At 36.8% G+C, this 135,640-nt stretch overlaps 1 protein-coding gene, 1 long non-coding RNA gene and 1 pseudogene across 4 annotated transcripts; all 3 read right to left on the bottom strand.

The window, feature by feature from the left end:
- Nucleotides 1-22,614: 22,614 nt before the first annotated feature.
- LOC107649134 (uncharacterized) lies at nt 22,615-34,165 on the bottom strand. The gene is made up of 4 exons (XR_001622584.2): nt 33,989-34,165; nt 27,151-27,185; nt 24,286-24,374; nt 22,615-23,268 (listed from the first exon to the last, which is right to left on the bottom strand). It is a non-coding gene; the product is annotated as an uncharacterized LOC107649134 (long non-coding RNA).
- Nucleotides 34,166-50,468: 16,303 nt separating this feature from the next.
- LOC100011959 (40S ribosomal protein SA-like) lies at nt 50,469-62,844 on the bottom strand (annotated as a pseudogene).
- Nucleotides 62,845-68,950: 6,106 nt separating this feature from the next.
- On the bottom strand, nt 68,951-132,070 carry LOC100011913 (OX-2 membrane glycoprotein-like). 3 transcript variants are annotated; one of them, XR_467160.3, is made up of 8 exons: nt 131,919-132,070; nt 128,181-128,262; nt 126,462-126,788; nt 112,354-112,635; nt 109,518-109,625; nt 105,067-105,115; nt 101,737-101,805; nt 68,951-71,480 (listed from the first exon to the last, which is right to left on the bottom strand). XR_467160.3 is itself a non-coding variant. In XM_007493672.3 (7 exons), exons 1-6 carry the CDS (start codon nt 131,928-131,930, stop codon nt 105,108-105,110), a joined length of 819 nt encoding a protein of 272 aa, XP_007493734.1. In that variant the 5' UTR covers nt 131,931-132,070; the 3' UTR covers nt 68,951-71,480; nt 105,067-105,107. The 3 variants fall into 3 exon arrangements, 2 of the variants coding, with proteins under 2 accessions (XP_007493734.1, XP_007493735.1); XM_007493672.3 differs by lacking the exon at nt 101,737-101,805; XM_007493673.3 differs by lacking the exons at nt 101,737-101,805; nt 105,067-105,115.
- Nucleotides 132,071-135,640: the final 3,570 nt, after the last annotated feature.

Genomic DNA, 135,640 nt, shown 5'->3' with positions numbered 1-135,640 from the left:
AATGTAACCAAAATGAGAAGGAAAGCAACAAATTGGGAAAACATTTTTATAAGAAAACTGTATGAAAAAGGTTTAATTTCCCAAACATATAAGGAACTAAGTCAAATTTGCAAAAAAATCAAGTCATTCTCCAATCAACAAATGGTCAAGAGATATGAATAGGCAGTTTTCAGATGAAGAAATCAAAACTATCAATAAGAACATGAAAAAGTGTTCTAAATCCCTCCTGATTCGAGAAATACCAATTAAAACAACTCTGAAAATGACAATGGTGAGACATCCTTTCAAACCTATGGGATGCAGCCAAAGCAGTACTCAGGGTGAAATTTATATCCTTGAGTTCATATATAAACAAATTAAGAAGGGCAGAGGTCAATGAATTGGGCATGCAAAATAAAAAACTAGAAAGCGGACAAATTAAAAATCCTCAGATGAAGACTAAATTAGAGATCCTAAAAATCAAAGGAGATATTAATAAAATTGAAAGTCAAAGAACTATTGATTTAATAAATAAGACTAGAAGCTGGTACTTTGAAAAAACAAATAAAATTGACAAAGTACTAGTCAATCTAATTTAAAAAAGGAAAGAAAAAAACCAAATTGACAGTATCCAAGATGAAAAGGGAGGAAATCAAGGCAATCATTAAAAACTACTATGCCCAATTATATGGCAAAAAATATGGCAATCTAAGTGATATGGATGAATACTTACAAAAATATAAATTGCCTAGACTAAAAGAAGAAATAAATTACGTAAACAACCCCATATCAGAAAAAGAAATTGAACAAGTCATCAAAGAACTCCCTAAGAAAAAATCCCCAGGTCCAGACGGATTCACAAATGAATTCTATCAAACATTCAAAGAACAGCTAACCCTAATACTATACAAACTATTTGACAGAATAAGCCAAGAAAGGGTTCTATCAAATTCTTTTTACAACACAAACATGGTACTGATCCCAAAGCCAAGCAGGTTAAAAACAGAGAAAGAAAACTACAGACCAATCTCCCTAATGAATATAGATGCAAAAATCTTAAATAGGATACTAGCAAAAAGATTCCAGCAAGTCATCACAAGGGTTATCCACTACAATCAGATAGGATTCATACCAGGAATGCAAGGATGGTTCAATATTAGGAAAACCATCCACATAATTGACCATATAAACAAGCAAACTGACAAAAATCACATGATTATCTCAATAGATGCAGAAAAAGCCTTTGATAAAATACAACACCCATTCCTATTGAAAACACTAGAAAGTATAGGAATAGAAGGGCCTTTCCTAAAAATAATAAACAGTATATACCTAAAACCATCGGCAAACATCATCTGCAATGGGGAAAAACTCAAAGCCTTCCCAAAAAGATCAAGAATCAAACAAGGATGCCCATTATCACCTTTACTATTTAATATTGTACTAGAAACACTAGCAGTAGCAATTAGAGAAGAAAAAGAAATTGAAGGTATTAAAATTGGCAATGAGGAGACCAAGCTGTCACTCTTTGTGGATGGTATGATGATTTACTTAAAGAATCCTAGGGAATTGACCAAAAAGCTAATCGATATAATCAACAACTTTAGCAAAATTGCAGGATACAAAATAAACCCACATAAGTCATCAGCATTTCTATATATCTCCAACCCAGTTCAGCAGCAAGAATTAGAAAGAGAAATTCCATTTAAAGTCACCCGAGAAAATATAAGATACCTAGGAATCTATCTGCCGAGACAAACACAGGAACTATATGAACACAACTATAAAACACTCTCCACACAACTAAAACTAGATTTGAGCAATTGGAAAAACATTAACTGCTCATGGGTAGGACGAGCCAATATAATAAAAATGACCATCATACCCAATCTTATCCATCTATTTAGTGCCATACCCATTGAACTGCCAAAAAACTATTTTACTGAATTAGAGAAAACCATAACAAAGTTCATTTGGAAGAATAAAGGATGAAGGATATCCAGGGAAATAATGAAAAAAAAATACAAAGGAAGGTGGCCTTGCAGTCCCAGATCTCAAACTATATTACAAAGCAGCGGTCATCAAAACACTTTGGTACTGGCTAAGAGACAGAAAGGAGGATCAGTGGAATTGACTTGGGGTAAATGACCTCAGTAAGACAGTCTTTGACAAACCCAAAGACCCTAGCTTTTGGGACAAAAATCCAGTATTTGATAAAAACTGCTGGGAAAATTGGAAGACAGTGTGGGAGAGATTTGGTTTGAATCAACACCTCACACCCTACACCAAGATAAACTCAGAATGGGCGAATGACTTGAATATAAAGAAGGAAACTATAAGTAAATTAGGTGAACACAGAATAGTATACATACCAGACCTTTGGGAAGGTAAAGATTTTAAAACCAAGCAAGACTTAGAAAGAGACACAAAATGCAAAATAAATAATTTTGACTACATCAAATTAAAAAGGTTTTGTACAAACAAAACCAACGTAACTAAAATTAGAAGGAAAGCAACAAATTGGGAAACAATTTTCATAACAAAAACCTCTGACAAAGGTCTAATTACTCAAATCTATAAAGAGCTAAACCAGTTGTACAAAAAATCAAGCCATTCTCCAATTGAAAAATAGGCAAGGGACATGAATAGGCAATTTTCAGTTAAAGAAATCAAGACTATTAATAAGCACATGAAAAAGTGTTCTAGATCTCTTATAATCAGAGAAATGCAAATCAAAACAACTCTGAGGTATCACCTCACACCTAGCAGATTGTTCAACAAGACAGCAAAGGAAAGTAATGAATGCTGGAGAGGATGTGGCAAAGTTGGGACATTAATGCATTGCTGGTGGAGTTGTGAATTCAACCATTCTGAAGAGCAATTTGGAACTATGCCCAAAGGGCACTAAAAGACTACCCTTTGATCCAGCCATAGCACTGCTGGGTTTGTACCCCAAAGAGATAAGAAGAAAAAAGACTTGTACAAGAATATTCATAGCTGCACTCTTTGTGGTGGCCCAAAATTGGAAAATGAGGGGATGCCCTTCAATTGGGGAATGGCTGAGCAAATTGTGGTATATGTTGGTGATGGAATACTTTTGTGCTAAAAGGAATAAAAAACTGGAGGAATTCCATGGAGACTGGAACAACCTCCAGGAAGTGATGCAGAGTGAGAGGAGTAGAACCAGGAGAACATTGTACACAGAGACTGACACATTGTGATACAAGAGAACTTAATGGACTTCTCCAGTAAAGGCTTTACGATGTCCCTGAACAACCTGCAACGATCTACGAGAAAAAAAAAAAACTATCCTCAAGCAGAGGAGAAACTGAGGGAGTAAAAACACAGAGGAAAAGCAACTTGACTACAGAGGTTGAGGGCACATGATCGAGGAGAGACGCTAAATGAGTACCCTAATGCAAATACCAACAACAAGGAAATGGGTTCAGAGCAAGGACACATGTGATACCCAGACGAATCACCCATGGGGGGGGCAGGAAAAGAAAATGATCTGTTTCCAATGAACAATGTATGAAAATGACCAAATAAAATAATGTTTTAAAAACAAAAAAAACAAAAACAAAAAAAACAACTCTGAGGTTCCATCTCACATCTAGCAGACTGGCCAATATGACAGCAAAAGAAAATGATAAATTTTGGAGGGGATGTGGCAAAATTGGGACACTAATACACTGTTGGTGGAGTTGTGAATTGATCCAATCTTTCTGGAGAGTAATTTGGAACTATGCCCAAAGGGTTCTAAAAGACTATTTGCCCTTTGATCCAACCATCCCACTGCTGGGTTTGTACTCCAGAAAGATAATAAGGAAAAATACTTGTACAAAAATATTTATAGCTATGTTCTTTGTGGTGGCAAAAAATTGGAAAATGAGGGGGTGGCCATTGATTGGGTAATGGCTGAACAAATTTTGGTATATGTTGGTGATGGAATATTATTGTCCTCAAAGGAATAATAAACTGGAGGAATTCCATGGGAACTGGAATGTCTCCAGGAATTGATGCAGAGTGAAAGGAGCAGAACCAGGAGAACATTGTACACAGAGACTGATACACTGTGGTACAACTAAATGTAATGGACTTCCTTACTAGCAGCAATGCAATGACCCAGGACAATCCAAAGGAACTTATGAGAAAGACACTATCATATCAAGAGAAAACTGTGGGAGCAGAAATTCAGAAGAAAAACATGATTTGATGGGGTTATGATTAGGGTTTGGGCATTAAAAGATCACTCTATTGCAAATATGAATGACATGGAAATAGGTTTTGAACAATGATACATGTATAACTCAGTGGAACTGCTTGTCAGCTTTGGAAGTCTGGATGGAAGAGGGATGGGAAAAATCATGAATCATGTAACCATGGAAAAATATTCTAAATAAACACATTTTTTAAAAATGAAGTTGAGAGGAAGATCTAATTTAGCACATTTATTCTAAGGGCATATAAGGATGGAATTAAAAGGAAGACAATAGACAAATGAGAAATGAAAAAGACATCATGATTTTTATAACTGCATTTGAACTCTAACATTACAGAATCACTGTGCAGTCTGAGGAAATGGAAATAGACTGAGAAAACAAAGATGGGGAATACGCTTCAGTGGATCCAGTACCCCTAGAGGAGTTCTGGGCTAGGCATGACACAATTTGAGATTAAAAAAAAAATCAATAGATGAAAATGGCAACTAGATGGCTCTGTGGATAGAGAGCCAGGCCTGAAGGTAGAAGGTCTTAGACTCAGATATCTCCTACTTGTCTGACCCTGGACAAGCCAGTTAGCCCTCAATGCCCTGACCTTACCACTCTTCTACCTTGGAAATGATACTTCATATTGATTCTAAAATAGACCATAAAAAGATAGACAAAATAGGGCAAAATAACAAAGGAATAGAAATTATTATTATAAACATAATTACTTCACATATCACAAATGGGGATCTTCCCCTACCCCTGAACCAACATCATAGCAATAATTTCCAGCCCATATGATTACTTGCTAATTATATAATTTTTTTGTTAGTGTAATCTATACGTGCATAGAGGATATCTTTGACAAAGATATTAGGTGGAACTAGGCAGGCTTCTGAAAATCATATTCTATAGTAGGCCACATTTTACAATAGGAAACTGAGTTTAAAATACAGAAAATGCAAGATTTCCATTGTACTTATTGTTTGCTGACTATAAAAAGAATTTGATTCAATGTAGCAAAGTACTGCCTGAAAGATATTTATTTCTTCCATGTCTATGTTGAAATCATCAAGAAACCTTGAAAAATATGACCACAGAGATTATTTGGTTCAATGGTCATTGAATTATTAATATCAAGCAAAGAATGAAACCTATTCATTCAAGGTATAGGTCCATTTTTTAACATCAATAATTTTTTGCTATATAGCTATGAGTTGTGGAATACTCAAGACTGAAGAATTAAGGATCACAAAAGGGGCAATGGAAAGCTGCATAGTGGGATTAAACAGGCTATATGATGAATTATACAAGAAAGGGAAAAGCAATATAAAGAAAGTCATTAAAAGAAACATAAATGTTTATTTCATGTTACTTCACATTAATAACCAACAGAAAATACGTTATTATCTCAAAAGATGCAGAAAAAGCCCTTGACAAAATACAGCATATATTTCTCTTAAAAACAGCAACGACTAGAAAGTTTAGGAAAAATGGATCTTTTCTTAAAATGATAAGTAGTATCTTTCTAAAACCACCAGCAAATATCATTTGCAATGGAGATAAGTTAGAAGCCTTCCCAATAAGAGCAGGAGTAAAGCAAAGATGCCCATTATCAGCAATATTATTTAACATTGTACTAGAAATATTAACTTTAGCAATAAAAGAAGAAAAATATATTGAAATTAAAGTAGGCAATGAGGAAACTAAACTATCTCTCTTTGTGGATATGATGGTATACTTAGAAAATTGTAGAGAATCAACTAAAAAACTAGTTGACTAATTAATAACTTAAGTGAAGTTGAAGAATATAAAATAAATCCACTTAAATCATCAGCTTTTCTATATATCACCAATGAAATCCAGCAACAAGAGTTAGAAAGAGAAATTCCATTTAAATTAAAATAGACATTAAAATAGACAATATAAAATATCTGGGAATCTATTTGCCAAGACAAACACAGGAATTATATGAACACAATTACAAAACACTTCACACAAATAAAGTTAAATCTAAATGCTTGAACAAAACATTCACTGCTTATGCATGGGCTAAGCTAATATAATAAAAACTAAAATACTACCTAAATTAATTTACTTATTCAGTTCCATACCAATCAAACTGCCCAAAACACTATTTTATGGAACTATAAAAAATAACAACCAAAGTCATCTGAAAGAACAAAAGATCAAGAATAACAAGAAAATTAATGTGAAAAAAATGTGAAGGATGATGGCCTAGCAGCACTAGATTGCAAACTGTTCTATAAATCACCAAAATAATCATCAAAACAGTCTCGTACTGGATAAGAAAGAATGGTGGATCAGTGGAATAGATTAGGAGTAAATAACCTCAGAAATCTAGGGTTTGATAAACTCAAAGATTATGCTTTGGCATAATAATTCACTATTTGACAAAAACTGCTGGGAAAATTGGAAAACAATGGCAGAAACTATGTATAGACCAATATCTTACACTTTATACCGAGGTAAGGTCAAAATGGGTGTATGATTTAGACAAAAAGAATGATACTATAAATAAGTTAAAGGAAATAAGTTACCTATCAAATCTATGGAGAAGGGAAGAATTTATGACCAAACAAGTGATAGAGAACATTACAAGTTGTAAAATGAATAATTTTGACTAAATCAAATTAAAAAGGGGTTGTATAAACAAAACCAAAATAATCATGATTAGATGAACTTGAAACTGGGAACAAATTTTCCATAACAAATTTCTCTGATAAAGGTCTCGTTTCTCAAATATATAGAGAAATAAGTCAAATTTATAAGAATACAAGTCATTACCTGGTTGACAAATGTCAAAGGATATGAATAGGAAGTTTTCAGATGAAGAAATCAAAGCCATTAATAATCATATGAAAAAAATGTTCCAAATCCCTCTTGATCAGAGAAATGCAAATGAAAACAACTCTGATGTACCACCTCACACCTATCAAATTGGCCAATATGAAGTAAAGGAAAATGATAAATGTTGGAGGGAAAGTGGCAAAATTGGAACACTAATGCATTATTGGTAGAGTTTGGAAATGATCCAACCATTCTGGAGGGCAATTTGGCACTATACCCATTGGGTTATAAAACAATGCATATCCTTTAATCCAGTAATACCACTACTAGGTCTGTATACCAGATATTTTAAAAAAGAAAAGGAGGAAGGACCTATTTATACAAAAATATTTATATTTGTTCTTTTTGTGCTGGTATGTCAGAGGTTGATAACTTGGAGCCCATCTAAGATAAATATTTGGGTGCCCTCTGTCAAGAGGTCGAAACTCAGAGTCTGTCTGAGAATGAGCCCAAGTGCCCTCTCCCTCCCCTTCTTTAGGTCTCTCATAGTAATACATGTCTATTTCTGGCAAAGACATGCTGTCGCTGACTGTTCAATGAACCTCGGATGGTGCTTGAATCATTATCTTACCCCAAGTGCCTATCTACATTTCTTGGAAATATTCTCTTACCCTAATTTCTGGAAGCCTTATCCAGCACCAGGTGTCATATCTACCATCCTTGTTGCATTTTCCCAAGGACTGTCTCAGGACTTTCCCAAAGACCTGTCTTAAAGGAAAGCTTTCATTCTTTGTGATCTGTACCTTTAAAAGTTGTTAGCAGCATGCAATAAACTATGTTTTGCCTGCCATCAGCAAGGCAAAAACCCTTCCAACTCCACACTGTGTCTGTATCTTTGATTCTTATTTTATCCCTTATCCTTACCTACAGGCCCGGTCCTTATATTTTTTTTTCCTCTTTTTTATTCCTCTATTATTTTTTCCCTCATCCTTACCTAGGGAACTCTGGTCCCAATCCTGCCCCTGTCTAGGGCTTTTATAGTGGTGAAGAACTGGAAATTGAACGAATGGCCATAAGTCAGGGAACAAACAAAATGAATAAATTGTGGTATATGATGGTGATGGAATGCTAATGTGCAGTAAGAAATGATGAACAGGATAATTTCAGAAAGAGCTAGAAAGCCTGAACTGATGCCGAGTGAAATCAACAGGACATTACACACAGTAACAGCAATGTTGTATAATGATCACCTGTGAAAGACTTTGCTATTCTCAGCAATATAATGATTCAAGATAATTCTGAGGGACTTAGGACAAAGAATGCTATCCACTTCCAGAGAAAGAACTGCTGGAATCTGAATACAGATCAAAGCATGATATTTTTCAATAGTTTATTTGGGTTTTGGGGGGGGGGTTGTTTTTGTTTTTATAAGATTACATACTTACAAAAGTGAACAATATAAAAATATGTTTTCCATGATAATACATATATAAGATCTAATTGCTTACCAGCTCTGGGAGGTGGGAGGGAGACAATTTGGATCACATAATTTCAGAAAACTTAAGTGGAAATTTAATACATGTAATTGGTAAAATAAAAAATCTTTATAATGAAAAAAAATAAAAAAATGGGAATAATCTGCAAATACATGTAATGTAAAAACAAATCATATTAATAAAACTTAAAGTGAAAAGAAAAGTTTAGGATTATGGGGTTGGGGTACACATGGAAATCAAAGAAAAACCACACCGTACTACCAGAAGAAGAAAGGAGAGGAAATGATTGAGAATTAAGTAGGAATCTAAGAATTCTTAGGTAAAAAATTGAAGGATAGTATAATATTTATAGGGAAATATGGGGGATTGAAAAAACAGGGAATATTGGAAGGTTTGTAGCAGAGAATAGAGGAGTTGAAGGGAGAGAGGGAATATGGATGCCAGTGAGGCAAAGGAGAAAGATGCTCCCTGCCAAGAGGCTGTTTTTAACCAAATGGGATGTCCAAGAAATGAGCCACTTATGATAGCCTGCGGGGATGTCTTCTTGCTGGATTGCTGCTGAAGTTGCCCCAGAGCAGACTAAGCATGGACCCTCTTGAGGGGCAAGTCTCCCCACTCATATACTTTGGTCGCCCAGCAGGGGTCCAATAAGGACCATTTGTAATTGGATGACTGAACTGAAGTTCAGCTCCCTCTATGCCACAGAAAAGATAGTCCACTTATCTGACCGCAATATTCAAATAAGATAAATTTAATAACCAGTTCAGATTGAAGAAGTATCAGGGAAAAGGGAAGAGAGAGTCCCTAAATAAGGTTGGAGTCTTTCTCAGCTTTGGAGCTGAAGCCAGGCCTCACAGGCTGGTGGAGGGTTTCTCCTGTTCCTGCTTACACTATATCTGTGCTAGTTTTCTTAATTTCAGAATCTTAGCAGTAGACAGCAAACAACAAGAACACTTCTGATCTCAGAGCTGATTGGGCCCATCTCTTTCAGCTGAAGTAAGCAGAGGCACCTCAATCCTGAGACTTGGAAGCCAAAAGCTCCTCACATTCCCCATTTCCGGAAGGAAGTGCTCTTAGTCACAAGATCCACTGCCACTCCCCATTACCCCTCCCCCACCAACTGTCAGTCTTGACAATTTCCTCTATGGATATTCCCACTGTTGTTTGTTCCAACACAGTGGCAGAAAGTTCAGAACCTGTTTCTTTTCCACAATAGTAATTAGACCTGTGATTTTACTAAATTAAGGAGCTCCAATTGAAGAAATGCCTACTATACAAGCTTGTACCTCACTGAAATTTATATATTTAGTTTCCTAGAGCATAAGTGATTTGCCCAGAGTTAAACAGACAGTATTTCAGAGGCTGGAGGGTTTGTCCTCAGGTCCTTCTCAGTTCAAGGCCAACTCTCTAAAAACTATACCACACTGCCTCTCAATGAACATTTTGGTACTTTTAGTTAAAAACCATATCTAGTCATGGATTATTAATTCATCTATTTTATAGATAAGATTGCAATAGTATCTTAGCAAATATACTATTATTACAAAAGTTTTTTAATTTATCAATTAATAAACATTTATTAAACACTCACTTTGTGCCAGGAACTGGAATACAAATGCATTGAATGAAGTACAACCTTTATCATTACCTGATGATTTTATAGACACACACACACACACTCACACACATATCTCTTTTTTTCCCCCAAAGGTTCTATATAAAATTTAGACATGAATTGGAAAAGGAAAAAATATAAACTAAATATCAGTGTCAAACCTGATGCTACAAGAAAAGTAATAGTTACACATTTGCTATTAACAACTGATGCTCCCTGTCTCTCCTTCAGAAAATAATTTTTTAACATTTTTGTCTATATAACAATAATCCTCTAACTTATCACAGTGATAATTTTGTAACTTTCTAGTTTTTTTTATCTCTAAATCCCTTCACCTTCTGTTTTAGAATTGATACTAAGTATTAGTGTCAAGGCAGAAGAGTGGCAGGGGCTAGGCAATTGGGGTCAAGTGACTTACCCAAAGTCACGTGGCTAAGAAATGTCTAGGGACAGGTTTGAACGTAGAACCTTTGGTCTCCAGACTTGGCTCTCTAACCACTTAACTACCTACCTGCCCCACATCCAGTTTATTTTAAAAAGTTTTGTCAACAACTAATGAACTTCCTGTTCTCTCTGTTATCTTACTCATTTAACAATATTTGACCACATACTTGCTTTGACAAGAAAACTCTCCAAACTGACCAAGTTCTTCTCTTTTTACATAATCTTCCAGATGGCAAAGACCCAAAACAAATGAAACAGAATTATTATGCCATGGAAACAAAATAAATATAACAAAGTAAATTGTACAAAAGCAAAGTAGAATTTTTTAAAAATAGCTTTTTATTTTTGTTCAAACATGTCTGATGTCCAAGGAGTTAGGCTTGGTTATAGGACATATTTCAAAACATAACTAGAGAAATGCTTTAACTAAGGTGCTTTAACATTTTAATATCTTAGTGCTTTTAAATTTAACATTTAACTAACTTGTTTTATTACCATAAAGAGAAGGAAAAAGAAGCCACAAATTAAAAAAAAAAGACACAGTAAGTTGATCTGACAAATGCTTTCATTCAAAGAAGTTATTTTTGAGTAGTATACATATTATAATGGAGAAAATGAGTAAAAATAAGGATGAACCACAGTTTTGTCCTCAGAAAACTGTCTGTTCAAATCCTTTGACCAATTATAAGTTAGAGAATAGTACATGAACTTATCAATTTGAATCAATTCCTAATATGTCCTGGAAATGAGATTATGATATGGATTTTTTAAGGTACTACATCTCTGACAAATTTAATTGCATTAGTTTTGTTACTTCCTCAAACTTTTAATTTTATATAATTAAAACTGTCCACTTTATTTTCTGTGATTCTCTCTTTTCTTCAGTCAAGAACTCTTCTCTATATTTCTGAAATGAAATTTCTTACTTGCTCTTCTAATTATTAATGATGTTACTTTTTATATTTCAATCATTTATCCATTTTGAGCTTAGCTTGACATATTGTGCAAAATATTGTTTTATTAAAAAATATTTCCCCAAATTCAAGTTTTCCCAGTAGTTTTTTTTTTAATAGTGAATTTTTAACTCTAGTAGCTAAGGTCTTTGCATCTGTCAGACACTACTGTAGTTATTTGCTTCCATATGACGTGTACTCTACTAATTGACCTTTCTATTCTTTAATTAGTATCAAATCACTTGAAAAATTTTGTAATTTAGGTTGTAGGAGGTCCTGCTAGGATTTCTTCCTTCATACTTTTTTTTATTATGTTCCTCCATATGTTTAATCTTTTGCTCCCTTAGATGAATTCATTATTTTTTTCCAGCTCCATTAAGCATTCATTTGATAGTTTGATTAGTATGGCACTGAATAACTAAATACATTTTGATAGAATTGACATCTTTATTATATTGGTTTAGTCTCCCCATGAGCAATTAATTTTCCCTCAATAATTTGTCTATATTTCTGTAAAGAATATTTTCATGTCATATTCTTATAATTCTTTTGTATCTCTTATAGGTAACTGGCATGATGGATAGACTGCTGAGCCTGGAGTAAGGAAAACTCAGTATTCTAAGTTCAATTCTGGCCTCAGACACTTATTAGCTGTATGATTCTGGATAAGTCACTTAACCCTGTTTGTCTCAATTTCCTTATTTATAAAATGAACTGGAGAAAGAAGTGACAAGTCATTCCAATATCTTTGCCAAAAAAACTACAAATAAGATCACAAAAAATCTGAAATGACCAAACATATATCTTATTGGCACAATTCCAAGTATTTTATACATTCTGTCTTAATTTTTAATAGTTTCTCTTTCCATCTTTTTCTGCTAGGCGTGGGGTCTACTTGGTAGTAAAAAAGATTAATGACATATGGATTTATTTTCTATCTTACACCTTTGCTGAGGGATATTTCAGTTAATTTTTCCTTTTATTAATTAATTAATTAATTTTTATTATTTTAGAGCTGTATATAGCTGAAACACTGGAAATCATTTATTTCTCAAAATAATTTAAACATATTCTTCCTAATTTCTTCTATATTAGTGATAATTCTTGCTAATGAAAAGCATACCTTACAAAATTCAAGGTTAAAATTCCTACCTTAGAATCCCACAGCCCTGTGATGACCTCAGGAAAATGAATGACATTGCTTCAGCTGCTCCTATTTTTAATCCCCAAAACTGGTTTTGCCCACAAATGATGGGTTTCTTTTTACATTCTAGTGTGGTATCTTGACCACATCCTCTGATTCAGAATTCAGCATCTCTGGTTCTTCTTGATTCACTTATGAGTGGTAATTCCTGCATTTTTTTCATTTTCTCTATACATGCTTTCACTTGATTCAATTCATTCCCACCTTTAGGGCTCAGGAAATATGTGAACTGGTTGTTGCTACACAGACACACTTCTGACAGGAAGCAAAAAATTGTTTTACTCTCATCTTTCTACTTGCTCCTAGTAGCCCATACTTACTGCTCTAACTCCTAGGCCTGTTTTGAAATCTCCTTACCTATGATTTTTCCAGCTAGGTCATGAAGTCATGACTGGTTTAGAGTAAATATTACCAGGTGTAAAGGATAATTTTAGCATTGTGACTTAAAATCAAAATCTAATTGGTTGCCAGGGAAAATCCCAAATAATAAAATACCCAAGTCAGCTGGAAATTTATGGTGATGTAATTAATATAGTGGAGGAGATTAAGAAGAAGGAAGAAGGAAAAAGAACAGAATTTCTCCCGCCTGGCTAGTACCAGGCAGGAAGATTAGGAGATCTAGAAAGTAAGGTTTTGGAGTGTGAAGGAGGAAGGAATCAACCTGAACTCCAAAAGGGCTCAGCCAAGATGCCCGAACCTGAATCAGTTCAAGGGCAAACTCACCGCCAAACCCAGACAAATAACTGCCACCACTCCAAGATGTCAGAATGCCCAGCATGCTGCCAGCCAGAGTTGCTTCTCCAGGGAAAGAGAGCGAAGAGAGCCAGTGACGTGCCTTATATAGATGGTTTTATGTCACTTTCCTGCGTTTTCATCTGTACCAATGATAGCTTAGCTTGACTTAGGACAGTCCAGGGTTCTGTCCACTGTTTTCTGCACATGTCTGTTGAAGGCCATTTTCTCAGATAATTAATTCTTTGAGTATGGTGCAGACATTCCTGACCTTGTTAAACTGAGTAGGGTGGAGAAATGTAGAGTTCCCAAGACTTGATTCTGTTAAACCAAGTATCTCCATTGTTAATGATTAAGAAATAACTAACTCAGATCTTCTAAAGTTCGATCTAATTAGGGTAGAGTAGTTTTAAAATTCACACAAGAGACTAGCCAAGAAGAAGGATACTACTGATTTAACTAGAAAAAGGAGTCAAATCTATGAAAGTGAATAGAAGCAGCCAGACAATGGAAATCTGAGCAAGCCTGCTCTAGAGTCAAGGAAGTCAAGAAATCAACAAGAACAGAACTAGGAATGATGACTTGAGAGATTGTATGCTCCATGATGGCAAGGAGTTCTGTATTTTAAAAAAATTTTTATGTCTCTAAGTACATAATACATAATACATAAGTACATAATACAATGCTCAGCACACAGTAGGTACTAAATAAATTTGTGGAATTATTAAACTCTGATCTCCATGCAGAGATTGTTTTTAGATAGGTAATCTTGTTATTCATGCTCTTCTGAGTGTAGATATAGATGCAGGGAAGTACTACTCACATCTTGAATGCTTCCTCTCCTCCCCCCCCCATCTCAAAGGATCTCTACTTGAGATCTCTGCACAATGCTTTGAACACTATATTTACTTAAGAAATGCTTGTTCATTCATTTAATCATTCTACATGTGGTGGCTTCCAATCAGGGTTGTTGGTTTTTTTTTTTTGAGAATTTGGTTTCATTTTTTTACTCAATGAGTATTTTCCCTCTAATTATTAATCCATTATACTCCATAGAATAATAAATGCAAAGTGCCAGATAATGTTCCTGATGATTAATGTATAAAACTATGTTTTTGATAAGATGATATATGTATGAATATGGTGCTTGATTTATTGGATATTTTTCCCATTCCTATATTAATTGTTGATATATGGATACAAAAGAAGCTAGGTGGCACAGTGGATAGAATGCTAGTTCTGAAGTCAGGAGGATCTGAGTTATATCCAGCTTCAAACACTGTGAAACAAGCTAGAGAAGGAAATTACAAATCACTCCAGTATCTTTGTCCCAAATGGGATTACAAAGAGTTGGACATGATAGATTGACTAAATAACAATAACAACAACATATAGATGCAGTCATGGTAGTTGCTTCCAATTATTCTCTGCATTTCATTTTTTATTCCATAAGCCTTTTCCATAAAGGGGAAAATACTCCCAGTAGCCAGAAATAAACAATTCACATATCATGGAGCCATAGTTAGGCTCATGCAAGATTATCAGCTTCCATGTTAAAATAACTGATGGTACCCATTAAAATGGGGGGTGGGGAATGTATATTTAATGAAATAAAAGGCTTTCAAACACTCCTGATGAAAAGGCCAGCACTACAAAGAAAAATTGATATTTAAACACAAGACTGAGGAAAAGCATTTAAAAAAGTAAACATGAAAGAGAAATCATAACAGACTCATTAACATTTAAAAAAATTTTTATGGGGACATGTTAAGAAATACTCAAAGAAGCCTTCATTAATAGAATAAACATGAATAACAAAATTCAGAATCAAATTATTCCAAGAATTAGTTGGAAATTAATATTTAAATTTCATTGAGATGCAAAACAACTTGCAGAACTTCTAGTTAGCCACTTTACATTTCACCTGATGTTTTATTCAAAGATATTTTACTCTCCCAATTGCATGTAAAAATATTTTTCAACATACATTTTTCAAAATTATAAGATCCTTCCCTCCCCCACTTGGAGATGGTAAGCAATTTGATCTGAGCCCTACATGTATTATCATGCAAAACACATTTCAATATTGGAGACTCAATAATATTTAATTATTTATAGTCCTATGTGGAAAGATAATTCATGTAATTTCCAAGAACTTTAACATGAATAGAACAGTCAGAGGGAGTCATCATAGACAGAGAACACCAATACAATTTGGTTATTTTAGGATAATCTAAAAAAAATTGAAAGCATGAAAAAAGGGAATACACCAAGTGAAAGGGAAAGGGAGAAGTAGAAAGGGGGAAATTATCACATATAAAAGAGGAGTACAAGGAAGAGTTTTTATAGTGGAAGGAAAAATGAGAGGGTAGGCAATGTCTGAATCTCAGTCTCATCAGAATTGGTTCAAAGAGGAAAGAATACACATGCACACACACACACACACACACACACACACAGTTGACTATAGAAAGCTATCCTTACCAATAGGGTTAATAGGAGGAGAAGGGGATAATAGAAAGAGTGGGGTGGGGGGAATTGATAAATGGGAGAGCAGATTAAGGGAGGCAGTGGTCAGAAGTGAAATGGACTTTTGAAGAGAGAATCAAAGAGAATTAGAAAAAATAGAATGGAGGGGGATACACAATAATCACTGCTGTGAATGTGAATGGGATGAGCTTACTCATAAAACAGAAGTGGCAAACAGAATAGATTAGAGAATAAAATCCAAGCAAATATTGCTTACAAGAGATACATTTTAAACAGAAGGAAACACAGAGAGTTAAAATAAGGAGATGGAGCAGAATCCAGTATGCTTCAACTAAAATTTAAAAAAGTAAGATCATGACCTCAGACAAAGCAAAGTAAAAAAAGACCAAAAGAGATAATCAGGGAAACTATATTTTGATAAAATGTACTATAGAAAATTAATATAAAAATTTTTACATCAAGTTTCTTTGATAAAGGATTCTTTTCTCTGATATGTAAGAAACTGAGTCAAATTTATAGAAATAAGTTATTCTTCCATTAATAAATGGTCAAAGGATATGAATAAGCAGTTCCAAGAAGAAATCAAAGCTGTCTATAATCATATAAAAAAATGCCCTAAATCATTACTGATCAGCAAAATTAAAATTAAATTAAATTAAATGAAAACAACTCTGAGGTACTACCTCACCCAAATACAAATGTTGGAGGGAACAAGGGAAAATAAGTCCACTAATGAATTGTTAATTGTAAGGGGAAGAATGTAAGGGGTTGGACTAGATTATTTAAGAGTATGGTCACCAGGAATTTAATCAATTCCAAGTGATTTTTTAGCAATTTATTTATAAAATATAGAAGAGTGAAAGTAAGAAAACCAGAGAGAGGATATGGTAAGATATCAAACCTACCACTCTAAGTATTTTGCTCTGGCCCCTGGCTCAACTGAGGCAGGGCCAATTAGTCCTCAGCCAGAGGGGCCTCAGCCTTGAGTTGAGGGCCCGGAAATGAATAAAGCAACAATGTCAGTCACAAAGCCTCTCGAGAGGGGAGGTCTCGCCTGTGGCTAGTCCCTTCAGAAAATACAGGAAAGGAATCACTTACCCATGTGGTAGTTCAAACGGAGAGATTTAAGAATATTCACACCAAGTCTAAGGTCTCAGGTTTAGTAAACAGATTCTTCACCAGCCTCCAACTCAAACTCAGAACTCCCCACAGGAAGTTGTAACTCCTTTTTAATAACATTTGTTTTGTGTCACTTCCTGTGCCTTCCTCCACTTTCATGTGTACCAATTACAGCTAAAGTTTTTCTTAGGACTGTTCAGGGGACAGTCAGTGGGTTTTGATTCATCACCCACTATTGCACACATGGGTCACAGACCTCTTCTGCTCAAGTGTAAGTGGGGTGTACACTCTTCTGGTGATTAAATCTAAAAATGGGCAGAGGAGAGTTAAACCCATCTTCACATAATGGAGTTATTTAGAACTGGTCCAACCATTTTGGAGAAAAATTTTGAATTATGTCCAAAAGGTTGTAAACTGTGCATTCTGACTTAGCAATATCACTGCTAGATCTGTATCCCAAAGAGAGAAAAAAAATATAGCAACTCTTTTTGTGAGGAAAAAGAACTAGAATTTGAGGAGATGCCTGTCAGTTGGGAAACAGTTAAATAAGTTGTCTTGTAATTATGAAAAAATACTATCATACTATGAAGAATGACAATGAGATGGCTTCAGAAAAAAAAGATAAGACCTTTATGAACTGATGCTAAGTGAAATGAGTAGAACTAGGAAATCATTGTACACAGTAGCAACACTATTGTAATGATGATCAACTGTGTAAGACAGCTACTGTGATCAAGATAATGCAAGATAATTCTGAGACTTATGAGGAAAAAATGCTATCTACCTCTAGCTAAAGAACTGATGAAGTCTGAGAGCATATTGAAGTATAATTTTCTTATTTTGTTTTTCTTGGCCTAATATGGCTAATAAGGAAATATGTTTTGCATGATTTCACATGTATTATTGATATGTTGCTTGCCTTTTTAAACAGTGGTGTAGGGCAAGAGGAAGAGAATTTGAAACAAAAATGTCCTTAAAAAATGTTAAAAACAAAAATTTAAAAACAGAAGTAGTTAAATTTAGTTTTCACAGCATATTTGGTGGGTGGAAGGGCAGGGAATTGGGATAACATTTGCCTTTCTCCAGTTTTGCCACACTTTTCCATTATTCACCATTTCTTAGATTATCAAGAGAAATTCAGTCATCAAATTCTGTAGGGTTTTTTTTTTTTCGATATCTTATGTTTTAAATTTTTTAGACCTGATGCCTTAAATTCTATAGGAATTTAAGTAGCTTAAGTTTCAACCTCTTATTAACCAATTTTTGTTCTAACCTCCCTGCTCCAAAGATTAGAAGGAAAAACAGGTAACCAAAAAATTTGAGTAGTTCTTTCATCTCACTTTATTGGCCACTATAATTTCTCCATGATTTCCAAACAGCAAGTCTATTCCTTTTATAATTTCCTCTTGATCCTCCTGTCTTTAGTCCTTCATGTCTTTCCACAGATACTCTATAAAGACCAAACATTCTGGAGATTTTTCTTTTCCATCAATGTTAAAGATGACACAGATGGAAATGGCAAGACATGTGGTTAGTATAAGTAGTCTACAGGAGATATGTTCTTCTGAAATTTTCTTGTGAGGCAGCTGATGGTACCATAGATAGTGCTGGACCTGGAATTCAGAAGTCCTGACTTCAAATGTCAGCTCAGACTCTTCACTAGCTGTATAACATTGGGCAAATCACTTAACCTCAGTTTCCTCTACTGTAAAATGGAGATAATAATATCACTTACCTTGAAGAGCTGTTGTGAAGATTGCTTGACATAATATTTATTAAAAAGCACTCAACACAGTGTCTGGTACATTGTAGGCATTCTATAAATGCTTTCCCCCCTTCCTTTCCTATATCTAATATAGATCAGAGGATTACTGTTAGATTGTGAGTTCTTTGAGGGCAAAGGCCATTCTTTCCTTCTTTTTGTGTCCCCAGCTCTTAGCAGAGTACTGGTATATAGTAGGTGATAAATGTTTATTAACTAATGGACTATGGATTGTACAACTGGTGATGTATATATGAAGTAGCATACAAAATATCATCCAGCAAATACATACTCTGAAAAGAAGGTGGGCCAGTCACTTATTGAGAAAGGATAACTGAAAAGAGACTTTGTGCTGTAGCATATTGGATAAATTATCTGTGAAAGATATAAGAGGATCATAGATTTAGGGCTAAAAGGGATTTGGGGCATAATGGTCCAATGCTTTCACTTTACAGATGATAGATTTGTGGCCCAAAGAACCAAAGGGTCTTTGAAGAAGTGAGTCTGATCAGAATTCAAACCAATATCCTTTGACCTCAAATCCATGGTTTTCCACAGAATCAATGAACTATTATTTTTCTAGGACATCAACAACAAGATCCTACAGGATGAGAAAGAATGAATGGGTTGTGACCTATGTTACCACAGGGATTAGATACATTAATGATATGGAAAATCTATTATAATATGGGGTCTCTTTCCAAGTGCTGGTCTCATTCACAAGCCCAAATTTGCTTTCTTATGTAAAGATCTCCATTTCAGTCTGGTTAATACACATACTTGCTACGTTTGCATTTAGGTTTCATTTTTGGTTCTCTTCTAGAGTATTGGGTCCAGTAAATGAGAAAAGGGTAGAGAACTGCTTAAGGTTTACTTTATATACAATTTATTTCTTAGGCTTTTTTTTTTTCCAAGATAGGAATTCAGCTTCTTTGACTATCAATTAGAAGCAGCTCTAGTTCTCATATAGAAACATGTACTACTAAAAGCAATGCAATGATCCAGGACAATTCTGAGGGACTCATGAGAAAGAATGCTATCCACATCTAGAGAAAGAACTATGAGATAGAAATGTAGAAGAAAAACATATGATTTATCACTTATATATGTGTATATGATTTGGAGTTTTGATTTTTAAAAGATTACTCTATTGCAAAAATGAATAATATAGAAATAGGTTTTAGCTGATTACATATATGTGTGTGTGTGTGTGTATATATATATATATATATATATATATATATATATATATATATATTTACCCAGTGAAATTGCTCATCAACTCTGAGAGAGGGGATGGAATAGGGGAGAGAGACAATATGAACCATGGAACCATGGAAAATTTTTAAAAAGAAAGTAAGAGAAAAAAGGGGGGGGGGAGAAAAAACCAGAAACTTAATTATTAGCAAGATATAATTAATAAAATCTAATTACTCACTTTTTATTTTTCTTATTTTTACTGATACTCAGAAATGTCTTGCACTAATTAACAAGTTATCTGATAGGATAAAGTTATCTGATAGGATAAAGGGGAAATGCCCAAATATCTGTATGACAGGAGTGGTATCAAATTCTAACAATTGCAAGAAATTCATCAAGTAATTAGATAGGTCTTAAAACAACATAAACTTGCCTGATCTCTCCAAATCTCATTGGGGAGACTCTTAGTAAGTCATATTGAGGGTTAAAATTAGTTTTCACTTTTCAACCCAGTTTTGGATATCTATGGCTAGGATGGAACTAAAAAATGAGATGTTAGTCACTAGCCCTTCTTTCACATAGTAAAACAGGATATTTTATAATCGTGAAATATTTGAAATAGTGTGGAGATGTGAAATAGTGGAGATAGAAATGTAAAAAATGCCATTATTTTCCCCAGGAATTGCTATTTAACATTACAGATTTTGGTGATAAATGAATTTGGATAGATATTTTCCTCTTTCACTGTTATTCTTAAAGAAGTGGCCAATGAATACACAATCATTTTCCAACCACCTTTCCACTAACTTTGCCAATCTTCTTTAATTTTTCCAAAACCACAGTGTTATACATTACATACTTAGGCGTAGAAGGCAAAACTGAACTCCATTCAGCAAAGCTGTAAAGGGAACAGACCTCAGGAAAATCAAACCCATGGCTCAGCTAAAATTTAGCATGTGTCTCACCTTTTCACCCTGAGGCATTTGGCCTCAGGCTTTCCCCCATCCTTGTACCAAATGTACCTACAAAATCATTGATGTATGCCTTTTTCCTTAGGAATGCAAATTAGGCTACTATATATTGATTTATCACCTAAAGAAATTATTGTATAGACTCGATGAGGTAAATAACATCACATTGTCAATCATTTACCTTTATTGCTTAAGTGGAAACTTGTGCAAAATCCCCAGCTTTCTTTCCCCCCCATATAAAAGTAGATGTAATTTCAAATAAAGTGCTTTTGGTTGCTATCAGGACCTCCGGCCCTCCTGACCCCTCACGGGTGTTTCATCTCATCCTTCCTACCACACCCCATTTTTTTTTACCACTCTGGGACCCCTTGACAGATGGCACACAATGTGGGGCTTCCCAGGAGGAACATTGGAGAGTCACAGGTAAAGAGAATCTTCCCCCCCAAAATGGAGAATCAGGTAGCTCGCATAGGAAGGAAAACCAGGTAGGAAGGACCTCCCCAACTGTGGCAAGGGAATTAAGTAGAGGACAGGGAGGATTCATCAGGAATAAAACACTGAGACAAGACAGTTCATATATCTAAAGTTAAATCAGTTCATCTTCTTTCAGAGGCATCTAGTTTAAAAGGACAAAACCCTTTTTTTTATTCCCCAGTCCCCTTACCCTGAGAAGTGACTAGACTTTACCCTCTTTTCCCCATCCAGAAAATTCATTTCTGCCCACCGTTTTTGGAAAGATTCCATTTAGTAATAGTCACAGAACATTTAAAAACCCTTAACTATTTTAAAAAATTGCTAGGTGATGTAGTTGAAAGCATCCCTTAATCCTACCACAGGTCAGATGAAATTTTGCCCTTTCTGCTGAGGCTGTCTCAATAAACCTCTAAATTTCTCAAAAGAATTGTGTATCTTTTAAGAAGTAAACTTAGAAAGCTCTCAGAATCTCAATATAACACAACAGTAGCTCTGCAAGAGTCTGTTGGAGCGTGAAGAGAGGTATTATAGCTATGTCAAGCTTAACTTCTGACAAAATTAATCATTTTTCTGTCTACCTCCTGAAATGTAAAAAACAAAACAAAACAAAACAAAACAAAACAAAAATCTTGTTCAAGTTAATCTTTCTAGCTGCTGCCCCAATATATAACCCAGGGAGCAAAAATTAGATAACTACATTGAATAATACCTCTAATGATTGAAAGATAGCTGTTACAGCTTATTCCAGACAATTTCAATGTTCTTATCATCCAAGCATTCTTTTATTTTATTTTCTTTCATTATTAATGAACCTCCTTTCCCCACAGATTTCTTTAGTTGTGCAGCTATGATTTGTAATAATTGGTCTTTATGCCAGGATAAAGAGAAGAATCTAGTAATTATTTGCTATAATTTTATGTTCTATGTTGTCAGAGAGTGTAATAAATACCTAGGAATAGGAAAACAAGTGTATTAATGTCTGTGCTGTCTATGTTGTTTGTGTTATCAGTCTATGTTCTATGTTTTGCCTCTGTTGGGAGGTTTTAATTTCAGGGAAAGCCCCTCTCTCATCCTTTCCCATTTGTTTCAGATGAATGGAAGAGATAAACCAGTGAGTGTTTAAGAAATTCAAAAACAACATTTTTTTGTGGATTTTTAATATCCTTTAATTGATTACACATGTATGAGTAAAAATGAATAAATACTCCTCATATTTAAAAATATATAGGACTTTAATAATAATAAAAAAGGGAGGGAAAAGAAAAAAGATTCATTCAGTCAAGTGAGCAGAGCAAAGAGAGCCAGAGACTCATACCTGCAGCACTTTACCAAAAGCACAAGCTCCCAAAAAAATAGCCCCACAGGATGGGTCTCAGTCAAATTTATCTCCCAAGCCTCCAAATATAAAATGACGACATAACTTAAAAGGATACTGGGAATGTAGCTCAGGTGTGGCAAATTTTCCACCTGTACATTTCACCCTGTGATCCTTTGGGAGACTGGTCTCCCTAATGGATCATTTTAAACATAATTCACTAAGGTACATACAATTTTACATAGGGAAAATACAACAAATTGAGGATAAGGAAACAAAAAGGAATCAAGAGCAAAACCAATTAGGGGGTAATCCCCTTTGGTACAACAAAGTACATATAAACAAATATATTCAACCCCCCAAAGTTCAATTCTGCACATTCAGTTTTTCTCAGGAACTCCTGGAGTAACATGTGGTCTCTATGGGCATCTCCATGGCATCTTCCACAAGGAGTTCAGTCTCTGGATTCCAGGAGGCAGCAAATTTCTTACCCTTAAAAAAATTGTTTTTCTCAATAGGAACTTAAAACTTTTCATTACCAAATAAAAACACATTCCCCCTTGAGGAGGATACAAGTATACACATAGGAACCACACAGGGATACAGGATCAAGTCATAAGGCATATGAATCAATTATCAAAAACATCCAAGAAACTTTTTAGTGGTAGGAGAACTTAATTTTTGGACACTTTTCATATGTTTAGGAGAAATAAGCTGAGACCCGATTTTTGGTTTAAGAAAACAAAACAGCTGTGTTCAATTCAAATTAAGGAGAAACAAAAATGTTTTATATTCACCTGCTCTCCCAGCTGTATTTCAAACTGTTTAAAAGACTGACTTGAGTAAGTAATAAAGAAAGGAAAGAAATTTTACAGAAATTTGAGGGTCCTGGTCACAACCTTCATGGATTAATCAGACTGTAAAGATAATTTTAGGGTTGTGACTTAAATCTAAATTAATTGGTCTATCCATAAGCAGAGGATAAACTGTGAGAGTAAAAACACCAAAGAAAAACAACTGCTTGATTACAGGGGTGGAGGGGATATGACTGAGGAGAGACTCTAAATGAACACTTTAATGCAAATACCAACAACAGGGAAATGGGTTCACGTCAAGAACACATGTGATATCCAGTGGAATCATGTGTCAGCTATGGGAGAGGTGGTGGGAGGGGAGGGAGGAAAAGAAAATGATTTTTGTTTCCAATGAATAATGTTTGGAAATGACCAAATAAAATAATGTTTAAAAAAATAAAAAAATAATTAATTGGTTGCCAGGGAAAAAATCCCAAATAAAATACCCAAGTCAGTCTGGAAATTTATGGTAATTTTAATTAATATAGAGGGAAGGATTTAAAGAGAAAGAGGGAAGAGGGTATAGGATTTCTCCCGCCTGGCCTGTGCCAGGGGGAGTTCAAGATTTCTGCTGCTAGTTCTCTGAAGGAGATTAGAGGCTTCTAAGAGGATAAGTTTGGAAAGTAAAGGAGGAAAAACTCATCCAGAAACTCACCACTGATCCGGGAAATAGCTTGTAGCCATGTCAAGATGCCAAAAGGCCCACACTTTGCCACCAACCAATTCTCCACCACCAAAAGGTACCTGAGAGAGGAAGTGAGCCAAATATATAGACTTTTTACCCTTGTGTCCCCTCCTCTAAATGCCCATTCTTTAGTTCTCATCTTCTTTGATTAGGTTATATCTTTTGAGTTACTTAACACTTCTTTGTTAAGTTCACCTTTTGTTAGTTACTTGATCTTTTTTGTGATTAATTTACCCTTTATAGTTACTTAACACCTTTTTGTATTAAGATCTAAAAACAGACTTAACGTAAAGTTCTAGCTTCACTATAAAGTAGGAACTAAGTACCTTCATTGTTCAGTCAGGAGATTACAACTTTATCTTCACCATAAAGTAAGATCTAATGTAGGGTGGAGTCATTTAAAGTTCACAATGATAAAACAGAATTCATGTTCTGAATCTTATATTTTTCACCAGTTAGCAATAGTTAAACATAAACTCTAAAATGTGTATTACTAAGCATTTAACTGTTCTATATTATTAATCAGTTATAATAGTCTTATATAGTTCTATCTATATTTATGTCAATCTTGAACTATTGTGCATTATTAATCACTAGTATTGGTCTGTTTCTGTATTTACACCAGTTATATTAGTCTTGTGCTATACCATACCCTGCTTACTGTTCCCCACTGTGATAGAGGAATGATCCAGAGACTTTGAAGGGCAGAGCCTGGAAGATATGCAGAGGTTTGCATCCATGGGGGGGGGGGAAGGGTTGGTGGAGGCTTGGAATCTTGAGGAGAGATTCTAGGTGGGAGACTGTTGATCTCTCTATCTTGAGACAGCAAAGGTGACAAGCTGATCAGAGATTTCTCTCCTGAGCTATTCAAATCCCTCATTGATCCTAACCACCATTTCCCCCCACCCCAAGACACCAAGAATTGTGGCAGAAACTGAGAAGAATAAGAACAGCTATCAAGATCTCACACAGCTCTTGTGACACCCTGAGTCTGGATATTGGTGCTGCTGTGATAAAGACCAAGGGTCACAAACCCTTAACCTGTTAAGAGATAGGCTGGTAAGCCTGGGTCTCTCAACTTTGGTAGGGGGGGGAGAAAGAAAAATATTTTTAGACAGACAGGGACTTCCTTATCCTCTTTCTTATAAACTCCAACCTGCAGACATCTTGCTTATATTACCCCTAACTACCATTTGTCAGAATAAAGTTGTCAGTTATCTTAAATTGACTTCCTTGTCATATTGGAAGAAGGAGAGAGCAGATTTCTCTCTCTTTCCTCAAGGGAAAAGGTTCACCCATTAAAGTAATTTATTAGAGAGGAATAAAGGCAGGATTAGTGGGGAGAAATATTTTGAGGAAGACTGAAGGGGGAAATCCATCTCTCCCTCCTTCTACCTTCTGGACATTTATCATCTACTTTTCCTCTATTATAAACAACCCAACCCTCTACACCACCTAGATAAGGGCATTCCAGGAAGATAGTAAGACTTCTCCTAGGCTGGGGTTTTCTGCCAGGAATGCCCCTAGAACACCCAGGAGTGGACTATTCAATAATATGCAAACTCTATTCACCACTTGGACTATATCACTAGCTCCAGTGTTTTTCCATCAGCTCTTAGGCCATTTCATTACTTTAAACTTCTTTAAATAAAGACTTTCATACCTCTGGACAAGAAAGGAGTTTTGAGTCTCCCATTCTTGGGGCGAGATCTTGCTACAAACATTGGTGTGTTTTTCTCACAATAGTCCTCAGACTTATTGGGGTCCCATTGTGGGTTCTGTAATGGCCAATGTTTCACTTCCTCAGTTTGAGAATTATTAATGACTTCAAAAATGGCCCTTCTCCCTTAGTTAGCAAGGCATGCATGAATTAAATCACCTCAACTCAGCTTGGATTAGAACTCTGAAAAACGCTCTCAAGCCTCCTGATTACAAGCTAGGGTTCAGTATCAAAATTAGGAGTCTCTTTCATCTTCATGTTTAAATCAGATGGAATAATTGGGACATGATTTCTTAATTTTACCAGGTTTCCTTGCAACTGTAATCTCCAATAGCTAATTTAACTCTTTTAATGTCTTATAATCAAAGGAACTGAATCAGGGCAGTGTAAATATCTTTTTTGACCAGGATTTGCAGAAATTAAAGGTTTCCTTTCTAGACATGCCTGGTTCAGTTGGTAACCCTTTTTCCACCTATGAGATAAGTGGCATATATAATAGGCTTTCACATAGGATGGTCTAAGGGGTCCCCATTTTCAAACTAAGGTCTCCCAAAAAAGAAGAGAAAAAGGGGAAAATTCAGGTTATAAAGTGGCTGTTTGCTTAGGAATCCTTGGGCTGCAGAAGCCTCCTCCCATCCTCATCCCCAGCCAACCCAAATTTAAAGAACAGGGGGCAGGGATGCAGTGGGGTGTGGGGTGGGAGACTCCCACCCATACTCCATCAGGCTCCATGGTAAGCATGCCCTGGCTGCTGGAGCTAGGCCTGGCAGTGGCTTTAGACAACATAGATTCACCATCTTACTGGCAGTTCAGATGTACCCAGGACAAACTGTCCTTCTACTTTGGCGCCTTGATGTCAGAACTCCACCTCATACCACTCCCTTGAGATCATGTGGTTCTGTTGAACCATTTAAACACAGTTTTATTGAAAAACAACAAACAAAAAACAGTGGAGACAAAACTGAAGGTCATTTCACCATTAAATTGACACATTTATTCCTATATCTGTAAGGCTAGGCTAAAGGCTTTTCACTTTTCTAACTTCAGTATCTAAATTATCCCATTACCCCCCTCTCCCTATTGAAAATAACACATGAAAGAGATGGCGATCTTACCCAAAGCTTCTCCTTGACTTCAGCTTCTCAGAAACCTGGAATTAAAAACAGAATTCTTCTCTACCTTTAATTCACACTTACGTGTCAAGGGAAAAATGAGATAATTGCTAGAATAGTTGAGTGTAATTGGTGCTTGCCCCTTCTCCCATCACTGCTCTGTCTAAGATAACTAATCTGATCTTGACTCATACTAGCCCAGTAGGCGTTATTTAGGAGGGTTTCTCTTGGGGTTATAAGCCTTGTGTCTCATACTACATAGCTCCTGAGCTTCCACCTCCATGTTTCCCATTACCAAATGAATTAGCTAACTCAACTCATCATTTGTGTTGCTATTTTAAGAGTTAGTTTGGGGGGATCTGCAAGTTTGGGGTGCTTCTAAATTGGTGTGATTCAAATCAGGGAGAGGTGGATTTATTCCTCTCCTGGCCTGGGTTCTGGTCTTTATCCAGAAAGAACCTCTGTTCTCCTCTAGCAGCAAGCACTAGTGCTCTTCTCTTCCTTAGACATGTAACCTTGTGTCTGACCACAAACACTCCTCTCCATCCTAGAGCTGCAACCCAAAGCTGAATATGGGCAAAAGAGGTGCCAATCCATGCCAGCTGTACCCAGTGTCAGCAAGGGTCCCTGTAACTTTTTCTTGACCAGTTGTCCAACCCCATTGACCATCTCCAGTCTGAGAGCATTCAAAACCGCTTCAACAGCTGCTGTTGCAGATACCTCTTAAGATCCAGGGTAGAACTGGCTCTGGCTCAGCTTTACAGGCAAGTTGGCTTTCCTGCTGACCTCCCAAGTTTTCTTAGGCTAGAAAAATATCTGCTAATCTCAAATTTTATTAGATCATTATCTTAAATTTGTTTGGAGAGAAATGTTGGGAGAGTTTGGCTGAGTTGCTGCCTCTAAACCACCACCTTTATCTTTGCCTCTTTCTATTGGAAAATTTACCAAAGTCTAAAAGGGGCACAATAGTATAATAGTAGGAAGATTTATATTTGAGTGTTTCCCTCAAAAACTTTAAATGCATTCTCCTTTAAAAACACCTAGTGTCAGTAATGAGGTCTGCTTTGGCCTTATCTTGCTTGCTTCCAAGTCATCACTGCATTTCCTGGACATCTTCACCCACAACACTGCTTAAGTACACTCTCTCCTCCCTACATTCTAGTTTGCCTTCATGTGTGGTATCTCCTCCCATTAGAATGGCAGAGCCGTGAGGACATAGGATATCTTGCTTGTTTTTATTTCTGTCTCCAAGCTTAGCATAGTGCCTAGAATATAGTAAGGTCCTAACCGGTCCTTACAGAGTGAGAGGAGGCCAGGTAGGACAGATTTCCTTGTTCCCATTCTCCAAGTATCCATCATTTCATCTGCATGGCTACAACGTCTACAAAAGCAAATAGCTATTTGTGATTTTATGTGGTGCAAAAAATTCATCAAAGGCAAGTAGGCACCCTTCTTCCTGCTCTGCTCCTGTTTCCTTTTTCCTTCCTTCTCATATTCCATTTCACTCACGGCTCTGAAAAACTATTTGGACCAACAGTCACATTCCAGTAAACCATCTTGGCAGAAAGGCTTAAACAAGACTGACAGTATCTGACAGGCCTCAACCTATTCAGTGAGATGGGGGAGGGGGTGCATCAAAAACATGTGAAGATTTTCCCTGGTAGGAGGGGTAGGCAAGAAAAATTTTTCCACTGTTCATAAAGGTAGCTGAAGCAGGTACTGTGGAGAGCTTAGAGTTTGGTCAGATATCAAAGAAGTCAAGGGCAACCCCTGTTCACTGAATTCAGGGCCATTGACAGTCATCCTGCCTTATCATTGGACTTTGTTGACTCTGGAAGAGAGCGTGAGACTGAGGACTTTGTGCAATTCTGCCTCATCTAAATTTATGTACACATTACCATTCCACTATTGGTTTTCTTCTTAAACAAAGGAGGAATAGCAACAGGTCCCCCCAGGAAAAGCCTATCCAGTCTCATGATCAAACTCAACCTAAACCTCAGAGCAGTGGTTGTTTCCAGTGGTTTTTCTTCCAAGAACCACCCTTTCAACAATGTGTTAAAAACTCTAAAAGTAATTTAATATGTAATATTCTTTTGGATTTATCCATGAATTCATATGTCTAATAACTACCTTATAATGAGTTTATAATGCTTTAAACATCCATATACCTGTTACAGAGGAAAAATAGTTTTAGTCAATTACTTGCTATTTAAGGTAACTAAATAATTTTCAGTGTGAATGCCTTCAGTCTGCCAAGGGGTTTGTGAATCATTAAATGTTAACTGTTCCCTTAGAAGGTCAGTTCTGCAGAAAGGAAGTTAGGGAGGAGCCCAAGAGCAGGCCAGGAAGGATCTCAGATAAATTTGTCCCTACAAAAGTTGAACTTGAGCAAAGAAAAGGCAGAAGGAAAAGAGAAATCTGAAGACACAGGCATCCAGATAAAAGAATGGGAAATGCAGGGAGTGATTCAGGACTTGACTATTATTCTGTTTTGTTTTGTTTTATAAATGAGGAGGTCTCAACATATGATTTGTCAGATAGACTCCAAAGTTGAGTAACATTTTACATCAAGATTTTTCAAGGGTCATTTCTTTTAGAAATATTTTTTATTACTATTCAGAGGAACATTTTTATCAACCATATTGTAAATGCAAGTTGTTTGCTATTTTTGCTCATCTCCTTTTAGAGGCAACTTGGTTTAGTGGATAGAGAGCTGGTTGTAGAACCAGAAGGACTTGAATTTAAATCCTGATTTTAACACATACTAACTATTGTAAGGATGATATTAGAAAATAAGTATTGTTTTATTAGTTTAGAGATATGAAGTAAAGTGTCTGCTTGAGACAAGAATTGGATTTTGAAGCAGAGCTGAGAGAGCATCCTAATTTCAGATGTGACAGTTATAACCATTTTTCTGTGTCAATTACTGTCTCTGGCAGTTGGTTGTTGGTCTCTGGCAGTTGGCAGATACACATGCTCAGAGACTCTCTCAGGGCTGGAGGAGATAACATCTTTGCCTCTCTCTGTCTGAGGGAAATATCTGAAGGAGATCAGTGTTTTCCTTTCCCAACTTGGGAAACACTAATGAATATCTATTGTGGTTTTTGTAGATTGTTTAACTCTGAGAAGACCAAAGCAAAACCTGGTCTTTGGTTTGGACTCTAAGTCTTAACAGACTATTTTATTTTTTATATTTTATAATTTTATAATTTGAAGTGGAAGTTAAGATTTATAAGGATAATAGTGGTAGTTTTATTTAGATAGCATAAATTTGGGCTAGTCAGATCAGGGAGGATCTGGGAAACACAGGAGAAATGGTTCTTTGCAGAACCTGGGAGTTTATTTGGGTGGATTTAGAATCCCTTATTATTAGAAATCTGTCTTTATCCTTAAAAAATGTCAATAAATATTTCATTTTTAAAATAAAAATCTCTTTAGCGTCCTTCCACCTGGCCCTGAAGGAAAGTTCATATTTGAGCTTTACTTCATCACTGAAAATTTTTTTGGTTACCTCTATCAATTGTATCCAAGCAGTTCTTGAACAGTTTTGAACCTATATTGAACAGTTTTTCCATCTAAGTATTTTATTTTATAATTTGCTAATTTTATTTTTATACTATGTGATTGGATAGATCACTTATCCTCTCAAACATAACTCCAGTTTTCTGAGTCTTCAAGTTCTAAAAAAATAGATTTTTATTGTTCATTTGTTTTTTGTTTTTTTGACTCATGCATAGTTCCTTTTGAGATTTTCTTAGCAAAGATACAGGAATATTTGTCATTTCCTTCCTCAGCTCATTTTACAGATGAGAAAACTGAAGCAAAAGGGTTAAATGACTTGGTAAGGGCCATATAGCTAGTAAGTGTGTAAGGAGTCTTCCTGACTCCAGGCTTGACTCTTTATCCACTGTACTACCTATGTGACCCTCTAGAGAAGTTCTAGTCCTACACTGGTGGACAGTGGTTCCTTACTAGAGTTCCCTACACCAGTGAAATAGATCCAGTCTCTATCCTTGAGATTTTTTTGAGTTATAATTTATTATTTAAAATATATGTAACATAACAATATATAACATAATAACATAATATCTAAGATTTGTTATAAATATGTAATAAAGTATAATAATTATGCTTATCCAAAAGAAATAAATTCTCATATTTTGTCCAAAAAACCTGTCTAATTATTGTAATCATGGAAAGAACCACAGTTGAACCTCCAGGGGATGGGAGACTGTGCCTTCTCCCTTGTTATATACTTAAGGATGTTATCTGACCCAGATTTAATGCTAGAGATGTTGGCTTTTACTTGGCATCTTGTTCTCAAGGCTTAGTTTCAAGACTATCCTGAATCTCAGGACAAAATTACTTACAGCTTTGTTTATGGCACATATTTAGAGTTTCCTTAAAAAAAAAAGGAGTAAAAAATGATTCCTTGAACAATATAAATCAGGTAAGGAATAGGTAACTTATTCACACATACCTGGTAATAAACATAAAAACATCAGTATAATGACTTATAGAAGATTCAGTTACTTAACTTATAACTATGCCTAACCCTTTAGGAAGCTATTAATGAACATTATTTAGAATATAAAGCAATTTTCTGGACTGCTAATTAGGCACCAAACATTTCACATTAGCTCTACACTGTCCAAATAACTTCCAACTTTTTTTTTTTTTGTAAAATGGCCAGTTGGGTTAATCCTTTAATTGGTACCCATTTCCTCTAAAAGCACGTGAATAATTTCTGAACATTCTTTCCATGATATGATACAACTTTAGCCCAATAGAACCCAGCACAACCTCTTGAGTTCATAAAAACACCTTCCAACCTGTACATGTCCATCTTGGGACAGATATTCATTTAAGAGTAGAAAAGAACAAACATAAAAGCAGAGAAGACAGCCACAAGGAAGGACATCATACAGACTTAGCAAAGTACCCCTACACTAGCTTCCTTATAGATGTTTTCATAATGCTGGGATCAGGAAAGGTCATTCCATCCTCATTCATTACTGGGAGTCCCAGATTTCACATGATATCACCCAGGCCATCAAATCAAGGAAGCTCAAGTTGGAAACTCTTCTTTTTTTTAACAGATATAGCAGCCTGCTATGTTCATTCTGTGAGCACAACTACTCTCACAGAGCAGAGAGCCAAAGGCCTATTCAGAGTTACTTTGTTATACCAAAATACAAATTCCTTTCAATGTTGGATTGCCATGTGTCTGGATCAGGCACCAGAGTTCCAACATGGCCAACCAGTAGCAAGAAGGAAAATTTTGAGCATGGTCCATGGGATAGTTTCTAAAGACCGTTTTTACTAACTTTCTAACATTTTTTGTTGCTATGCAGTAAAGAAAGTTCTTGCCTCTAAAGTCCTTAGCATTAATAATTTGTTCAGCATCATTAATCATTAACAATATGATTTTATGATATTGACATGGGCACTGGACCTCCAGAAGCTCAGGCAAACTATTATCAGGGAAATTAATTTGCTCCCTTACATCCTCATGACTCCTGGCCTAAAACATCCAATGACCCTTATAGGACCCTGACATAATTGTCCTCCTTTGATCATCCTTTAGATTTAAGATGGACAGAGAGATGCACCTCCAGGCTACAACTTGATCCTATCAGGCTACATCTCAGACATCTGTGTGTTCTCTAAAACTAAGGAATCTTTATGAGAGTCATTCCCGATGTCTCCAGGCAGACCCCAGTCAGATGACCACCCCACCCCACCAAAAGCCGGAGTGACGACCACTGTAGAGTCACGTCCACACTATGGCACAGCATTTGTTGCAAGAGTATAAAATCCCCAGAATTGATGGGTTCTGGGAGCAGCCTTCCATCTTGCTGTCCCACCTTGCTATCCTCCTGGCCATTCTCAACATTACTTTCCTAAATTAATAAATTTCTCTTTTTGTTTTTAAGCTAAGTTTTGGAGTCTTGCATTCTTGCAAAAGGTATCCTTCCTGAACCCCAGGGGTACACATCTGAACCCCATAACAATATGACTTTATCAGTGGAGATTATCTTAAACAAGAGGTATTACTATCTGTTTTGCCACTGTACAATGCTACACTATTTTTAAAAACAAATTCCCAGTTAGTTGGAATAATGGATTTTCCTGAAGTGGTCACAAGTATTCAAATTCACACTATCTGATTTTATAACTATGCAAAACATGGTTATTGGTGATAGCCCAATGGAATAAGCAGTACATTTAAATAATACAGCCTCTTTGAGGTATCCATTAACTGCACTAATTAGGACCTAGCTATATTTCTAGTATTATGGGAACTTGCCCTCCAGATGATACCCTAATGGGCCCCTTTTCCCAAGAACTAAGATTGACATGTCTTTTTTTATGTAGTACCATAAAGATATGTTATCTCAGAACTTCAGGTTTCACTGACCTGACCTAGGTCACCAGCCAGACCATATGTTAAAGAGAAATATCTGGGTAGCAGAGACTAAGATTGATGTGTGTTAGAGTTAAAATGGTTGAGATCTTAACTGTAGTGATTAAAATAGTGGAAGTTATAAATTGTGATAGATATAAGAGAGGGTGAGTAAATTTGACTGCAGAAATTATGTTTCACTACAGTGTCTTGGTTTTTAAACCAAATATAAGGTGGTCACCAGAGAAATATTCCCAATTATTCAAATACCCAAGTCAACTGGGTTTTATAGAGATTTTTAATTAATAATATAATGAGGAATTAGAGAACAAGAGAAAGAGTAGGAAAGGAATAATTATGAAGGGTCTCAAGCCAATATGGCCTAGACCTGAGTCTTAAGAGAGAGAATCAGTCAGTCAGTCTTTTAACACTCACCACAAGGTCTGCCTAAACAAGGATTCTAGTGACACCAGGCCAGCTCCATCTCAGCTGACTTCACCAGAGAGAGCTCCAGTGAGACCTCCTTAGAGATTGTCCTCCAAGAGCTTCCCTTCTCCAGAGCCTTTCTCAAGAGATTCTTCCCAAGTGATCCTCACCAGAGATCCTCCAAAGGGATTTCTCTAAAAGGATATCTCCTCTCGAGAATCTGCTTTTTCTTATATAGGGGTTTTTCTCCCATGTCACCTCCCCTAAGTCCTTACATCTACCAATCACTGTAGATGTTTTCCAAAGGACTGCCCATCTAAATTCCTGCAAAGTCGACCAATCTCCTCAATAAGTCTGAATCAGAAAAAATGCTGCTGTGTCAACCAATCTCCTCAGTAAATCTGAATGAGAGAAAACACAGCTGAGTCAACTAATCTCATCAAGAGAAAACTTGCCCGACCCTTTTAGGTACCTAGCATCCCATTGTATCAATTCTAAAAACAGGCCTGGCTCAAAGAACTCCTTGCCCCACCATAAGCATGGATCCAAGTACTTTCTTTGTTTAGCAAGGAGTTTTCTCTCCTAAAGCAGTCTTAAGTAAGGGTAGAGTAGGGGTCCTCCCATTTCTGATCCTGGCGAGTTCTCACATCAAAATGGGGAATGTTTCTCAGTAGGGAATTTGAGGATTCCTCAATGTGGAGTAAAAATTTTTAACATTCATAAATCTGTGAAATTTTAAGGTTTACATGTGTCTTCCCTTTTGGTGCCTGGGTTTCAGGACAACCCCCACCCCAGGAATTCCTCTGCACTCCCTCTACCACAAAAGTGTATAAAAAGCCTGCAAGCCGCAGACCCGGGGCCAGTCACTTTTAGGGCTGAGCCCCAAATTGCAGTTTGGTTAATAAAAGTACTTCTTGTGTGTTGCATTACCATGTGTGTCTCCTCCTTGTAATCTGAACCAGAACAAGATAGAACATTAGAATCTTAAAAAGTTGCATTTTTCAGTAAAGGACCTAATTTGTGGGTTTCCACTAAATGCAGCAAGGGGTGTGCCAAGCACTAAGGAAACTTGAAGTATCCTGTCTTGTTGCTTTAGAGACTTTGTATATCCTCCAGGCTTTTTTTTTTTCCCCTTGTGGAGAGGAAAAACTAACATGTGAGTTGATTCTGCCCAGTCTTCCTGCAGAGAAAGCTACACAAGTACTTGGTAGACTTGGACTAGGATTCACAGGAGAGTCTTCATTACCAAACTAGTGACCAATGTAGTAGAGTAGTGGGGGGCAGAACAAACAATTCAAGCATTATATCTGGGTCTAGGTTACATCTGTTCTTTTAGATAGGGCTTGGTTGGCTCCATTGTTGTTTTGTTTTTGGATAGTATACTTCTTACTCTTTCAAGTACATTTTATACCCATATGTGCACAGATGGTTTCTATCCACTGAAAAGAGGTGCCTGTAATCAGCATGGAAATGGAGAGGGAGGACACTTTTCACCTAAATGATATCTATCACCAAGGAAATGAATGATTGGGGAAAAAAAGGTATGCTTGTGTTAACTGGGAAAGAACACAGAACTATTAAATAGTCCGTGTCAACATGGAATCTAGGAATCCCAAACTTGTGGCCTAGTAAGATCTGATGACCCCCAAATTTCAGGACTAGCTTATAGGTTGGAGACCCCAAAGCTTGCCCTTGTTCCCTGTTCCCATGGGAATCTACCCTGAAGGGAATCCCAGGCTAGCAGTTTCAGACTGAGTGGGAGACCCTCAGGGGAATGACAATCTTAGCTGGGTGAGATAAGCATATGCTAAGGATGCTCTTTGTTTTAGGTAGTCTCCCCTATTGTATCAGAACCTTTCCCAAGAAGATCCAAACCTGGGTCAAGAACATTCTTTAGTATCCATTGTAAGCAGCCCCTTCTCTTACAGACTAGCCTCTAGCTATGACTCCTTTCCCAAGCTTGAGTTTATCCTGTCAGTATAGTTTGAACCCTCCCATTTTCTTTGTAGCTATGGTGATGTCAATCCTCTTTCCCTGCCCCTGGACTCCCTAAAAGGTATATAGGACCCCCAAATTCTTTTGTTCCCTGGAGTCCATCTAGCATGGTGGCACTCCCAGGGGTCAGTGAGCAGAGCGGCCAGAGTTCAGTCCTCGGACTCTGTGCAGCCATGTGTGGCACACAGCTCTGTTGTCGAGGTCTATTAGCGCTGAACCCCTTTTTGCCCTTGATTAAAGAGTGATTTTGACTATTTAATAGTTCTGTGTTTTTTCCCAGTAGACATTAGAAAAACTACTCTTTATTAAGGAAAGAGGCACAGTGCCAAGTTAGGTATCTATACAGAGCTGTGAACCACACATATACACAGAGTCTGGAGGATTGAACTCTGGATGCTCTGGTCACTGACCCCAGGGAATGACAACCACTCTAGATTGGACAACTCCAAGGAGCCATTAAAGCTGGGAAGCTTAAATACCTTTCTAGGGGAACATGGGGGACTGAGTATGAGAAGAATAGTTGATTGGCTTTACAATGGTAATAAAGGAAAATGAGGAGTCCCAGACAGGAGTAACAGTGAGGTTACTGTGGATACAAAAAAAATAACAACAATGGATACAAAAAGGAAAGACCCAGCCAAGGACTGAGCCACTTTGGTAAAGGACTTTGTCCTAAGGGGAAAATCCATTGGGACCAAAGAGATACTCAACACCTGATGGGATTAGCCCTCCCCTCCTAAACTACTTTAAGGTCTATTGTTAGCCAGAGACTAGTGAAGTTGGGCTTTCCCTCAGGGAGAAACTCTCTTGTGATATGGTCAAAAGTGGGATTTTCACCTTTAAACTAAGTAAACTGGGGTCATTAAATCTTTCTAGGCTACAAGTTTGGGGGCTTCTAGAGTCCACATTGACATTGTCATGAAATAAAGGCAAGGAGAAACAGGTGGACAGTGTAGGCAATGCACTAGAGTCCACAAAATGCTGAAAGTCCGAAAGGAAATCCTCTTACCTATTTGGCGGATGAGCAGTGGAGAATTTATAGGGAACTATAGACAATTATTGTATGGGTACTTGACACCGTACACCAACTTCACAAAAGTTCCTTGTGGGTAAAACACTCAGAACGGGCAACCAGAGGCTGACAGAAAAATGGGTGACGGGTTAAAGTCTGAGTGGAGAAGAAAAGAAAGACAAAGACAAAGAAAATTCCAACATGAAGTAGTCAGTAGTTAGCTCTGGTGGAGTAGAACGTCATTGGAATAGAGCTCTGGTGTGGAAGAACTTCTCTCCTAGCCCAACATACTAGTGTTTTTATTGGGGTAACAGGAGTATAGGGGGAGGGAGAATGATCATTAGACAAGAGGTCTGATACATTGACACTATGAGGTAATCATCACAAGAAACACAATGCCTTCCTAAGACAATAGGTATAGCTAATGCCCTAAGCTTGATTAATACAGATGTTAATTGGTTGTTATTGGCAAAACAAGGAGACTGAGATAACTGGCCAGTCTTCCAGGGTGTAGTCTCTGGGAAGGGCTAGGATTTTGACAAGGTTAAGGTTCAATTTAACTCAGTTACAGAAAGGAATAATCAGAAATATCATGAGTCAGCTTTTGAGTACCCCTAAAATATTAAGAATATGAGTATATGCCTGGACTCCTACAGCACGTTAGCCAAACAGGAAACTGCAATTGTCACTCCAGAGTAAGGAAGGAAGGTTTTATTACACATGTATGAGAACCCAGAAGGGATCTTTCCTCAAAGTTCTGGGCCCTGAGTTGTGGAGTTCTGGCTATTTTATAGGTTCATTTGGGGGCACATATAGATACAGGGGCATTGCATGATTGGAGACACATATAGGTACAGGGGATTACATGATTGCATGGAAAAGGGGGAGCAGCCCTGCATCCTGTTACAGTATTATTTTAAGAGGCTTCATCCTGTTGCAACATTGTTCAAGTGGAGGCGAGAGGGAGGCAGCTTTAGGCTTGTAGAGTCCTTAGAAGGGTACAGACAATATAAGACCAGAACCCCAATCCATCATGGATTTGTCAGGTCACAGTATGGGAAGTAATAGTGTCCTATTGACATGGGCACTGTACCCCAGAAACCCAGGCGAACTATTATCAGGGAAACTCTGTTGCCCTTGCATCCTTGTGACTCTTACTCTAGAAACACCCAATGACCCCACCCAGGGTCCTGAGATGTTTACCCTCTTTTGTCCTCTAGATTTAAGGTGGACAAAGAAATGAATCTTTATGCCTCCAGGCAGACCCCAGTCAGATGACCACCCCACCCCACCAAATGCCTGAGGGACTAACATCCTGGTCACATCCACACCAGGACATAATATCTAAAGAGTATATAAACCCCAGAACTGATGTCTTCTGGGGGACAGCCTCTCCATCCATGCTGTCCCCCATGGAGGAACAGCCTTTCCTTTCATGCTGTCCTCCCAGGGAACTGCTCCCCACCTTGCTGTTCTACTTTGCTATCCTCCTGGCCACTCTCAACATTACTTCCTAAATTAATAAATCTCTTTTTTGTTTTTAAGCTAAGTTTTAGAATCTTGCATGCTTGCAAAAGGTATCCTTCCCGAACCCAAAAGGGTATCCTTCCATGCCCATAACACTATGAAGTGGAACTGGCATGGGCATTGGACCCCTAGAAACTCAGGCAAACTATTATCATGGAAATTCCTTTGCTCCCTTCCCCTCTGACTCCCAACCCAAACCCAGAGAAGATTATCCTCCTTTGATTGTCCCATTGATTTGAGATGGACAAAGACACACCGTATCTATCTGTCCTCCAAATCACAAGAACTACCCCCATGCCTTCTGGCAAACCTCCTCCCCCTCCCCCCCATCCCTAGCTCCAAAAAGTCATGTCCTCACTGCTATAAAAGAATATAAAAACCCCAGAATGGAGGCATTCTGGGGGCAACCTCCAGGTTGTTCCACTCATGCTGTCTTTCTGGCCAAAGATTTAACATGACTAATAAATCTCCCTCTGTTATGGGGTTCAGATGTGTACCCCTGAGGTTTGGGAAGGATACTTTCTGCAAGAATGCAAGACTCCAAAACTTAGCTTAAAAACAAAAAGAGAAATTTAGTAATTTAGAGAATAATGTTGAGAATGACCAGGAGGATAGCAAGGTGGAACAGTAAGATGGGGAGCAGTTCCTTGGGAGGACAGCATGAATGGAAAGGCTGTTCCCCATGAGGACAGCATGGATGGAAAAGCTGTCCCCCAGACAATATCAGTTCTTGAGATTTTATACTCTTTACAAAGAAGAATGTTAGTCCCTCAGGCATTTGGTGGGGTGGGGTGGTCATCTGACTGGGGTCCGCCTGGAGGCATAAAGATTCATCTCTTTGTCCATCTTAAATCTAGAGGACAATCAAAGAGGATAAACATCTCAGGACCCTAGGAGGGTCATTGGGTGTTTCTAGGTTCCTAGTCACAAGGATGCAAGGGAGCGAGGGTTTCCCTGATAACAGTTTTCTTGGGTTTCTGGAGGTACAGTGCCCATGTCACCTCTTTACTTCTAAGTTAAGTTTCTGAGTCTTGCATTATTGCAAAAGGTATCCTTCCCGAACCGCAGGGATACACCTCTGCACCACTTGCTTTGTTCTGGAGTTCCAGCAGGTACAGGGAAAGGAGTGGCTATTGGTCAGCCTGTCTGTAGCAAGTTTCTGGATATATCAGCCTCACAAAGTCAGTACTTATGATATGGGCATTGTACCTCCAGAAACCCAGGCGAACTATTATCAAGGAAACTCCCTTGCTCCCTTGCATCCTTGTGACTCTTAACCTAGAAACACCCAATGACCCCACCCAGAGTCCTGAGATGTTTACCCTCCTTGATTGTCCTCTAGATTTAAGGTGGACAAAGAAATGAATCTTTATGCCTCCAGGCAGACCCCAGTCAGATAACCACCCCACCAAATGCCTGAGGGACTAACACTCTAGGTCATATTCACACCATGACATAGCATCTGTTGTAAAGAGTATAAAATCCCCAGAACTGATGTCATCTGGGGGACAGCCTTCCCATCCATGCTGCCCTCATGGGGGACAGCCTCTCCATCCATGCTGCCCTCATGGGAGACAGCCTTTCCATTCACGCTGTCCTCCCAGGAACTGCTCCCCATCTTGCTGTTCTACCTTGCTATCCTCCTGACCATTCTCAACATTACTTTCTAAATTAGTAAATTTATCTTTTTGTTTTTAAGCTAAGTTTTGGAGTCTTGCATTCTTGCAAAAGGTATGCTTCCCAAAATCCAGGGGTACACATCCGAACCCCATAACACTTAGAGCAGAAGGGGTTCCTAAAGTGGAGATCTAAGGATTTTCCAGTGCAGGTAAAGCATGAATACATTGGGACCTTTATTCCCTTCACTCATACCAGTGAAACTCTGAGGGAGGCCAGAACAGGAAATTGCCTAGCCTTGGAAATTCAGGAAGTACTGAACAGGGAGCTGCCTAACCTGGGGAGTGTCAGAACCATAAATATGCCAAAGACCCCAGCTGCAGTGGGTACCAGATAAAGGCCAAGAATAACCCAATAACATAAAATTGTCAAGGTCCCAAGAATATTATGTAACCGATAAGGGCTGAGGGGAGCCATACATGCCGGCAACATTCCAACAATGGTATGTAGCAGATAAGGGGCTGGAAGAGGGGCCATACATGCTGAAAAGGACTTAAGGCCCAGTCTTTCAGAAGCAACTCGGAACTCTGATAGCAGAGGTTCCCACTAGTGCGCGTACTAGTTCCATTATAAACGGCCTTTTCTTTGCCTGATTGCATTGTCCACGGTCTTCCTTGGTGATGGGTGAAATCCCGGGCCTTAACAAATCTAAATGTATTGCAGTCTAAATTCCTTAGTCTACATGCAAAATTCAATGCCATTTCCCCACAGGAATCTCCTGCAGCCCTGGAACCTAAGCCTTGTTAGAAACTGGCCTCTCTGCAGCAGTCCAAGGCAAGAGGGCACTGAGCCTAGGTAATGTGGAAGCAGAGGGAACTTATGTTGAAAGAAGACCTTGGTGAGGAAAGTGAGATCTGACAACAAGCATTGTTTTTCCCCAGGTTTTTTTCCCCCAGGCTTGCATAATAGCCCTCTAACCAGTGTTGGCAGGAGGCCTCACAGGACACCCCAACTATCCAATCTTTCTGGGAGAGGTGAACCCCTGGGGTTCTTTTGTGAGAATTCAAGACTCTGAATCTTGGCTTAAAAATAAAGAGAAATTTATTCATTTGGAAAGTAATGGTGAATCTAACCAGCAGGCAGCATAGGTGGAAGCTTGCCTCATAGGTGGAACAGCCTGGGTAAAAAGCTGCTCTTTGGGAGAATAGCAAGACGGCATGAGTGGAGCAACCTGGAGGGTTGCTCCCCAATGCCTCAATTCTGGGGGGTTTATATTATTTTACCTCAGAGAGGGTGAGACTCTGGAGCAAGGGGTTGGGGGGAGGAGTTTAGCTCGAGGGCATGGGGGTGGTTCTCCTGATTTGGAGGATGAATAAATGGGGTTTATCTCTTTGTTCATCTCAATTCAATGGGGCAATCAAAGGAGGGTAATATTCAAGGTCAGGTGTTTTGGGTTGGGAGTCAGGAGGGCCTGAGGGAACAAAGGAATTTCCCTGAGTTTCTGGGGGGTACAATGCCCATGCCAAGGAGACTTTGGAAGATAGAGAATGCAGTACTGTTCCAGCTCCTTTTGAGAGAAGTTAGTGTACAAGGAGCTGCAGTATCCATTGGCACAATTACATAACAGCTGTGTTGTAGCACGTCTTAAGAAGGTCATAAAACTCTTCTATTGTCTTTGTGTACCATTGAAGAGTGGCCTTTGCTCCAGTGACACTGGCCTCCTTGCTGTTCCATGAACAAGATGCTTCATTTCTTAGCTCAGAGCATTTTTTTTAATTGTGCCCAGTGCCTGGGATGCTCTCCTTCCTCATCTCCACCTTCTGACTTCCCAGGTTTCCTTTAAATTTCAACTAAAATCCCATCTTCTCTAGGAAGTCTTTCCCAGCACCTTTTAATACTAGTGCCTTCTCTCTCCAGTATTTCCTTTTCTCCTGTACATGGCTTGCTTGTACATATTTGCCTATTGTCTCCCTTACTAGACTGTGAGCTCCTTAATAAATATCTTTTACCTCTCTTTGTATTCCTGGCACTTAATACAGTGGCTGACACATAGCAGGTACTTAATAAGTGTTTATTAATTCATTTGAATAAATATTAATACCTCTTCAAGCTATTTAAATGACTGCCTAATTATTTGTGATATGAGATCATCTGTATTTTGGTGATACAATATTGAAAACCTTAGAGCACAACAATCTCCAAAGGTTAAAATGATCTCTGATCGAAACGACCGTAGAGATCCACAGAGAGTTCAAGTAAGTTATGGAATATTTCCAGTGATAAATGAACTATAAAACAGAGCCTAAATGATATCACAAAGGAAATTATTAGAAAGGAAAGTAAAATTGTCATGTAGTAAGGGCAAGGAAGCCCTTGGACAGCCTGGACAATGCACCAATACCCACAAAATGTTAAAAGTAATAAATAAAGGAAATCCTCTCATGTATGGGGTAGATGAGTGGTGGGGAATTTATGAGGAATTACAGTTTTCACTTCACTCACACCAATAAAACTAAATGCATTGAAGTAAATATTCCCTAGTTCACATGCAAAACCCAATGACATTTCCTCAGAGGAATCTCTCCTGAAGTCCAGAAACCTAAGCCTTGCTGGGGAAAAAAAAAAGGAAAGAAAAGAAAGGAAGAAAAATAGAATGATCTGAAGTGCCTGGTGAATTGATCCCAAAGATGAAATGATAACCAACAATGTAACACACAAGAGAGAGTTTTATTAAAGCAAACTGCACTTTGGGCTCCGCCTCAAATATGGCTGGCCCTAAGTCTAGGGTTTGCAGGCTTTTTATACACTTTTGTGGTACAGGGAGTGCAGAGGAATTCCTGGGGTGGGGGAGTAAACAGTAACTCCTGGGGCTGATGTGTTATCAGTTCCTGGCATATGTCAGGAAGGGGAGGGATAGGAACTCCTGGAGTTAGGGGTCAGGGAGGGGAAAGAAGGGGTTTGGGAGCTGGTTCTTCAGATCCTCAGTGCCTGCTTTAAATTCCTCACTAGTGCAAACTTATTAAGTACTAACGTGTTATAAAGAGTTTTATTTAATTTCATTCTGTCTCATTAAGAGAAAAGTTTCTACATAAGAGCAGAAGTTCTTACTCTCACGTTATCTCTTTAAGAGCACTTTTATAAGGACAGATTTCAGTTAAACTGGACTCCGTTTTCTCTGTCTTCCTAGGAAGCAAAGTTTCTGGGGATTTCCATGTTGTTCTCTCAGTCAAGAAGATCTGACAGTTATTTTGGAGAGTTTGAGATATAGATACCAATTTGAGAAAGAGTGGTTATTGAGGGTTTTTTCCTTCTCAGTACTTTGAGGGAGAAAGGTCTGACTCGCAGACCTTTTCTCCACAGCACTTTGAGGGGAGCCATAGAACTGTCTGTGTCTATGTGACAGCCAATTTCAACTGACAATCTAAAAGGGAGAAGTAATTTGAAAATAATAACATACAAAGAAATTATATACAGGATTAATTTAGACATAATTAATAGAGGGAAGGCATTAGAAGGAAGGGGGATTAGGAAAGACTTCCTGGAGAAGGTAAGATTATAGTTGGGACCTGAAGGAATCTAGGGAAGCCAGGAGGAAGAGAGAGAGAATTCCAGGCAAGGAGGACAGTCAATGAAAATGCCTGAAGCCCAGGATGAAAAGCCTTGTTTGAAGGATGATAGGGAAGCTAATGTTACCAGATCAAAGAGTACTTGGGGGGGAGGGAGAATGAGGTGTAAGAAGACTGGGATGCTGTGTGTTGGGGTAATATATTGCAAAGGGCTCTGAATACTGGTCAGAAGATTTTATATTTGATCTTGGGGGTAATAAGGAGTCATTGACTGGATGATAGAATGGAGTGGTAAAGATCTGTATCAGATAGACCAACAAGCAGGCTACTTCACTAGTCCCAGTCATGGGGGCTTACACTGGGGTGGTAACAATATTAGCGAAGAGAGCGAGTATTTGCAATAGATGTTATAAAGGTAAAAACAACAGATCTTGGCAACAGATTTGATATGTGGGTGGAGGTAGAGAGTGAGTAGAGGATGAACTCAAAGTTTAAGCCTTGGGGGACTAGGTAACTGGTGTTTCTCTCAATAGTAATAGGGAAAGGGACATGCCTTCACCCTCATTTCTCTGTCCTTACCAGTCTTCTGCTTTAGAATCATGGTGTTGAGGATAGATAGATAGATAGATAGATAGATAGATAGATAGATAGATAGAAAGAATAGAAAGAAAGAGAGGGAGGGAGAGAGAGAGGGAGGGAGGGAGGAAGAAGAGGGAAGGAAGGAAGGAAGGAAGGAAGGAAGGAAGGAAGGAAGGAAGGAAGGAAGGAAGGAAGGAAGGAAGGAAGGAAGGAAGGAAGGAAGGAAGGAAGGAAGGAAGGAAAGAAGGAAAGAAGGAAAGAAGGAAAGAAGGAAAGAAAGAAAGAAAGAAAGAAAGAAAGAAAGAAAGAAAGAAAGAAAGAAAGAAAGAAAGAAAGAAAGAAAGAAAGAAAGAAAGAAAGAAAGGGAAAGAAAAAAGTTTAGAAAAAGAAGGGTGCTTAGGGGAAGAGATGATAGGTTCAGTTTTGGCCATGTTGAATTAAAAGCATTTAACAGACATATGACAGGCAGTTGGAGATGTGAAATTAGAGGTCATCAAAGAGGTTAGGGTTGGATAAGTAGAATTTAGAATCATGAGCACAGAGGGAGAAGAGGAGAGGGCAAGGTTGAAGTCCTATAGGATACTTGTGATTAGTAGGTATACTCTGGATGAAAAGTCAGAGAAAGGGACTATAAAGGAGGAGTCAGATAAAAGGAGAATCAGGAGAGATGTCTCCTCAACCCCCTCCTCCCCCCCCCCAAAAAAAAAGGAAGAAAAGGATCATCAGTAGCAATTGCAGAGAAATCAAGGAGAATGAGGATTGGGAAAAGGTCATTATGTTTAGTAATTAAGAAAACACACTAATTAGATTGTTAGAGATTAGTTTGAGTTGAAATATAAGATCAGAAGCCAGACTAAAGAAGGGTGTGAGAGGAGAAGAATTGGAGGCATCTGGGGAAGACACCTTCCTCAGGTGTCTTCATTTTAGACAGATGATAGTAAGCAGGAACTGATGGATCTGGTGAAAGCTTTTCTGAGGAGGAGGGAAACATGGACATGTTGGTAGACAGTGAGGAAGCACGCAATCTATAAAGAGACGTAGATGAGGGAGTGGGGATGACAAAGGAAGCAATCTCTTGGAGAAGATAGGATAGAATGGGAGCTCTTGTAAATATAAAGAAGTTAGTCTTGGTCACATTTTTTCAGGCAAAAGAAGGAGGAAGGAAGAAATAGTTGCAGAAGGAATCTGGAAAAGTGGGAAATGAGGGGACAAAGAGAAAAGGGAACTGTCAGGAAAAGGTCTCCCTGGGTTGTTATGGATCCAAATGAAGTAGTGCATATAAAGCAATATTGTAGATTTTAAAACTCTAGACAAATGTCAGGTGTTGTTATTTATTCCCCTACTAAAATTTCCATGTTATTAAAATCAGGGGAAACCTAAAGACTACTTGACTATAAAAACTCAAAGCTGGTAGGTCAGGGTATTCAGAAAGCTTATTACTTTACTGGGTTCGTCCAATGAATGTCTTATGGTTTTGGTTTTGGTTTTAAATATATCTAAAAAGGATATACTTCATTTCCTGCTGGCATTTTAAAAAACAAAAAATTTTTAAAGGTCTATAGCAATAAATAATGAAAACAAATAATAAGTTGAGTATTTTTTGCTAGTTAGGACTCAGGGGTAATATTAATGAATTTCCACAGGAAAGAGTTATCTTCTATTGATGTCAATAAGATTATTACTCATTTTAATTTCCAAGGATTTAAATGAGGTGAATAAACTATTCAACAATAGCCTAGAAAACACAAAGACCAGTAGTAAAAAGAACATTCCTTGGCAGACATTAGACTGAGTTTAACTTCCACTTTGCCATTTATTAGGTGATTGCCCTTAGACCTCACTAAGCCTCAGTTTCCTTATAAGAAAATAAAGATTGGACTAGATGACCTCTAGAATCCCTTCCAACTCTAAGGCTATGCTTCTACAATCTTTCTGGTTCCTTCCAGTTCTCACTTGATTTTCTAAAGTTCTTGCTCCTAACATCCAGCCAATGTCTTTCAGTCAAAATTTTAAACTAGTTTCAAACACACAACTTGTAGGTGCCATAATCCATAGAGAGAAAAACTGAGGCCATGCATAAGGATGGTCAGAGCTGTCATTTTCTTCAGAGAGCAACCTTGAACTAATCACTACCATTTATAGGTTGTGTATCTAATTAGATGTGCATTTGCATTCCAAGGTAACCCAACAAGCATTTAGGCTAAGGACTGAGAATTCAACAGTCCCTGTCCTCAAGAAGCTTACATTCTACCCAGGAGGCAAAATACATAAATAGATTAGGATACATGATAATTTGGGGAATATTGAGAGATTAGTAACTAAGAACACAAAAATACAACTGTTATGATGGAACTTCCAAATTTTGGATTTTTTAAAATTTTGAGGAAGGAGAAATTGCTTTAAAAGGGGCCTCTGGGATACCAAAAAGGATTGAGAGAATACAAGGGATGTCATAAACAGTATGCAATGAACAAACATTAAAGGCCTGCAACAATTTTGTTTACCAGTACAGCATTTAATTAAAATTAGATCTTGGTCTTAGAACCAATTGAAAAGGGCTACCACCTACCTATAACCAACAACTCTGAATAAATTGACTATACTACAATATAAATTACAAAAATTATTACAAATTTCAAACAACTCAATTTTATTTATGTTATTTCAATGGATATAAAATTCAAGAACTCTAAGTGATCCATATTTGCCACTGATTAATATTATAAACCAATAAAGGGTAAACTACTTGAAGGTAAGTACTAGTTGCCTTTGTTTCCCTGGGGCAGTACTTGTTTACATGAAATGAATTAATTCTCTTATTTCTGACTTGCTTTCTTGGACTTTTGTCTCTCAACGACTGTACACATTCAAGTCATGGGGCAATGTGTGAAAATGAAGAGGAATGGAAAATTACATGAAAAAATACAGGGAAATGTTAGGAAAACGAATGTACTCAAATGGTGCTTTTGTTCCCAGTTGACTTACTAATATTAAATGACTCCACTATCAAAAATGTGAATGAAAGCAACTGCTGCAGTTCTGTAAGATGTTGAACTGCCTTTTTCCAACTGTCAAACCACTAACACCTACAAGACAGGAAAAGTAGGCTAGATAAAGCCTCAAGAAGTCTTAAGGCATCTGAAGGAGACAGGATGTGGTATGGGTCAGGAGCACCATCTTGACTACCTCCAATCCCTCAGACCCCAGTGGAGAGAGTCAAATACTCAGACCTGAAAGAATTGGGAGTAGTAATGTCCCCTAGACCACTGATTGTGTTTCCACCCTGAAGCTGTCATTAAGGGAAGCAATCACTGTGGAAAAGGGTCCCATTTTCTTTACCAGCACCGACACTAATTGCTGACCAACTACCACCAAGGCAAGTTCAAGAACCCAGGGAAGGGCAGTACTTGGTGTCCAAATTTTCCTAATCTGCCAAACACATTGCAGGGTCTCTCATTATAAACATATTGTTGTGGCCTCAGACACTTCTTAGCTGGGTGACCCTGGGCAAGTCATTGCCTAGCCCTTACCACTCTTCTGCCCTAGAACAAATATATACTATTGATTTCAAGATAAAAGGTGAGGGTTATAAACAAGCAATAACAAAATAAAAATAAATACATTGCTGGGCTTCTTAGTGGTGTTCAGTATTATACAACTCCAGCCATCAAAGTGTGTAGATCATTCAGGTAGTCACTGCTGATAGCTGAAGGGCTCAGTTTGAGGACCTACTCAGCATATAACACCATTGCTCTACTAGCCTAGCCTTAGATGCATTCATGAGTAGTTCCTTGCAACATTTAGCATCTTGCATCCTGATTCTCTCCTTTATGAATGTATCCATTTGTTTACTGTACAAGAAAGTATTTAATAAATGTTCTAAAACTTGATTTTCCTCTGGGTCTTTGAGTGATCTGCCTTGACAGTGACTAGAGAACTGTTCCCTCCTACTGAAGCAAATGGCCATCATTTTAACTAGATGACTAAGTGGAGTCTTTCTGGCAGCAGCACAGTAGAAAATGGAATTTTCTCCCATTTTCTCTCCTTTTGCTATAAAATTTCAAAACCTGCCTTTTAATGGTCTCTGCTATGAAAAATAAGAGGCTCAGATCGGCAGGCTTTTTTTTTTAAATTTTTATTAAAATCCTTACCTTCTGTCTTAGAATCAATACTGTGTATTAGTTCCAAGGCAGAAGATCAGTAAGGGTTAGGCAATGGGAGTTAAGAGACTTGCCCAAGGTCAGGGCAGTTTTGAACCCAGGACTTCCCATCTCTGGACTTGGCTCTCAATTCACTGAGCCACTGAGCTGCCCCCTCAGATTGACATGTCTTAAGGATGCTCTGTGCTGAGCCTGAAACCACTGCTCATCATAGACTGATTTAATCCAAATACAAATGAACAATAAGAGTCTTTACGTGGTATTCTTTTCTTCTCTAATCCAAACAGATGAGATGAAAAGCCAAGAGAGTCACAAACTTTCATATAAGGACAAATGGGTAGAAGTTCCAAACAACTCGGAGTATATTTATTCCTTTGTTGATGTTTAGTGGTTTCAGTCATGTTTAACTCTTCAGTATCCCATTTGCAGTTTTCTTGACAAAGATCACTCACATAGCCTATTAAGCATTAGAGATCAGATTTGAACTTGAGTCTTCTTGACTTCAGCCCATATGCTTTATCCACTGTGCTACTAGCTACCCTACTCATTCCTCAGTGGTTTCAAAAACAAGGGATCTCTTTGAAGAGGAGACTACATGGATGTGAACCTCACAGTGCTGTGAGGAAGGCTGCCTTTTCCCTTAGATCACCTTCTAAGTAGAACAAGGTATATGCAAGATGGACAATTTCACATTTTTTCTGACACTTACTGTAGGAAATCTACCTCAGTGATACTATTTATTCCTGGCTTCCCCATATCCAAGATTAGCCATCTTGAAATCACCAGCATCAACAAAGGTTTGGGCATCATCTTTAATAGACTTGTCTTCATCCCTTGATGCCAGATGGATGACATGTAATTGAGTGCAGCAACTGACCAAGCAGCAGCTAGTTGGTAGCAGCCACAATCAATCATCAATCAATCAATCAACAATTTTTAAGTGAATACTATGTGCCATGCACTAGGAATACAAAGGGAAGAAAAAGACAGTACTGACCTTAAAGAAGGCTATGACCTAATGCCTAGAAAGAACATAGGGTTCTATTCACTAGAAAAGTAAACAAGATAGGATTCACTCACCAGTTCCTTTGACTTGCTATGTAGTTATCTTTCCTGATACTCTTGGGTCATAATATCTGGGGAGAATAGATTTCTGACTGGGGGTTGCCTTTTCCTTTGAAACATAGCTCTCAGAAAGCTTTAGGGACCTATCACATAGAACTCTATAACTAGAAGGGCTCTTAAAAATCAAGCCTAATCTTCCCATTTTAAAGATAAGGAAACTGAGATTTAAAGAAGTTAAATGTCTTCCCTTAGGTCATATACACTAACTAGTGAATTCCCAAATAAGGACTAACACAAGGGCACTTTACTCCTTGTGAAACCTTTGTTCTGCCCTATTTCCTCAAAGTTTTTTCCTAAGATTTCTTAGGAAATAACATTAGAAGAGCATTTCCCTTGATATTTTCAGTTGGAACAAAGGCCAAGACAGCAGACAATGAAATTCATTTGAAGTTTCCTTTTCTATTTGTGGCTTATTCTCCGTGGCTTCCTTTTATGTGAAGGAAAGACTTGTGATTTTTCTGAAGGCTGTCCTTCCCATTCAGAGAAATTAGCTGGAATTTATGTGTCATTCACAAATAACATGTGGCTTCATCAGACTAATTAGTCTTGGGAATGCCATAGTTTATAATAGGACTCTTTGATTTGGTGGTGGTGGTGGTAATATCATATCCTATTTCTCCCTCACTTGGTTCCCAGTGGTAGAGGAATGGTCCTCATTGTGTCACAGATTAAGGGCCAGATTTCCTAAAAAATCTTGATTTATAGCAGCTCTCTTTTTGGCAAAGGACTAGAAATGAAAAGTTGCTCATCAATTGGGGAATTGCTAAACAAGATGTGGCAATGATTGTGATGTAATACTAATGCCCTGTAAAAAATGACAAACAGCTTAATGTTGGAAAAACAATAGGACCTACATTAAGAATGAAATGAAGAGAATCAAGAGAACATTATATACAGTAACAGAAATATTTTTTGTAAGAAACTGATGTTTATTTTCAGTCAAATTTTTTTCAAAACTATTAAGAGCATCTGGGATAAAACTTAGGACCACTCTGTGGTATTACCCAGTCAGTAGCCTGAGCAAGAGGAACTGCAGACCAGTCCTCAGGAGCTGGCTGAGCACTCCAGTCTTCAGTCGGAAACTGTTGAATGGGAACAGATGGAACGTGTACTCCCTCAGACCAATCAGCCACCTTTGAGTGAGTAGCAGTGAATTCTGGAGCAGGTGCAGTCCATTCACCCTGGAACTCCTCCTTTGTCACTGCCTTTTCAGCTGTGATCTGCTCTTCCTTTTCAATCTCCTCTGGATCCCTGTAGAAATAGAGATCAGGCATAACCACCCAGGGGTGCTCACAGGAAAGAGTACCACACACTCTCAGGACTTCACAGGCCTCCCTTATTGTTAAGAGGAATGGCAATGTCCACTTTAGTAGAGTGAGGAGTCTGTATTGCACCAGCCAATGGTTGGGAGGTCAACATATGATGCTTTGGTAAGAGGCTGGTGATCAGCCTGAGGATCAGTGACCACCAAGAGGTGAGGCTCCTGAAAGCTGCCTGGATCTGGTTAGTGACGGTGCCTGGTGTAAAGCATCCAGCAATAGGTATGGCTCCAGTGGCAGCAAAAAATGTAAAACAGCTCACGGACCAGTGTTCCTGGATGAGATGACACATTTCAGCTGGATTTTTCAATGGCAACAACGGCCTGAGCTGCCAGTAGAAGCTTTTCCCAAGTTCTCTTCAAATCAATGGTGTAGATACCATCACTCTTTCTTTTGTGGCTGATATACAGTTCCATTTAAAGTCCAAATTGGTGCTACCCAAATGGGTCCCTGCAGCAAGGAGTTTGAGGACATCCTCCTCCTTTATCTGTAAGACAACTAAAGCTCCAGGACATTGTGGAAGTTTCCCTTTATAGTTACAACAGAAACTGAGTACAATGCAATATGGAACCCTCTTCTGGGACTGTGGAAAAGAGTAATGGAAATATTGTTTGAAAAATGATGTGTGTGTCCACCTCAAGAAAAAGAACTGATAAATAGAAACAAATAAGAAATAGTTTTATATATACATATATCTTGTTATCAAAGAGGAAGAGGGAGTTAATTGAGTATTTAAATGTAACTAATTAATGTTTTAAAAATGAATACAGTAGTGGAGGTTTGAGCCTATTCTCATGTTTCCTTACTTCCTTTTCTCTCTTTTTTCTTGATTGGTAAAAAGATGAAATATCTCTCTGTTTCTTTGGCTCTCTGTCTTACTCCTGCCTACCTTCCTGTCTCTCTACCTCTCTTTCTGACCTGGCTCAAATTCCATGGGGCAGAATTGGCTAGAAGGCTATTTTTCTAGAATTCTAGGGATTCTTCTCTTTTCTCCTTTCTTTTTGTTGTGTGTTAATTGGGATACTTGCATGGCCCTGTGAACAAGTAGGCTCCATTGGGCTTGTCACATATTTAATTTGTTTTTTTTTAATATACTTTGTGTATTTATTCCTATACATGCCTTCTCCAATAGATTATAAACTACTCAGCAGCAGGTATTAATTCTTTGTTTTCTTGGTATCCCTAGTGTAGACAGTAGTTACTTAATAATTGCTCTTTTTAATGCATTACCATTTTCTTTCCAAAAGTAATTATATTTTCATGAATATTTCCAAGAATTATATTGTCATCATGTAGAAGTTGCTTTTTATCAAATTTACATACTTACTGTTGAATTCATGACTTCCTTTATAGTCCATGCACTCCCTGGGTCCTGAGCTTGCTACGTGGATACTGGACAGAGAATTGTGCCTGGGGTCAAGATATCCTGAGTTTAAATCTGACCTCAAAAATTCACTAGCTATGCAAATGGGTAAATCACTTAAAATAAAATGAGATAATATTTTTAAAGCATTTAGTACAGTGCTTGACATAGTAGACATTAAATAAATGTTTATTTCCTTCCTTCTTTCCCAAGTAGAATCTTCTCTTTAGTTTCTAAGATATAGCTTCTAGGTGCTCTCAGGGATGGTGTCCAGAAGATCCAGAGACACTGGCTCTCAACATATTTTGGGTAGAGGGGTAGCTAGGTGACTCAATGGATAGAAAGCCAAGTCTGGATTTGGGAGATTCTGTGTTCAAATCTAGCCTCATATACTTGGGCAAGTCACTTGACCTCAGTTGTCAAGTCCTTTCCTCTCTTCTACCTTGGAACTTATACTTAATATTGATTCAACGACAAGAGATAAGGATTGAAAAAAAGCATATTTGGGGGTATGAATGGGCTTAATAATAAGACATTCTCTCAATGTCCAGCTCCCACCCCCATAAAATATTCAGTGCTTTCTAAGAAGCTATTTAAGATCTTTTTCAATACAACTAGAAGGGAATACCATTTCCAAAGGCCAGGCCTTATGAAATCATAGGACTTTAAAGTTGGAAGGGAGTTTAGATGTCATTTCTTTTACATATCTTCATGGTACAAATGAAAAAAAAACCCCAACAAAACAAAACCTAATAGGGGATACCAGAGATGAGGTCACAGAGGGAACATCCAGGATGTGAATCCAGATCTTTTGATTTCAAATCAAGTCCCCCTTGTCACTAGAGCATATGATTTCCCAACTTTCACAAGGGGACCATAATAGGACCTAATAAATAGAAAGCAAATACATTTTAAGCCAGTTTTTAATTCCTACAAATAGACTTGATCCCTGTATATATTAACCCAGTGGCCACTGGTTTCCTTGGAACTCTTATAGAACTGCCACTGGAAGGCAGAAGAGGAAGTGAAGGATAACAATCTAATTTGGCTTTTACCCCCATCATCAATGGCCTATATTGGCAAACAAATGACAAGAGAGCATTGTGCTATAAAGCACTGGCTCAGGCTCTAGCTCAGCTGAATAAAAGGAGCATAGTACTGAATCTGCTTTGTTTCCTCCCATGTGTAAAAGTCTTCAGGGGAAAGAATTCTGGATCAGAAGGCAGCTGAATTAATGGGGGGAATTTTCTTTGGAGGAAAAGGGCTAATCTTGATTTTCATGAAGCAATTTTTAGATGAGACACAATGTGCCCTGGAAGACAGAGCTGGTCCTGGACTGAAGATAATCTAGGTTTAAAACAAGTCTGACACACAATGGGGTATGATCTGGTCAATGTGAATTTTTGGATGACTCAGTTTACCCTTACCTTTGAGAAGACCCAGGGCCAAGTACCCCATTTTGGTTTGAATGTTAAGCACCTTTTTGTTTTGAAGGCTTCTCTATTGGGTGAAAAAAAAGCCCAGTTTCTTCGTGTGCCCTTTGCCTTTGATTTGTTACAGCAGATGCTCCTTAATACCCAAGTTGCTGGTTGCAAAGAGGTTTACAAATCTGTTTGTGATCAGTCTCTGTGCCCAATTACCCAGAGGGCATAGAAAAACTTCCAAGGTCCCTTTCTCTTTGATGTTGACATCTAGTATGGCATCTCCTCTCAGGGCTACGCCTTGTGTGGTATTTGGGGCTGAGGCTCTGGGTGAATGAATGCTTGAGTTTATCCTTATTCCAGATTAGACTGGGTTTTTCAGACTATGTGGTGGTTCTGTATTTTTTTCTATTTAACAATCTCGAGGAAGTCGCAGCCTTTAAGTGTTCCAGGAAGCTCTAAAAGTAATGGGACTAATCTTTATCGAAAGAGGGAGCTTCCTCTCTGAGAGTTCCCAATCCAGGAGAAGCTAAAGATCTGCTTTAACAAAAGCACTCGGGAGGTAAACGATCCCTTGGAAAAGTGGGGCTTACCATATGTTGTTGGGCAGCCGTTTTCAGGCATGTCTGATTCCTGCCTCTTGGTGACCCCATTTGGGGTTCTCTTGGCAAAGACACTAGAGTGGTTTGTCATTTCCTTCTCCAGCTCATTTGCAGCAAACAGAATTACATGACTTCTCCAGGGTCACACAGCTGGTAAGTGTCAGAGGACAGGTTTGAAACCAGAGAGATGAGGCTTCCTGACTCCAGTCCTGGCTGCTCTCTCAATAAGGTAGGGATGCTTAACTCCATAGCAAATCCCAGTTCTTTCCTCCGTAGTAAGCCTCAGTATCAGAGTGGTCTTTATAAGCCTGGAGGAAAGACATTGATCTTGGGGGGGGGGGGGGGGGTTGCGGCCCCCCAGGGTGGAAAGGTGTCCATTCATGCCTTTAAGTGCTCGCATGTCTATTAAATAAAATGTGCCCTCTATTGGAGTCAGCACTAGGAACACAAATACGAGCAGAATTATGGTCCTTCCCTTCAAGAAGTTGACATCGAAATATGGGGAGACGACGCCAGAAAGGCAGGAGGAAAGCCTGGAGGGCAATGAAGAGCCGACTGGCCCCGGCACTTTCCTTAAAATGAGGATTCTGCTTGAAGTCCGTCAATCCGAAGAAGAGGCTGCAGCGGTGAAGTGTACTTGCAGCAGGAGGACTCCAAGGAGGAAGTCAGCTTCCCAGGACCAGGAAACTGCTTTGATGGGAGAGAGCATGCCCGGAATGTCAGGCCTGGAGTCCTGAGAAGAAAACAAGTTTCAGGGGCAGTGGATAGAGCGCCAGGCTTAGAGCAGATCTGACTTCTGACACGTCCCAGCTGTGTGACCCTGGGTAAATCACTTACTCTCCCTTGTCTAACCCTTACTACTCTCCCATCTTAGAGCTGATACTAAGACAGAAGATACAGGATTGTTTTTCCAAAGGTATTTCACTTTCCCAATTACAAGTAATAATTTTTAGCATGTTTTCCAAAATGATCTCCCTCCCTTTCCTCCCCCCTTTCAGAAGAGGGGTCAGACCTGTTAATTCATCAGGAGAGGGAATTGTGGATGAGACAACACCTTCTACTAGGACAGATTGACCTTTGCTTTAAGGTTTGAATCTGAGAAATCATCTTTGGGTTACGAAGAGGTTATTAATAACAATAATGTTTTTATAGCACTTTCCTTCCCCCTTCAACCCCCCCCCCCCACCTTGCCCACCATGGCCAGGCACCCTGGCTTTTGTCCTGCCACCTGACTTCAATGACTCTGGAAGTGGAGAGAGTGAGGTTGATGACTTTGTACAGCTCTGCCTCACTTAAATTCAGTTCCCTACTGCTGTTTACCAGAATGTTCTGAAAACGATTCTTATTTTTGTAGGCAGTCTTCACTGGTTTGAGCAACATTTGGATGTAATCTTGGCCCAGGCTTCATTCTGGCTAGACATCCGTGTTTCTATTCCTTCCATACAAGCCACAGGAAGTCAGTTCTTTCCTTGTCTAACCCTTCTCTCTCGGCTATATTGAGACAGATAACTGGTTTTAATAACTGGCAGAAGGAAGTGGATGAAAGTAAATAAAACTCTGGCCATGTGGATATTAGGTATCTGACTGTTTTAAAAGTTGCCAAACATTTCTCTACAACCTCCTCATTTCCCTACTAAGGATAGTTTTTTTTCCAAAAAAAAAAAAATCCAACTCATTAAAGGGAACTTAGTTATCAAGATTTGGAGAAATTATGCCCCAAGAAAGCCTGAAAATAAGAATAAAGCATCCCAATCAAGGGAGAATCTCTATTCTGATTGATTGACCATCAGGAATGAAACCAGAACAGTGCAACTTGACTGAAGCTTCCCAAGCCTCATTGGTGCCAGATAGGCAAAGGGACGCTTAGGGAAAACAAAGGTAAGGAGCTCTTTGAGATTTCCATTGCTGGTGGAGGGACGTTAAAGAAAGGGATATTCAGGGATATGCAGAGGCAAGCATGGCATCAAGGCCAGGGCTTGGGGAAGCTTTGTGAGTGCTTAAGGAGGTGCCCTGGAAAGCCAGCACTTATTCTAAATGCTGCTTTTTCTTCCTCATTTACAGTGAAGTCCATAGGTTTGATCACCTGGTCCTTATTTTCTGGGTTGTCCTTGGAAAGAATGGAGACACTCTTTGGATGGAGATGGGTAATGGGCAGTGAGGAGCAGTAATAGAAACAGGACCCTCATGTTCTGGAATCTTATTTTTCCATCTGGTACTAGTTAAGTGTAAACTGCAAAAACCTGTAGTTTCAGCATTAGTCAAGCATGAATTGCAGAATAATCAGTTACCCATTCTGTATCATCAATCACCTATACTGGATCTTTAATGTTCTATTCTGGGGCATCTGCTTTGTGCCTGCTCTACATTACTAATACTCAACTTTCTTTGTTTACTTTAGTTCTGAATTGTTAGACATTATTAATTACCTATAGTGGTCATCAACTGTGCTGTAACCCCCTCCCTACATTCCACAAGTGTAATGAGTTGTCTCCCACGTTGACAAATGATGCCAGGTAGGACCATGGGGAAACATGGGACATGCATGCTAAGAGCTCTGGCATTCCAGAAGGATTCCCCCAAACATGCACATGCTCCTTATTCCCTTTCTAGTGTTCCCAAGTTCATATATGATGCGTCAAACCCCAAACCACACCTCTACCTGAATTGGGCCATGCCCATTTTCCAGGAAAGGTAGACTTCCCTGGAATGGAAGATGACAAATCTCCAGACCCTAATAAATGAGCAAATCCTGATCCATGCCTGGGCTTGCTATTCCACAACCTTTTGGGCTATTCTGTCAGCCCCAAGGGCTATTCCATCACCCTGAGAGCTGCTATTCCATCAGCTTCCACTACTCTAGTAGTCCAGGGCTATGGAGTTTCTATCCCATCAGCTTCAGAGCTGCTACAGCTCAGATGCTAATCCAATAGCCTAGGGCAGTGATGGTGAACCTTTTAGAGACCAAATGCCCAAACTCCAATCCTCATGCTGCTTATGAGCCCCCTGTTTTACCACAGAGTGGGGATAATCCAATAGCCTAGGGCAGTAATGGTGAACCTTTAAGAGACCAAATGCCCAAACTCCAACCCTCATGCTGTTTATGAGCCCCCTGTCTTACCACAGAGTGGGGAGGGAGGAAGTGCTCCCAATGGGCTGCTGGGTAGAGGAGCAGGTCACACAAGAAATGTCCTCAGATGCCTGTGGAGAGTAAAAAGGAACAGCCTCCTCCAGCATGCTCCCCAACACATGCCTTAGGTTTGCCAACAAGGGCTATGCCATCAGCTCCAGGGCTCTCTCCTCCCTCAATCCCTCAGCTCCAAGGCTAATCTATCAGCCCCAAGGCTATCCAGTTAATCTTCAGGTGATTCCAGTAGCTATTAGACTTTTTTTGTTTTTAACCACTTTAAAGCTCTTCTTCAAATAAAATTCTTTTCTTACTTCTGGATTGAATGGAGTTTGAGCCTCCCATTCTTGGGACCAGATACTGCTACAAATTTGAGTGGATTTCTCCCACAATACTATGGTTAACTTTGGAGTGAATCCATGTTCTATTGTGAGGATACATCAGGCCTCAGGTGTCTTTGATTCTCTTTTTTATTTACAATTTTTTTAATTAAATTTTTATTTCAATAATAAATTTCCACATAAGTTTTCCATATTGTCTCCCTCCCCTCTTCCCTACCCCCCTCCCCACTGACAAGCAATTCAATCTGGGCTATACATATATTATCTGATTTTCCTTTTTAGAGGACAATGAGTTATGGTAACATCCCAGAGGTAAAGTTCTACCTAAAATCATGTCCAGGGTAATTTGGTTAGATCTGAAAACCTCCCAAAAGGATCATCCTTACTCTAAAGGGTACCTTGGATTATAGGTTCCCTTCTCAAGCTAAGGTCATATAGAACTGTTATCCTCCCTGAGTATACTTAAACACATGTGAACAATCCTTCTGGACCAGGTTTGGAATGGGGAAATGGATTCTAGAGGTAACTTCAGGCCTAATTCAAATCTACCCATCCCAGAATCTAATATGGATGGACTCTACTGGGTCCCCAGATTGGATACAGAAATATCCAAACTTCAGGACTTAGACAGATTGCCATCTAAACTCATCAGGAACATTTTAGACTTAAGAAAAAGATGAAGAAAATGCTAATAATGCAGATTAAGCTATAAAATGTGCAATGCATTTTCAGAGAGCTAGTTGTTAAACATTTACCAACAAACTTTTGTATATATGCCTACTTCACAATCAATATAATATGTTTTGAAAGAATAAGCTACATGGCTATTAAAGACACCTTTGGTGAGGATTTTAAAAAAGAAAAGGTGAAATTTTATGAGCAATGTTCCATAGCAGCTCACTTCTTTACATCACACAATTGACAAATATATAAAGATAACTGAAATATTTAGACATCACAAGATTCTATTGTGATTATTGTTTATTTATTCATTTTTAAACCCTTACCTTCTGTTCTAGATCAATATCGTGTATTGGTTTAAAGGCAGAACAGCTATAAGGTTTATGAAATGAGGGTTAAGTGACTTGCCCAGGGTCCCACAGCTAGGAAGTGTCTGAGGTCAGATTTGAACTCAGGAAGGTGAGTCTTACTGTCTTCAGACCTGGCACTCTATCTACTGTGCTACTTAGCTGCTCATTGTAGGTAATAATGAACTATTAAAATTTCTTTAGGTATAGAATGATGTGGTTAGACCTAAGCTTTAGCTATCTTTAAGAATATTCATTTGGTAGCTGTGTGGAAGAGAGGCACTACAGGCTGGAAGGTCAGTTAGGAGGCTATTGTAATTATTTAGTAAGAGGTGATGAGCAAATTAGAGTAAATTTAGCTTAACTATCCCTACAGGAAAAAAAGAAGTAAATGAAGATTGTCTATTGTCCAGACCATGTGATACAGCATCATAGACAATCTGAAAAGCTTGTCCACTATTTAGGAAGACATTATAAATGGAAAATCAATTGGACTTGAAATTTGACAGGAAGAAGAGGGTGAGCCAGATTATCTTTTGGAAGCTATATTTTTTTATTCAAAGATATTTTATTTTCCCTAATTACATGTAATAATAATTTTCAACATATATTTTCTAAAATTATAACATCTAAATCATCTCTTCCCTTTTCTCCTTTGCCTCTAAGATGGTAAGCAATTTGATATGGACCACACATGTATTATCATGCAAAACACACTTCCATATTGATCATTTTTGTAAGAGTACACTCATACAAAATTAAAGCTGCAAAATAAAATTGTAAATAAATTGATGTGAAAGATAGTATGCTTTGATCTGTATCCATCTGAATGTAACAGTTCTTTCTCTGGAGGATGATAGCTTTCCCCATCATAAGTCCCTCAGAATTGTCCCAGATGATTGCATTGCTGAGGGTAGTTAAGTTTTCACAGTTGATTATCATACAATATTGCTGTTTCTGTGTGTAATGTTCTCCTGATTCTGCTTATTTCACTTTGCATCAGTTCATGGAGATCTTTCCATTTTTTTCTGAAATTATCCTACTCCTCATTTCTTATAGCACATCACCAACATATACTGCAATTTGTTCTGTTATTTCCCAATTGAAGGACGTTGTCTCAATTTCCAATTCTTTGCCACCATAAATTTAAAAAAAAGTTGCTATAAACATTTTTGTACAAGAAGGTTCTTTCCCATTTTTATGATCTCTTTGGGATATAGACCTAGTAGTAGTATTATACGATCAAATGGTATATGCAATTTTATGGCCCTTCAGGCATAGTTCCAAATTGCCCTCCAGAATGGTTGGATCAATTCATGCCTTCACCAATAATACCTTAGTGTCCCAATTTGGCCACATCCCCTCCAACATTTGTCACTTTCCTTTATCATATTGTCATATTAGCCAATCTAGCATTGTTTTAATCTACATGTCTCTAATCAAGTGATTTAGAACATTTTTTCATATGAATATTGATAACTTTGATTTTTTCACCTGAAAAATTTTTGTTCATATTCTTTGACCACTTATCAATTGAAGAATGGCTTATATTTTCATGAGTTTTACTTAGTTCTCTATAGATTTAAGAAATTAGACCTTTATCAGATAAATTTGTTATAACCCCCCACCCCCAGTTTGTTGTTTCATTTCTAAACTTCATTACATTGGTTTTATTTGTACAAAAGAGTTTTAATTTAATATAATCAAAATTATTCACTTTATATCTTTATAATGCTCTTTATCTTTTATTTGATCATTAATTCTTCTGTTCTCCATAAATCTGTCTGGTAAATTATTCTATGTTCTCCTGATTTACTCAGGGCATCACAGTTTATATCTAAACCATATACCCATTTTGACTTCATTTTGTGAGATACTGATCTATACTTATTTTCTGCCATACTATTTTCAAATTTTCCCCAGCAGTTTTTTGTTAAATAGTGAGTTCTTATAGCAAAAGATAGGGTCATTAGGTTCATCAAATACTAGGTTGCTAAGATCATTTGCCCCTATGTATTATGTATCTAATCTATTCCATTGGTCTACCATTTCTATTTTGTAGGCAGTACCAGATTGTTTTGATGATTATTGCTTTATTTTATAGTTTGAGATCTGATAGTGCTAGGTCACCATCCTTCACATTTTTTTTCATTAATGCCCTTAATATTCTTGTCCTTTTGTTTATCCAGATGAATTTTGCTATCATTTTTCAAGTTCTAGAAAATACTTATTTGATAGTTTGATTTGTACAGCACTGAATAAGTAAATTAATTCAAATAAGCTTGTCCCTTTTATTAGCTTGGGCTACCCATTAGCAATTAGTATGTTGCTAATTGTTTAGATAAGACAATTTGGCTTTACTGAATCCTTTAAATTTTCTTTTTTTATTTACCTTTTTAGGCTTCTCAGGGATTTTAGATTTGGATGTGAAATTTTCTATTTTATTAAATGACCATTTCCCCCCCTGAAAGATGTACTCAATTTTGCTGGATAGATGATTTGTGGTTGTAAATCTAGATCTTTTGCCTTCCAGACTATCACATTACAAGCCTTCTGATCCTTTAATGCAGAAGCTGTTAAATCCTGTGCAATCCTGACTTTAGTTTTATGGTATTTGAATTTTTTCTAGCTGCTTACAGTATTTTCTCCTGGGCTTGGGTTTTTTTAAAATTTAACTATAATATTCCTGGGAGTTGTCATCTGGGCATTTATTTCTGGACATGATCTTTGGATTCTTTCAATTTCTATTTTACCCTCTTGTTCAAGGCTGAGGGCAGTTTTCTTTGATAATTTCTTGTATTATAATGTCTAATGTTTTGTTTTTCTTATCATGGTTTTCATGTAGTCCAATAATTCTTAAATTGTCTATTGTGGACCTATTTTCCAGGGTCAGTTGATTTTTAATGAGATAATTTCATGTTTTCTTCTATCTTTTTAATTCATTCTTTTGATTTTGTTTTATTGTTTCTTATGTCTCATGAAGTCGTCAGCTTCTAGTTGCCCAATTCTAATTTTTAAGGAATAATATTTTTCTATAAGCTTTTGAACCTCCTCTTCAATTTGGCCAATTCTGCTTTTCTAGCTGTTATTATCTTCTAGGATTGCTTTCATTTCTCTTTCTTATTTTTTCTTCTGCCTCTCAGTGGATTTTTAAATTGTTTTAAACTCTTTCAGAGCCTGAGACTTATTCATATTTTTCTTTGATGTTTTACATATTTTTGCTTCTGTGTCTGTGCCTTATTCTTCTTTTTCTCCATGAAATTTTCTATGGCTAAGGATTAAAAAAATTTGGGGGGGGTGTTTGCTCATTTCCCAGCCTTTTTCTTGACTTTCCCTTTTATCTTTCTGTTCTATTCTCAGGTTAAAGAAGGCACTCTCTTAAACTTCAGCTTTTCATCGCTGCTACCTTTAGCTTTATTTCTCAGTTTCTGAAAGTTTCAGTTCTTCCAAGGTGGAAGCCTGTGGGCTGGGGTTCTGGAATTTACCTCCCATTGTTGATTCAATTTCCCTCTGGGACTGCTTATGGCTTGAAGAGTTCAGAGCACTGTTACCTACCCTGTGCTGGGGCTCAAAGTCTAGTCCAGGCTCAGGTGAAAGCTTTTGGTCTCACTCTGGGCTTGATGGCCTTGCCCTGAGGTTTGTAACCTTTGCTTGAGCTTGGGTAAAGACTCCTGCCCTCACTCTGGGATTACATAGGCCAGGTAAGCTACAGAATGTCTTGCACTACAGTTCAGGTCTTCATTGCAGGTTTGGGCTGGGGCTCCAGGACTTGTTCTGGGCTTATACAGACTAGGAATGCAGCTCATTGCCTTGTGCTGGGATTCAGAACCTCACTGCAGACTTGGGCAAGGGCTCTGGACCTCCCACTGATTTGGGCAGGGGCTCAGAGCCTTCCTCTGGGCCTGGGCCAGGCAGGTGGACTGTAGACTTTTCGGCACTAGGGCTTGGGGCCTCCCTGTAGGCTTGGGACTTTACTGGGTAAGTGTGGGGTTTCACTGCTGTTGGCTTAGGTGGGGTTGGCATGGGCTCAGGTTCAAAACCGGGAACTGTAGATGTGGGGTGGGGGTGCTTGCTGTTGGCCTGCATGTATGCTCCTTAGCATGGCCTCCTCTGGGCTGTGATTCCATCACCTCAATCAAACAAATCCTGTCTGTCTATCTTTCAAGTCGTTCTCTGCATTTTGTCTTTTTGCTGGTTCTTTCTCTCCATTATTGTTTTGAAGCATTATTTTGAGGTTGGTTAGAGAGGATTCTGATAGTGGTTTGAGGTTTCCCTGCTTCTGCTTCTCCATCTTGGCTCCATCCTGTCAAAGTCTCACAATAGTCTTTTAATGATCCCAAGATTCTCCCTAAAACAAAGAGCCACCGTTTCTAATAGCAATCTGCTTCAAGTGGGATCATATCGTTGTGAATCATAGAAACCGACATCTTCCAAAGACCTGAAATTGAAGACTACCCAGAGGGCATTGAAAAGATGCACGGTGCACATGAGTAGTATATGACAACAAAAGGGATTATGCCAAAGGAAACAAAGATTATAATCAAAGAAACATACGGCCATAAAACAAGTCCCATGGAGCTAGTCACGTAGTGAAGGAAAACTGATGGCCATTAACGTGCTGCATCCATTTTTTTCATGCTTACTTCCTGTCACAGAATCAATCCTGTATATTGGTTCCAAGGCAGAAGGGCACTAAGGGCTAGGCAATGGGGGTTAATGGTGAGACCATCACTAGGTCTAGTTCTCTATCCACTGATCCATGTAGCTGAGGTTATGCTACATCCATAGTTAACTGTACAATATCAGGAATACATTAGGATGGTCCCCAACATGTTTAATAGATTTCTGTGGTAAATTTATGGGAAACCATGAATGAGTTGCAGAGGATGAACAGGCATGGATTATAGATTGTATTGTTGGTGGGAATGCTTAAATGGATGGAATCCGAGATCCCTTTGACTACTGTCCTGGAGTCTTACATTATTGGCTTATCATGGTATAGAGACAATCTTTTCATACCAACAGTAGGACAACACAAACCTGGCAGGTCCCACCAAGCTAGAAAGACATTTGATATGGGTCTAGCAGTGGTAGTTTACATCCTTGTTGTCTGAGGATCAATCTAGTTGCTTGTCACCAGAAGATACATCATGAAAGGCTGAATTATCATGGTCACAATAAGTCATGTAATCATAAACTAAGGTATGGAAGGGTTGTAGCCTACATGAGTGAAATCAGTACTCACATTTATAAAATTATGGTTTGGAAAAAATAATATCTTCATAATATCATTACATTAATTTCACAGGTTTGTATCCAGTCTTTTTACTTTACAGATGTGGAAACTCAGGCCCAGTGAGGTAAAGCAGTTTGTCTACAATTTGATTACATAGACAGTAGGTAGTGGAACTCAGATTTAAACCTAAATTCTCTGATACCAAATTTGGTGGTCCTACAGGATAAGAGATACAAATAATGGCAAGACAATTGATTGGATCCTTTGTTCAAGCAAATCAGTCTGAGACAATGCTGGACTCAGTGGGTTACTTCCTCCATTGGACCATACTGCCTACCTGATACCATGATTAATGCCCCTTGCATTGGTCATGAAGGCTAGTTCCTCTATCATTCTTCCTCTGTTACCCAGCTTCTTCACTTATTAGAATATTCCTTTCTGTGAAGATTGCATTTGGCTAGCTCCTGATTATAACAATGAAGGTGTCTTAGCTCTTCCTTTATTGTGAAGATTGAATTGTCATTCCCTATCTATTTTTAGATTTTAATCCCCACAGTGTTAATTCAGTATTTAAAGTAGATCTACCCATTTTAACTACAAAAGGTGTTAACTAACAAAAAAAGGTGTTAACTACAAAAAGGTGTTAACTAACCAAAAAGGTATTAACTAACTACAAAAGGTGTGAACACTCATTTCATACATTGAGTGGGCAGTCCTGGAGAGGAGCATCTGCTGTGATTGGTAGACGTAAAATTTAGGGGAGGTGACACAAGAGAAAAAGATCTTTAAATAGAGGAAACAGAAGCACATGGAGGGGAATCGAAGGATCATTCAGTCACTTGGAGTTGTAGTGAAGAGAGACACTTGAGGAGAGACTGGAAGACAAACACTCAGATTTGGAGTGAAGACACTTGGCTGTGGAACTGGACCCCTGGAGGGTCTCATGCAGGAGGCCTCAGACTGCTTTCCTTTTAGACAGTCACCTTGGTGAGTGACAGGCTGGCTTAGTTCCTTGCCCTTTCTGGAGGTGTGAACCTCTAAGAAAGGCCCATCATCTTGAGACTCTTTTCCCCTGGCTGGGGCTTAGAATTTCTACCTGACTCCGAGGAACCAGAGCTCTCTCCCCTTTTATCTCTTCCTTAATGTTTTCCTCTATTTTAAATCAAACTACCATAAATTCCATTTTAGTTTATTCATTTTGGGATTTAGAAATTAAATCCCTGGCGACCATTGATTTAATTATTCAAGTCCAACCACATAAAGATTTTAACATTTCTCTTTGGGTAGATGGGATTCAAGCTTCCCTTGCCAAGACATTTACTTCCCACGGGAACCAAGAGCTCTAGCAAAACATCTCCCTTATTAACTGTTACTTTCTGTGGAAGAGAAGTGTGACTTTCAGTGCTGAGTAAAGGAGAGAGAACTCCAGAAGTCTTGTATGGTGAAATCACTTGTTCTCTAGCTTTTTCAAACTGCAACACTCTGGAGGGTTGGCTCTAGCCTCTGGGGTCATTCTTTCAAAAATTACTTTAATGTCAAAACTATAAATAGCATTTCCTTGGAAAATCATGCTATTTCAATTTCAATGCCATATTTCTAAAATGAATCATTTCTTAGTTTTGGTTTCTTTTGGTTTTCCTACCAATTTTCCACAGCTTGATTCCTCTCCCCTCATTTATTTCTTTTTAAAAATTATAGTAAATTTTTTTCAAGATTATACATTAATATAGTTTTTCAATATTTGTTTTCTGATATTTTGTGATCCATGTTCTCTGTTTCCCTCCTGCCCCCTCCCCAAGAAGGCAGATAATATGATATAGATTGTACATATATTATCATATAATACATATTTTCCTGTTCATCTTCTTGAGAAAGAAGACATATTGCTTTAGCTAGGGAAAAATTCACGGAGAAAATAAAATAAAGGATGATGTAGTTCAATTTGCATTCAGACTCTTCCTTCTTTGGTGGTAGATAACTTTTTTTTGTCATGAGTCTCTTGGAGTTTTCCTAGATCCTTGACTTGTTGGTAATAGTTGTCATTCACAGTTGATCATCCTATATTATTGTTGTTTCTGTGTACAATGTTCTACTCCTTCTGTTCACTTCACTTTGAATCACTTCATATACATCTTTCCAGGGTTTTTTGTGATCTCTCCCCTCATCTCTTGCACTTATGCCAAAGCACCTTTCATGAAGCAAAGGCTTAGCTGCATTGTTTTCTCTCTCTAGCACTGCTAGAACTCTCATATCATGTGTAGTCAACCCCTAAGTCCATCTCCCCAAGTACACATACAGGTACCCATTTCTGGGGTGTAGTGAATAGGTGACTCTGACATCATTAGCAAGAAAGCATAGAGCACTGTGTGGTTCAGTTAAGTATCAGGACCATGATGGAGTGGAGGGCAGTGGCAGGGGAAACTATCTTAGCATTAACATGTATGTAGGTACGGGAGGTAAGTGGAAAGAGGAAAAGGGAGACAGAAGAGAATAGGCATTTAGATCATGTCTACTATGTGTCAGGCACTTTGCTGACACTTTTACAATCATCTTATTTGATCCTCATGAAAAACCCTTCAAGGAAGGTTCTGTTATTACTCCCTAGAATCACACAACTAATAAGTGTATGAGGCTGGATTTGAACTCAGGTCTTCCTGACTCCAGGCACAATGCCCTATCCATGGAGTCATCTCAATGCTTCTAGATGAATTCTAGATTTGTGCTCAAGAGAACCTTTTCCTGGTCCTATCACAAGCTAGCTTTGGACCTTGAGTGAGTCACCTCTATGGACCTCAGTTTTAGGATCTGTAAAATGAGAGGATTAAGAGTAGGTCATTTCTAAGGTCCCTCCTCACTCTGACATACAGTGACCTAACAAGAGGACATCTACAAGACAACATAAGTGTATACATGTAGAGAAATGACCCTCAAGGTTTACAGGGAAGTTCGGTCACCTTACAGAGAGCCAGACAACTCCAAAGGAGCTAAAATCTGCCTAGGTGGAGGGAATATTCACACTGACAAAACTGCTTCCCATTCATGAAAAGTAAGTCCAGAGAAAAGAAGACTTAGATTGGTATGCATGCTCTCTTCAAATATTTTATCCTATAAAATTTATTAAGTTTAATTTGTTAGAGCGGGAAGTCAAAGAAGTAGGGCCACATGTTTCAACTAATATGAAAGAACTATAAAGTTCATTATTATAAAATCACCAGAGTCTTTCCTTAATGCAGTAAAATGTCTCAGGTGAGGCAGGAGATTCTCAACAAGGGGGGGATTCAAGCAAAGACTGGATGACTACTCTCAGGTATGTTGTAAGGCAATTCATGTTTCAAGTAGAGAGGGATTAAATGATTCCCTTTCAACCAGAGGAGTTTATGTATGTATGATTCTAGGAGTGGATACCTGTTATGCCCTGCTAGAAATCCATTACTACAATACTGTGTGGAAGAAATAAGGATACTCAAAATTGCCTGGTGATTTTGAACTGAAAGTAAAAGACAACCTCCTCCAAAAGACAGCCTGCAGCTATCATCTGCTTAAAATAAAATACCAAAAATGTTCTGTGATAGAAAGGAAGGGAGTATTAGAAGGGAGGGAAAGCACATGGAATAGCCCAGCCAAGAACAGTGATCCTAGGATTCTATGACTTAAATTAGCACTCCAGAAGAAATGTGGCAAGTGAGAGCAAGTGAGACAGGCATTAAGAAACAAAGTAAGAGAGAGAGCAAGAGGAAGAAAATGAATGAGAGTAAGAGAATGAGTGAGGGCAAGAGAAAATAAGTATGAGACAGTCAGTGATAATAAGAGTTAGAAAGAAAGAATGACAGAGACAGAGACAGAGAGAGAAAATGTATACTTGTGTGCATATTTATGGGTACTCTGTTGGATGTGGGTGCTGCCTGGGTAATGAAAATGAATGCATTCCTTCTCTTGGGCTCTCCAGGCTCTGGGAGGAGGAGTGTTCTTTGTAAAGTATTTTCAGTTAAAGATGACTATTTCCTTTTATTCTGAGCCCATAATCCTGGCAAGAACATGAATACAAATTGTCTCTGGGTACAATTGTGGCTCTGTGTATATGGGGGTAACAAAGCTACTGTGTATGAAGGCTTAGTTATATGGCTCGCTTCCTCATCTATAAAACGAGAGTTGAACTAAATGATCCCCAAGATCCCTTCCAACTCTAGAATATGATGCTATGATTCCCTTAAACATAAAGAAAAGGCTGAAAAAAGAAAAGGTCTCAAAAGTTCAAGATCAATCAAGTACTGAAGAACAGGGAAGGGCTACATACCTCACGCAGCTGACTTCCAACTCATTTCTTTAACCATTAGAGCATTAATTTGTACTGCTTCTCTCTTTTCAAGTGGAATAGCAAAACCATGTAGAAGATGAGCACATGTTGAGGTTTCGTGGTGAGAGCATTGTAAACCTTAAAATTTCTTAGACTTATGAATGTTGGAAATTTCCCCATTTCCAACATTAGGTAGGGAGGGTCCTTCTCCTCCCTACCTAAGACTACTTTAGGACAGAAACCTTTTGCTAAACAATGGAAAGGGCTTTGACGTGATTTCCTTGTCACAGCTTCAGACTCCTAATTTCTTGTTCTGGCTCCACCACTAAATTATTATGGGGCTTTGGACATACCATTTAATGTGTCTGTTGTCTATTTATCTGTAAGATGGTGATAGAAATCACTCTATGTACCTCACAGGACTGTTGTGAGAATTTAATGAAGTAATGCTGGTACAAATATTTAGAAGATGTAGAAAGACCTAAATAATCATTTGAACTGACTCATAGAGCCAAAAGTGAAGCTTCCAAGGAATATATGGATGGGGGTTCCAGAGCGTGTTGGACAAGGGTTTAATTAGTCTAATGGTTATTTAGTCCAACAAATTGGGAAAGACAACTATTGTGAAATGAATGAGCAAAGAACAAAATACAGAACTGAAATAATTTAGAAAGAAATTTATTAAGTTATTTAGTAGAACTTAAAAAAAGGTGACCCACTTCCCCTGAGGGTCCATAAGTCACACATTACATAGAATTTAAACACAGGAACAAGGAAACAGCCAAATAGCCAACACGGAGGCACTTTCCAGATGACACATGTATATGTGGTTGAGAGTAAAATGGGGGAAAAACTCCTCTTCCTTGCCATCTTGGATTTGATTGAGTTTTTGGTCATCATAACCTGAGTCCTGAGTTAAGCACTCTTAAATAAATCTAGCCCCTAAGTAACAGGTTTGGTTTCTTAGAATGTAAGGCTAGGTTCAAACAGTATAAAATGGTAGGATTCTTTTTTTTTACTTCTGCCAAATCACTCCATCCAGCTGGCCTCCTACTTTGCCTCTCTGTTACATCTATCATTCCCTCTCTACTTGGTTCTGTGTGCTGAGGGAATGTCCAGCTGGAAAGAGGATGGGATAACATAATGTCTATTGACCTAATTTTCTTCCCCTCACCCTCCACTATCTACCCAATACTAAGGAGCATTTGGATAACAAGAAATAGGGCTTGCCAGGTGCCAAGCAATTGACTTTGTCTAGACTTTTGAACTGGATATACATCTAAAAAGTCTACACACTTCAAAAAGCAATATTATTTTAACTTTAGATAACATATAGCATTTTATTATAAATAATATAGATATAGAACCCTATTAACATTGATCAAAACCCATCTTCTAGACCTGGAGAATTATTCAAGTCTTAGAGAGATTGTAATTTGCCCAATGCTATATAGCTAGTAAGGGTAAGAGGTGAGTTTTGAATTCAGGTACACAGAAATTCATGCTACCTCTCTTTGTTTTTTGTTCAGTCAATTCAATCATGTCCAACTTGTGACCCCATTTGGCATTTACTGGCAAAGGTAGTGGAGAGGTTTTCAATTTCCTTCTCCAGTTACCACTCTCACAAATTAAATATTTGAATAAAGATGTCAAAACATAAATCTTAGTCAGCTATTAACTTGAATAAAGATTTTGCTCAACAACTGACATGGAAAATACAGTTATAAGTCACGAGAAACCAAAGAAGTCATTCATTTATCAAAGAATTTACATTTTTCCATTGATAGTGAAATATGAGTTGTGTTATAACCTGTAAGAAAATAAAATTATAAGTATCCCCCAAATCTTACTAAACTTCCCGGTCTGCCCCATCTTATTAGTTTTATAGACTATATTTTATTCTCTTTTTTCAAAATAATATTCTTTATAATGAATTGCTTCCCGAAAAGGTTGGTGGAGGTACAGTGGGGATGTGATGTGAAAACAAAACATTACAACAAATATACATTCTATGAGATACTTGTGACCACATAATTTGATGTCTTTTTAATATAAATCTTTAATCATGAGAGTGAACTTATAACAGTGGACAGTAACAATAAAAATGTTTGGTCCCTTTATGTTGTATATGAATAGGAAATCCATTCTTTAAAGTAACCAGCTTTTTTTGTTTTAAAGTAGATTTTTGGTCATTTATTTTGGTCTGGATTTGTGATTTTATTATTGTAGGGAACTCCTGGGGAGGAAACTCCCTCCACTAATTCGAACAAGCAACCTTTCTGTACCTTTAATACTTTAAATTGATTGATAGAATTAAGGTGAAAAATATTTTTTTCATTCAACTAATTAGGGCCTGTTATTAAGCATCATACTAGTTAGTATATGATATAAAGTAAACTGCATATTCTATTAAACTGGATATTCTATTAAAACCTTTCTATTACAAATAGAACCAGGTAGCTGCAAGGTCCCAAGAACCAGAAGAGAATAAATATCATAAACATTATAGATTTAGAAATAGAAGGATCCTTAGAAACTAACAAATCTAACCTGTTTAGTGGATAAATGAAATTGAGCTTGAGGCATTAAGTGACTTGTCCAGGGTCATAATAAGAGTCTGAATCTAGATTAAACCTCGTCTTCCTGATTCCAGGTCCAGAACTCTATCCACTGTACAATTTGGCTGCCTTAACTATTTGGAAAGAAAGCTGGAATGTCTTCTTTGGTCCTCATCATGCTCCTAGCCTCTTTTCTCTTTGCTTCATTTTGCTTTTTCTTTCCTTTTTTCTTCTTTTTTAAAAACATTTATCTTCTGTCTTAGAAATGATACTAAGTATCTGCTCAAAGTCAGAAGAACGATAAGGGCTAGGCAATTGGAGTTAAATGACTTACCCAGGATCACACAGTAGGAAGTATCTGAAGTCATATTTGAACGCAAGACATTCTGTCTCCAGGCTTGGCGCTCTAGCCACTGAATGACCTAATTTCCTGAATGAATGCATTCTTGTAAAAAATCAGAGCAAGTACATGGCTAGAGTCAATTGTTATAAAACTCCCAGTTGTCCTCCAGGTTCTTGATACCTTTCTTTCCTCCTTTTAGGTTCTGGTGGTCATTGCTTACAGAGTCTTCTGTTTCTAAGTCACATAGGCCAAGGAATGGCTTGAGACATCTGCTGTGAATCTTCTAGAATGCTGTCACAAAAGACAAAACAAAGCACAGGGCTCAAGAATTTACATTTCCTATCCCAGTACATGTAAAGAGGTAAAATGCTAGACTCAGGCAAGCACAAGCTTGTCCCACTGTCATAGCTCCCTGGTTCACAAAGGGAGTGCAAAGGGGTCCCATCTGGCAGGATCTGGTGTGGGGAAGGGTTAGGAATCTTCCAGAACATGTGATCATAGTTTAGAGAGAACCCATTACAAATCCTGGCTCATTCCAACTAAGCTTTTTGATTAGATTTTAATATTTGTTGCCAACAACAATATTTTTCTAATGATCAAGTTGAGAAAAGTGAGTATATCCCTGTGCCCAAGCTGGGGGGGGGTGGGTGGAGTAGGTGGGGGGAATAATGGGTCCAGTTCAGTTTTAGAACAATAGCAACAATGTTTTGTTAAAAATCCATGATAAACAACAATACTATCAAATTCAAATAGAAAAGGATTCCTGTAGCCACAAATTAATATTATCTAGGTTGTACTGTATTTTTATTTATTTTGTTATACAACTCTAATTCCATTTAAGTCAGATTTAAACTTGCTAGTTTGACATCTTTGATATAAAGCACATTGTGAAAAGCACTGAAAGAAAGACAAAGTTCAAGTAATCAATCCCCTATGTCATCTAGGAAATAATTATTAGGGTAAGACATCAAACCAGGTAGCTGTGATACATATTACGTAGCCCAGGGTAAAAATACTGCCTCTGGAGTCAGAGGACCTAGGTATAAATCTGTGATACATCTTTTTAGACCCAAGTGCCAGCAAGCATCACACTCGTTTGTACATGAGGGAAGCTAAAGGAACTGGATGTTCTATTAAACCCTTTCTATTTACAAAACCAGTTGCTGGCAAGGCCACAAGAAATAAAAAGACCTCTGGGAAATAAATGATCAGATATAAGGCTAATAAGCCAGAAGAGACTAAAATATTATAAATATCATAGATTTAGAGCTGAAAGGGACTTTGAATGACCTTGGGGAAGTCACAACCTCCTTGAGCCTCAATTTTCTCATCTGTAAAATGAGAGAGTTTGATTAGATGATTTCTAAGGTCCTCTATAGCTTTAGGTCTATGACCCTAAGATCCTAAGTGCCTTAATGAATTACAAAGTGCTATGGTTTGAGGGGACAGGGTAATTGCCAACCAGAGGAACAGGGAAGGCTTTCTGGAGAAAGTGATATTTTACTTGGGTTTTAAAATAAGAGAAGGATAAGACGAACAAATGAGAGAAGAAAAGAAGTTACTTGTCAGCACTGGAAAAGAGCTTATGCCCAATGGATGGAGATCACAGAAGATAAAATATTTAATTTTGATTATATGAAATTAGAAAGGTTTCACACAAGGAGAAGAGCTCATGCCCAAAGAATGGAGATCACAGAAGATAAAATAATAGTTAATTTTGGTTATGTGAAATTAGAAAGATTTTACACAAAACCAATGCAGTTAATATTAAAATGGAAGCAGGCAAATGAAGGAAAAATCTTTGTAGCCATATTTTTTTTTTCTGAAAATGGTCTCATTTCCAAGATATATAGGAAAGTGATTCAGATTTACAAATCTAAGAGCCACATATCAAATGATAAATAATTAAAAGAGACAAACAGGCAGTTTTCACAGGAAGAAATCCTAGCTATCAATAGTCATATGAAAAAATATTCCAAATCATTAATGTAGCAGAAAAGAAAGCCTGCATGTAGTAAGAAAAAGAGAGTGAACACAGTCATCATGCAGAAATGGGCTTGGATATAAAGAGAGGGCTGTTGTTGTGTATTGAAGTAGTCTGAATAAGGGAAGTAGGTTAGATAATAAAAATTGAAGTAGATAAAGCAGATCAATCCCTTCCTGCATTTTTTAGGAAACTGACCCAGCCTGCCCAGGAGGTCAAGCAGCAGAATCTAATTAACCTAAGGATGAGAATCAGAAAACAAAGGAACATCAGGAATATCAAAAAGGTCAGGATGGAATGCAAGGTAACACTTAGCTAACTAGGGATAAGTAAAGTAAGTACATGTGAAAGTCAACAACCCCTGAATAACCTGAGGATTGTCCACTCATCATTGACCACACATACCTGTGTTTGTGATAAGATTTGTTTGATTCTCAAATAAGAGCCTGTATGTGAAAGGAAATAACTTTGTATTTTGTAATCTATATAAACCATCCTGTAATGTCAGTCTGATACAGCTTCCACTAGGGAAGGTTGTTCCAGCTGGCAGATTCTTCATTCTTTATTTTTTTATCACTCAATAAATAACAGTTCCAAGAATTGAATTTCTGGGTGTCTGGATTTGCTTTATGAAGTGCCCCACTTCAGTATGACTGAAAGGGCAACAGATTGGACTTCTCTAGTCTCTTCTCTTCCCATCCTTCTCCAAGGGGTACTTGCATTCCTGCCAACAAGAGAAGCAGGAGGAAGGGTAAGAGGCCCCCCCCTCTATTGAAAGAAAGGGGGAGGGATACTAGAAGAGAAGTATATCTCTTTGCTCCCTTAAATATGGTTTGTCTAGGTGATATGATCAAGTTCCATATAACATCAGATATCTTTGTCATTTCTGGGGGTGGGGGGGGAAGAGACACCAAGCTCTATACCAAAGGCTTGATCCCTATCCCACTTAATACCAGTTCCACAATGAACACATGTAGCATATAGCAAAGGAATCCATTTAGATAAAACATAGCAAAAAGGAAATCAGAGAAGCTATATGTAGGAGAATACATACCAAAAAATAGGGTGAGGGAGCTTTCCCATTGAGAGCGAGATAACTTAGCTCAAACAAAAGAGAGTGTCCTAAATCTCAGTCAAGGGGAAATTCCTCAGTGTCTCCACAGTAGTAAGTATGATGGAGACTGACAGCTCCTCATATGTATCTCCAGAGGCTTTTTTCTTTAATAACCTAAAATGGGGTAGACCTCTTCTATCTTTTCCCCCAAAGCTGGAAGCCAGAAGCTCCCAAAGTAATTTAGTGCTTGAAGACTCAAGAAGAAGCCTCAAAGTCTGATGAGTCCCCAAAAGGGACTAAAAGGGAACAGTGAAAAATTGTGATGTCTCACCTCTCACCAACTCTGTCTGGTCACATAGCACTGCGTCTTTATTTCCATTAACAAGGAGAGTCCCATACCAATGGGATTTGGGACAGAGGTTACAGTAGTAACTAAAGAAACTCTGATACTCTACGGTATACCTATCAAAGGAGAAAAGTCAAGAAAAATGAAAGATGAAAAATACTGGAGCAGATGTGAGGTACATTAATGCAATGTTGGTAGAGTGTTGAACTTTCCATTCTGTAATCAATCTTGAAGTATTCCCCCCAAGTTACTAAATTCTATATATGCCCTTTGTTCCAGTGATGACACTACTAGGTTTATACCCCCAAAAGATTAAAGAAAAGGTATCAATATGTACAAAAAATATTTATAGCAGATTTTGTAAAGTCAAAGATCTGTAAACTCAGAGAGTTCCTATTAATCAATTAATGGCTGAAGAAATTGTGGCATATGGATATAATGTAATATAAGCCTTGTACTTTAAGATAGGATGAAGGGGATGGTTTCAGAGAAACCTTGGAAGATTTGCATGAACTGATACAGAATGAAGTGGGCTGAAATCAAAGAACAATTTATACAATAATAACAACACTGTAAAGACTTGGAAAGTTCGAGAAGACTTAAGAACTCTGATCAATACAAAGACTGATTACAGAGGACTCATGATGAAATATGCTGCCCATCTTCTAACAGAGGTATGCTGGATTCAAGCTGAAGATTGGACACATACTTTTTGGTCATGGTCAATGTGGGAATTTGTTTTGTTTGATTACCCATATTTGTTACAATGGTTTTGATTTCCTTTCTTTTCAGTGGAAAAGGGAAGGTGAGAGGTAGGGAGAGAAAATAGATTTTTTGTTCATTAAAAAAAATCATAAATAAAAAACATATGGGTAGGACATTACAGTAATAGGAGGCAACCTGAGGAAAAACAGAGATGTATAATAGCACAAGTATGTATTTGGAATGCCGAGCATTATTCAATCTAGCTATAGTATAAAGGGCATATAGAGAAGTAATGGATAAAGCTGAACAAGTAAAGGTACCATGCGATGGAGAGCTTTGAAAGTTAGGGGGAAAGAGTTTTAACTTTATTCAGGAAACAAACAAAGAAAAACTATTAAAATGTTGAATGAAGGGAAGGAGAGAGAATAGAAGGAGAATTATCTGTTAAAAGGTTAAGAAAGTAGCTAAAGAGTTGAGGGAAGACCATATTAAATTCTCAAAAAGATGATGAAATGAATGATCAGACATAAGATGACCAAAAACGTGTGATATCTATAACTTCAAAGAAGGAGAAAATATCTAGTTTTAAAGAATGATTGTCAAGAACTCTAGTGAAATCAAGAAAGATGAAGACTGAACAAAGACCAGTGGCTCAGGTAATTAGAATGTTACCTTAGAGAGAAGAATTTCAGAAAAGTGGTGGGGGAAGAAACCAAATTACAAGAGGCCAAGGAAAGAGAGAGAACGAGTAGAGAGAAAGTGGAGACAGGAAGTACAGAAAATTATTTTAAAGATATGCTGAAAGTAAGCTGGAACTCTTAGGGGTGTGTTAGCAAATGTTTAACAACTGGCTCTCTGGGAAGGGAGGAATAAGTGTGGTACACTTTTAAGTTCAAGCTACATTATTAACATTTTTATCCATCACTTTTTAAAGCCTAGACAATCTACAAAATAATAAATCAAGCCCTGATTTGTAGTATTTGCTAATTTCTGAGGTATAAATGCTCATAGTGAAAATTTTACAATCAGCTCTTGCTGGGTGTTTTGAGCTGGCACCAACAAACCTCTGGACCATCTCCAAGATGTCTGCCCCAATAAAGAGCCAGTTAGTTTACCATACAGTCACCAATGATTAAACACATCCTACAGGAAAGAACTCTCATGGACACAATAGGGTATTACAAGCATGGGGAAACAGCCAGATAAAATGTGAGATGGAGTATTCATGGAAACACCAAGGAGGTTAGTGTCACTGGATCAAAGAGGATATGCCAGGGCGCAAGGTAGAAAAAGATTCAAAAGGTAGGAGTGGACTGGTTTATGAAGGGTTTTGAATTCGAAACAGAGCATTTTCTATTTGCTCCTGGAAGCAATAGAAAGCACTGGAATTTATTGCATGGGGGGAAGAAGGTGTGTTAATATGATCAGACCTGTATTTTAGGGAGTTATTTTAGTAGCTGAATGGTGAATGGATTAGAATAGGGAAAGACTTAGGGCAAATGGACCCACCAGCAACCAATTCAAATAATTCAGAGATGGTGTGATGAGGGCTTGCACTAATGTAGTGACAGTATTAGAAGAGATGGTGGTGGGGGAGGTCTTCAAAAGTTTTATTACAAAGACTAAATTGACAGGTACTGGCAACAGCTTGGGAGGGGGTAAGAGATAGTGAGAAATCCAAGATGACATGTAGCTTGAGAATTTGAGGCTTCTACAGTAATACAGAATGTAGGCACATGGGAAGATACAGAGATAAATATAATGAATTTTGTTTTGAACATATTGAGTTTAAGATTTCAAGATGTCTGAAAGGCAGTTGTGATGTGAGATTGGAAGTCAGCAGAGAATGTGGGGCAGGAAAGGTAGATTTGAGAGTCATCAACATAAAGATGGTAATTAAATCCATAGGAGCTGATGAAATCACCAAGTGAAGTAGTATAGAGGGAGAAGAGAAGAGGGTCCAGGATAGAACTCTGAGGGATTCTTATGATTAGAGGATGTGATCTGGAGGAAGAAGCCAGCAAATGAGACAGAAAAGGAGTGGTCAGAGAAGTAGAAGGAAAACCAGAAGAGTGTGGTATCCCAAAAACCTACAGGGTACAGTGAAGAGTTGGGTAGAATTGGGATGAAACTTTGGAGTGGGAGGCTTGGGGGGATAAGAATGAAGAACTAAGTGATACCAGGGTGTGAAGTGGAGTGTGGATGATGGACTACAGGTGTTCAGAGTTACTGAGATATGAAGGATATGTCCAGGTGTGAGAATGCTAAGTGTAGGACACCATTCTTTTACCCTCATGGGTCAGGTATATCAGGAGACAGAAAACCTAAAGCAGAAGGAAAACCTGTTCTTCTTTGGAACTGAAAGTTTTTCTACACCCTAGTTGGGAGATTAAGCTGGTAATAGGAGGTGGAAGATGCCTTGGGCTGGTACAGATGAAAAATGGTTGGCTTGGACCCAAGTTGTCTTTCCTTAGGAAACATGCTGCACTGAGCAGGAGATGAAAGACTCGGGGTGCATGCACACCTGCAGTCTGAGGTATTCTTGCCTGAGGAGGCTGATTATGAAATGGCGGCAAGAAGTAGACTTCCTGAGTGGATAAAAAACCCCCATCCCCTTGAAGAACTTTCCTCTGAGGATATGCTATAACCCAGGCCACCCACAGTCTGAGCTCTTCTCACCTAGGGAGGCTGGCTATGAGGCGGCATTGTGAAAGGGTAGGCTCCCTAGACAGATGGAAGATGCCAGGTCTGGCCCTTAGGAGCCTTTCCTCAGGGGATAGACCTCACATGGAAGGCTCCCAGCACTAGAGTACCCATGATCTGAGGGTATGGGAACTCCCTTCTGTGACCCAGATAGACAACTTACTTAAATTAGAATTCCTTTGTGATGTACAGTCATAGAGAGATCCCTGGGACATCAGCAGGTTAAGTATTTTGACTATGTTCATAGAGCTAGTATGTGTCCAAGTTATTTTAAATTTTATCTTGTTCTGGTCCTCCTGATTAACCCTCCCTCCTCTAGTCAGGATAGAAAGCAAGTAACCAGTATAAAGTAACATTAGCAGAAAGTAAGATTGCAAAGGGGAACTTGGAGGTCATATACAAAAATGATCTCAAACATCAAAGGAGGGCAACAGTTACTTGTAAACTGTACCACAAATCACATAAAAATAGAATCTTGTGACTAGATGTAACTAAATCAGGGGAAGTCCTGCTATCATAGGCTTCAGTCTCTGCTAACTGCCATGGTCTGTAAGCCTGAGATAAGCTCCAGATATCTGCAATGAAACCAGCTGATAACTTTGCAAAATCTTATAAACTCCTGCCTCCTTTAACATCTGTCTTCTAAGGGTTCATTCATGTTGCTCAAATGTTCAAAACTCTGACACACAATTGTGACTCTCCGCCCCATCTTTTTCATTTCTTTTTTGCCTTCCTCTATTACCCCATCCCCATGATATCTGCCTTTGCTTCTTCCCCTGCACCATTTGTCTCCATAATTTCTGTGCCTTATTAAAATGTGATTGAAGTATTTTTATCCACTGCCATCATGGACTTTCCTAGGAAGTACCCAAAAAACCAGATATGCTTGCTGTATTTAATAACCCTACATATTAATTTGTAATTCACCAACATAGAACTTAAAAAATAAAATTCCTTTTTACATGCCAAAAAATATAATGTATACAGATATTGTTACTCTGGCCATTTGGTACCTTAGGCTACACAAGAAAGAAATGCTGCAAAATTACAGAAAACAAATATAGCCCAAAAGATGAGACACAAAAAGATTTCCCCACCCTATCCCGTTGCAGAGATGAGAGGTCCACATGTATGGAACATTACATATTTTCTTATTTTTTCAATGTAGGGGACAAAATAGAAGAAAACAAAATATCTCACTGAGAAGATCAGGAAAACAGAGCAAGGAGAGACAATTTGAGAATCACTGGTCTATCTGAAAAGCCAGAAATAAACAGAAATCTTGACATCATACTATAAGAAATCATCCAAGAAAACTGCCCTGATGTTCTTGAACAAGGGGGAAAAATAGACATTGAAAGAGTTCATAGAACACCTTCTACACTAAATCATCAAAAGACAACTCTCAGGAATGTAATTGCTAAATTCAAGAGCTTTCAAGCTAAGGAGAAAATTCTACAAGAAGTCAAAAAAAGACAATTCAGATATGAAGAAGCACCAATCAGAATCACACAAGACCTGGCAGCTTCCACACTGAAGGACCACAAGTCATGGAACATTATAGTCAGAAAGGCAAGAGAATTGGGTCTTCAACCAAGGATCACCTATCCATGAAAACTGACTATATACTTCCAGGGGAAAGTATGGGCATTCAACAAAATAGAAGATTTCCAAGTTTTCGTAAAGAAAAGACCAGAACTAAGTGGAAAGTTTGATATCCAAACACAAAGATCAAGAGAAACATGAAAAGGTAAATAAGAAAGAGAGGAAAAAGAGGGAAAATTTTTTTTATTCAAACTTTCTTCTTTAAGGCCTGCAATTAGATCAAATTGTATATATTAATAAATGGGGGAAATGTTATTTCTAACTCTCAAAGATTATATTCACTATTATAGTAATTAGAAGAATCATTCACAGGAAGAGATTGGGGTAATAAGCTCTATGATATGCAAAAATAGAAAAAGGGAGCGGGGAATCGAAGATAACACCAAGAGATACCTGAAGAAATAAAATAAATAGGATAATCTTTATCATGCAAAGATACACATGGGAAGGGGCGGGATGAATACTCTTATAAGAAGGAGAGTAAGAGAGTGCTAATAGGAAATAATTAAACCTTGCTCTCAGTGAAATCAATTCTGAGAAAAAAGAGCATCTAGATCCATTGGGGTCTTGAATTCTATCTTATCCTACAGAGAAAGTGAGAAGGGAAAACTAAGGGGGGGGGTAGGGAGGAGGGAGTACAAAAAGTCAGGGAAAGAGAGGAGGAGGGAATTTAACAGACCCTTAAAAAACAAGAAGAGAACAAAAAGGGAGGGGCAAGAAAGGGAAGCATATTAAGGGAGGGGATTAGGGGGATTGATTAAAAGTAAACCACTGGTGTAAAAGGATATAGCAAAAGAAGAAAGGACAGAACTAGGAGAGGATATCAAAATGCTAGGGAATACACACATGACAATCATAAATTTGAACGTGAATGGGATGAACTCACCCATAAAATGAAAACAAATAGGAGAGTGGATTAGAATCCAAAATCCTACCATATGTTGTCTACGAGAAACATACCTGAGGCTGGTAGATACTCACAAGGTTAGAATTAAAGGTTGGAGCAAAACCTATTGGGCCTCAGCTGATAGACAGAAGGCAGGAGATACAATCATGATATCTGACAAAGCCAGAGTAAAAAGAGATCTGATTAAAAGGGATAGGGAAGGTGAATACATCCTGATAAAAGGGAGTATAGACAAAGAGGAAATATCAGTAATCAACATGTATGCACCAAATGGTATAGCATCCAAATTTCTAAAGGAGAAACTAGTGGAATTGAAGGAGGCAATAGATAGTAAAGCTATACTAATGGGAGACCTGAACCTAACACTATCAAATTTAGATAAATAAATTCAAAAAATAAATAAGAAAGAGGTAAAAGATGTGAATGAAATCTTAGAAAAATGAGTTGATAGATATATGGAGAAAAATAAATAGGGACAAAAAGGAATACAGCTTCTTTTCAGCAGCACATGGCACATTCACAAAGATTGACCATGTACTAGGTCATAAAAACATGGCAAACAAATTCAGAAAAGCAGAAAAAATAAATGCATCCTTTTCAGATCAAAACACAATAAAAATAATGATAAGTAAGGATACGTGGAGAGCCAAATCAAAAATTAATTGGAAATTAAATAATATGATTCTCCAAAATCAGAGAAAAAAATCACAGAAACAATTAATAATTTCATTGAAGAAAATGACAATAATGAGACATCCTTTCAAAATCTATGGGATGCAGCCAAAGCAGTACTCAGGGGAAAACTTATATCCTTGAGTTCATATATTAACAAATTAGGGAGGGCAGAGGTCAATGAATTAGACATGCAAATCAAAAAACTTGAAAGCAAACAAATAAAAAGTCACCAGAAGAAAACTAAATTAGAGATCCTAAAAATTAAGGGAGAAATTAATAAAATTGAAAGTAAAAGAACTATTGAACTATTAAATAAGAGTAGAAGATGATATTTTGAAAAAAGAAACAAAATAGACAAAGTACTGGTCAATCTAATAAAAAAAAGGAAAGAAGAAAACCAAATTAACAGTATCATGAATGAAAAGGGAGAAGTCACCTCCAATGAAGAAGAAATTAAGGAAATCATTAAAAATTATTTTGCCCAATTATATGGCAATAAATATGCCATTCTGGTTAATATGGACGAATATTTACAAAAATATAAATTGCCTAGACTAACAGAAGAAGAAATAGATTTCTTAAATAATCCCATATCAGAAAAAGAAATCCAACAGGCCATCAAAGAACTTCCTAAGAAAAATCCCCAGGGCCTGATGGATTCACAAGTGAATTCTATCAAACATTCAAAGAACAGCTAATCTCAATACTATACAAACTATTTGACATAATAAGCAAAGAGGGAGTTCTACCAAATTCCTTTTATGACACAAATATGGCACTGATTCCAAAGTCTGGCAGGTCAAAAACAGAGAAAGAAAACTCTAGACCAATCTCCTTAATGAACATAGATGCAAAAATCTAAAATAGGATACTAACAAAAAGAATCCAGCAAGTTATCACAAGGGTTATTCACTATGACCAGGTGGGATTTATACTAGGAATGCAAGGATGGTTCAGTATTAGGAAAACCATCCACATAATTGACCATATCAACAATCAAACCAACAAAAATCACATGATTATCTCAATAGACACAGAAAAAGCCTTTGACAAAATACTATACTCATTCCTATTGAGAACACTAGAAAATATAGGAATAGAAGGATCTTTCCTAAAAATAATAAACAGCATTTATCTAAAACCATCTGCCAACATCATCTACAATAGGGATAAACTAGATTCATTCCCAATAAGATCAGGAGTGAAACAAGGATGCTCATTATCACTGCTATTATTTAACATTGTACTAGAAACACTAGCAGTAACAATTAGAGAAGAAAAAGAAATTGAAGGCATTAAAATTGGTAATGCGGAGACTAAGCTGTCACTTTTTGCAGATGATATGATGGTCTACTTAAATAATCCTAGAGAATGAACTAAAAAGCTAGTGGAAATAATCAACAGCTTTAGCAAAGGTGCAGGATACAAAATAAACCCACATAAGTCATCGGCATTTCTATATATCTACAACCCATCTCAGCAGCAAGAATTAATTAGAAAGAGAAAATAAATTTGAAAGCACCCTAGATAATATAAAATACTTGGGAATCTATCTGCTGAGACAAACACAGGAACTATATGAACACAACTACAAAACACTTTCTACACAATTAAAACTAGATTAAATAATTGGAAAAACATTAACTGCTCATTGGGTAGGAAGAGCTAACATAATAAAAATGACCATCCTACCTAAACTTATTTATTTAATGCCATACCCATTGAACTACCAACAAACTTTTTTACTGAATTAGAAAATAAATAACAAAGTTCATTTGGAAGAATAAAAGATCAAGAATATCTAGGGAAATAATGAAAAAAAATGCGAAGGAATGTGGCCTTGCAGGTCTCAAACTATACTATAAAGCAGTCGTCATCAAAACAATATGGTACTGGCTAAGAGACAGAAAGGAGGATCAATGGAATAGACTTTGGGTAAGTGACCTCAGCAAGACAGTCTATGACAAGCCGAACGATCCCAGCTTTTGGGACAAAAATCCACTATTTGATAACAACTGCCAGGAAAATTGGAAGACAGTGTGAGAGATACTAGGTTTGCATCAATACCTCCTACCCTACACCAAGATTAACTCAGAATGAGTCAATGACCTGAACATAAAGAAGAAAAGTATAAGTAAATTATGTGAACACAGAATAGTATACATGTCAGACCTTTGGGAAAGGAAAGATTTTAAAACCAAGCAAGACTTAGAAATATTCACAAAATGTAAAATAAATAATTTTGATTACATCAAATTAAAAAGTTTTTATACAAACAAAACCAATGTAACCAAAATTAGTAGGAAAGTAACAAATTGGGAAACAATCTTCATAACAAAAACTTCTGATAAATGTCTAATTACTCGAATATACAAAAAGCTAAATCAATTGTACAAAAAAAAAAATCAAGCCATTCTCCAATTGATAAGTGGGCAAGGGACATGAATAGGCAATTTTCAGTCAAAGAAATCAAAACTCCTAATAAGCAAATGAAAAAGTGTTCTAAACCTCTTATAATCAGAGAGATGCAAATCAAAACAACTCTGAGGTATCATCTCACACCTAGCAGATTAACTAACATGACAGCAACGGAAAGTAATGAATGCTAGAGTGGATGTGGCAAAGTCAGCACATTAATGCATTGCTGGTGGAGTTGTGAATTGATCCAACCATTCTGGAGGGCAATTTGGAACTATGCCCAAAGGGTGATAAAAGACTGTCTGCCCTTTGATCCAGTCATAGCACTGCTGGGTTTGTACACCAAAGACATAATAAGGAAAAAGACATGTACAAGAATATTCATAGCTGCGCTCTTTGTAGTGGCAAAAAATTGGAAAATGAGGGGATGCCCTTCAATTGGGGAATAGCTGAACAAATTGTGGTACATGTTGGTGATGGAATATTATTGTGCTCAAAGGAATAATAAACTGGAGGAATTCCATGGGGACTGGAACAACCTCCAAGAAGTGATGCAGAGTGAAAGGAGCAGAACCAGGAGAACATTGTACACAGCAACTGGTATACTGTGGTACAATTAAATGTAATGGACTTCTCCATTAGTGGCAATGCAGTTATCCTGAACAACTTGGAGGGATCGATGAGAAAGAAGTATCCACATTCAGAGGAAAAACTGTGGGAGTAAAAACATTGATGAAAAATAACTGCTTGATTACATGGGTCAAGGGGATATGGCTAATTGGGGATATAGACCCTAAATGAACATCTTAGTATAAACATCAACAGCATGGAAATAGGTTCTGATCAAGGACACAAGTATTACCCAGTGGAACTGAGCATCGGCTACAGGAAGGTCAGGGGGAGGGGAGAGAGGAATAGAATATGATTTTTGTAACCAAGGAATAATGTTTGAAATTGACCAAATAAAACCAAATAAAACAAAACAGGCTCACATCCCCCAAGTTTATAATCTGTTTCACTATTTATTCCTTACTACTTGTCATCTACTTTATCTAATCTATTGCCAAGGTGTGTTGATTTTTACTTTGTGTCATTCCTCAGATATGATCCCCTCCTTTCCAATGATACTGTCACAACTTCATTACTTACCTGGAGTATTGAAATAGCTTACTGGTGGGCATATTTACTACAAGCATCTCCTCATTCCAGTCCATCTTTTATTCAGCTGACAAAGTAATTTTTCTAAAAAGTTGGTCTGGATTTGAACCAAGCTCTGGTTGCCAAGATGACAAAGTAAGAAATACTAGTCGTGTGCCAACTACCTTCCAAATGACCACAAAAGAACAAAAACGCCTTAAAATCAATCTTGGAATAGCAGAACCAACTGAAGAAAAGGTCAGGTAGTATTCTGGCTTGAAACAACATGAAGTGACAACAGGTAGGAGACATACCGCTGAAATAAAAGGAGAGAGTGCTGAACAAGCCTTAGCAGAACTCAGACATGATATGGCACAAAGGGCAAGAAAAAGAATAGAGTTCACTTGGTCCAGTCTCAACAGGGGAAGAGTGGAAATGATGCAATACAGCACAGGCAAGAGTTAGAGGAACTCAACCCAATAAGTCTGGCCTTGGTGGTATTGGACAGAATCCAAATAGACTCAGTTGAACTGAACTGCTGCAAATTTCCATAGAGTAGGCCAATTAGGCTTCTTCTACAAAGTGTTCAATTTGGGACCAAGACTGCTGAGCAAACTAGGCACAATACAATGAGACAGTACTCCCCCACCCTAGGAATGGAGCTAAGCTCCACTATATAGACAAAATCAAAGGAGAAGATAATCCCAATATGAGCAAAAGATAGAGAAAAAGCTATATGCCAGGAAATTATTTCAACAAGAAATGGCTAAAATGTGAGCTAAAAATAGGACAGCAATACAAAAATGAAAATGTGTGAATGTGAAAGAATATCAAATCCAAGATGAACTCCTTGTAGAGCTGCAAAAAAAAAATAGAAAATCAAATAAGAGACTTTGAAGGAAAATTAAGAAAATGATTTTAAAAACCAGTAGCTTAGAACAAAAACTTACTGAAGAAAATAGTTTTCTTAAAAAGGGAAATATAATACCTCAAATAGAAAAATTAGCCCCTTGAGGAAGGAAATACAAAGCCTCAAAGAAGAAAATGGCTCCCTAAAAATTAGAATTAGACAAATGGGAGCCAAATGATTTCCTAAGACAATAGGAAAAAATAAAATAAATTCAAAAGTATGAACATATAGAGTATCTGAAATCTTTCACTGACCTGAAAAAGAGTCCCGGGAAAGATAATCCAAGAATCATTGAATTGCCTGAAAGCCATAATAAAAAAAAAAAAAAAACCTAGGCACCATATTGCAAGAGATAATCAGGGAAAACTGCTCTGATGTTCTTGAACAAGAGGTAAAAATAGAAATTGAAAGAATCCACTGATTACCTTCTGAAAGAAATCCAAAATTTAAACATCCCAGGACTTTATACCCCAATTCAAGAACCCTTTGTCAAAGAGAAAAAACTAGAAGCAGCCAGAAAAAAACAAACAGTTCAAATATTGTGGAACTATAGACAGGAAGATACCAGACCTAGCATCTTCTTTATTAAAAGATTAGAAGGCATGGAATATGAAATTCTGCATGGCAAAGGATCTAGGCCTACAACCAAAAATCACTTACCCAGTGAAACTGAGCATAATACTCTAAGGGAAGAAATAGACATTCAATAAAACAGAGAAATTCCAGACATTCCTGATGAAATGAACAGAACTAAAAAGAAAATTTAATTATCAAATCTATCTCTCAAGAGAAGCATAAAAGGATAAAAAGAAAAAAAAAACTCCAGGGAATTAATTGGAGTAAACTAATCATATCCCTGCATAGGAAAGTGGTAACCAGGTTTCTTAAGATTTCTATGGTACAATTGATGCCTAAAAGTACCTAATATATTTATAGGTAACCAAAGGAAACAATGGGGTTAAATTAGCCATATTTCTTGCATGGGAAAGTAATAATTCAAATACTCGACATTCTTATGGCACAAGAGCTATTTAAGATATGTAAAGATAATTTTAGGGTTGTGACTTAAAATCTAAATTAATTGGTCACCAGGGAAAAATCCCAAATAAAATACCCAAGTCAGTCTGGAAATATATGGTAATTTTAGTTAAAATAGAGGAAAGGATTTTAAGGAGAAAGAGGGAAGAGGGTATAGGATTTCTCCCGCCTGGCCTGTGCCAAGGGGAGTTCAAGATCCCTGCCACTAAGTCTCTGAAGGAAATTAGAGGCTACTAAGAGGATAAAGTTTGGAAAGTAAAGGAGGAAAAACTCAGCCAGAAACTCACCACTGAACCGGACAATAGCTGTGGCCATGTCAAGATGCTGAAAGCTTCAGCACACTGCCACCAGCCACCTCTCTGCTGCTAAAGGTACCAGAGAGAGGAAGTGATGTGAAATATATAGACCTTTTACTCTTGTGTCCTCTCCTCTAAATTTTCACATCTACTAATCACATCAGATGCTTTTCTCCAAGACTTCCCATTCTTTAGTTCTCATCTTCTTTGATTAGATTATATCTTTTTTATTGAGTTACTTAACACTTCTTTGTTAAGTTCACCTTTTGTTAGTTACTTAACTTTTTTTGTGATTAATTTACCCTTTATAGTTACTTAACACCTTTTTGTAGTAAGATTTAAAAATAGACTTAGCTTAAAGTTCTAGCTTCACTATAAAGTAAGAACTAAGTACCTTCATTGTTCAATCAGGAGATTACAATTTTATCTTCACCATAAAGTAAGATCTAAGTAGGGTGGGGTAATCTAAATTTCACAATACTTAAGATATTTTTAGGCAATCAAGAGAAACAATAGGTTTGAGTTGATTGTGTTGCTATTAAAAAGGTGATAACTAAGATGCTTAAATTATATAGGATGCTTGAAGTATCTAAGATGTCTAAAGTACTTAGGATACTTGAAGAAATTAAAAACTTTATTACTTTTCACTATTATCACATAGAACAATCAATAGAAACATATATAAAGAGCACAGAGTAATTGGAAAATGTTGGGATGATTTTTTAAAAATCAAGGGATGAGAAAGAGAAATATATTTGGAAAAGAGAAAAGAGAAAAAAAGTTGACAGTAAATTATTTCATATGAGGAGAGATATTTAAGAGTGGAAGAGAAGACAGGGGTGTGGAGCAATGCTAGAACCTTATAGTCATCAGAATTAGCATGAAGTGTGAATAACATCCATACTCAACTAGATATAAAAACCTATTTTACCCAACAGGAAAGTAGGAATTGGAGGGTGAACAAAAAATGTGAAGAGACAGACAAAAGGGATGGGAAACTCAGGGAGGTGGGAAAATAGAATTAAAACATTTATGACTAGGGAAAGGCTGAGAAAAGATAAAGAGAATAAACAGAGGGGGAAAATAAGATGGGGGGAAAAACAGTAATCATAACAGTAAATATGAATGGGATGAACTCACCCATAAAACAGAAGACGATAGCATAATGTTTTAAAAGCCAGAATCCCATGATGTGCTGTCTACAAGAAATTCATTTAATGTGGGAAACATACATAGAGTTAAGGTAAATTTAGGTCTGGAGCAAAATTTACTATGCTTCAGCTAGAGTTAAAAAATCAGGGTTAGCAATTATGATCTCAGAGAAAGCAAACATGAAAAATGACCTAATTAAAAGAGATGAGGAGTGAAATTTCATATTGATAATCCAGTCATAGACAATTAATTAATATCAACATTAAACAGATATACATCAAATTGCATAGCTTCCAAATTTCTAAAGGAGAAATTACATAAGTTATAAGAGGAAATATACAATGAAACTATATTAGTAGGGGATATTAATCTTCCCCTCTCAGAACTAGTTAAATCAAACCAAAAAATAAACAAGAAGGAAATTAAGGAGGTGAATAGAATTTTAGAAAAGTTAGATTTGATAGATCTCTGGAGAAAACTGAATGGGAATAAAAAGGAATATATTTTCTTCTTGGCAGTATATGACATCTTCACAAAAATTGATCATATAATATAAAAGCTTCATGACCAAAAGTAGAAAAGCAGAAATATTAAATGCTTCCTTTCCAGGCCACAATGCTCTAAAATTACACTGAAAAAAGAGCTGGAGAAAAAAGACTAAAATTAATTAAAATAAAATAACCTTATCTTAATGAATAGGCCAAAGAACAAATCATAGAAACAATCAATAATCTCATTAAAGAAAATGGCAAGGACACAGTATACTAAAATTTTTGAGATGCAGCCAAAGGAGTACTGGGGGCACAATTTAGATCTCTAAATGTTTGGATCAATAAAACCAAGGAAGAACAGATCAATAAATTTGTTGTATAACTAAAAATACTAGAAAAAGAACAAATTAAAACCCCAATTTAACATCAAATAGAAATCTTAAAAAATCAAAGGATAGATTTTAAAATCCAAAGTAAGAAAACCACTGAACTAATAAACAAGACAAAGAGTTGGTTTTATGAAAGAAAAAACAATAAAATGAATAAGCCATTTGTTAATTTTATTAAAAAGATAAAAAAGAATAAAAATTTATTAAAAATAAAAAAAATTTAAATTACAACCAATGAAGATGAAATTAAAGCAATTATTAGGTCATTTTGCCCAATTATATGCCAAGCAACCTGATAATCTAAGTGAAACAGATGAGTATTTAGAGAAGTATAAATTGTCCAAATTAACAGAAGAGGAGATACAATACTTAAACAATCCCATCTCAGAAAAAGAAATTGAATAAGGCTTCAATGAATTCCCTAAGGAAAAACCCTAGCATCAGATGGACACAAGAGAATCTGACCAAACATTTAAAGAACAATTAATTTCAATACTATATAAACTATTTAGAAAAGTGACAGAGGAAGGAACTCTACCAAATTCCTTTTTTGACACAAATATGGTGTTGATACCTCAGCCAGGAAGGACAAAAACTGGTAAAGAAAACTATAGACCAATATCCCTAATGAATATTGATGTAAAAATCTTAAAATACTAGCAAGGAGTTTACAGCAATATATCACAAGGATCATACACTATGGCCAGGTAAGTTTTATACGCAGAAAGCAGGGATGGTTCAATATTAGGAAGTCTATAAGCATAATTGACCATATCAATAACAAAACCAGCAGAAACCATATGATTATTTTAACAGATGCAGAAAAAGGTTTCAACAAAATATAATACCTATTCCTATTAAAGGCACTAGAGAACATTGGCATAAATGGAACATTACTAAAACTTATAAATAGTATTTATTTAAAACCTTAAGCAAACATATGTAATAGGGATAAGCTAGAAGCCTTTCTAATAATATCAGGAGTGAAACAAGGATGTCTATTATCACCACTACTATTCAATATTGTACTAGAAATGCTAGCTATAACAATAAGAGGAAAACAAATTAAAGGAATTAGAATAGCAAAGAGGAAACAAAGCCATCTTTGCAGATGACATGATAGCAAACAGAGAGAATCCTAAAGAATCAACCAAAAAAAAACTGTGACAAAGTTGCAGGATATAAAATAAACCCATATTAATTATCAGCGTTTCTTTATACGACAAATAAAGCCCACCAGCAATATATACAGAGAGATCCCATTTAAAATAACTGTAGACAAAATAAAATATATGGGAGTTTAACTGTCAAGACAAATCTAGGAAGTATATGATCACAACTACAAAATACTTTTCACACAAATAAAGTCAGATCTAAACAAGTGGGAAAACACTAATTGCTCATGGATAGGCCATGCCAATATAATAAAAATTACAATTCTTTCTAAATTAATTTATTTACTTAGGGTCATCCTGTGAATATGGGATTAAATCTCCCCTGCCCATTTTTAGATTTAATCACCCACCAGAAATGTATAAACCCCACTTACACTTGAGTGGGGGAAGTCCAGAAAGTGATGAAAAAGAATGGTCTTTAAGAATGCCAAGAACTTCCTGGAAGAGGTCTTTCACCTTGAACTTGATCTTGAAGGAGCTTCAGCCTGAGACCTCATACTGCTCTTGGACTTTCCTCTTAGAATTACCATGTGGGGTGAGTGAAAAAGACTGACTCCTTTCCTGGATTTTCTGAAGGAACTAGCCTCAGAAGAGACCTACCCTCTTGAGAGAGGCTCCCTGCATCCCCAGGTCCTTGGCTCAAGGCTGAGGCCCCTCTGACTAAGGGCTAACTAGCCCTGCTTGGTTTGAGCCAGGGTTCAGAGCAAAATACTTAGTGTGTAGTTTAGATATCTTACCCTATCCTCTCTGATTTTCTTACTTTCACTTTTTCTATATTTTATAAGTAAATTGCTAAAAAAATCATTTTGGAATTGATTTAATTCCTGGTGGCCCTATTCTTAAATAATCTAGTCCAACCTTTTATATTAACCCCTTACATTCTGGCCCTTACAATACCAATCAAACTGCCAAAATTTTATTTCAAAATCTCAAACTATTTTATCAAGCAGTAATTATCAGAACTATCTGGTACTGACTAAGAAGTAGAATGGAGGACCAATGGTGTAGATTAGGCACCCAACACACCATGATAAATTACCATAATAACTGAGTGTTTCACAAACTGAAATATCCAAACTTTTGGAAGAATAACTTACTATTTGAGAAAAACTACAAAGGAAAACTAGAAAATGGTATGGCAAAAATTAGGTGTAGACCAACACCTCAGGCCATACACCAGGAGTAGTAGTAGTAGTAGTAGTCTCTCGGTAACCGAGGATGACGATTGTCTTTGTGTGTTTTTGTGCATGAAGACACTTGTGCATGAAGATTTAAGTGGAAAAGCCGATGCACAGAGACAGTCCCACTCTCTCAGCATTGGAAGCCTGGGTCCAGTGGCACGAAAAGTCGTTACACCTGGAGACTTCCTCAGCTGCATTGGATGGCCGTGTTGTCTTTTGTGCTCCAACACGCCCTAAGCACTCCACAGTGCAGTAAAAATGGATACATGACTTAGAAATAAAGGGGGATACCATAAACAAATTAGGGGAGTACAAAAATAGCTTTCCAGTCAGACCTATGGTTAAGAAAAGAATTTAGGTCAAAACAAGACATAGAGAACATTATGAAATTTGACTATATTCAATTTTTAAAAAGTTTCTGCACAAACAAAATAAATACATCCAAGATTTAAAGGGAAACAACAAATTGTGGGAAAAATCTTTAAAGTCTCTTTGATAAAGACTTCATTTCTCAAATATATAGAGAACTGAGTCAAATTTATAAGAATTTAAAGCATTTCCCAACTGAACGGTGTAATAAGAGATTTTTGGAAGGCAAAAGAAATACAAGCAGAGTGTGAGAGAATGCAGGGAAGCAAGACTGACAGGGGTTAACCCTGTTAGAATTTTGGAAGGAGAGGATGCTGGAATTCCAACAGACCAGAGCTCAGGGTTGCTCCTGGACTCTGGAGAGATAACCAGTTTCCACAACCTTTTTGAAAAGTGAAACCCATTCCTGTATGTGAATTTGACAAGATTCTGAAATCATCTGAGACTGACAACTCTCCTGTGACTCTGAAGAACAAGATCTAAAAGGGAGCTGATTGTATTAATCAGTTTGCCTTTGGGGGTCATTCATTCCCAGAGGGAGACTGGATCACTCCTGAAAGCCTGTTTCCACTTCTATTCTATCTACAATCTAGAGACTCATTCCAAAGTGAATTTAGCCTAAGTTTAGTGAAGAATAGAAGGCTTTTATAAGGCAGAGAGAATAGGTAGCATAGTCTCGTCTTCAGGTGAGGTCTGAAGAGACTTGCCATCCAAGACAGTTGATGGGAAAACAAGTTAGATTTTATTAGCTATAGGGAATGAACCTCAACCGACTTCCCTCATTCCATGTCCAGTCATCATTGTGATCAAACCTTGTTATTCCTGAGAAGCAGTCAGATTGGCTACTCACTGGCCTAAGGAGAGAGAGCTCAGTCACTTTTGGTCTCTGGCTTAGAAGAGAGTACCCTGTTCGGGCCAGTTTACATAAATCCTGGTTGCCTGTTTATACCAGCTTAACAGGGCTCTTTCCCTCCTAACAATGGTCAAAGATCAAAGGATATGAAGCAATAATTCTCAGGTGAAGAAATTAATCTTTAGTCATGTGGGGAAAAATGCTCCAAATCACTATTAATTAGAGAAATGCACATTAAAAAAATTCGAAGCTGCTACCTCACACCCAATAGACTGGTTAATATGACCAAAAAGAAAAAAGAAAAAAGGAAAATTACAAATGTTGGAGGGGATGTGGAAAAATTGGGACACTGATATACTGTTGGTAGAACTGTGAACTGATACAACCATTCTGGAGAGAAATGTGGAACCAGGCCCAAAGGACAATAAAACTGTGCATACCCTCTGACCAGAAGTACCACTGATAGGTATGTATCACAAAGATATTAAAGACGGGGGAAAGAACTTCCCATGCATAAATATCTATAGCAGTACTTTTTTGTGATGACAAAGAACTGGAATGTGAAAGGAAGTCCATCAATTGGGAAATGGCTGAACAAGCTGTGGTATATGTTTGTAATGGAATACTTTTATGCCATAAGAAATGACAAACATAAACACCTGAAAAGACTTATATGAAGTGATGCAAAGAGAAGTGAGCAGAACCAGGAGAATGTTGTATATAATAACATTTTATTTCCTCCATGAATTTTTCTCCAGTGTAATATGTATATGTATATCATAATATGTGTACAACTTATATCATATTACCTAACTTCTTGGGGAGAAGTATGGATAAGAGGGAGGGAGAGAACATGAATTGCAAAATGTAAGAAAATGAATATTAAAAATTGCACTGTTGTGTAATCTGGAACAAAAATTAAAAAGCAAAACCAAAAAATCCCAAACAAAATTTTTAAAAATTCTGTTAGCTTTATCTATAAGATTCATTTTCTTTGGGGTAAATGTACAGTTCTTCTCATGTAATTAAAGCTTTACAGATGTCAGTAAATCTTTCTGCTATCCAAGAGTCAGTTTAAACAAACAAGCAAAAAAAAAAAAACAACCCTCAGTTTTTTTATGCAGTTATTTTAGTTAGAGCTTTGGATGAGCCATAACCATAGTCAAACACTACTTCATTTGATAATATCTGATTCCAAGCTAAAGATCTCTTCAGTTTCTTATACTTTTACCCATCCCCTAATTATTAGGGGTTAGGGGGTCTTTATATTCAAGTCTCCTTGAATATTGTTTGAAGGCTTTAAATATTTCCTATTTCCCAAAAGGTCAATAACTAGCTTCTGAGACAAATGCAATTTGGGGAAGGAGATTATTAGATAAGAGTAGTGGATAAAACACTAAACTTAGGGTCAGCAAGACAGGTTTGAATCCTGCCCCCAGATAATAGCTCATTGATTAAGGGTAAATCATCTAATCTTTCTTCAGCCTCAGTTCATTCCTCTGTCAAATGAGAGGATTATGGTCACTAAGTCACTATATAACCACTAAGGTCTCTTTCATTTCTAGAACTATGACCCTATGATAATTCCAAGAGCACTTGGAAGTCTGACATTGTCTCCTTCTACTTACTTTTTTATAATTTTCTGATTCCTAACTTATTTAAGACTTGTTCTTACTATTAACTCAAGTTGTCTTTCTGTTTTGTTTGTCCAAGAATTGTTCAGGTTATAAGTTTCAAGAGTGCAGAAAAGCCCTTGACTATTGACCCATTTTTGTTGAAAAACAAAGTTTTAAAAGGTACTTTGGGAGATGGAGAAAATATTGTCGATGCTTCACCATTTTCTTTGTTGTATCTCTATTAGCCAAGTTGGCAGTCAGATGAAATTGTGGACACACTATTGGATTTTCAGTCATGAAGAACTGAGTTCACATCCTGTCTCACACATGGTCAGGTTTCACTTAGTTCCTCTATTCCTTATTTTTTTCTTCTGTAAAATGGGGATAATAGTAGCATTTACCTCAAAATCAAGATTCTTTGTGAGAATCAAATGAAATAAAGTAGTAAAGTGCTTTGACAACCTGAAAGCTCTACAAATGTCACTTATAATTATTAGTATTGGCAGAAAAAAAGGTTAAGTGCAATCTAGGGGCAGAACTGATTCTCTGAAATGAGCTATCAGGCACAAAATCTCTCAGAGGTTCTCCAAAAGATATGGCAGAAAAGGGATGTAGCAAGAGAACACTAGGAATTATTTCTCTTATATATGGAGAGTGCTGCCCAGTTTTCAAAGTTTATAAATCATGGAACCCTAGTACCTAAGCAGAAAGCACCCCTTTCTTTAGACTTTTGGAGAAAAAGAAGCCTTCTGCTGTTCTTTTAAAACTTGTCCATACTTCAGGAAAAGAGGTGAATTACATTTGCTAATTTTCCTTTGTTGAAATGCCCAGAAAATTGTTTTCCTCAATTTTAAAGTTTTAGCCAAATGGTTTTTTTCCTCACTAAAGTTCTGTTTTTAGCATGAAAAACACATGAGCTCAAAGATGAGAAAAACAATCTCCAGACTATTTATGCTTTCATTTGGACATAAATAGATTTCCCAGCTAACAGCCCTCTCCCTTGCTCATCCCCAAACCCCTTCCTCCTTACTCTCAGTTGTGAGACCCAAAGTAAATCACTTGACCCCAATTATCTAGTGCTTATCACTCTTCTGCCTTGGAATCAAATATTCAGTATTGATTCTAAGTCAAAATAAGGATTTTTTTAAAAAAGAAAACAAAAGAATGAAGTACTAGACAGACTAGTTGGTATCTGATGTCTCATCTTGCTTTGGATTTGATCCTATGGTTTACTAAAGGTCTTTAAGAAATTGAACGGGAGGTCCTAAGTTCAAATCTGGCCTCAGACACTTCCCAGCTGTGCAACCCTGGGCAAGTCACTTGACCCCCATTGCCTAGCCCTTACCACTCTTCTGCCTTGGAGCCAATACACAGTATTGACTCCAAGATGGAAGGTAAGGGTTTTAAAAAAGAAAAAAAAATTGAAAAGGCTTCTTTCAATTAAAAAATTGGTCATTCCAGGTATTAAGTTGAAGTTGAGCAATATGAATGCTTTGTTTACAATTATCTAGGATGATGTTATGTTCATAAATGTCTATGCAAAGACGTTTTTATAATGTTACTTGGAAAACAAAGTCATTATTCTTCTGACTTATACTATGAAGTATTAAAGATATACTATGAAGAATTAAAATAATTTTAATAAAAAACTAACTTTTTTAGCAAAAAAAAAAAGAAAGAAAAAGCTTCAATTATAAGCTTACTGAAAGACTCTATGCTTGTCTCAGGACCAACCAGCTTAATTGACTTAAAAGATGAGGACAGCTTTGAAGTGTGAGACTTCCAGGCTCAGAGAACAAGAGCCAGTTAGAGATTCAAAGAAAGTTAGGGTTTGGTAGAGAGTAGAGAGAGGGAGAGGGGCCAACTCAGTAACACCCAATAGAGACCTTGTTTCTGGGAGAAAGGTAGCTTGAGCGCTCTGAGAAGAGCAAGCTCATTAAAACTTCTCACAATGCTATAAACAGGAGTGTTTTGGTGGCAAGTATTTTCTCCACAAGGACTTCTCTAACTTTGTACTTTATGTGTGTGCCCATTCTTCTCACTGACGGAATTTTTGAGTGGGAATGTTTTGTTATTACTATATTTATTAGGCTATTTTAATCAATACCTTTCCTTTGAGTTATTCCATCTATTAAAGACTACTAAAGGTAAACATCGGGCCAGGGGTTAGGGAGAAGGTTGTTCATGAGCTACAGATTTTGGATTAATAGTTAAGGGAGGGAGTTAACCTAGGTGGTCCCATCTCATTTTAGATTTATGATCCTATCACCTATTCAAGGTGTAGTTGTAGACCTAGTTAAAGGCTTAATGCCTGTTGTCTGAGTACTAGCTTAATGATATTCAGTGAAATTCATCATTAGATACTATACACTATACTATACATCATCAAAGACTATAAGATCTGAGCTCTACAGGAGGGCTCTTCAGAGGACATTTGGTTCAAGCCTCTTATTTTACAGATAGGGAAACTGAGACCCAAGGAAGCTAAGTGATTCATTAAAGATCACAGAATTGGTAAGCACCAGAAGTGAGACTTGAATTCAGAGCCTATGTCTTTTGTTTTATGTCACTAATTAAAGGGGTTTGATTTATGGTGATGGAGGAACCGCATAGATCTTTAGGTTTTGAAGCATTTAAGTATAACACATATACACTTCCAACATACAAACTAAACATATGGTTTAATCTGGGTCTCTACAAAGGGGAATTCCTTCAAAAATGTATGAGAATTATCTCAGAAATATGTAGTTGAACAAGGAACTCCATCCAGAGAGCTTGTTCAAATGAACAAATTGTGTATCAGAATTCTTATCTGGACCTTATGTAAGTTATTTAGTTTTCCCACATTTAATAAATGGAACCATCAAGCTTTGTCACTTATTTTTGGTCAATAAACAGGAAATGTTAAGTTTGTAAGGCAAAAGTCTATGGGTCATTTGCCTTGCTATGTAACTTTGGGCAAGTTACTTCCCAGACTTCCCAGCTCCCTCTCTCAGATTCTATAACTATAAAATGGATAGAAACCAGTTCTTCAATTAACCATTGGAGAACTAAGGCAAACCCAAAACAATGATTTCTAGGTTTTGCCAAGGAGACTATTGTTCAGAAAGAAGATCTTGTTACTATAGCAGTTAAAGATACAAAAGCTAACATTTATACAGTGCTCTAAGGTTTACAAAGTGTTTTATATATATGCTATTGCATTGGATTCTCAGTAATCCTGGGAGGTAGATGCTTATTAGTTACCTCCATTTTTATAGATGAGGAAACTAAGACAAACCAATGTTAATTGACTTGCCCAGGGTCAAGCAACTAGTAAGTGCCTGGAGCCAGATTTAAATACAAGTTTTCCTAACTCCAGGAATATGCATTGCTCCATCCACAGTGCTATCTGTATTGTAATTGTGAATAAACATAGAGGAAATGAAGCCAATTTTTCTAAATTTCTGAAAATGAATGGCCCCTCATAGTAGTAGCTGCACTCAAATCACAAACATGTACTTCAAACAACTTCCATAATCAAATATTAAAACATCATAAGTGAATTTTTGTAGAGCAAATTGGGTTTGAGGTTTTTAAATATTAACCCAAAAGCTCTGAGGAAGCTATCTTCATAGCAAAGTAAAGTAAAAAATTAAAGCATATTTCTAAATAATTCAAGTTGTGTTTTTTTTCCTAAAGGGCTTCCATCCAAAATATTTGAAGGGATCTAAAGAAGTTTCTTTTTGGGGGGGGGGGGCTGACTTATTCAAATGGCTTAAATTTGAGTGATGTACAGCATACTAGGAAGAAATGGACTGTCAAGGAGTCAGAAAACCTGAATTTGCAGTCCTAGTTTCAACAATTTCTAAACTAATCTAATTCTGAACTAATGTAAATTAATCTAATTCTAAACTAAGCTAATTCCATCATTAATCTAATCTGTAAATCTCAATCTCCTCATCTATAAATTGAAGATAATGTTTGAATTACTTTCCTCATATAGTTGCTTTTATAAAATGGATTTGCAAATTATAAAGCATTTTATATATACAGATATTCACTATTATTATATTCTACTTTTTCTTGTTTATATGTACATATGTGTAGGCACATGTGTATTATTACGATTTCTCTTTTTCTCCTTATTTATATGACATAAGTACCTCTGTGTCCAGGTAACTGCTGATGCAGTCCAATTATTGACCTAAGTAATATCTCTTGCATAGAATTCTATATCTCTTCTCTGATACTGCTATCATCCTAATAGAGGTCCTCATTATCTTATAGATGGATTATTGAAAGAGTTTACTGTACTGGTTGGTTAATCTGACAAAAGTTTACCTACTTCAGTTTAGGGATGCATGGATGAGTTATGAGGTATATGAATCAATTAGCAAGAAAAGTCAAAAACCAAAAAAAATCCAAATAAAAAAGAGAAAAAAAAACACTTCTGGATAAAATATAGAATATCAAAGTCTTATGTGTAAAAATTCTAAGTACAGGAAAAATAAAACTATAATGGGTCCTTAAATCAGGGCCTAATTAAAGTTATTTAAGCAATTTTGCACTTACCCAATCAGGAGCCAGGACTAAAGAAAGTTTGACACACTATGAAAGACAGAAAAAGGGACTAGATTTATGGGAGGCAGATAGGAGCCAAATATGAGATACTTGGAGGAGTATGGGACAAGGAAGACCTGCCTTTGACATATGCCAAAACAACCTCAACCTTGAACCCCAAACAATTTCAAGTACTCTTATCTTGGTTCAAAATTATATCAATCCCATTGGGATTGATCTCTTTGACTTTGTGCTCAATAGGCACTATGCAGTTTAGCTTTGTGCTTCTTTGGCACTGTGCAATGGCTCTTTTTGTATTCCCTTCTCCTGGAATCAGACAGAATCATTAAGCAAAGTCCCAAAATTATTTTTAAATAATCAGTTGCATCATTTTTATAGTCTAAAGTTTTTTGGATATGCATTGACATTAGGGCAAATATATTTTAAACTTATATTACTGCAAGATAAAGAAAAATGAAAGAAAATCTTTTCAATACTGGTGACATACTTCAAATACAAAAAAGAAGAGAAAAAATAAAACTGAAATACTATATTGAACATGCAAGCAAAAACAATAATAAAAAAGTCTAAAAAACTAAAAATATATAGGTTACAAACATTGACACAATGTGTCAGCCAAGGAGAGGTAGAATACAAAGATTTCTCACCCCAAAATGAGATCCATTTCCTTTTTAAACTTAACCATGAACCACTGTGTGAGTGCAAATGATTTTCAAAATAAAACAGTAATACAACAGGCAATGCACATTCAAGGAATATCAAAATCCCCAAAGTTATAATAGCCCAGTTAATGACAATAGCAAACAAACTCACTATTATTAAGATTCACATGAGTCTGCTATATGACATTAAAAAACAAAACAAAACCTTAGAAGCTAATAGATACTTGTCACAAGTTTTTCAGTTGTAGCAATCTTTCAACCTTGGCTGAGATATTAAAAAAAAAAAACTATTACTACCATCATTACAAAAATGTGGCAGAGGAGTCTAGAAAAGATTCAAACTTCTGTACTGCTGATGTTGGGTCTAAAAATGTCACCAAGAATCTAGATCATGGATTGAGAACCAGGCCTAGAGATGGGAGGTCCTAGGTTCAAATCTGGCCTCAGACACTTCCCAGCTCTGTGACCCTGGGCAAGTCACTTGACCCCCATTGCCTAACCCTTACCCCTCTTCTGCCTTGGAGCCAATACATGGTATTAACTCCAAGATGGAAGGTAAGGGTTTAAAAAAAAAAAGAATCTAGATCATTCTGGTGGAAGGGTAAACTGTAGAGTTACAAATGGGAAATGTTCCCTCTTGGGAGCCATCCAGGGGTACCAGACCCTAGAAACAAGTTCCCATCTCCTCTGGTATGAGACTGTTATAGCTCATCCATTTGGAGGTGCAGATTATAATAGTGCTATCACACTTCACTTCAGCTACTAAATGGGACCTTTACCTCTTATTACAAATAACTCAGAGGCAGGCAAAATGATCAGTCAGAATCATTGGGAAAAAAAATCTAAAAATCATGTCTAAAGACCCCTTAAACTCAATTTGAGATATTTACCTCATTAAATTCTCCAAAGTTTGTTAATCAGGTTGACAGAGTTCATCCATTATCTATGTCACAATTAACAAATGCAAAATGGAAGAAAAAGCTCTTTTTATGGGCTTATACAATGATATTTTGTTCAGTATAGTTATAGGGGAAAGGTAACAGACTATATCTAATAGTTAAAACACAGTAGATTAAAGTGATTCAGTGTAACAGAACAGTATTGATCAGATTAATATAGGAAGTTAAAACAACAAAATTAAAACTTAAAGCAGACAATCAACACAATACAATAAGACACAGAGATTTTCATAAAACAATGGAGTCTGAAAAGGTTTAAAATTTTCACCTATAAACTATTTAAAGTTCTTTTTTCTATCCATTCAGATTTCTTTTGTTATACTGCTAGGATCTCCCATAGTGAGGGAGAATTCCTTGATAAACATAGTGTGGTAGAATCCCAAACTGGATGAATTTTAGAGACTGGGCAGGCCCAAATGGTGAGGGGTTGTAGAAAGATGAATTTTTCCCCAGAATCTCAGGAAAGACAATTGAAAGGACCAGTGCACCCAGGAATGGTAGGAAGAATAAACATACTAAAAGTGGGAGCTGTTTGAAATAGATAATGCACTGCTCTTTCATAGAACATGCCATGCTTGCAATTTTACTTCCTGTTTTGAAGAGTGATCTTCCTTCCCCTTCTCCCATGGGGTAAAATGCTAGGGAGCATCTTGCTTCCTCCGTCACGTGGAGAGGGAGTTTGGAAGCTAATTGTTGCTTAAGGAAAGCACATCCCAGGTTTTACCAGCTGCCTGGAGAGTGGCTCCAAGGACTCCCAGTTTATGAGTTCCGAAGACCCAGTGGCAGCTACTAGCAGCCCAGCAGGACCAGCAACAGCAATCGGGATGGGGGCTGAGGGCTGGGGGCCTGGGGCCAGGGGTCAGAGCAGGAGTAGGAGCAAGTAGTGTCAGGAACAGATGGGATAGGCAGCAGCAATGCCAGAGGCAACATCCAAGAATGTTGGCTCAAGCAGATGGGTGAGAGAAGCATCTTATCCCTTCTCTGCCAAGCCCCTTAAACTAAAGCAGCCAGGTCAGTAGGGTGGGCAACCGACAAAAAGTAGGGACTGCAGAAATAAGGCAGCAGCTCAAAAGAGAGTTTGGAGTTCTTTCTGAGTTTGTGAGGGTGGGTGGGTGAGTGGGAGACTGTGTCAGGAGAAACGTGACTTAAAAAAATTTATCTAGGCTATCTTAAAAAATTTGAGAATTCTTTTCTACAACTTCTGGTTGCCAACTTACAAAAATTAAAATTAATGTGCAATAATAAAAAATATTATATTTTAAGAGATTTATTAGTGATCATTAGAAGTAAAGAAATGAAAAGGTATCAAAATTACACGTGCCCGTGGCTAATCAGCCTGTTCAAAATCCCCGCACTTACCACCACCATGTTTGCCGACAAGAAGCCAAGGAGGCCAGAGCTGGAATGCCCACTGAATTTATCCCCTGTCTACAGGAAGTACATAATGATAGGAAGTCAGTGAGATCCTGGCTAACAGATTTTTCACTTATACACGGCCAAAGCAATCTTCCTGAAATGCAAGTCTGACCATGGTCCACTTCTTTACCCAACCAAGATTTAATAAAACCTAGTGGCTCCCTGTCATCCCTTGGATGAATATATATAATCCTTTGTTAGGGGTTCAAAGCCCTTCATAAATGGTTCTATCCTCCTTCTTTCAGTCTTCTTGATTCCAAATCTCTAATCATTACAATACATCATGATACATTAGATAATTGAGGAAATAGATAGTGTAGTGGAAAGAATGCTTGATTTAAGTCAAAGGACCACATATTCCCTCATATATGCTGCAATCCAATGATACTGGTCTCTTTGCTGTTCTTTGGACAAGACATTCCATCTTTTGATTCTGGGTTTCCCTGGTTTCTTTAAAGTCCCATATAAAATAGTACCTTTAACTGGAAGTATTTCCTGTTTCTTCTTAATTCTAATAGCCTTCCTTCTGTTGATTATCTCCAATAAATCTTATATGCATATACATACATACACATACACATATACATAAACACACAATACATAGATATATATATGTGAATGTATATATGTATATACACAAATATTTGCATACTGTTTCTTTCATTGATTGTGAGTTCTTTAAGAGGCTAAATTATTTTTTTACCTATTTTAATATACCCAGCACTTGGCAGAGACCCTAGGAAATAGTATGTTTTCTTAAAGTGTTTTTGATTAACTCTTAACTATTACTAGAGATATGTTAGGAGTACAAGTACAGAAAAAAGTGAAAGATATCGTAGTAGAGGTTATATAATTCAGTGGCTTTAAACTTAAATAAAAATAGAAACCACTAATCTGTATGTAATGATATCTGTAGGGTGTATATTGATTTATTTTAAAATGTAATATCTCTGTTGTATTCTATTTTTATAATTTAATAATTTAAATGATATGGGTAAATACTTGTAAAAACATAAGTTGCTTAGACTATCAGAGAAGGAAATAGAATATTTAAATAAATCTGTTTTAGAAAAAGGAATTGAACAGGCAATTGAACTTCCATTTAAGCATTTAGATCAGATAGATTACAAGTGAATCACAAACATTTAACGATTACCTAATTCCAATACTAAATAAATTATTTAGGTGTCCTGCCAAACTCATTTTATGAAATAAATATGGTGCTGATACCAGGCAGAGCAAAAACAGAGAAAGAAAATTATAGGCCAATTTTATTCATTAATATAGATGCAAAAATTCTGAATGAAATATTAAAGAGATCACAATATATCACAAAGCATAATTATGCATTGTGACCAAACAGGATTTATGATATAAGGTAAGATCAGGAGTTAAACAAGGATGCTCATTATGACTAATAATGTTTAATACTGTACTAGAAATACTAGGAAATAGCAATAAGAGAAGAAGAAATAAAATTAAAGTATCAGAATGGGCAAAGAGATAATAAAACTGCCTTTTTCATAGATGATAGGATGAGATAGATATTTGTAGAAAATCCTAGAGATTCAACTAAAAAATTAATTGAAATTGTCAATTATTTTAGCAAGGTAACAGGTTATAAAATAAAATCTCATACATCATCAGCATTTCTATATATTACTACAATGTTCTACAAGAAGAATTCATAAGTGAACCCATTTAAAGTAATTACATATAGAATAAAATACACCTGAGTATATTTTCCAAATATAAACATAATGATAAAATAATTTTTATACAAATAGATTTAAATAATTGGAGAAATAGTAATTGTTCATGGGTAGGAGAGCCAATATAATTAAAATGACAACCATACCTAAACTATTCAATTCCCATCTCAATTAAATTACCAAAAAATATTTTATTGAACTAGAAAAAATAATTACAAAATTCAGAAAATCAAAAGGTCCAGAATATCAAAGGAAAAATGAAAAAAATGTTAAGGAAGAAGGTCTAGCAGTGCCAGATTTCAGACTATATTACAAAGCAGTAATTATCAAAACTATTGATACTGGCTAAGAAATAGAAAAGTAGATCAATGGAACAGAATAAACATATAATAAACAATTTAAAAAGATTGTAGTAATGTTGTGTTTGACATGTGGGCAATACTTGTACCTTACTCACTCTCATTAGAATCAGCTAAAAGTGGGAATAACTCTCACACTCTACCATTTATGGAAACTTACCTTACCCTATAGGGAACTAGGAAGAAAGGGGAATATGATAAGGAGAAGAATGGACAAAACAGAGGGCAAATTGGGAGACAGAGTAGCTGGAAGCAAACCTCTGATTAGGGAAGAGAGAGAAGAGTAACCAGGGGGAAAATAAGATGGAGAGAAACAATTAGTCAACATAAATATGAAGGTAAATGAGACAAGCTTACCCATAAGATAGAAGAGGATAGCAGAAGATTAAGAACTTCTAATTATGCTATTAGATAAAACAAAATTAAAAATTTTAAGTTAATTTACTTTTCACCTAAAGAAATCATTGGCAATGAACCAATATCAATAGTAAACATGTATGTCCTAAAATGGCATAAAATTTCTATTAATAAAGGAAAATTCAATTGAGTTGCCAAAAAAAAAAACAACCCATAGATAGAAACAAGAATAATAGTAGACTTTTATTCCCTCAGCTAAATATTACAGAAAAAAAATAAAAATGGAGAGTTAAATGAATTATTGGAAGATTTAAAGCTGAAAGATATATGGGGCAGCTAAGTGACTCAGTGGATAGAGTCAGATCTAGAGACTGGTGGTCCTGGATTGAAATCTGGCTTCAGATACTTCTTAGTTGTGTGACTCAATTGCCTAGCCCTTACTGATTTTCTGTCTTTGAACAATATTTAATATTGATTCTATGTAATAAAAAAAAGATATATGGCATCTTCTGACCAAGAACATATACAAATATATGTGGTGAATGAGTGAAATGACAAAAGTTAAACCCAGAACTCTCTATTTTGCAGTTTTACTCCCTAATTCTAATGTTTCTGTATGTATCTTCTAACACCACATGGAACCATTATAAATATATACTGTATATTAAAGTATATAAAATTTCAAATAAATGTGAGAAAGTTTAAGTAATGATACAATTCTCTATAGAGCAAAATGAATAAAAATAGCAATCAATAGGGGCATAATAATGAAAGCCTGAGCAATGAGTCAAAAAACAATAATTAATAGCTATATACAATACAATGATAATTATAATGCAACTTACCTTAATTTCTGGTGTACATCTAAAGCAATCCTAATGGAAAATTATATCCCTAAAAAATATGCATTTTGAAAGATAGAAAAAAAGAAAATTAATAAACTATGTATATTCAATATGTTAAAATAAAGTACTTAATTTAGAAATTTAATTAAAAATTAAAAAAAATACGAAAGAGGGAATTTTGAAAATTAGTGTAGGAATAAGTAAATCAGAAAATTTAAAAAGTCTGTAAAACTGATCAAATTAAAAGCTTGTTATTTGAAAGTCTAAAATCTTGATAACTTTTAGCCAACCTAACTGATATGAAGGGGAATGACAATAAAATTAGCAACGTTTAAAAATGACCATAGGCAAAACACAACATGGAAGAAAGTAGAATTATCAGAACCTAGTATAGAGGATAAGTTACAGAAACAAAATTATGTTGATGCTTTAGCTATTAATATCCTCAAATTAATAAAGCATGAACAGAGATCTTATTGTAATCTCAGAAGAGGAAATTGAAATTTCCTCAATTGAGGAAATTGTAAAGAAACTACCAAAGACTGATTGTTTGGTCTAGATAAATTTAGAAGACAATTTTATCACATTTGGGGGAAAAAAGATGACTGTTGTAGAGTTGGTTTTTAGGTCATGTCTGACTTTTTGCCTCAGTTAAGTTTTTCTTGGCAAAGATACTGGATTGGCTTGCCATTTCCTTCCTCAGATTATTTTGAGGATGAGGAAACTGAAGCAAATAGGGTTAAGTGACTTACCCAGGGGCACAGTCAGTAAATGTCTGAGGTCAGATTTGACCACAGGAAGATGAGTCTTCCTGACTCCATGCCTGACACTCCATCTACTGTGCCACCTAGCTGCCTTCAATAAGCTTATTCTCAAAAACTGAGAGAGAAAAGACATCAAACTTGTTTTTTGTGAAGAAATTAAGGCTCAGAGAGGATTAAGTGATATGGAGGATAGGGACAGTCCGTGGGAGAGCCGTGATTTGGATACAGACTTTGTGGCTCTAAGATCAATATAATTTTTTAAGCTGAAACATCATTAATTAAAAAAAAAAACAGATCATTTGACTTTCCTATAGTAATTGGCTAATAATGAAGCCTCTCTTTTAATTCTTTCTCAGGAGCATACTACTTAGTAGGCATTCTGATAGGAAATGAACATTTTCTCAGTGATATAAAGTGAGGTTAAGTAACTAAACTTGATTAATTTTGATGTAAAAAGTTACAGTAAAAGTCATAAAAATCCCCAGGGAAATTATATTTTCTTCATACTGTCTAGTTTGTAAAAAATGAACATCGAGAAAGATGAAAAAATGTTCCTGAAAAAAAGTCTTTTGTCCTCTTTGAAAGTTTTGGCAATAAAAGTAGGGAGAGTAATGTGCTACCCCTTACCAAGATATGTTAGAATTTTTCAACTTAAAAAAATCTTGTGGACAAATCAAAGTTTTTACAATTAGCAGTCAGAAGAAAGTTGGAAAATTACATTTGACCCATAAAATTATATCACTGTTATTAAAAGGTCACCTTCCTATGGCTGGGAAAATAACCTGATTTTACAATTTTTGTTGTTCAGTCATTTCTGTGTTTCTGACTCAGTGATTTCATTTGGGGTTTTCTTCTTCCTGCTGCTATTTCTGCTCTTCCCTGAGGTCCCTTTCCCAAGGCTCTTTGATTGGAGGACTCTGACCTCAGTCCGGCAACAAGTGGGTCTTCTGGGTGCCAGAAGTCACCACACAACTTTAAAATATAATTATTCTCTCTGCATAGCTCTGCCTAATTTAATCTCTTCACTCCCCAAGAGGTTCATTTATAGACAAACAAAAATCTTGTCTCTACCCTGGTTCAGCAAGAAGAGAGAAGCAAGTTCTTAGCTTCAATCTTCAAATCAAACCTTTTTTTCCTTCAAAATGCAAAGATTTTGAACCCGATGTGAAAGGGGAGGTTAAAAAGCAAAAATCCAGAAAGTGTGCTCTCTCTTTTTCTCTGGCAACCCAGCAAGAAGGTGGCCAAGGGAGCCATATTGAGACCACCCACATGGCTAGATAGAATAGGCTTTTCTCTCTATCTCTCTGCCTTTTCCTATACAAGTAAATACTAATAAACTTCATTAAAAACAAAATGCAAAGGTTGTCTTGAGATGGGGTACAGATTAATATTTACTTTCCACATATGGAAACAGGAAAATAAAGGCAAGGCTTGGGTGAATACAACAGAACATTTGACCAGCACCCTTTTGTCTTCATGTCAGCCTTGGTCTGAGAGCTTTGAATGAAAAGGAGGTGTGGTTCAGAAGGCCAAATGCCAGCAAGGTTATTCGAGTTTAAAGTACCCTATATAGCATTCAGTCCTTCCTCCTTTTTGGCAGACTAAAAACCACAATGAGAAATGACGTAAGATAGATTTTAGAGCAAGGAACAACATTTAATTATTTAGTCATTTAATACAATATCCTGAAGAAACTGAAGCCAAGAACCTAGAAGAAATTTACTAAAGGTCACACAGGCAGGAAGTAGAAGAGGCAAAATCTGAGCCCACGTCTTTTGATTCCCAAGGCAGTGCTTCCCCTACTAAATTAGAATGTCTCCCATCCTAGGTCATAAAAATAAACAAAATAAAGTGAAGAGAGACACTGCCTAAGGTTTAGTAGAGCAGTCTTTCCACTTCCCGAGACAGGTGCACAACCTACTGACTTTAAGGCAGCCTTATTCAGAGCCTCTCTTCCCACTACCTTCAACTCCTACATCTTCCCATTCCATACATTCCCCCCCTAGTTTTGGAATTCTGCTAAAGTGAAGATGCTAAAAGAAAAACCCCATCCTTTGATCCTTTTTTTACACTTTATTAAAAAGAAAACTAGAGTTTCCCCCGGCTGAAATTAACTAACTCCTCCCCCACCAGTCTGAATCTCCTCTGAGGTATTGGTCTTTTCTAGGCACTGGATTGGTCCTTATATAGACCAATCCTGTGCTGGAAGTAGGGGGCGTGGTCCCTCCCCCAGCACGGGATTGGTCCATTCAAGACAAATCCCACACTAGGAAGTAAGGGGGAGGGACCCCTGGGCCATGCTAGTGCTAGGGGATGTAGTTCTCTCGACCACAACAATTTAAAACCCATATTAGATTAATTCTTTTTCTCCTTTTTTCTTTTATCCGATTCCCCCCTCTTTTTTTTTCTCTCTCAAGTAGTTAATAAAAAGCCCCCTTCCTTTCCTCCCCTTCAACTTTTTTGTTAATTTTTTCTGTATTTAAAAAAAAAAAAACATTTTTCCTTTATTCCCTGCATCAATGATATTCTTTTTCTCTTATCAACTCGGAATATAGAAACCCCCAAACTTGCAGCCATATGGGATCTGAAAACCTCCAATTTTAGTTAGCTTTAAAGTTGACGACTTCAAGTTTGACCTTGTCACATGAGAATTTCTCCCTAGGAAAATCCCAACTTCACAAGTTTCAGGCTAACAATAGACCTTAAAGTACTTCAGGTGGAGCTAGCAGTCTTAATCAGGTGTGAAGTACCCTTCTTTTTATCCTGGTAGTTTCTCCCTTTGTGTCAAAGTCCTTTCTAACTTGTAGCCCAGTTCCTTGGCTGGATCTTTCCTTTTTGTGTCCATTGTAAAGCATCAGCCTCTCCCTGATAATTCTGTCTAGGATTCCTCATTTTCTTTGTAGCCATTGTAAAACCAATCAACTATACTCTCCCATTCTCAGTTCCCGTAGAGGTATACAAGTTCCTCAATTTTCATGGTTCCTCAGAGCTGTCAGTCTAGCATGGTTGGCACTCTCAGGGGTTGGTAGCCAGAATGGCCAGAGTCTTGGGGCTCTGTGTGGGTTTTGAGCATATAATTCTTCATGGAGGCCTAAGGAAATTGTACCAAACTCTTCTTCTGATTAAAGATATGTTTTTTTCTGACTATTTAATAGTTCTGTGTTTTTTCCAGTTTAACACTCTCTATACTAACATTTATTCTTTGATTTAGACAGTCTCTCAATCCTTACATTTAAAAGGACTGAAGGGGTAGAATTATGCTACTTGTTGCCACAGAATGGATGTGGGGGAGTGACTAGAGGGAATAGGGCATGCTGACAAAAACTATGTTGCAAATTGCTGAATGGATCCCAGAATATAAGCCTGTGTGTCTGGTTATGTCGCCATGCCAGAGCAAAGAGACTGGTGAGGGAAGAGGACTCTTATTTTACTTCTTGAATATATATCTTATTTTGGGCAGTTTTGAAAGGTGATAAGGACTGGAGAAAATATCTAGTTTTCCATCTTAGTAGTCATATGATCCAGAATTCATATTGATGCCTTTGAAATGAAAACATAAAATATAACTTTCCCATTTCCCAAATATCTGATAGCATGTTCCTCCAATGACATTAGAAAACACTTGGTTCCACTTTTTTCTACTGTCTATTTTCTCCAATCCCACCCCCACTTCAACCTGCAACTCACCTTTACTCTGGTGTCGATATTTCCAGTAGAGTAAGATTATAACCAAGGTTACCAGGAGCACTACTGACACAAGGACACTCACCATTATAGGCACTGAAACATGATGACCTATAAGGGGTGGGGAGGGGTAGCAGGAAAAATAAAATGGAGTCAGATATTCAAATGAACATAGATAAAGGTTTTAATTTTATTAAGAACATTTCCTTCCCCACCACATAATTCTAACTAGAAAATAGTTCTCCTTTAAACATATATACATTTTGGAGGTCTAGTTCTATTTAAAATTTTAAATTTCTTGAGAATGTGATCTAATTCTAGGACTTTGGAATGTAAACATATGTTTTCTTGCTCATACTTTGAAGGAAAAAAGCATTCATTGACTGGGGTTATTAAAGTGGTCGTTCTACACTGCCCAGCTCTAATACTCTGCATTGCCCTGATTGAATTGTGACAAATTTTTTCTACTTATCCATTTCCAACTAAGTGACATTCAGAGACTTCCTGGTTGATAGTCCAGGCCATGACATCTTGGCCATTCACTAGGAAAGCCAGCAATGGTTAAAATCATGCCTCTGTCACTAGCTATTTTTGTGGCCTGGGACATACCACTTATTTCCTTTAATATTGTTTATCTATAATTTTTAGGCAAAGGGGAAATCTCTTCCAGTCCTATGCATAGCTATAAAAGAATGGAAGCTCCCTGGGAATCTTGTTCCAAGTTTTAGTTTCAAACAAAAATCAAGAGGCTTTCTACATAAAGATACACAATGAGCTAGCAGATGGCTTCTTGGCATCTCTATCAATTCTCAATGCTAGAAATTCTGTGATCTAACCTTCAGGACTTCCACTGAGGAATAAGAAAGTGGTTGAGAAGAAGCACTTGTAAACCCTGTGGAGGGGGAGAAGTCTAAGTGTGTAAAAAAGTCCCTCTGAAACTTGACTTTTGGTTAACTCTCTCAGGCAACTAGGTAATACAATGAATAGAGCACCAAGCCTGGAGTCAGGAAGATCCATCTTCCTGAGTTCAAATGTGACCTCAGCCATTTACTAGATATATGACCCTGGGCAACTCACTTAACTCTATTTACCTCAGTTTCCTCATCTGTAAAATGAGCTGAAGAAGGAAATGATAAATCACTCCAGTATCTTTGCTAAGAAAACCTGAAATGAGGTCACAAAGAATTGGATATGACTGAAATTACTGAACAAATATTTGGAGAAGTCCTAGAAAAGTCTATGAAGGCAGTGTTTGGCTCCAAATAGTACCTGGAACCAGCATCCTGTGTATTTTCTCTAAAAGGAGGTCTACACCTTCCTCCAGTGTTTGTCATTAGAGCTAGGGCTCAGTTATTTTGTCTAATCACTCACAGTGTCCTTATGTGTTCCTCATGTAAGCTCAGGAAAACTAAGAATATATGTGGGGCAGCAGCAGTTGGGATGATGGGTCAGAAAAATATCTTCTTTCCCTTTTAGACTCTCTAATTTCCTTCAAAGTTCAGTTCAGGTACTATTGTTGACACGAGTTTTCATGGTTGCTGATGCCTATGCCTTCAAACTGTTTTACATTTATTTTGCATATTATTTGTATAAGCGTGTAAATGTCCATCACATCTCCTCCTGGGACAATGTTATGAAAGTAATGTGAACTTTTTTTTTTGTACCTATATTGGCAGTACCAAGCCCAATAATCATGTGTAACTAAAATATATTTAAAATATCCTTCCCAGAGCCCTCATTTTTATTGCTCTTTGTTGTCCCGGTGTGTGGAATGAGAAATTAGTGTTTTTTTCTCAAGTTATTAAAAATTATTAATATCTAAAGGTTGGTGTATCCCCTTAACCCTCCCCCCCCCTTTCCTATAAAAGCTTTAAAGCTTTAAATGAGTCTATCTGGATATTGCCCCAGGTAGGAGTCATGGACTGATGTTCTTAGATCCTGATCTTTGGATTTGTATTTTTTTAAAACCCTTACCTTCTGTCTTGGAATCAATACTGTGTATTGGTTTCAAGGTAGAAGAGTGGTAAAGGCTAGGCAATGGGAGTTAAGTGACTTGCCCAAGGTCACACAGCTGGGAAGTGTCTGAGGCCAAAGTTGAACCTAGGACCTCCCATCTCTAGGCCTGGCTCTCAATTTACAGGGCTACCCAGCTGCCCCTTATTTTTGGATTTTTGAAGCCCAATGGCTTGAATGATCCTTTCATCAGCCCCTCCCAGATAATCCAGTCCTGAACTACTCCCCTCTTTGTATCTGTCTCCAACTTCCTGGTCATTTCTTTTAAATACTGATTTGCTTAGATGTATCCATTGTGAAGCTATTGTATAATTTCTTTTGAAGATGCTAATTAGCTTGAATGTGTTCATTGTAAAGACAACATTGTAAAGACAACAATTATTCAACATTGGCTCCAACTACAGTAAAATGTTAAAATCCCCTCTGAGAGACTTGATTATATCAGGATTCTCCTATAAGTAAGGGATTTTTCTGTGAATTTCTCTGGCCACAACTTGAGGCAATGCCCCATATTTTCTCTGTAATCCCATGGGGGCATCTGTCTTGGGTTCTCAACCTGAGACAGTGCCCCTTCCCCCACCTCAAACTCTCTCTCTTTCTCTCTTTCTCTCAATAAAACATTACATTTTAAATGATTGATTTTCATGGTCATAATTTTTTTTAATAAGTGGTAAAAGAGGGTGAACTTTGAAATTTCCAAGGTCCCCTTGATTTCCACTCCCCGCACTGGGAGATCCATTTTCTATTTTTCCTATGAGAGAGAAATAGACAAAGAATGACACTAACTGGTTATGTGCTATACAAACACCAGCAGAGGCATCTTTACCTGTGCCTCCTTTGCTTGGGGTTACATTGTAGTCCATCGTACTCTCCATGTGCTGCACATTACAGACAATCTTTTTCTCAGCCCACTTTTCAAAATCTTTGATGTGGAGTGTGCTAGTGACTGATGTGGTACCATTTAGATTGTTGTTACTCTCATTGGTATTCTGTGCCACTAAGCCAGACACCTTCCAGGAGATCACAGGGGATGGCCGGCCAATGGCAGAGCAGGTAACATTCAGGTGGTCCCCAGAGAACTCATAGTTCAGGAATACTTTGGGCTGTACTGAGACAAAAACCAATAATGGACTATCACCAATATGGATTCTGCATCTATATGCCCAGAACTGTAGGGGATAAAAAAAGAAAGTATAAGAAATAGTTCCTGGACTATATAGGCTCATAGGAAAATAATAGTGATAACTTACATTTATATAGTATTGTATTGATTTAGAATCTTGAACTCTAGAGACTACGTTTCCCACAATTCCCTTTTCCTTTTCCTGTTTGTGTGTCTCCTTACATGGAGGGAGGATTGAGTTTCTGTTTCTACCCACTCCCTCTCTTGCACTGAATCCAGGTGGAGGAGGGAGGAGCAACTTTTCGGGGTTTTTTTGCTAGCCTTACTTCCTTATACTTCAAAATAAATATTATTAAATATAACAGTTGGAGTATTGGCTATTAATCTTAATCATTACATTTTTGGTGACCACAAAGAGACTCTAGAACTCAACTTTTTTTTAAAGGAAAAAAAAGAAAAGGGTCTTTAAAGCCCAGCCTGGTTACAACTGAGCAACCTGGTGGTTTAAAACTGCTACTGGTTTGCAACCAAAGCTGCCTTTCTGCTAGGAGTTTTCAAACCCCCTCTCCAGCCACCCAGCTGCTGATCTTTCTTACAGCTCTCCTTCCAACTGCCAAAAAATCTATATTAGTGACCTATATTGACCTGATATGCCTTTTGTAACATTTTGTGCCTTTATTAACTTTTTTTTTGTATTTTCTTGAATGTATTATTGCTTGAATGCATATATCGTTTTATCTGCCTTATTTGCACTCACGCTGTGGATCATGGTAATTCAGAGGAAATGAATCTTATTTTTTCAAAACTAGCCCCTATACTTCACTTCTGTAATTGTGAAATATGCAAAATTTTAACATTTTTTTTTCTTCCTACATGTATCTTACAGTATTTTCTTTTTTCTTCTTTTCTCATTTTTTGCCTTTGAAACATGTCACTAGTATTGAAAAAATTTTTTTTCTTTAACTATTTTTACTTTGTTCAATAGCATAACCTAAGATGTTCATTTATCTAACAGATTAAAAAAAATACCCTAAAACTCTGGACTATGGCAACCTGCCATATGCAACTAATAAATCGTTATTTAACTATGATGAGCCTTCTGCTTGATGACTATGTCTAATCTAATCCAAGGACAAATGGACCACCCAGAAGCACAGAACTTGACTTGCAAAGTGCCAAATGAGCACAAAAAGGTGAAAGAAACCAAACCAATCCTTCCTTGTACCACACTACATATCAAGCATATAACCAATTGTTCTAGCTCCATTATCCTGAAAAAATGAAGAAAAGGGTTGAACCAGGAAATTCTATTTCCCATTTGTCTCGAGATCTAGTCTCTTTTTCTATTTTCTCACATGATGTGACAACTTACTGTAGTCCAGACTGCTAAACTGGGTTAGTGACTAATTGTTATTGTACACTTATAGGACATGAATCACTACAAGAAGCTGTTGTGAGTTGTGAATTTTTTTCTCTTTTTTTTCTTCTTCCCAGAATTTTTTCTTCAAGTTTTCTTTTTATATTTTTTATCTGACTCAGAAGTTATTTTTTAAAATTTTAATTTCTTTGATTCCTTGATGTTTTTTGATACTTGATGTATATGCCTTATGACTCAACTATGTATCCCTGTGTAATTCTTACATGCATCCCTGTATCATTCTCAAGGGAGGAATGTATTATTATTTTCCTCAGGGGGGAAATATGTTATTGTTGTGAACTTTGACTTGAATTTGAGCAAAATTTAGAATAAGTGACTGTCTCCCAGAATCTAGAAGGTGCCCTGAAGATGCCTGCAGATACTACACACTGTACCAGAAGATCCAGAGTGAACTTTGAGGTATGGCAAATTTGAATTCTGGGGGAGTTGAATGTTTTTGTTTTTGAAATGTACACTCTTATGCCAAAGGGGACTGCCTCTCATTGGCTTTTTGGCAATGCACCCATTATTGGTTTTGTTCCTTTTCCCTTTTATTTTCCTCTTATCTCCAAATTATTGTAATTTCCCTCTAAAAATTACAATATTTGTGTATACCTCCAGTTAAAGTTATAAGTTAGTTATGTTTTCATGATCCATTAGGAAGACTGGTCTCCCAAAGGATCACAGGGGTGATAAGTACCTATGAAGGTCAAATTAATCACTAAAAGGTCAGGCAACTTGCGAACTTGCAAGGGACAAGCTTAACAAAAGAGGTGTGAAGTTTTAGTCTACCCAGAGAAGTTGAGAACTAAAGAAAGTGTGAATTAAGAATGGTCACTCCCCTTGCTCTTAACCAACCCACCCTTCCCCCTGCCCATGCTTCAGATCCCACACCTTCCACTCTGAGTTCACACCCCACCCATGCTTCCGACCCTACCACCTTCACCCTTAGTTCATACCCCACCCATTCTGACCATCCTAATGCCTCACACCCTACTCATTCCTCCAACCCTAACAACTCTGCATCTTTTCCTCCAGCTAATAACCCTTCTTCCTTTGCCCCACCTGCCCACCCTGTCCAATTTAATTCCCATATCCTTCCTACCTCTGATCTTTCTGGCACTATGGGACAACAACAAACCCTCTCCCTTAGTGTGCCCAACTCTCCTCTTTCTCATACCTACCCCATTGAGAATGGAGCAAGAAGCCTAGAAACAGAAACAGGAGCACCAAATAATTCAGACAGGTTATTTCCTTTAAGGGAAGTACCCACTTTTAATAAAAATGGAAACTTGGTATCTGTAAGACATCATACACCTTTTAGCCCTGAAGATTTAAATAAATTTAAGGAAGATCTGCCATCATTTGAGGAAGAACCAATATTAATTATAAAAAACTTAGAGAACATATTCAGAACTTTTGACCCCACTTGGATGGATTTTGAGAATTTGTTAGAGACATTTTTAACAAAAAGAGGGGAAAAAAACAATATCATCTCTCTGGCTAATCAAAAACGAGGTAGAAGAAGACATTATTGGCCAACTGAAGATCCATATTGAAACCTGAATGTTGAACTAGATCATACAAAATTAAACCAGGCCAGAGAAGCATTATTGACAGACATGAGAGCTTGCTCTGATAGACCTGAAAAATGGTCAAAATTTGAAAGAACCCGACAAGAAATTGATGAAACACCCTCCCAGTTTATGGACAGATATATTGACGTAGGAAATATATACATGGACCTTGATTTATCCAGCGAAAGGGACATTAGGCAAATACATAGGCAATTCGTTGAGAATTGTTGTTCAGTGGTAAAAAGACTACTTTAAAACTAGCTGTCCTGATTGGTACTCTATGGACCTCGAAGAATTGAGGAGAGTAGCAACCTATGTTTATAAGGGTCATGTAAGAAGACCTGAGGAAGGCAACACATTAGTGGAAGACTTAAAGAAAGAAATTGAAATGTTAAAGAGACAATTGAAAAATAAGGGAGAGACTATAGCCCCTTTGCGGGAATTCACAAATAAAGCAGTAACCTGCCACTTCTGTGAGAAGAAGGGCCACAAAATGATAGAATGTAGAACCCTTTCTCAAGATTATCAGAAAGAATACACAGTTTAATAACTACTTTAGAAATAATAACTATAGAAATGATGATAATAATCATAGAAATCAGAATTTTAGAGACTATAGAAATAACTATAATGGCTATGGAAATAAGAACTTTAGAAACCAAAATTATAGAAATAGGAATTGGGAAAATAATGACAATGCTCCAAATGAAGAAAATGATAATACTCAACAACAATATATAAGAAATGGTGCTCGTCCAAAAAATACTCAAGGTGCTAATGATCCTCAGAGGGGTGCCCTTCAGGGGGGTGCCCAAGGAACATCTCAAACACAATGAAGGTGGTTCTTTTTAGACGCTATTGATTTTGTTGATATTAATTAACCTTTTTCAGTTTGTCTCCCCTCCAAATAGTAGGGAAGAATGAACAAAGAACTTAAAATTATGATTGGAAAATTATACACTGAGACACATTTGAAATGGCCTGAAATTCTCCCCCTGGCCCTATTTTATCTTAGAAGCAGGCCTAGAGGAGACTTACACATCTCACCATTTGAGATGCTTTTTGGACATCTGCCTATACAGTCTTTTCCCCCTACATATACATCACTATTAGGGGGAGATACTACTATTGCTTCCTATATACAGGAATTACAGTACAAACTATGTGAACTTCATGAATCCGGAGCTGCAGTACAAGCCAGACCACTAGATTTTTCTCTTCATGACCTGAACCCAGGAGATAAAGTATATATTAAGAATTTCAAGTGTACTGGAGCAACTCAGCCTTCCTGGGAAGGACTATTCCAAATATTATTAACTACTCCAACATCTATAAAGATTGGAGAAAAGGAATCTTGGATTCATTGCTCACATGTGAAGAAAGCATCTTCTGTTGAGACTGATTGACTGTACCCTATCATATGCATTGGAGATAATAATCTATTGACAAGTGGAAGTTGTTTTTCAAAGACACATTGAATTACTGATTTTTTACCTCATTTTTACTATTGATTTTCATAAATTTTGATTAGAATATGTGATTTTTTTCTCATTTCTTGTACTAAAGGTACACATAATTAATATATTTTTCTGCAGTAATAGAAGTTTAACATATATATATATTTGCTATAATATTAATGCATACCCAAAAGCTTTAAATTATGGGAACCTGCCATTTATTGATAAAATGTTATGGGACTGTGATTAATGTTTGTATTTGATTCCAGGAAATGGGATAAAAACAGGGAGCACAGACTTAACCTGAATAGTGCCGAAAAGAGCACACAGGAAATACTAATGTGAACTCAAGGTTGCGACGTTTGACATATGTTGTCGTAGGACTTCCTTGTATCTACACTTTTTATGAAGTATTCATACAAGTACAAAGTTTGACTATCATGCTGGCTCCCCATATCACTGAGAATGACAAAAAAGTCAGATGAGGGGATGACACTTCCCTATCTAAATAGAATTCTAGTTCCTTTTCTTCTTATGGTATGGCAACTTCCTGTAGTCTTGGCTGCGAATGGGTAAGTGAAATATTACTGCATTCTGTCCTACAGACTTGTAGGATAGAAATTACTTTAAATTGGACCTATACAAGGGCCTATCTTTAATTTATTCCTTATGTTTTTGGTTGTGTTGTTCTCTTCTTTTGATAATTGACTCGTATATCCCCATAACTCAACATTGCATACTGAGCTGAACTGGATGTTCTTTTTAACATTTACTTCAGGGGGGATTGTATTTTAATTTGAAATCCAAGATTTTTGATTTTTTGTTTGAGATTGTATTTTTATAAAAATCCAAGATTTTGATTTTGTTCAAGAAAAGATCTTCAAGGAAGAAGCTTGTTAACTCCTGAATCCAGAGAATGAACTGTTGCAGAAAGATGCCAGAAAACCTACACTACATCAAGAAGATCAAGAATGAACTTTGGATATGGTTGATTGAACTGAAGTTTGATTGAACATTTATGGTAAATATACACATTTATGCCAAAAGGGACTGCCCCTAATTTGGCTTTCTGTCAATGTGCCTAGCAAAACATTGGTTTTTTCTTTCTTTTCTATTTCCTCCCTCACTACTCTAATTTCCTCTTAAGAAAATTGAATGTTGTATATATCTGTAGTTAGAAGTGCATTTAGGACTACAAGATGATTATGTTAAATGATCAATGGGGAGACTAGTCTCCCAATGATCATCAGGGGGGATTGTGAATCTTAAAATTTCTCAGACTTGTGAATGTTAAAAATTCTCAGATTCTACCTTAGAACACTTGGTTAGGACCATTCCCCATTTTAAACAATGAAGGTACTTGATCAGGAATGTGAGAACTCTAACATTACTCCACCCACACTTAGGCATACTTTAGGGGAAGATAAAGTTGTGAACTCCTTACTGAACAATAGAAAGGTACCCAGCCCATACTTAAAGTAAAGCTAAAAGCCCTTAAGCTAAGTCTATTTTTAGATCTAATACAAAAAGGTGCTAAGTACCTATAAAGGTCAAGTTAATCACTAAAAGGTCAGGCAACTTGCAAACTTGCAAGGGACAAGCTTAACAAAAGAGGTGTGAAGTTTTAGTCTACACAGAGAAGTTGAGAACTAAAGAAGGTATGAATTAAGAAAGGTCAGTCCTGCGAAAATGTCTACTGTGATTGGTAGATGTGAAAACTTAGGGGAGGTGACATAGGAGAAAATTCCCTTTAAAAGGAGGTCAGAAAGGCCTCTAAAGAAAATGCAGCTATGGAGCTGAATTGAAGGCTGGTCTCTCTCTCGGTGGCTGAAAAGGGATTCAGACTTGAAAGCTGAAGTGGAGCTCAGGAGCTGAACTGGTAGGTCTCTCTGAACACTAGAATCTTGCTTGGGACAAATCTTGTGGTGAGTGGATTAAAGACTGACTGGTCTCTTTCTTAAGGCTTAAGCCTAGGCTCGCCCTGGCTGGCCTAGCCCTTTTCTCATTATTTCCTCTTACTCTCCCTCTCCCTTTCATTAATTCCTTATTTGTATTAATTAAAATCTCAATAAAACCCAGCTGACTTGGGTATTTAATATTTGGCTATTTTCTCATGGCGACCACTATATTTTTAATTTAAAACCATATTTCTGTGGTCACAGTTTAAGGCAACCACTCTTTTTTTTTCTTTAACAGTTTATGCCAACCACTCTTTTATCTGTTACATATGTCCTATGTTGTGGTGAGCATCAAATGAGATAATTCAGAATTGCTTAGCAAAAGTGGCACATAGTAGGCATTATATAAATGTTATTGTGGTTTTGTTATTATTATTTTCATTCTGTGAATGAGAAAAATTAATTAGAGAAATTAAGAAACTTGCTCAGATGACAACATTTATTACTGTCTGAGACAGGAGTTAAACAAACTCCAATATTCCTTTTAATGAATGACCTGGCAATGAATGGCTTAGTGTTGTGGAAAGGAAAACTGAATAAAATTTAACAGTAGGAGACAAAGGCTACTGATACTGAAAAAGATACTGAATGATTGCTTGCTTATCTGTTTACATAGTTCAGTTTCCTAGAGATTATCTGCCCTGTGGTAATTAAGACCACCAGAGAGCCGAGCAGACCATTTGTTGCTTCCTCAGAAATACTCAGAGCTAACAACTATGCCCAGGCTTCTGGCTGCTTAGCAACCAGTTTTCCTGAAATAAGGTTTAATGTAAGTGAGTTAGAAAAGCTGCTCCCTGTTGAATTTAGTAGATTATTGTTTTCTGATATGAAAGATACAAAACAGGAAAATCCCTTTGGGTTTGTTAGTTACCCTAAGTCCCAGAAATAGATGAATGCGTACCTTTATATATATATATATATATATATATATATATATATATATATATATGTAAAACTCTTATTTTGCATCTTAGAATCAATACTGTGCAACCAAACTATTGTGGAATAATAAAATGTGACAGACTTTGCTACTAACAGCAATATCATGATCCAGGACAACTCTGAGGGACTTATGAAAAAGAAGAATGCAATCCACACCTAAAGAAAGAACTGTGAGAGTAGAAATGCAGATGAAAACACACAATTTATCACTTGGTTATTTGGGCTTATTACTTGGGTTTTTCATTTTATAAAATTATTCACCTACAAAAATGAATAATATGGAAATGTGTTTCACTTGATAATACATGTATAACCCAGACTGAATTACTTGTCAGCTCCAGGAGGGGAGAGGGAAGAAGGGAAGGAGACAACGTGAATTTGTTATCTAAATAAAAGAAAGAAAGAAATATTTTTAAAAGAATCAATACTGTGGATTGGTTTCAAGGCAGAAGAACAGTAAGGACTAGGCAATGAGGGTGAAGTGACTTGCCCAGAATCATCAGCTAGGAAGCATCTGACATCAGATTTGAACCCAGAACCTCTTATCTCTATGTCTGGTTCTCAATCCACTGAGCCATCTAGCTTCCCCAACTTTATTGTGTTTTAAAATAAGTTTTATTTAATATTTTCTGTTTCTTCTATTAGCATAATATCCCACGAATCACTCCCTCTTCCTTTCCCAGAGCACAATCCCATATGACAAGATAAGCTTTCCACAGTTATATGATTTATGTTGTCTCCTTTTCTTCTTCCTTTTCCTCTCCCAGAGTTGAAAAGCAATTCCTCTCCCGGAGTTGACAAGTCTGCTATTATTTTGTTGTCACTTTTTTGGCCATTTGCAAAGTGTGAGATCAAATCTCAGGGTTGTTTCAGTTTGTTTCTCTTATTATCAGTGATTTTGAGCATTTCCCCCCTGTAGTTGTGAATACGTCACAGTTCTTGTTTTGAAAACTATTTGTTCAGAATACTCTGACCACTTATCTGTTGAGAAATGTATCATTAAGAATTTTATTTCTAAAGGTACACAAGGGGATAAAGATGAAAATGGAACCTAACTAGAAGAAATAGTGATGGAGGAAAAGATCTAAAATTACATGAACTAAAAACTCAAAACACCTTATAGGAGAATCAGTGCTTTTGTGTGACTATCCTGCAGAATGAGAGGGCATTCATATCATTAAAAAAGGTAAAAGACAATCAAAAAGCTCAATATAAGCACAAAAGAAGAGATACTGAAAATTAAAGAGAAAATAGATAAGCTAAAAACAAAAGAATAGAGAAGGAATAATATCTAAAAGCTAGTTTTTTTTTAAAAAAAGAATAGATTAAGCTTGAGCAAATCTGATTTTAAGAGGAGAGCAGAAAATCAATTCAATAAAATAAAAAAATGAACAAAGTGAAATCATAATTAGAACTTATAAAATTAATTTTTTGAGAGCCTTACAATGCACAGCCAGAGGAGAGTTAGATGAGAAAGTGTGCACGGCACATAGACAATGGAGTGAAACCTGTGCCATGGATCAGGGATCTCTACTTGCTAATCTTGAGTTCTTCCTCCACTCCACCTGCAACTGACATAATTTAATTCTCTGGCAGACACTAAGGTCTGGCCATTGCCCACTTACTAGTTTAGGTTCCAAAGGAACTTCCATGAGGAAGTTCATTTGAAGTTCCTTCCCGTAGACATTCTGGATGCCCTTTGGTCATTGTTTTAGTGCTCTTTTTTCAGATAACTGGAGAATTGTACATAGTTTAAACCGGGACAAGCCAGGTCTCTTTAGTTTTCTGCCTTCTTATTAACCTTTCTCTTACCAATTTCCAGAACTTTGGCCTGGAATCTCTGCTAGAAGAGCTGTTCATAGATGGCATTATGAGGAGGCTCGAGCAGGAATGGCATTTGTACCTTCCTTATGCATAAATACTACAGTTAGAAATTTGAATGAAGGGACAGGAATCAGGAGCTAGGAGTACAAAGCAGTGTGTCCACTTTTACAGTAAAGTTAAATTATCTTTTAATTCACACAAAAAAGCCAGACTTAGCACTTTCATGAACAGAAAAGTTCCATCCTTTGATTAAGCCCAATATAAGCACAAAAGAAGAGACATTAAAAATTAAAGGGCAAGGGAGTGGCTAGGTGGCTAAGTGGAGTGAGAACCAAAACTCTAGAGATGGGTTCAAATCTGCCCTCAGACACTTCCTAGTTGTGTGACCCTGGGTATGACACTTAATTCCTATTGCTGGCCCTTACCACTCTTCTGCCCTACAATCAATACATAATATTGATTCTAAAACAGAACATATGGTCTAGAAAAAGAAAATTAAAAGAAAAATAGGTAAGTTGGAAACAAAAGAATAAAGAATAAACAAAACGATAATCTTGTTTTGTGAGACTAATAAAATTGATAAATCTTTAGCAAATCTGATTTAGAAAGGAGAGCAGAAAATCAAATCAACAAAATAAAAATAAAAAGTGAGCAAAGTGAAATCATAATTTGGAAGATAAAAAACTAATTTTGGAAATCGGTAGTGCATAGTTATAAGCTAACAAAACCATGAAGACAACAGAAAAAGATTACTGCTTTGTAAAAGGTCCAAACTGGAGGCAGTTGATTAGTTTGGTAGATTGAGAGTCACATTCAGAGACAGGAGGTCCTGGGTTCAAATCTGGCCTCAGATATTTCCTAGCTGGGTGACCCTGGGCAAGTTACTTAATCCCCATTGCCTAGTTCTTACTGCTCTTCGGCTTTAGAACCAATACAAAGTATTGATTTTAAGACAGAAAGTAAGGGTTTAAAAAAATTAAGCAGGCCTAGAGACGGGAGATCCTAGGTTCAAATCTGGCCTCAGACACTTCCCAGCTGTGTGACTCTGGGCAAGTCACTTCACCCCCATTGCCTAGCCCTTACCACTCTTCTGCTCCAAGACGGAAGGTAAGGGTTTAAAAAAAAATTAAAAAAAAAATTAAAGACCCAAATTAACAAAAGACCAAATAAGATTCTAAAATAATTCAGTCTCAGAAAGGGGAAGTGGGGTAGATGTAAAAGAAAAAAGAAAAAAAAAACCTAATTTTGACAAATATACACTAGAGTTCTATCAAATCTTAAAAGTGATTAATACTAATTACACAATTATTCTCAAAAATTGAAAAACAAAGCAATTATTCAGACTCCTTTTATAATCTAGAATTAATACTTAAAGCAAGTAAAGATAAAGCAAAGAACTATAGGCTAGTATCATTATTGAATATTTAATGAACTGAAATAAAATTCTATTGAAAAGATTATTGCAATTCATCTAAGAAATCATACCTTATGACTAAGACGGATTTGTATCAAGGATTCAACTATGACTGAAAATTAGGGAAATTATCATTATAATTAATCACATTAAAATAAAAAATTTTGAAGCTCATTTTTATAAAAAAGTCATTGACAAAGTATAATATTTATTTAGACTAAATCTCTACAAAGTGTGAGCATAGAGGAACCTTTTTAATATCATAGCAGAGTATGCATCTCAAGCCAAAAAAGTGGGCATAATATAAATAAGGATATACCAGAAGATTTCCCAATAAATAGGGCAATAAAGTAGAGATTTCTCTCTGCTATTATTTCACATAATTCTAGAAATGCTAGCAAAAGCAATAAGATAAGAAAATTTAAGTGTAAAGACATGAAAAGGAGAGATAAAACTATCCTTATTTACTGATTATACATTATTATATTTAGAAAACACCAGGGACCGTGTAAAGCTATCAAGACAATAGCTTTAGCAAATTTATGGGCTACAAATAAACCCTCAAAAATCAACCTATCATCTCTATGTAATAAAAATGAAATCTAAGAAACAATAATGGTATAAAGGGAAAATCCCTTTCAAAATAATCTACACCATGCATAAAATATTTGGGGATTAATCTATCAAAATCCTTAACACATTCTATAGATTCAATCACAAAGTTTTCATTAATGAAAAGGTCAACTTAACTAACTGGATTGGTATTCAACGCTCATGACTATGCTATGCCAATATAATAAAAATAAGAGCACTTTCAGCTTATTTACAGTATTTTTGTTTGCTTATTTGTTACAAATTACCTGTTGTAACAAATTTCTACACAAGTTTTCCTACATTTTGTGATTGAGCTTATCTACTTCCCTCCTTTCTTTTCCCCATCCCAATGCTGGCAGGCAATTAATCTGGGTCATGCAAAAAATATTTCTATTTTGTTCATTTCTGTGAGTGAGTAATCTTATAAAACCAAAGCCCCAAAACATAACCAAGTAAACAATTGAAAAACCATAGTCTTTTATCTGCATTCTCACTCCAACAGCTCTTTCTCTGGAAGTGGATAGCATTCTTTGTCATAAGTCCAACAGAGTTGTCCTGGACCATTGTATTGCCCATAATAGCTAAGTCTATTACAATTGATCATTCCGCAGTATTGCTGGCACTGTATATAATGTTTTCCTGGTTTCGCTTATTTCACTGTGCATCAGTCCATGAAGGTCTTTCCAGCTCTATCTGAAATCATCCTGTTCATCTTTCCTTAGAACACAATAGAATTTCATCACCATCATATTCCATAAGTTTTTAGTCATTCCTAATTGATAGACATCCCCTTAATTTCCAATTCTTTGCTACCTCAAAAAGAACAACTATAAATAATTTTGTGCAAGTAGATCTTTCCATCCCTTTCCCTTCACCCACTTTTCTTTATGTCTCTGGGATACAGACCTAGTAGTGGTATTACTAGATCAAATGGTATGCATTGTCTTATGGTCCTTTATTCCAAATCGCCCTCCAGAATGATTGGATACTTCACAAATCCACCAGCAGTGCATTAGTGTCCAATTTAGGAATATCTCCTCCAACATTCATCATTTTCTTTTATTGTCATATTGGTCAGTAAAGATGAGAAGGGAAACAACAAAATGGGAAGTAAATTTTTTAATAACAAATTTCCCTGATAAATGCCTCATTTCTCAAATACATAAAGAATGAAATCAAATTTAAAAACTTGTATTCTTATACAAGTCATTCTCCAATTGACGAATGGTCAAAGGATATGAATAAGCAGTTTTTATATGAAGAAATCATATTCTGAATTCCTCCTGATTAGAAAAATGCAAATATTTACAGTTTGAATGGGCTACCAACCAAACTAACAAATGGATATTTTAAAGAATTTGATAAAATGATAATAAAATTCATTAGGAGTAAAAACAATATTAAGCGAAATCATGAAAAAGGGTAATAACAGAGGAGGAACATTCCAGACCTAATAATGTATCAAAAGTAGCATCTATAAAAACCTTCTGGCATTGTTTTTTTTTTTTAAAGACTTAATTGATATAATAGACTAGACAAGGGGAAATGAGAATCAATGGAACTCAACAATTTGGTATTTGATAAACCCCAAAAGAAAAATTGCTTAGGGAAGAATTATTTTGATTGTTTGATAAAATGTGCTGGGATTACTACAAAGTAGTTGGGAAGAACTTACAGTTATATCAAACCTTATACTATAATCCATAATACATCTACAGTGGATATATGACTTGCATAATAAATAATGATAGCATAAAAATTTAAAGAGAAGGTCATAAAATTTTCATAGCTGTGGATAGGAGATGTATTCTTTAAAATAGAGTTAGAGGAAAAAAATATAATAGATTATTTTGTTTGCTTGAAATTGAAAAGCTTCTGCATAAATATTTAAATGTGTATATACATTTTTAGAGAAAAGAAGAGATATATGGCTTTTGGTCATGCACACAAATCACACATGCATTTATGTGCATGCGTGTTTATTTACCTACATGAAAAAATTGCTCCAGATTACTACTAATAAAAGAAATATAAATCAAAATAATTTTGAGATTTTCTCTTATACCCTTTTAACTAGCAAAAATAAGTAAAGATAGGAATACTCAATGTTGAAGGATTTATGAGGTATATTGCCTTGTTGGTAGAGCTGTGAATCAGTACAACCATTTTGGAAGGCAGTTAGAAATTAAAACATAAAAAAAAAAGCAAATGCTGCAAAATTACAAAGACAAACACGATCTCAAAGAAGAAACGTGAGAAGATATTCTTAACCCACTCCTTTGTAGCAGTGATAAGTCCACGGCTGTGGAACACTGCACTTCCTATCCCCTCTTTTTGGTATATAGATGCGCATTTCCCCCATTCTTTCTTTTTTCTCTTTGTAAAAATATTATTTGTTATAATTTCTCAATTTATTATTTGTTATAACACATATGTCTGAAAGATAAAAGGGAAAAGGAGACTGGGAGAAATTTTAGTGATGTAATAATAACACAAACAACATGAAAGTATAAAAATAAGAAAATAATTATATTTAATACAAGCAAACAAATGAATAAATAAAAAAAAAAGAAATAAGAATTCTCCCAAATTACTTGAAGGTATGCAGAAAAAGGCACAAAATCTCACCATAAAGTTTGAGGCATGTTTTTCCTGAGACTGCTTCAGAACCAAAGATGTTAAAGATGCATGAATAGCAGTGTTCATCCTCAGGTGTGGTTCGTAAGAAGGTGATGGTCGACTCGCTGAGCCCTTGCTGGGTCATTTCTATTTTATTTTGGTAAGGTTTTTGGATTACTACTCCATGTGCCATGCTGTAGGTTGCTATATTTTCTGGTCTTCCTTTACTGAGTTTCTGCCATGTAACTATCAAGGCCTCTTGAGGCGTTGACAGGGAACATTTTAAGGAAGCAGGTCTCTCCAGTGGTACTGTCTCATTCTCGGTTATTACTTTTCCTATGGGATGAGAAGATTTTGTTTTTCTTTTTGTTATGAGATCAAAGTTACTTCTGTGACTCTATAAAATGCATGCCTGGAGTGGATCTATTCCTACAGCCCTTTCTTTTATGTCCAAAAACTGCTTTTAGTTAGCAGATTTTTTTCTCCAACTGAAAGAAAATTAGAAAGAGAAAAAAAAATCTAACCTCTTCCACCTTGAACCCCTCAATTCTAAAACTATAATTTTGGTAATAAATTGTATCATAAAACAACAAATAAAACAGAAGAGAATACAAGCTAAAAGACTCTTTGTCTCCATAGTGCATGTTCATGGTTCATCTAGTATGTCATTCAGTCATGACCTCATTTGGGGTTTTCTTAACAAAGATACTGAAATGGTTTGCCATTTTCTTCTCCAGCTCACTTTATAGATGAGGAAACTGAGGCAAACAGAAGTTAGGTGACTTGTCAAGAGTCACCCATATAGTAAAAGTCTGAGGCTGGATTCAAATCCTGGTCTTTCTGACTTCCTGCCCAGCATTCTTCCTTCTGTGCCATCTAGATGCCTTAATAAACATTTGAGGAACTATATTGAATTGACTCTAATTGTTCTAGTTATACATATCCCTGAGGAAAACATATCATTATTCCATATCTATAATTAATGATATTTTATGGCTCTTGCCAACTGCCTAACTGATGTTGGATAAGTCACCTAATTTCTCTGAGCCTTTTTATCTATAAAATGAGGGGCTTGGTCTGTATGATTTCAAAGTTTCCTTCCACTTCTAATGCTCTGAATCCATCACTGACCTATTAGGAGTTATAATTTTCTAACATAATTTCCTTCCTAGCATAACATGGAACCATTAGGAATTCTTAAGTATTTTTCTCCCTTCCAAAATATAACAACTGAAATAACCTATGCTTGCTTTCAATCCATTTTCTCCTATTCTATCTTCAGTGAAGTCAGAGAAAGATTTGGAGTGAGATAGTTTTCATTTACTCTTTCTTCCACTTCAAGTGTCCTCCTTCCCCTTCCCCTTCCCCTTCCCTTTCCCCTTCCCTTTCCCTTTTTCCCCTCCTCTCCTTCACTAATAAAACACCTATAGACTGTACCAAACAGCAGAATGGGTTATGGAGTTGGTTTTATTCACTTGATTTGTTATCAAACTAATTCATTCTATTTGTGGTCCCGGTTTAATCGTCATCTTAATGATGTAATTGGATCTATTCTTCAGTTCTCAATCACTATGATGGTCAAAAACAAAATTTTCCTCAAAAATAAATTGGCAAACCTCTTAGATACAATCTAAAATATATAAGAGTATAAAAGAGTACTGAGAAAAATAGTTGTCCTATCTTGATACTGACATTTGCTCTACACAGCGAGGATGAATACATTTTTACCTTGTGCCCAGCATAGCATCACAATAGTCAGGCTCCAAATCAGACTGTAAGTGGAACTAGGACAGAAGAACCTCTCGTGTACCTAGAGTTAGAAAGGAAAGTTCCAATGAAGCTTTGGATTCCAGAGAAATCCCAGTATCCTGTTTATTCCAGAATGATTTTTCATATTTTTTTCCTTTTACCAGGAGTCTGAGATGCTGTTGTCATGTAGATAGCAATTTAGTAGTAACCACCTTCCCCTCAGTCCACCCCGAGACAAGACAATCCCAGAAGACAATTCAATGTGGTTGTTTGGGCATTTCAATCCAGTCCATTTAGAGTTTTCTTGGCAAAAAATAAAGGAGTCTACCACTTCCCTCTTCATTTTACTGTGCTCCACTTAACTGTCAAAGCTGACCTTGAAGAAGCTGAGAGCTCATCAAAACTGGCTTCACACAGGATTTAATCTATCAACATTACAGATCCTCTTGCCATCTGATAGTTAATAATCACTTCAACTTGAATATGTCAGAAATTGAGAACATTTCCCATCAAAATCAGAGTAATTTTCCTATGACTATAGATACTTTTGATTTCTGCTTCTGAAAACTGCTTTTTCATACCCTTTGACCATTGATCAATTGGGGAAAGTCTTGTATTTTTCCAAAATTGACTCACTTCCCTATGTATTTGGTAAATGAGATCCTGAGAAACTTGCTATAATTCTATTGGCATGCAATTACCAATATGCTTCTTTGGTAAATTCACAGAGTTGAGGTTAAGAACTCCTTTTTATGAAAGCATATTCTATAGGGTGCTCATCTATTTTCAAAAGCAGTAATAGTAACCACTTTCTGTGTTGTATAACATACAGTACTTCATCAGTGGGCTTAGTTCCCACTCCATCCCCCTAGACCTTTTGTACACAAATAACTGCATCAGAATCTGTACATTGAAGTGAAATAGGATATTTGCCACTCATCTACTACATTCATTTACTCATTTAGTATAAAATCTCCAGAACACCGGTGGATAAAAAATGTTGGTAATCACCCAAAGTTGTTTCAGCATAATAAATAATACAGACAGGGATCTTCAGAACCCAGTGACAGGCAGCTTACTGAACTCTTGGGATAAAAATACAAGCAAAAGGAAAGATAGTTTTTGCCCAATTGAAACTTACACTCCAGTGAAAGCTGGCAACATATAAAAAGAAGGAATGTGGCCACAAAGAAACATGATGGCAAAATCCATAAAGTCAGAATCAGAGCTTGAAAGGAGTAAAATATGGCTGGTTTGAACCCTTTCTTTAAATGGAGGTCCTAGAGAAACTGGCAAACTTTAAACACCAAGAGAGGAAAGAAAAAGGTTTATAATTATCTTCTAATTGCCCATTCAAAGTCATTTGTGCTCTCAAATGTAGATTAGCTTTTAAAATGAAAATAGATTTATTTTAAGAGTGAAAGCAAATTGCCTTGGACTTGGGGGGGGGGGAAGAAACTTCCTTTTGATTGAATTCTATTTTAAGAGAACCCTTAAAAAAGCTAAAAAAAAAACCCTTAAAGTACTATCAATAACTCTAGGTAAATAAGTCATATAATCATGAGAAAAACGAAACCCTTGCCTATTGCTTCAAATCCATGGTTTCTAAATTTGTTATATTCGTGTAGATAAAGATCTTCAGGGCTAATATAGACATAAATCTATATCTATATCTTTCTCAGAACCTAGCCCAGGGTTTTGTATATATTAAAACTGCTGTTTGAATCAATAATCAAAGAGCATTTATTAAGCAATTATCTAGAAAGATAGTTATGGGGGATACCCTGGTGCTATCCTTAATGTTGATTACTCCAAAATAACTAAATTGATTGTTTCAGAAATGTGAGCCTATGATATGTCCATTTAGATCCGGACTTATAGTCCTAACCAACCATGATGGGCAGATATAATAACTGCATTAATAAATCATGGGATCATGAATTTATAGCTGAAAGAACCCTTAGGCATCACTGAGTCTCCATTCTTTTTAAAGACATGGAAAATGAAGCTTAAAAAAATTAAATAAATTGGTTTTTTGTGTGTATTTGCATGTTGCTGAGACCCTGAAAAAGTTCTCAGGCTAATTAGAAGCATAGCTTAGAATATAATAGCCCAGACATACCATACCCCTGATCTTCCTAGCTTTGAGATCAAACACTGTATCTGCTAAACCATACCAAAAACTGAAATGAAAAGCTTTAACCTATATTTTGTGCCTATAAAGCACACATCTTTTTTTCTCTGTCTCCATCAAAAGCTCCTCTAGTAGGCTGGACACAAAGTTCTGAATTAGACTGGAATCACTTCCAGATGTCTTCTTCAATTTGTGCTATTTAGGATGTTTGATACTGTTTCACTCAATAATAGAGTTAAAATGATCTCATTGGGTGAAATAATCCATGTGCCACCTGATTAAGAACCACAACAGAAAAGATTTTCAACTACGGCCCCAGGAAAAGCACAGCACCGTATCCAGAGCTCTTCTCTTTCCCAGAAATCACTGTTGCAAGGATCTTAGTGGAAAAAGGATTTCAGTAAAAGGAATCAATTTCAAGAAAAAGCTCTCAAGTACTGCAGTACAGCTATTTTATTAACAAGCAACAGCTTGGGAACAGCTAAGTGGAGACAGTGGATAATGCATTGGTCCTAGCTAGAGTAAGGAAGATCAGAGTTCAAATGCAGCCTTAGATACTTAGTAATGATATGACCCTGGATTATATAATTTCACTTCTGTTTGCCTCAGTTTCCTCATCTGTAAATGTGCATAATAATGGCACCTACCTCCAGATCAAAGGAGATAAAAGCCATAAAGTGCCTATGTATGAACATAGTATTATTATTTAATCATGTAAGCACTTTAATATACATTATCCCTCTGGATCCTCGTTCCCTGAGAGTCAGGCAGTGGTAAGGATCATTACTATTTTATCCACTCTAGCCATTAGTTTGTGTAAAAGCACGAGCTAGACAGAAATACATTCATATTTACTGCTTTAAAAAAAATCCATTCTTTCTGTTTTAGAATAAATTTTAATTATCAGTTCCACGGCAGAAGAGTTACAAGATTTAGGTAATTGCCTTTAAGCCTTTAGCTTGCACAGTCACCAATCTGGGAAATGTAAAGCTAGATGTGAACCCAGGATTGCTTCTAAGCCTGGCTCTCTATCCACGGAGCCCCCCCATTCCCCCTTTACTGATTTTTTTTTAAATTGCCCTCTTTTTCTTTAAACGGATCTACCTCTCCCACTGCCAAGTCCTTCTTCACTCCAACCCCTTAACCCTTATTCCGGAGGCTTAGAATGGTGGTCACGACACCAGCGTAGATTTTTTCTCATTACCATGTTTCCCTTCTATAAATTTACTGAAACATTAATCATATTTTGAGTTCGTTTTTAAAACTCCACCGACCCAACTCAAAAGATTCTGTTGAATAGAATTGTCCCTAATCTCTCCCACAATCTGCCTTTGGGGAGATAGCCCTCAGCTTCTCCATAAAATATACAGAAAAAGGCTGAACTCGAAGAATTCCAGACCTCCCCCAGGCTCACATTCTTTGGTGCGCAGTCCGCAGTCCGGGGAGCACCTCTGCCCCTTCCAAGCTCAGCCCCACTCACTGTAAAGACCCAAGAGAACAATCGGGTGCAATTGTGAGCTCGGCCAGCTCCCCTCACTCTCCCTACGCAGTCTCTGCTTCATCCCTGTGCGTAATGGTCTTACCTGCCGCTCCATCAGTAAGAGGAGGAAAGCCCCCTGATCCGACCGCTTTTAAAATAAAAATTCCGATTTCTCATGGAAGCTCCTCCCCTATACTCTCCTCGCCCTGTCAGAGCGGAGCTGCAAGAACTCATCCAGAGGACGCTATCAAATGTCATTTGAAAAAATGCTCTACCCTACACCAAGATAAATTCAAAATGGGTGAAAGACTTAAACATAAAGAAGGAAACCATAAGTAAATTGGGTAAACACAGAATAGTATACATGTCAGACCTTTGGGAGGGGAAAGACTTTAAAACCAAGCAAGACATAGAAAGAATCACAAAATGTAAAATAAATAATTTCGACTACATCAAATTAAAAGGCTTTTGTACAAACAAAACCAATGTAACTAAAATCAGAAGGGAAACAACAAATTGGGAAAAAATCTTCATAAAAACCTCTGACAAAGGTTTAATTACTCAAATTTATAAAGAGCTAAATCAATTGTACAAAAAATCAAGCCATTCTCCAATTGATAAATGGGCAAGGGACATGGATAGGCAGTTCTCAGATAAAGAAATCAAAACTATTAATAAGCACATGAAGAAGTGTTCTAAATCTCTTATAATCAGAGAGATGCAAATCAAAACAACTCTGAGGTATCACCTCACACCTAGCAGATTGGCTAACATGACAGTTATGGAAAGTAATGAATGCTGGAGGGGATGTGACAAAGTAGGGACACTAATTCATTGCTGGTGGAGTTGTGAACTGATTCAGCCATTCTGGAGGGCAATTTGGAACTATGCCCAAAGGGTGCTAAAAGAATGTCTACCCTTTGATCCAGCCATAGCACTGCTGGGTCTGTACCCCAAAGAGATAATGGACAAAAAGACTTGTACGAAAATATTCATAGCTGCGCTCTTTGTGGTGGCCAAAAATTGGAAAACGAGGGGATGCCCATCAATTGGGGAATGGCTGAACAAATTGTGGTATATGTTGGTGATGGAATATTATTGTGCAAAAAGGAATAATAAAGTGGAGGAATTCCATGGAGACTAGAATGACCTCCAGGAAGTGATGCAGAGCAAGAGGAGCAGAACCAGGAGAACATTGTACACAGAGACTAATTCACTGTGGTATAATTGAACATAATGGACTTCTCCATTAGTGGCGGTGTAATGTCCCTGAACAATCTGCAGGGATCTAGGAGAAAAAACACTATCCATAAGCAGAGGATAAACTGAGGGAGTAGAAACACCGAGGAAAAGCAACTGCCTGACTACAATGGCTGAGGGGACATGACAGAGGAGAGACTCTAAATGAACACTCTAATGCAAATACCAACAACATGGCAATGGGTTCGAATCAAGAACACATGTGATACCCAGTGGAATCACGCGTCGCTATGGGGGCAGGGGGGGGGTGGGGAGGGTGGGAGGGAGGAAAAGAAAATGATCTTTGTCTTTAATGAATAATGCATGGAAATGATCAAATAAAATACTATTAAAAACGCTCTAAATCACTAATAATCAGAGAATATAATAGGGAGCAAAACTTACATTTCCTCTTTAAAAATTGCTGGTTTAACAGTTCTCAGAGGAAGGAATTAAAGCTATCAATGATTATGTGAAAAAAGTCAGTAAAATTATAAGCCTAATTGGCCATATCAATAAAAAAGACATATTTCTGTAGATTAGGATAAAGATTTTTTTAACAAATTTGACATTGATTCCTGTTTAAAAAAAAAAACACATGAGAGAGCATAGAAATAAATAACGCTTCCCTTAAAAATAATAAGTTGTTTCTATCTAAAACAAAAAGTAAGCATTATCTGTAATGGAGATAAGCGAGAAGCCTTCCCAATAAGATCAGGGATGAATATTATTATTCACATTATTTTTCTGCATTGTATTAGAAACACTACCTACAACAATAAGAAAAGACAAAAAAATTGAAGGAATAAGCAAAGGCAAAGAGGAAATAAAATGATCGCTGTATGCTGATGATATGATGATTTACTTACAGAATACTAGGGAATTAGTAAAATTAATTATTTTATATATGATATATTTTAATTTTACTCTATTTTGTGTAATATAAAATTTATATATAAAATTTATATATAATATAAAATTAATAAATTAAAAATTTAAAAAATAGTCAACACATTTAGCAACTTCAGCAAACTTGCAGGATATAAAATTATAACAGTTGCCACCTATTGTTGTAGATTGGTTTTTTAAAGCCCTGTCTTTCCCAACCCCATTTGCAGGGCTGCTTCTCAATAATCAATCAACCAAAAGAAAAGACAATTGTGGAAGGAATTTTGGGAGGTTTGGAACACTAACACACTTTTAGTGAAACTGTGGTTTGATTCAGTGATTCCAGAAAGCAATCTAGAATTATGCTCCTCAATTCACTACATTTTGTAAACCATTCACCCAGAAAAATCAGTATCTTTGTGAAGAAAACCCCAAATGGAGTCATGAACAACAACAAAAAAGTAGATATAAGATACAGGATAACTTTTTTATTTCTTCCACTACAATAGAAGTATCCAGCACACAAAAGAACTTTTCATTAAGAAATGTTAAAAATAGAGACATCTCAATATGATTAATAAGAGAGACCATCAGAATTGTACTATTTGCAGTAGAGTTTGAATCTTTGACAGTCCAGCTCAAGAAAGGACCTCAGTGCTGGTACTTTATCTTGTCAGGTTGTATTAAGAATCTTCCTAAGACAATTCAAATTGAAGCAGTTCAATTTTCTGGCATGGTGCTTTGAGACTATTCAGGTTTCAAAGGCACACACCAATGAGGTCAGCACAGTGGCTCTGTAGACCTTCAGTTTGGTAGGTAGCTAGCCTAATACATCTTTTCTCCCACACTTTCCTTCAGAGACCTCCAAATACTGAGCTAACTCATAACTTAAATTACATCTTTCAAGAAATTATCTAGGGGGGGGGGCAGCATCTGGGTAGCTCAGTGGATTGAGAGCCAGGCCTAGATACAGGAGGTCCTAGGTTCAAATCTGACCTCAGATACTTCCCAGCTGTGTGACCCTGGGAAAGTCACTTAACCCCCATTGCCTAGCCCTTACCACTCTTCTGCCTTGGAGCCAATACACAGAATTGACTCCAAGATGGAAGGTAAGGATTAAAAAAAAAAAAGAAATTATCTCAGGAAACTGCCTTGATAGTCTAGAACCAAAGAGTAAAACAAAAATAGAAAGAATTCACTTTTCCTACTAAAAGAGACCCTAAAAGGAAAGCTTCCAGGTATATTAAAGCCAACTTCCAAAACTCTCAAGTCAAAGAGAAAATATTGTATGCAATCAGCCAAAAAAGAAACAATTCCAATAATGTGAAGCCACAGTTAGAATTACACAAGATTTAGCAGTTTCCACATTAGGGGATCAGAGGACTTGGAATATAATATTCCAGAGGGTAAAGGAAGTAGGGCTTCAACCAAAAATCACTGACCCTTACAAAGCTAAGCATAATTCTTTGGGAGGTGAGGTGGAGAGGGGAGGGAATAACCATTCAATGGAATAGACTTTTATATATTCCTGTTAAAAAGATGACTTAAAAGGAAAATTTAAGACTCAGGTAGAAGCATGAAAAAAGAGAAATAGGAAAGAGAAATCAAAAGGCTTTTATAAGGTTAAATAAGGTTAAACTACTTACATCTCTATATGGGAAGATGATTCTTATAACTCCCAAGAACTTTATAATTATT

This window comes from Monodelphis domestica, chromosome 4 (genome assembly GCF_027887165.1).
Source record: "Monodelphis domestica isolate mMonDom1 chromosome 4, mMonDom1.pri, whole genome shotgun sequence".
Classification (NCBI taxonomy): domain Eukaryota; kingdom Metazoa; phylum Chordata; class Mammalia; order Didelphimorphia; family Didelphidae; genus Monodelphis; species Monodelphis domestica.
The sequence above is the reverse complement of the archived record's forward strand: the minus strand, read 5'-3'. Positions and strand labels throughout refer to the sequence as shown.

Coding starts and splice junctions, on each gene's coding strand:
- LOC100011913 (XM_007493672.3), bottom strand. Junction 112,636..126,461: donor AACATGCCTCAAACTTTATG/GTGAGATTTTGT, acceptor TTTTTGTCTCAG/TACAGCCCAAAGTATTCCTG. Junction 109,626..112,353: donor CCCAAGCAAAGGAGGCACAG/GTAAAGATGCCT, acceptor CACCCCTTATAG/GTCATCATGTTTCAGTGCCT.